This window comes from Peromyscus eremicus, chromosome 1, assembly GCF_949786415.1.
Source record: "Peromyscus eremicus chromosome 1, PerEre_H2_v1, whole genome shotgun sequence".
Classification (NCBI taxonomy): domain Eukaryota; kingdom Metazoa; phylum Chordata; class Mammalia; order Rodentia; family Cricetidae; genus Peromyscus; species Peromyscus eremicus.
In genome coordinates this window covers 128,418,072-128,562,250 of record NC_081416.1, presented here as the reverse complement: position 1 = coordinate 128,562,250, position 144,179 = coordinate 128,418,072, and the positions used below count along the sequence as shown (strand labels likewise).

The 144,179-nt window shown below is 38.1% G+C and overlaps 1 pseudogene; it reads right to left on the bottom strand.

Moving 5' to 3' along the window:
* Positions 1 to 48,235: 48,235 nt before the first annotated feature.
* On the bottom strand, positions 48,236 to 48,566 carry LOC131902303 (large ribosomal subunit protein P1-like; annotated as a pseudogene).
* Between the last annotated feature and the right edge of the window lie 95,613 nt (positions 48,567 to 144,179).

Below are 144,179 nucleotides of genomic sequence, written 5' to 3'. Positions count from 1 at the left end.
TGGAGTGTAACAGGAATGTACATAAGGATATGTACAAAAGATCATAGAGGTGTGAAGAACTATTAACTATTAAGATTTTAAACAAACTTCTCATGGTTCTATGTAAATTAATCCCCTAATGCAAGGTTATTACTACTATATTTTTTTAACAAAAAGAAATCACCCTGGTGTCAAAGTACAAACTTTACAATTTTCTTTTCACCCTTGCCAACTCCCAGCAACAGTGTCAAACTTAATTAACTTGTGGCTTAACCACATTTACAGTGTTCCTGGGCCAGTTTCTATTAAACAAGTGATTCAAAGCCGGGGTCAAAGCTACTTTTCTTCCCCTGAATGAGTCACAAAAAATACTTTTTCTGTGTAGGTGGACATAAAATCAGTGAAAATATGCAAAGTCACTGATTTTGTAATGACTCCTCTTTGAAAAGAAAGGCTTTGAAATGAGTTTGCTCCTTCTAATTTCCCAAGTGAATATGAGAGAAATGGTGATGGAGCCCTAGAAGACTCTATAGACTGGGAAGAAAACGTCCATCTCGGCAGCCCTCTCCCTCCCTCCGTGTTCGCAGCACAAGAGAGAGAATGCAGAACCGGAGCTCAAGATTCTAGTCTGCCTTGAAGTGCTTCCATGAGGGTGCACTCCAGCAAAAAATGTGATCATTTTTGCATTCAGTGTGGAATTTCATAAAAACAGTAAATGTTTAATTGTGTGGCCTTTGCTTGCGGTTAAAACATTGATATGATGACACTTCAGAAGAGATTTGAGGGCTATTGCAAAAGTGCAAACATACACATAAACTTGAACTCTGCGTCTCACAGCCAAGGCTACAATTTCCTCCCTATCCATGATCCCCTAGAAACTACACTGCTAGCAGCGGAACACTGGAGTCCCCTGGCTTATAACACACAGTGAAAACTTCCATCAGAGCCCAGAACAGTATTGATTTGTTTCGCTTCCTGTGATCTAACCATGGAAGTTGTATCTGACACAAACAGGGAAAACAGACTACTACCAGCAGCAATTCTGCAATAATGAACATGTTTATATCCTCAGTTGTTTTCATCACATGCAGGTGAAGGAAAAGCACAACTTGGAGAATTCAGTGGTTTGGGTATAGCTGCTTTTATCCAGGAGCCAGAATTATCTGTTTGACTACAAATATCAGATATGAAGCAGCTTGCTTGCAAAGGCTCCCAGGATATGGAAGCTGCATACTGAAGGGACTGTGCAGAGGAATGTGCCAAGGAAGTGCATACTGAGATGTGCTACGGTTTGTGCATGAACAATGGTTCATTTTGAGGGAATGTATGTAGACTCCTACATGCTTACTCTCAGAGTAAACACAGAGCTAAGAAGTGAAAAAAAAAAAACAAAAAAAACGCAATACCGTGTGCCTCCTTGTGAGGTCACCCACTGCTAATGAGCACTGTAATGAGCAGAGAGATTCTCACAGATTAGGCATCAGCCTGCTAATGCTTAGCCACCAGGGTCCCCTCCAGGGAAGCTACTTAGACCAGAGCCTAATAAAGACATCTGTGCATGTCTCCACTCACATGCAGCTCCTAGAGAAGCAGTCATTTCTAAGGATTCCTTTTTATATTCTGAAATGTTCTTGCACACTAAAAAAGAAGGTTCACATGTTTGTAAACAATAGCATTATCACAATGTTTTCTTGGGATATGCCATTATTTTCTGATTATTTAATTTTTTATTTAATTTTTCTGTGGACTTTCTTAAGCATAAAATGTGTGTTTCTCCCTCCCTCCAAGTGATATTTGAGCAATGATAGGGTCTCTGGCTATACTCATAAAAGATGAAGTAAGCAGATCTCCATGTTAAAATATTCAATTTTTAAAATACTGGCTGCAATGTAAAACTCACTCTTGGACACACTCAAAATTACCTTAATCATTACACAGAATCAAGACCCAAATTTTCCTCCACTGCTGTGCTGAAACAGGCAATGAACGTAATTTCAATTGTATTTAGCTGGGAGATTACGTAGGTATTTGCTTACAAAATATACACTGTAATAAATTAGAATGTATGCTATACAATGTTAAGTATAAGTATTTACAGAGTCTATCCCACTTGAATTACATGCACATTACACTGAGATTAGGGAGATTAAGGCATTCTTTAGGCTCTCTTCTTTCATCCATGACCATCACTGCACAAAATGGAGAGTAGGCACAGTTCAGTTAAACGTCAATGGTCAAACATCAGACTACACTTGAAATTATGCTTGATGTGTAGAGCCGGGAACAGTAATGATGTATCATACTGAAATTCAGGAGCTCTGATTCTAGCTCTCTGGTGGCAATCAGGTGTGTGAGTGAGTGAGTAGATGGATGGATGGATGAATGAATGAATGAATGAGAATCCTAAGGAAAATGGGAATTTTCATTTACTCGAGTCTCATTTTTGCAGACTGATAAAAGCAAAGTGAAATTTATGTCTGAATCTAAAATCCTTAAGAGGTAATATAGGGTTTTACTAAAAGTTACTTGAGGGCACCTAGGCAGTGCAGACTAGTTTGATTTCACCTGACAGCTTGTCCTCACACCTCTCTGTCACTATTTCTCTTCCTGGTGTCATCTTCCAAGTGACTCTTAACTATAATGCTGTCCTCCAACTATGTCTCATCTTTCCTCCTTCCTACCCCCCCCCTTTCTCTCTTCCCACTGTGCTCCCTGTGCGCAGAGGTGAGCCATTTTCCTTGTGTGGCTTCACAGTTGTACACCCCTGAAGATGATGGTGATGAATTCAAGGAAACCTGAGCAGTGAAGCCACAGGGAAGAGATTTCTAACCCTACCAAATCAGGTTTCCTGAGGTGTCACGAAGTCCATCCTTTGAGATCCAGGACTTGATGAGCTTTGCTAAAGACAGAGTGTCATGTAGCTACCACCATCATCAGTTAAGCAACCTTCATGGTACAGAAAAGTTGGCTCATGCTCCAGGACGAACTCGCTCACTCCCCATTCCCTCTGCAAACAACCCGGCTGATTGGGTTGTTTGCATCTGTCTGCCATAACACGTTGGAACCACCTGGTTGGCCTAAACAGTAGAAACGTATTTTGCTTCCACTTCTAAATCTGGAGGATCAAGTTCAAGGTGTTAATAGGATTGATTCTTTCTGAGAGCTGTTAGGAAAGGATCCATTCCAGGCTTCTCCTTTGGGCTTGATATGTTTTGATAAATAGGGATCTATAAGAATATCAGGGACATTGGGGGCAGGACTGACCTAATGACCTTATTATAACTTGATCATTTCTTTATAAAGTCCTTGCTTCTAAATAAGGTCATAATCTGGTGCATTGGGGGTCCAGACTTTAGCATATGACTTTGAGGTCATGATATCATAAAAATCAATTCAATCTGTAGCCATTTCTTTCTGACTTCTCTATCATTCTTTTGAGAACTACCAATTCTGACTTATACAACAGAAGTTTACTCCATTTTCTCACTAATGTTCTACAATGTAAATGTACTACAATTTTTATATTTATTTGGAAGTGAAATATGAGTTATTAGTCTTAATTTAATTTAAAAAACGTGTGTGTGTCTGCCTGTGCACATGTGCCCTCATGAGTTTGAAAGAACATGGACAGAAGAGGATAGCAGATTCTTTGGACCTGCAGTTACAGGTGTGTGAGCCTTCATACAGGTGCTGGAAACTGGACCTGAACCTTCTGCAAGAGAAGAGAACGTTCTTACATGCTGAGCTATCTCTGTAACACCTGCTAGCAACATTGTGCATATATGTATATATGTATATATATATACATGTGTATATGTATATATAATATATAACATATAATATATTATATATACATATATAATATATAATATATTATATGTATATCTCTATATATGCTTGTTTGTATATACGTCTATATCAGTTTATGTCTAAGAGTGGGACTTTGTGGATCATATAAGTAAGTGTTAGATGTTATAAGAGATATCTCAACTATTTTCTAAGGTGCTTTCCTTATTCCACATTCGACTTAACAACATGTTACATGGCATCACATCTTCACCGGAACTTTGTACTGTCCATTTTCGTTGATTTTTATCATTATAGCAGATGTGCCATGTTATTTCATTTTGCTATAAATTTTGTGGAAAACTTTTTATGTGTATATTCTTTTGTTGTTTTTTTTATTGGATTCTTAGCTCTTTTGTTGAGAAGCAAGGGCCCCTTCTAAGGTGTGGATACTGAGCCATTGCAGACACATACTTTGCTAATGCTTTCTTGCAGTCTCTATATTCGTTTTTCTTAATATCTCCTAAAGAGAAGAGCAAGCAGTTTTAATGTTTTATTCTTGTCACAGGAAGAACTAGAAAATAATATAAGGCTTTCTTTGTAAATGGGCACAATAAACTTTATTAATTTTTAATACTGTCTGAAATTTTAATATGACTTATAGTAGGAATTTTAGTTAAGTGATCTTTATTTGATGCCCTGGATTCCTAAGATTCCCAGAATGTCTGTGCCTAGTTTTTTGACTTCCACTGCTATTTCTCATGTTATATTAAACCTCACTGTGTGTTAATTATGACTTTCTATCCTCTATCTTCTTTTCCTTCCTTTTGTGATACAGCCCCACACTGAGCCTAGTCTGACCTGGATATCACTGTGTAGCTAACACTGTCTTCAGACTTTTAGCAACCCTCTTGCTTTAGTCTCCTCAATGTACAGCCTTTGGGATCATAGGCCTAAGCCTCTATGTTTGGTTCCTTACTTGGTCAGTGGTCTCTTGGTGTCTTCATTCATCATATCACCAGGGCTGGGAAGGTAGCTTGGTGTTTGAACACTTGTCTAATATACAAGAGGTCCTGAGTTCAGTCCTCAGCATTGAAGGGGAAATCTACTTTGTATAGTTCCAGCAACTCTTCTCTGTGGTCAAATTTCAAAATCTGTGCTACGTGCTCCATGGCCTCATCTGACTGACTCCCAAAGTGTAGGTACAAACTATAAAATGATTGAGGATATCAAGATGGCAGTTCAGAGTCTGAGATCCTCTAAGTATGTATTTTTTTTTTTAATCAAGCCACTCTGCTTGCCAGTATTGTCAATCCTCACCTTAAACATCATTGTCTTCTCTCCTTATTTTCTTTTGTAGATCCCAAATTCCATCATCGTCTTCAATGTGCAGCTCAAATGAGACCTGGGCTCATTCTCAGTCATACATACTAAGTTGTCTCTTTTCTCAACTTTCTGTTGATGGAGAAAACAATCACCCTCCTTGTCACAAATATTAACAAGGCTTTAAAAAAACCAAAAACGTAAATAGTATTTCTGTATATATAACATGAGAGAGAAAGAGCACTTTTTTGTTTGTTTGTTTTTGTTTTTGTTTTTCGAGACAGGGTTTCTCTGTGTAGCTTTGCGCCTTTCCTGGAACTCACTTGGTAGCCCAGGCTGGCCTCGAACTCACAGAGATCCACCTGGCTCTGCCTCCCGAGTGCTGGGATTAAAGGCGTGCGCCAGCACCGCCCGGCTGAGCACTTTTTTATGAATGCATCTGTTGACAGTCACTAGGTTGTTTCCTTATCTCACCCTTGTCATGAAAATTCCATCATGTTGTGAGCCCTTTAAGGCATTAATTCATTTACTAGTTCAGAACCCTAATGATCTCATTGTCTCTGTAAATGCCCTCATAGACATACTCACAGGTGTGCTTTACTAATATCCTAGACATTTCATTTCTATTAAGTTGACATCTAACCATCACACCAGAACAGTACTTTCCCTATGAAAGTACTTTAATGGATACCAGAAAAATATCTTCTTGGCTTGTTACACTCATTACGTTTGGGTATATAACTAGTAGTGAGATTGCTGGATCACACTTGGTGAATAATGTCACTTCCTGAGTGACAACAGCTGACACTAGGGAATTCTACAACACACATGAAGTTCTTTCACTCTCACATTTCTGGGACTTACCCTCTCCTTAGGCTTTGCACGCTGCTTGTGCCCCTCAGCCTCTTCTTATGAGACTCCATTCCATGCTCCGCTGCTCCCCTCCTTTGTGTACTGTAACCAAGCTTGGGTCTAGTACTTCCAGCACAGTCTTGTCTGTCAGCTCTTTCTCTGTTTGTACTCGCCCCGTACCTAACTACCATTGCAGGTTTAGCACAGCTGGCCCCTCCTTCTTTGTGTTGCTCTCTTTTGCTGTGGCAGTATAGTAATTCTCTGTTGCTTTCATACACTCAACCAAGAGGAACGTCAGCCATATCCCATTTGTTTGCCTCATCGACAACAGGTAGGAAGAATTTAGTAGCATTTACTAAGGACCTTTACCAGGGTATTGGAACTATATAACTAATAAATAGAACTGTATAGACCAAGAAATTGACAAAGATCTGCATTTTTGCAAAAGAAATCTAAAGTAACCCATCAAAAGAAAACTCTAAAATGCTGCAACATGAGGTCAAAACAAGTGACTAGAGTGGGCACCTGGAAGACTGGGACTAGACCCTTTTGTTAAAGTCAGTGAGTGACTTTGGACCTGGCACTTAAGCACTCTGGGATATATTCACCAACCTGGAAAACTCAGTCATAGCTACAGATATTTCAACCACCATCAGTTTATGACTCTGTCCGGATATTTTTATAATTGGGTATGTGGCTCTAATTTTGAAATTTTATTTTCATAAACGAACTTTGTATCAATATCCCCAGTTTGTGGATACTCTACCACTGCTCACCTCCTGGATTTTCACCTTTTCTCAGAGCAGAGCTGTGTTTTGGGAGCACTGGCTTCCATAGGAAGCAGAGTCCCACAGAGTTCAGAGAAATACCTCTTCCTGGTCCTGTTGTACACAGGACTCATGGGGAAACAAGGCTCTCTCTGTTGTTCATCAGATGAAGAAATGTTACAATAAATTTCTCTGTCACCTCTTTACAGAATTTGATTAGTTCCTGGAGAAGTAATTGTGTGTACAGGAATAACTGTACATAAGTGTCCTGGTTAGTTTTATGTCAGCTTGACACAAGCTGGAGTCATTTGGAAAGAGAGAACCTCAACTGAGAAACTGAGTCCATCCAGACTTCCTGCAGGCAAGTCTGTCAAGTATTTTCTTGATTAATGATTGACAGAAGTGGGTCCAGCCCACTGTGGATGGTGCCACCCCTGGACAGGTGGTACTGAATAACCTGAGAGTTGTAAGATGAAATAAAGCCCTATTGCTTTGTGGTTATGGTATTTTATCACAGCAGCAGAATGATAACTGTAGATTAACTATTCTTTATTTTTGTTGAAGTCAGTATTGAAAGTTAAGACATAAGAATTCTAATGTTTCTATAGTGTTTTAAAATTTTCTGTCTCCAGATCTCCTGCCTCTGTCTCTGTGTCTGTCTCTTACACACACATACACACACACACACACACACACACACACACACACACACACACACATTTAAACACTTGATTAATCTGTCTTCAGAAATGAATTCTTCCAAAGCAAAGGGAAGTGTACTGATTCCAGAAATGCCTCTGATCTATCTTTACTGAGATGTTTCTCTCCAGCCTACTTAGAAATACTAGAGAGTTTTATATTTAGTATTGCCTAGAAATATTTTGCTGTGAAGATTCCACGGTATGACACAGCTCTGGTCTCTCACAAGAGGAAAATAAGATAGTAAGAAATTAAAGCATTCCTCCCCATATGTAATAATTGATGAAACAAAATATAATACTTAAGACTGATCAACAGTTGAAAACGACCATGTTGATTGTCATTACCACTCTGCACAAGAACCATGACATCTGAGGGTTTCCCCAGTGGCAGAAGACACAGAGGAGAGGTGTGGGTCTTTTAAGGTTTTTTCTACTCAGTGCCATTGATGGAATTGACCATGAAGAAATAGATTACACAAGAGTATTGATTCTGGAAAACAATGCCCCCTTCATACCGAATGATGATGCCTACTCTCTACTTTCTCATGTCTAGACACATGCTCTTCTTTGATACCTATACAGGCTTGAGAAGGTCAAGATGTTGCCAAATCACTAGGCCAGGAGCAATTGGATGCAACTGGAGAATCTCTGAGAAGCAGAGAAATGGAGGGATTCCTGCCTGTGTTACTATGAACAAGTTCCTTGTACTCTATGAAACAGAATAATAAGAACACCTTGGAAGATAGTTTTATGAAATAGAAGCAAGGAGTGGAAGGTGGTTCCAATTGTGTGTCTGAGCAAATTAATACTCCATACCTGGCAATTCTGATATCAAGGGCGGCAGCAATTATCTCTCATCAAGAGTCAAGTGCTCCTTTCAAAGTATTGTGTGCAAATAGGAGGTGCCAGGGGAAGAGCATCTGCAACTTAAACTTCTTGAAGAAGTCTATTGGGATTTTTCTTTTGTTTTTATGATTTCTTTTCTGTAAAATATCTTTGCTTTTTAAAAAGTTTTTAAGACATTTTAAGTGTGTATTCATTGTACATAGTGCAGTATTTCATATAAATGGTTGTAAGTGTATCATGTACTTTCACCATATTCCCTTCTGCTGTATCTATTTAATCCCCCCACTTCCAGTTTCCTGTCCCCTCCTCTCCTTTCTGCTTTCATGCCCCCCATAATATTATATATATATATATATATATATATATATATATCATCTCATATATAATATTATAATGTAACATCTACACAGCAAACGATATCAGTCATTCTCCTTATGTCTAAATAAAACTCATCGTCTGTCTGTACCACATTCTCACTATATACTCATTAGTCAGTGGATTTATGAGTCTGTAACTTAGCTATTGTATATAGTACTACACTAAACACAGATGTGCAGGTATCTCTATGGCATATGTTGACTTATAATCATCCAGGTATATGCCCTGGAATGTTTACTGGGGTCATATTGTAGTTACCTTTTTAAGTTTCTTTATTCTTTTGAGGAAACATCATACTAATTTTTATTGTTACTGGATCATAAACATTCTTAATACACCAGAATTCTATATGTTTTACCATTTCCCCACATTCTCACTAGCATTCCATGTTGTTTGTTTGCTCAATGGTAGTTATTCTGACTGAGTTGAGATGAAACCTTAATGTAGTTTTAATTTACAACTATTTTTGTTGTTATGCTTTGGTTAGGGTTCCTATTGCTATGATAAAACAACGTGACCACAAGCAACTTGGGGAGGAAGAGGTTTACTTCAGCTTACAAGTTCTAGTGACAATCCATCATGAAGGGGAAGAACTTAAAGCAGAAACTGGGAAGCCGGAACTGAAGGAGAGGACATGGGAGATCACTGCTTACTCCCTGTTTCCTTTTACCATCCTGGACCACCAGTCCAGGGGTGACACTGCCTAAAATGGGCTAGATCCTCCCACATCAATCATTAATCAAGAAAATACCCCCCACATACTCGCCTACTGGCCAATCTTACAGAGGCATTTCTCAAATTAAGATTCCGTCTACACAGATGTGTTTAAGTTTGTGTCAAGTTGACAAAAACCAACCAGCACACTAAAGATGTTAAACGTTTTCCAAATGCTTATTGACAATCTCAACTTCATCTTTGAAGAACTCTCTGTGCATTTCCATAGTTCACTCATTGACTTCTCAAATAAATACATATGAACACATACAACACAGACAGACACAGATGCTCACGCACATGCACACATACACAGTCTAGATAATATGGTGACTAGTTTTCTAAGTCTCAGTATTCTTAAATGTCAAGTTTCTGGTTTAAATACTTCTTAGAACTAAATAGCAGTATCTAAATTTATCTCCAACTGTAAGAATTTGACAGTTTTGTTCAAGAATGATAAAAAAAAAAGGAGTCCATTTAAGTCCCATTCACTGAGAGATAAATGATAATACATGCACAATTATTATTTCAGCACTATTTATTGTAAAACAAAGGCTAAAATTTTCTTTTAAAGCATGGGTAAATTGTTAGTGATACATTTTGAGCACCTACCTCCCCAACTTCATTATCTGCCTTTCCTCACTCTCCACAAATCTCATTTATCTCTACTCATTTTGTTTTGTAACCCAAAAAGCTTTGCCAAGGTTATCTATATGACCATGGATTTGGAGCTATCCATTGAAGACTTAGGAGAAGGTATGTAGTTTACTAAAGATGGTACTTTTCCCTTTCCAGAATCAACGCATAGCCTGTTATTCAGAGGTAAACCGTGAGGCCTTAGAGCCCCTCCCCTTCACTTGACTGATTTTTTACAGACTGATTGTATGTGGACTCAGTGCAGACAGCTATAGTTGATGTGATTGAATGACTGCAATTGTTGTATGGAGTCCAGAAGATGGTGTTCTGTTCTGCATTCTACTTTTTCATTATGTAAGTTTGTATAATTTCTATTTTGTTACATCTAGTGTATTATATCTCATTTCAACTAATGGAATATGTTTTCTATTGATTTTATGTTTATAGTTATATTACTATCTAATTATACTTAATTATACTATAGATCTCCCATTTTTCATAGTTCAAAACCTTTATAATGGACCTACTCTTCCTACCTGCTCTTCTATTTCCACATGCCCCACAGGTGATTGTGCATGATGATAGTTATTACTTCTGCTGACATGAACACTGCTGTGTTTAGACATCACACTGAGAACTATCACACACTCACACATATAACTGTAAATATGTATTGGTCTATATTATACTTATTTAACATATATTGTATTAACAATGTTTCTGTCAGTGGTCTGCATTTCTTTACAAGTGATACAGATTATGTCATATAATAAAATAAGTCAAAATTTGGGGTTATGCCAGGAAGAGGCTCAGCAGGTACAAGCACTTGCCAGGGGCCCCAAAGCCCTGAGTTCAATCCCTGGAGCCCATATAAAGTTGGAAAGAGAGGACTGACTCTACAAAAATGTCCTCTGACTTCCATGGCTCAGGCATACCACTAACATATGTCATATACACATAATACCCCCCAAAAGTTGAAAAGCACCTTATAAGTTATAGAGTACATACTTAATATGTGTTTCAAGAAATACTAAATCCTTACTGTGATCCAGTCCCACACTATGAAACTTCAAAGAGCCTACAGAACAGAAAAGCACATTTGGGAGTTTCATTGGTTTAGTGGCACATGATTGTCAGTGCACATCTGTTTAGTGTGAGCATTCATGTTTGTCCTTGACAACATACACACTCTGGCAAAGTGCAAACTCTATTAGCATCAGTAATTCGGAGTCTGGTGTTGAACATAGCAAAGCATGCAAAAGTTATTTGTCTACACAGAAGAAAACAATGAAGAATATTTCAAATGGCAAATCATAATGTCTTTACAAACAACTGAAGAAAACACCATTTCAAATGTTTGCTAACAATGAGACACAATTGCAAAATGTAGTGAAAATTTCCCTATGATGCATTAACATGTATGATCCCGGGGTTCACTGTTATGAATATCTTCATTCAGGTACATATTAATTAGATTCCCTTATATTTCTTAGTTATAACATGCATTTGATCCATATGCTTTTGAGATGAAATTAGTAAAACATCTATTTTTATTATGAAAGGTCATGTTATGTATTTTAATTTTTAATCATTCTATAGTTCTTATGTTTCTCATCTGTAAATCTTATGATTGCTTTGTTTAATTTTGCCAAAGGTCAACTTGAAAGAGGCATAAAATTATTCATGCAGAATTTATGCACCATGGAGGATTTCCATAGAATTAGACTTAAGGTCTGAGGATAATGAATTGGATTTTATTCCTTACCATAAGTGTCAGTTTTAATATGGTGAAGGAAAGATTTTGGAAAAGTTTGCTCACATTAATAAAATTTGAATTTTCTTCTTCTGCACATTTGAGCAATATCAGGGTGGAGAAAGAGAAAGAACATAGTTCTTGAAACATGGCCTTCTTTCTCTTGATATTCAACTTTACCCAAACAAACAGCCACTGATATCCTTGCAAAACAAGGAAATTAAGCTTTTGAAGTCCCTGGAAAGCTCCCCAAGGACAGAGAACAAATGCAAAATATTTAACTGAGAAAGCCTAATAAACCTTGATAGTCAGAGTGTGTCAGCATTTGTGGAAATGTTGGCCCAGCTGTTTGCCTCCAATCCCAGCTCAGGAATGATGGTTCCAGTCCAGACGGGGATAGCCAAAGATTCAAGGCACCCTTCCATCTATTTCTCAGTTAAAGGTCTATGCTATCTTCATCAGTGAGGCAGTACACCAGAACCTCTGAGTGGAATCTGCCTACCTATGATAGAGAACAACTTCTGTGCAAGTGGATTTCATATTTCTTGTTTCTCTTCAATTAGTATTTTAATGTATATTCCATTTCTTTCTTCATTTCATTTCATTTTTGTGTGATCTATTACAAAAAGCCTTGGATTCACTTAATTACACACAAACAGCCAAGTCTTCCAACCTTCTTCCTTGTCTTTGAACTGATGTTGTGGGGCACTGTTCTATGGGCATGACATAGCCTTTGCCATCTTGAAATCAGAGAAGCCTAGAGTTGCTCACACAAGACTGTCTCACTAAAATTCTCTCATCCAGGCAGTGGGGCCTATGAAATAATGCACGAGAGGTGTATAAGGGCCCCATGAGTAGTGACGAGGTGCGTCATAAAGCAGACGTAGGCACATGTGGTGGCACGTTGGGAACTCATGAGTGGCTCCAAAGGTAGAGAATGAGATGTACCAATAAGGTGTGAGGGCTCTCTCCCCAAGGCTGTGTAACTAGTTCACAACCTCTGTGTGGGTTGCAGAGGCTCTCTACATGTTTTCCATTCTCCCATTAGGTACGCAATGGAATCTTTGTCAGACAGCAAGGTGCTTGTTGGGGCTGTCTTTTTTTCTGATACAGCTCCATGCTTAGCTCTACAGCTTTATGGATGGCTGTTTTTTTTTTTGTTTTTTTTTTTTTTTTTTTTTTTTTAACAGTGATCAGGTGCATAAATTAACGAAAACAGTGATCCAATTAATTTAGACTACTTTACAATGACAGTATATACTCTATGTGCTTGAGGTCATTTTGATCACAGAGGAAGGTTTTTTTTAGTTGTCTATCTCTTCAATCCTCTGCAGAAATAATCGATATGAGGGTTTATTGTTTAACTAAGATATCTACTATGTTCCTTATAATTGCTTTTCACCACATAGTACATTGATTTAAGTGCCCTTACAGGCTTAGCATCTCATCACTTCATTGTACTGAAGTCAGTTTTCAGGGGAAGAGATTTAAAGTTCTCTGTTTCATAGCCAGCTTCTACTGTGGTGCAAATCTCTCTCGGCTGACTTCTGGAGCTTGGAGCCTGTGAGAGAAAAAGTGCTTTAGTAAGGGGTTACTCCTCTCATGGAAGGATGCTCTGGTGCGTCTGTAGCTTCTGCTCTTCAAAGTAAGCTTGTTGAATAGAGGAACAAAGAGAGTGAAGGTCGTTTGTGTCTCAGGATTCCCTATGTACTACATCTAAGATACTATAAGAGAGGAATGGGCTAAAAGTGGGTCATTAGCTTTACATGGTTGGATACTCACTGGTAGATCTGAGTGGTTAGAACAGCAGGTAAATCAAATTGGTAAACGTTAAAAACTCCGTAGTGGTTACAACATGGGAAGAGCAGGTGTTGAGGCTTATCCTAGCCATCAGAAAACAAATATGCAAGAACTGTGTCAAGACAGAATTTCAAAAAACTTGGTGGGAAGGTACATCCTGTCTTTGTGAGTCTTTGGTAGGCCTTAGAGTCTAAATCAGTCATCAAAGTGGTGAAAAGAGTAAAAACAGGGGGGCCAGGTGAGCCCCCAAATCTTCTGATATAAAGAGTAAGTTCTCTGGGTTGGACAGTCAGAAGGCATGGTATTAACAGAGTATTAGTAGCTATAAATCAGAGAACTGACTTTATATATTAATCTTGCATCTGGTGACATTGCTGGTCTATTTTTTTATTATTATCAAAATACCAACTTCTCTAGTGTTCACCATTTCTCCTTTGTTTTCAGGTCATTGTCTGGGCTCATATTCTTTCACTTCATTTTATCTTATTTTTATGGTTTATTTTAATTTTGAGACAGGGTTACCTGTATCCCACATATACTAGGTATGTGAGGATAGTCTTTGAATTCCTGATAAAAATGTAAGAGTGGGCAAGAACTGAGGAAATACTGACATCTCTATACAATGCTGATATCAGTGCAAAATAGCCAGTCTGGAACACAGTTCTGTTGGAAAGAATTAAATTCAATACTGCCAGTTCTCATGACGACAGCCAAGAAGCCGAGAGATGCATATAGGAAGAAGCCATGACAAGATTTAGCCCCCAAACACATGCTCCAAGGGACCTCTTACCTTGTCATGAAAATTCCATCATGTTGTAAGCCCTTTAAGGCATTAATTCATTTACTAGTTCAGAACCCTAATGATCTCATTGTCTCTGTAAATGCCCTCATAGACATACTCACAGGTGTGCTTTACTAATATCCTAGACATTTCATTTCTATTAAGTTGACATCTAACCATCACACCAGAACAGATCAAATCAACCACAGTTCCTTAAGGTAAAGGCTAATCAAGAGAGAAAAACCCTGTCTTCAACACGAATGAGAAAAGTGAGGAATCTGGAGAAGTTTGAGGCTGGAAGAATTTGACTCACAGCTTTAAGGACAAAGGACATGGCCGGGTGACAGTGGCGCTCGCCTTTAATCCCAGATACAGAAGAAGCAACATGAGAATGTCAGACTGGCAAAAGGTACCAAGCCATGTGACTAAACATAGATAATAATTATGGGTTAATTTGAGTTGTAGTAGCTAGCTAGCAGTAAGCCTGAGCCATAGATCAAACAGTTTGTAATTAATGTTAAACCTCTGAGTGATTGTTTTATAAAAATGGCTGCTGCCTGGGTGGGACCTCAGGAGACTGAGAAACATTAGTCTACATTATACAAATACTCGCTTTGGTGAGCTTTCTGTTTAATGCTGTTGCGAGCATCAAAATCTTGCTGTTGTGTTTCCTAATGTTTAACTGAAAATACTCCTTGTATGTTTGAGACACCAGTCCAGTCAGGGGAACATGATGTCAAGTACGTTTCCTCTGCCTTGGGCTTCTCTCTCTTATCTCCTTGATTATCTCAACACTGGATTTTTTTTTTTTTGGCAGATGACTTTTTAAAGTTTTGATAAAGTACAATTTATCATTTTTTTTCTTGGTTGCAGATCCTACTGCAGGTATCACGTTTCAAAGTTCTTCCTAACCTTGGGTCATAAAGTTTTATTCTCATATGTATTCTTTAAAATATTTCAAATTTTGATCTACGATCTAAAACCATTTGTTGAAAGACTATCTTTTCTCCATTGAGTTCTTTTCGCACTTTTGTCAAAATCAAATAGTCATACATGTGTAGTCTATTTCTGGACGATCTATTGTGTTCCATTGATCTATTTGTCTATCTTCTCACCAATACCAGCCTGGCCTATTGTTATAGGTTTATAGTTATGAAATCAGGTAGCATATACCCTTCGACTTTTACCTCACTTTTAATAAAATCCCAAGGATTCAATTTATTTTGTCTTTCCATATGAATTTTAGAACTAAATTGTTACTACAAAAATTGTTTCACTGAAATTTTTTTATTAAAATTCTCCTATCTGTGGATTTAAATAAGCTTGATTTCCAGTTGTAAGTTGATGTCTATCAAAATGTCATTGATTTTTGTGTGTTTATCTCATATTCTAGATTTACATATTGGTGGGAGGATTTATGGTGAGTTAAATACACAGTGATATCTGAAAATAGTTTTAATTTTGTGTTTTCATTTGATAATTTTATTTCATTTTATGACTTTTCCCCCATAGCTAGAACTATTTGAACTCGGCTGAATTTAAATGATGAGAGTGTGCATCATTAAAGCATTCGGTCTTCCATTATGAATTATTTTTAGATATGAAGTTCTTGAATTTTTTTTCTTGAATTTGAAGGGTCCTTTATTTTATCATCTGAAAGTTTTCCATCTACCAAATCTTTCACAAATATTTTCCCCCTACCTGTTATATCTCTTCTCATTCTCTTGGTACTGTCTTTCATAGAGTAGGAGATTTTAATATAATGAAGTCTATCTAGCCTCTTCAGTTGTATGTGGAACATGTCTTTGATGTTGTGTCTCAAAGTCATTACTGTATCTAAGACTATTTTTTTAGTAAGTTCTTCTAGTTTAAAATTTTATATTTGGGCTAGTGAGATGGTTCAGAGGATAAAGGTGCTTGCTGCTAAACCTGAAGACTTGAGTTCAAACCCCAGAATACACATGATGGAATGAGAGACTCAACTACTCTAAGTTGTCCCCTGAGTTCCACACATGCATCATGGTACAACCTGCACACAAATGAATGAATAAAATAACTTTTACAGATACATAAAATTTTGTAGTTTAAGCAAGTGAATTTTCTTAAGGAAGCTCATTCCTCTGGAACTCATGGTGGTTCACCGATTATTTAATAGTTTATCTTTAAGATGTGGATGCAGGCCCCCGACCCCATCCCTGGGCACCAGCCACTCCGGGGAAGACCTGCCCAACTTGGGCCCAGGTTCTGGACCCCGGGCAGGTGCCCTTCTACCCCAACCGGGAAGGATCCCCTTCTCCAAGACCCCTGGCAGACCCTGCAGTCTCCACGCCCTGCCCCCACGCCCATCTGCCTGAGCCCCAAGCCTCTTCCTGAGACTTAGAGGCCGGCCCCCAGCTCCCATCTTGCCCAGGACTTCCCTTCTGAAGCACAGGTGAGTGCCCTAGCTTGCCCCCGACCCCATCCCTGGGCACCAGCCACTCCGGGGAAGACCTGCCCAACTTGGGCCCAGGTTCTGGACCCCGGGCAGGTGCCCTTCTACCCCAACCGGGAAGGATCCCCTTCTCCAAGACCCTTGGCAGACCCTGCAGTCTCCACGCCCTGCCCCCACGCCCATCTGCCTGAGCCCCAAGCCTCTTCCTGAGACTTAGAGGCCGGCCCCCAGCTCCCATCTTGCCCAGGACTTCCCTTCTGAAGCACAGGTGAGTGCCCTAGCTTGCCCCCGACCCCATCCCTGGGCACCAGCCACTCCGGGGAAGACCTGCCCAACTTGGGCCCAGGTTCTGGACCCCGGGCAGGTGCCCTTCTACCCCAACCAGGAAGGATCCCCTTCTCCAAGACCCCTGGCAGACCCTGCAGTCTCCACGCCCTGCCCCCACGCCCATCTGCCTGAGCCCCAAGCCTCTTCCTGAGACTTAGAGGCCGGCCCCCAGCTCCCATCTTGCCCAGGACTTCCCTTCTGAAGCACAGGTGAGTGCCCTAGCTTGCCCCCGACCCCATCCCTGGGCACCAGCCACTCCGGGGAAGACCTGCCCAACTTGGCCCCAGGTTCTGGACCCCGGGCAGGTGCCCTTCTACCCCAACCGGGAAGGATCCCCTTCTCCAAGACCCCTGGCAGACCCTGCAGTCTCCACGCCCTGCCCCCACGCCCATCTGCCTGAGCCACAAGCCTCTTCCTGAGACTTAGAGGCCAGCCCCCAGCTCCCATCTTCCCCCGGACTTCCCTTCTGAAGCACAGGTGAGTGCCCTAGCTTGCCCCCATCCCTGGGCACCAGCCACTCCGGGGAAGACCTGCCCAACTTGGGCCCAGGTTCTGCTCCCCGGGCAGGTGCCCTTCTAGCCCCACTGGGAAGGATCCCCCTCTCCAAGACCCCTGGCAGACCCTGCAGTCTCCACGCCCTGCCCCCACGCCCATCCGCCTGAGCCCCAAGCCTCTGCCTGAGACTTAGAGGCCAGGCCCCCCAGCTCCCATCTTGCCCAGGACTTCCCTTCTGAAGCACAGGTGAGTGCCCTAGCTTGCCCCCTACCCCATCCCTGGGCACCAGCCACTCCGGGGAAGACCTGCCCAACTTGGCCCCAGGTTCTGCTCCCCGGGCAGGTGCCCTTCTAGCCCCACCGGGAAGGATCTCCTTCTCCAAGACCCCTGGCAGACCCTGCAGTCTCCACGCCCTGCCCCCACGCCCATCCGCCTGAGCCACAAGCCTCTTCTTGAGACTTAGAGGCTGGCCCCCAGCTCCCATCTTGCCGTGGATTTCCCATCTGGAGGAGAGAGAGAGAGAGAGAGAGAGAGAGAGAGAGAGAGAGAGAGAGGAGAGCACCCATCCTCCCCCGGACTTCCCTTCTGAACAAGAGCTTCCATCCTGCCCCGGACTTCCAATTTGGACAAGAGAGCTCCCATCTGGACAAGAGAGAGAGACTTCCTGAATCTGTCAGCTCTGAACCAAGTGTGCGGATAAGGCCAGGAACGAACCACAAGGAGATGGGCAGACGTCAAGGCAGAAACACATACAACAAAATGAATAGTAATACACCATCACCAGGCCCTAGGCCTCCTCCAACACCTAGACCTGAACATCAGAAATTGGAAGAAGCAGAAGAAAATAGCCTTATGAATGTCATCATGAAGAAGCTAGAGGCTCGTGTAGAGGAAAAGACAAAAAAATGTGAAGAACGCTGTAAACAACTAGAGGAAAGGGCAAACAAATTAGAAGAAATCAATAAAGTCCTGGAAGAGAACAATAAAATACTGAAAGAAAATCAAGAAAAATCAATGAAACAAATGAAGGAAACAGTCCAAGACCTGAAAAAGGAAATAGAAAAAATGAAGAAGACACAAACAGAGGGAATGCTGGAAATAGAAAATCTGAGAAAACGATTGGGAACTTCAGATGCAAGTATAATCAACAGAATGCAAGAGATGGAAGAGAGGATCTCTAGCGTTGAAGATACAATAGAAGAAATAGATTCATCAGTCAAAGAAAACACTAAAGTCAACAAAGTCATGAACCAAAATGTCCAAGAAATTTGGGACACCATGAAAAGACCAAACCTACGAATAATAGGGGTAGAAGAAGGAGAAGAATACCAACTCAAGGGCACAGAAAATATATTCAACAAGATCATAGAAGAAAACTTTCCCAACTTAAAGAAGGAAATGCCTATGAAGATACAGGAAGCCTATAGAACACCAAACAGACTAGACCCCCAGAAAAAGTCCCCTCGCCACATAATAATTAAACAATTAAACGTACAGAATAAAGAAAGAATATTAAGAGCAGCAAAGGAAAAAGGCCAAGTGACATATAAAGGCAAACCTATCAGAATAACACCCGATTTCTCAATGGAGACTTTGAAAGCCAGAAGGTCCTGGACAGATGTAATGCAGACATTAAGAGACCATGGATGTCAGCCTAGACTAATATACCCAGCAAAACTTTCAATCGTCATAGATGGAGTGAACAAGACATTCCATGACAAAGCCAGATTTAAACAATATTTATCCACAAACCCAGCCCTACAGAAAGCACTAGAAGGAAAATTCCAACCTAAGGAAGTCAGATACAACCTCGAAAACACAGGCAATAGATAAAGCCACAGCAGTAGACCCCAACGAAGAAAAGTACACACACATCACCACCAAAAAATAACAGGAATGAACAATCACTGGACATTAATATCCCTCAATATCAATGGACTTAATTCACCTATAAAAAGACATAGGCTTACAGAATGGATACGAAAGCAGGACCCATCTTTCTGCTGCATACAAGAAACACATCTCAAATTCAAAGATAGACACTACCTAAAAATAAAAGGCTGGGAAAAGACTTTCCAATCAAACGGTCTTAAGAAACAAGCGGGTGTAGCCATCCTGATATCCAGCAAAATAGACTTCAAACTAAAATCAATCAAAAGAGATCAAGAAGGGCATTACATACTCATCACAGGAAAGATCCACCAAGATGAAGTCTCAATTCTGAACATTTATGCCCCAAACACAAGGGCACCCACATATGTAAAAGAAACATTATTAAAGCTTAAATCACATATAAAACCCCACACATTAATAGTGGGAGACCTCAACACCCCACTTTCACCACTGGACAGATCCCCCAAATCGAAACTTAACAGAGAAATAAAGGACTTAATTGATGTCATGACTCAAATGGACTTAATCGACATCTACAGAACATTCCATCCTAACAAAAAAGAATATACCTTCTTCTCAGCACCCCATGGAACCTTCTCTAAAATTGACCACATACTTGGTCACAAAGCAAATCTAAACAGATACAAAACAATTAGAATAACCTCCTGTGTTCTATCAGACCACCATGGTCTAAAGTTGGATTTCAACAACAACAAAAACTACAGAAAACCTACAATCTCATGGAAACTGAACAATACCCACCTGAATCACCAATGGGTTAAGGAAGAAATAAAGAAAGAAATTAAAGACTTCCTAGAGATCAACGAAAATGAAGACACCACATATCCAAACCTATGGGACACTATGAAAGCAGTACTAAGAGGGAAATTCATAGCACTAAACGCCCACATAAATAAGCTGGAGAAATCTCACACTAGTGACTTAACAGCACACCTGAAAGTTCTAGAACAGGAAGAAGCAAAGTCTCCCAGGAAAAATAGATGCCAGGAAATTATCAAAGTGAGAGCTGAAATCAATAAAATAGAAACAAAGAGAACAATACAAAAAATTAATGAAACAAAGAGTTGGTTCTTTGAGAAAATCAACAAGATAGACAAGCCCTTATCCAAACTAACCAAAAGACAGAGAGAGAGCATCCAAATCAACAAAATCAGAAATGAAAAGGGGGACATAACAACAGACATTGAGGAAATCCAGAGAATCATCAGGTCATACTTCAAAAACCTCTATTCCACAAAACTGGAAAACCTAAAAGAAATGGATAATTTTCTGGATAGGTACCACATACCTAAATTAAATCAAGACCAGATAAACTATTTAAATAGTCCAATAACCCCTAACGAAATAGAAACAGTCATTAAAAGTCTCCCAACCAAAAAAAGCCCAGGACCAGATGGTTTCAGTGCAGAATTCTACCAGATCTTCAAAGAAGAGTTAATACCAATACTCTCTAAATTGTTCCATACAATAGAAACAGAAGGAACATTACCAAACTCCTTCTATGAGGCTACAATTACCCTGATTCCCAAACCAAACAAGGATACAACAAAGAAAGAGAACTACAGACCGATCTCCCTCATGAACATTGATGCAAAAATACTCAATAAAATACTGGCAAACAGACTCCAAGACCACATCAAAACAATTATCCACCATGATCAAGTAGGATTCATTCCAGGGATGCAAGGATGGTTCAACATACGAAAGTCTGTCAATGTGATACACCATATAAACAAACTCAAAGAAAAAAACCACATGATCATCTCACTAGATGCTGAAAAGGCATTTGACAAAATCCAACACCCCTTCATGATAAAGGTCTTGGAGCGATCAGGAATACAGGGAACATACCTAAACATAATAAAGGCAATTTACAGCAAGCCAACAGCCAACATCAAATTAAATGGAGAGAAACTCAAAGCAATTCCACTAAAATCAGGAACGAGGCAAGGCTGTCCGCTCTCCCCATACTTATTCAATATAGTACTTGAAGTTCTAGCCAGAGCAATAAGACAACATAAGGAGATTAAGGGGATACAAATTGGAAAGGAAGAAGTCAAGCTTTCCCTATTTGCAGATGACATGATAGTATACTTGAGCAACCCCAAAGATTCCACCAAGGAACTGATACAGCTTATAAACACCTTCAGCAACATAGCAGGATACAAGATCAACTCCAAAAAATCAGTAGCCCTCCTATATACAATGGACAAAAAAGCGGAGAAGGAAATCAGAGATACATCACCCTTTACTATAGCCACAAATGACATAAAATACCTTGGGGTAATACTAACCAAGCAAGTGAAGGACCTATATGACAAGAACTTTAAGTCCCTGAAAAAAGAAATTGAAGAAGATGTCAGAAAATGGAAAGATCTCCCATGCTCATGGATAGGCAGAACTAACATAGTAAAAATGGCAATCTTACCAAAAGCAATCTACAGATTCAATGCAATCCCCATCAAAATACCAACACAATTCTTCACAGACCTGGAAAGAATAATACTCAACTTCATATGGAAAAACAAAAAACCCAGGATAGCCAAAAGAATCCTGTACAATAAAACAACCTCTGGAGGCATCACGATCCCTGACTTCAAGCTGTACTATAGAGCTACAGTAATAAAAACAGCTTGGTACTGGCATAAAAACCGACATGTGGACCAATGGAATCGAATTGAAGACCCTGATATTAATCCGCACACCTATGAACAAATAATTTTTGACAAAGAAGCCAAAAGTGCACAATGGAAAAAAGAAAGCATCTTCAACAAATGGTGCTGGCAAAACTGGATATCAACATGTAGAAGGCTGCAAATAGATCCATATCTATCACCGTGCACAAAACTTAAGTCCAAGTGGATCAAGGACCTCAACATAAATCCAGCTACTCTGAACCTGCTAGAAGAGAAAGTAGGAAGTAGTCTTGAACACATTGGCATAGGAGACCACTTTCTAAATAGAACACCAGTAGCACAGACACTGAGAGAAACAATCAATCAGTGGGACCTCTTGAAACTGAGAAGCTTTTGTAGGGCAAAGGAAACGGTCAACAAAGCAAAGCGACAGCCTACAGAATGGGAAAAGATCTTCACCAATCCCACATCTGACAGAGGACTGATATCCAGAATATATAAGGAACTCAAGAAATTAGACATCAAAATGCCCAACAGTCCAATTAAGAAATGGGCTATAGAACTAAACAGAGAATTCTCAACAGAGGAAACTCAAATGGCTGAAAGACATTTAAGGAATTGCTCAACATCCCTAATCATCAGGGAAATGCAAATCAAAACAACTCTGAGATACCACCTTACGCCTGTCAGAATGGCTAAGATCAAAAACACTGAAGACACCTTATGCTGGAGAGGATGTGGAGCTAGGGGAACTCTCCTCCACTGCTGGTGGGAATGCAAGCTTGTACAACCACTTTGGAAATCAATATGGCGATTTCTTAGAAAATTGGGAATCCATCTCCCCCAAGATCCAGCTATACCACTCTTGGGCATATACCCAAGGAATGCTCAACCACACCACAAGAGCACTTGTTCAGCTATGTTCATATCAGCGTTGTTTGTAATAGCCAGAACATGGAAACAACCTAGATGCCCTTCAACTGAAGAATGGATAAACAAAATGTGGTACATATACACAATGGAATACTACTCAGCAGAGAAAAACAATGACATCATGAGGTTTGCAGACAAATGGATGGATCTAGAAAAAATCATCCTGAGTGAGGTATCCCAGACTCAGAAAGACAAACATGGTATGTACTCACTCATAACAGGATACTAGATGTGGAACAAGGATGACTGGACTGCTACTCACATCACCAGGCAGGCTACCTGGAAAACAGGACCCCAAGAAAGACACAGGGATCGCCCAACGACAGAGAAATGGAATGAGATCTACATGAACAGCCTGGACAGGAGTGGGGGTAGTGAAGGGCGAGGGTCGAGGGAAAGAGAGCTTGGGTAAGTGGGAGATCCCAGCTGGATCAAAAACAGAGAGGGAGAACAAGGAATAGGAGACCATGGTAAATGAAGACCACATGAGAATAGGAAGAAACAAAGTGCTAGAGAGGCCCACAGAAATCCACAAAGATACCCCCACAACAGACTGCTGGCAATGGTCGAGCGACAATCCGAACTGACCTACTCTGGTGATGGGATGGCCAAACACCCTAATTGTCGTGCTAGAAACCTCATCCAACTACTGATGGACCTGGAGGCAGAGATCCATGACTAGGCCCCAGGTGGATCTCTGGGAGTCCAATTAGCGAGAATGAGGAGGGTTTATATGAGAGAGAATTGTTGAGACCAAGGTCGGATAAAGCACAGAGACAAATAGCCAAACAAACGGAAACACATGAAATATGAACCAATGGCTGAGGGGTCACCAACTGGATCAGGCCCTCTGAGTGGGTGAGACAGTTGATTGGCCTGATCTGTTTGGGAGGCATCCAGGCAGTGGGACCGGGTCCTGTGCTCATTGCATGAGTTGGCTGTTTGAAACCTGGGGCCTATGCAGGGTCCCTTGGCTCAGCATGGGAGGAGGGGACTGGACCTACCTGGACTGAGTCCACCAGGTTGATCTCAGTCTGTGGGGAAGGCTTTGCCCTGGAGGAGATTGGAATGGGGGGCGGGCTGGGGGGAAGGTGAGGGGGGCGGGAGGGGGGAGAACAAGGGAATCTGTGGCTGATATGTAGAACTGAATTGTATTGCAAAATAAAAATTAAAAAAAAAAAAAAAAAAAAAAGATGTGGATGCAGTTATTTATTATCTGATTAATAATTATCTCTAGCATTTTCCTGAGCAGTGAAGACATATTTCTCAACCCATTATTTGCAATGTTCCTTCTTCCTTTCATTTTTTGCACACTGTTGTTTTTTATTATATCTAGTTTCTCCCCATAAAAACCAGTGACAACCCAGCCTTTTATTTATGCTAACCACTTCTCTAACAGCCTTTTGTGTTCTATATTTGGATTGAAGATTAGAATGTACATTTTATAAATTCATTGTTTTAGGTTAATTTTTTAAGAAGAATCTTATGAAAATTAAAGTACAGGGATTTTAATTTTTAAGTAATATTTATTCTACTTGTTATCACTGGCAATTTTGTCTTCCCTTCCTAAAAATGTATAAGAATGGTTAAAATTATAAACTGCTTGCTGATGTGGATCTCAGCTGAAAACGAAAATAACCCAACCATGTTGTGAACTGCAATTGAATCATTATGTAACTCCCTTAAAAGGAAATGAATTTACTGAAAGGAACAAATCTCTTGATATTTACTTTGTAGTTTCTTATTTACTTGCACTTGATGTGTTTTCATTGATAGTTCAAATGATGTTTCTCGTATTGTCTTAAACTAGCCCCAATAACTGTGTTGGTAAGTTACTATATAATTCTCTAAGTACATCTGCCTAAACTGAGTTGATTTGAATATCTTATTATCTCAAGCTAACCTGTTGGTTCAAGTTTAGGTATCAGTGAGGACTATAAGATTTGTCGAAAGATATCTGCTATATGTAAGGAAGAGAGTAAGGAACGATCCAATCTTTATTCTATTTTTTTTTAAGTTTAAATAGGTCTTCTCCAACACTAGAGTGTTTGTTCTCTTTAGTTGGGGAGGTGACATCACTTTCTTTCTCTGCAACAGATCCTGTTGCCATATCTTTAGAAGGGTTATACATTGGTAAGTACACTTGAGTGTAGCTGAAGGGACTTGTGATTGATATACTTCCTGAAGAAAATAAAGGACTTAAAGGCAGGCGCCAGCACACTAGTATATCTGAAAATGGATGTAGAGAAGACTGCGTGACTCATGCAGTTTGGGAAACCTACGTTTGCAACCCTGCTACAGCTAGATAAGGTAATCACACCCTTGTCCCAATGTGTCATCATCTTAACAGGAATAAACCCTGTCCAGTTCAAATGGTGACAGTCCAGGGAAACTGATCAGATTATAAGCCATTGTTATTTCAAGAAAATTAGCAGGTTACAAGAGTCTTCACGTTTTATGACACATGAAGTGGGACACCCTGAACTTCAAGTGTGAAAATGCACGAAGTTGATTTTCAAATAGCCTTTCTACAAAGCCTCCTTCCATCTAAAAGATCTCTGCCTTGGTGCTCTAAAGCCAAGGGGAGCTTCCCAATTCAGCAATCTAACTTCACTTGGCCAAAACTTCCATAGTATTTGGGGCAGATGATGTCTGCCATAGGGCTTCTGAAGGTCACCCTAGTCTTTTAAACCCATCATAAGTGCAGGCACACACTGCAGCTTTCTCCCCAGGAAACAAAAATGCTATAATAAATTTGTCCTCTCAAAGGTGATGCATTACAAATTTGTAGTTATATTAAAAGCTGACCTCCTCCAGGGCAAAGCCTGGGGGGTGGGCTGGGGGGAAGGGGAGGGGGGCGGGAGGGGGGAGAACAAGGGAATCCATGGCTGATATGTAGAACTGAATTGTATTGTAAAATAAAAGAAAAGAAAAAAAAAGCTGAGCTTTCGGGGGAAATATGAAGACTTAAGTTCTAAGAAAATCATAAACTAGTATCCTTGTTCTAGCTCACCGTGTGATGCTCACTGAGATGTTAAGATATAATAAGACAACTAGACTCCTGTGTTGGCCTTCTCAGTCTTTAGAACCATAAGCTGAATAAATGTCTTTATAGGCTACCCAATCTCTGGTATTTTTTATGACAGCAGAAAGAAATTCCAACGTTTCCAATAACTATAGATATATTTAACAAGAAAAACATCTGAGTGACTAACTTAGCATCACTGGCCTAAAAAATGAATGCTCTCCCCAGGAAGACAAGGAAGGCAAGTCTTCCCAAGACAGAAACTTACTTCCAGTAGGTAGAGCACAGTTAACAAAGTTGAACGCTGTCCCGTCCTCCTCCTCATTTTTCTGTTGTGTCCTTGCTATGTATTTTTGAAATATTTGTTGTAAGCCTATGTGTGTGTTCGTAGGTCCATGAACCCGTGTGTGGAGGGAGTAATGGTAGAATGTTCTTTGTGCCTGCAAGTTGTAAATACCAGAAGTTTCCTGTCATTTCCATGCTATGACCCATCCCGTTGAAGTTAAGATTTCATGTCATTTAGCATGCCTATTGTGACCCTAGCCTGAACCTCCACAAATCTAGAGTAGTTGATTTTTCTCTCTCTCTTGTTATCTGGAAGTCCTATGAGAGCATTTCTTCCTCTAACACTTTCTCTCAAAATAACAGTATTTTTTTTCATCCTCAAATAAAAGTAATTTCTCCACTACATGGTCAAATCTTGAAGTACTTCAAACCTCTAATTATAAGAAAATAAAACAAAAAATATACGGAAGGTAAATTGATGCATAAAACATTATGTGTAACTTAGAGCTGGGGAAATGTTTAGAGAAATAAGTTGTTTAAACATTTTGGCATCAATGCAAGGGCTGGTACTATCTCTCTGCTTCCATTTCACATTTCCTCCTGCCGGATGTTTAAAAACAGGGTGACATGTATAAAGGATCCCGGGATTTGGGAGCTGTATTGTCAGGAACTTAGAAGGGTCTTTGCTGGCTTGACCTGTGTAACATTATGTTATCATTGTCTTAGGTGATCGCCACCTCTATTGATACCTGTCTAGATGAGGGTGTAACAGAAAGCAAGTGGTAAATGTAATTTAGGCACTAAGAAAACAATTCAATGAGAGGACTACATAAGAAGATTTTCATGATTGCTGTTTTATAATACTGTTTCATTAAATCTTAGTTTTAATTTTTTCAGTAATTAAGAAAATTAAAACTACTACATTATATTTGTCAGAACATTGTTGAAATAATTCTTTAGCCAAAGGAAGCTAATATATTCATATTAAAAATACTTTAAGGTCCAAGTCACCACTATGTGTACCTAACTGAGTTGAAAGTGATGTAAGAATGAATATTTGGGGAAAATGGAAAAACATGAGTCTGTCACACACATTTACCAGCTTGGTATGAAAATAATCAAAAATATTAACAAATTTTTAAAGAAATATGGACAACCATGCTGAGACATTTTCATAATACAGGTAACATTATATAGACAGTACATTGCATTTATATACTTGTATCAAAAATTTAAGAGAAAAGTTAAGAGGCCATGAATTTCAGAATAAGCAAAAGGGTACATGGAGGGTTTGGGGGATAGAAAAGGAAAGAATGCTATAATTGTAATTTAATTTCAAAAATAAAATTTTAAAATGGAAAGAATAAAAGATTACATCTATTTTGCTTGGGAAAATAAAGGAGACCCAGGAGAACACTCAGGGATAGAGAGGAGAGTGGACATGGTGAAAATATACTGTATATATGTATGGAATTAAAAATAATAAATAAAAACATCATTTAAAAAATTTATCAGAAAATTTTCAAACATTAAAGATAAGGAAAGAAAAAATAATGAAGAACCTTAATATATTTGAATAATTATGTGCCTTCTAATTGGTTTTATTATTCTTTTTGGTACATCTGATTTTATTTCCTTTAATATTTTCCTCATATTCCCGTAGAATCTTTCCCTCTCTCCCTACCCACTTTCCATTAGGTCAGTGCTGCATTATTTATTCTCATTTCTGATCACTGCTATGTTCGTTTCTTTTTTCTTATTTTGTCTTGAAACTGGAGGGTCAGTTCTAACTGATTCTTCAATCAACTGAATTCCTAGATTAAATCAGGCTGAGTTTATCAACAAACATGAGTGAATAAAAAAAAAAAAAAAGAAGTTAAAGCCGGGCGGTGGTGGTGCACGCCTTTAATCCCAGCAGAGGCAGAGCCAGGCGGATCTCTATGAGTTCAAGTCCAGCCTGGGCTACCAAGTGAGTTCCAGGAAAGGCGCAAAGCTACACAGAGAAACCCTGTCTCGAAAAACAAAACAAAACAAAACAAAACAAAAAGTTAAAATGAAAGGAAGAGATTGAAAAGTACAGGAGAGTTATATTCTAAGCTATATCAAGCTATGTCTAGGCACTCAGTAGTACTGGGCTCAATTTTTAGAATTTAAATTACTTTGCAGCTTAAAATAGTAAAGTGGAGGTTTTGTAGACTAACATATGCCTATGTTTTTCAGTGTTATTATTTACCAGCTCTGTTCTAATAGTTTCCAATAGTTTTGTTGCTTTTCGAACTTTATTAGGAAGTACAAATGATGTATGATTTTTACTCATGTGTTTTTCAAATTAAAAGCCATGCCTCCTCAACTTGATTAACTCTCACAAAAGCCATGATACTCCAGGAAGACATTCCTCACAGCACAAAGGCAGTGCCAATTTCATGTTCCTATCAGTTCACAATGTCTTTGAAGATTCTCCAGGGATCTGTGGACATGGTGTGGTAAACCAAAGCTGAGACACTCTGACCTCACAAAAACCCTGACATTATATGAGGGAAATGGTTGGATACCATCCTAAAATATTCTACCACCGAACATCCAATTCTTCCCTCTTGGAAGAGTGACTCCCCATGGTCCATGGCTATTCTTCACACAAAAGTCTTTATAAATATGGTTTAAAACAAGAAAATGTTCTTGACTATAACCGTGGATTATGAGAAAACTTGAGAGACACAATGGAAAGTTCTCTTCCAAGAGTAGTTTTGCTGCTATGGCTACCTGATTGCCACTATGTTGAAGATAATATGTTTCTCCTGGGCTTGCTCATCATCCCCCATCATGACATGAATGCAAGGAATAGCACTTAGAAAAGCTAGTACTCCTTTTTATACTCTTTATTGTTAGAAAAGCAAACACAAACAATGCAATAGAGCAAATGACAGCTTACTGCTCCAAAGAATTAATCAAAGCACTAGGAACTTTAAGTACTTAGTTTGAATTTCCCCATAAAAGCTTAAATCTATGCCTTTATCCACAGAATCCTTAAACATATTGATTTTACCTTGGCAGTAGGTAACATTCACAGGCTAGGAAGTGTGATGAATATCATCATTTCCTCCTGAGGATACCTTTGTAAATTGTCTTGCAGCTGAAAAGTGTAATGAATAGCATCATTAATGCAAAAGTGTGCACATACTGAAGCAAATGACAGGGTTCCTGAAATGACCCATATCTTTAGCTAAGACCAATGTTGGCTTTGGCTTGTTCTAGCCTCCACACCTATTCACTTGAACAAATATTCTCTGATGCACATTATTTACTTCATAACTCTGCATTTTCCATCTATTTCTTGACATCTAAAAGCCAAATTTAAAGTAATCATGGGACAAGATAACACTTGCTGTGCCTTTTCCTGCAACAATATTGGATTCTGCTTTGTTTCTGAAAGTTTCACACGAAAGAGTAAAGTTGAGCAGTTAATCATTTCCCACTGTTAACTCACTTGCCTAATTATTAGTTATTAATAGTCTTTTGGTTTTAATTTCTTTTTACTGCAATGAGAAGCTATTTCCTCTTTTTGTAGTATTTTATGCATTGAATTTTTGCTGATATATTCATAGTATCTTAATGGGTTGTTATTTCAAAATATCAATATTTTTCAAAATTTCCTTTTTGACTATTCTAATTCAGGATCATTAAAGTGACATTAAACTAAGATCTTATGAGCTACAGTTTTACTTACATATGTTATGCTAAAATCAGTGAAAGTCATGATTATGAGGGACATTCTTGACGATTTCAGCAGACTAGCAGATCTTCCAACTGCTTCATTTCATCACCAATCTGGTCAGAATACAGTTTTTTTTTTTAATTTTATTGATATGTTGTGCAACTAACAATAATATATTTCCCAATATCTACTATAAAGCATATAATTTTAAGAGTCATGATGAAACCTCATTAAAACTTTGCACCAGAGCCAAGCATGATCTAGCACATGTGTGTATGTAATCTCTAAGATAGGAAAATCATGAGTCAGCCTGGGCTTTATTGCAAGAGCCTGTTGAAGAAACCCGAAACAACAAAAACAACAAAGTAGACTTTTCACAAGAAAACATTGTCTCTAATTATATGGAGTGATTTAAACTGATGACTAGAGCCAAATAAATCCACAAAAAGAAAACAAATAAGATGGTATAATATGACAGAACTTAGTAGACAGAGTCAAGAAAAAAAAAATCAATGAATAGAAAATTTGAGAAAAATAAATAAATAATAGACTTAGATCCAAACTTGAAATTCTTTATGAGGAAAGAAAGACCTAGAATAAAACCATGCAGAAAGTAAAGTGCAGACCTCAAAAGCATGGAAGACATTTCCTCAGAAGAGCAACTGAAGGAGGCAAACAAGAGGATATTGACCAATCACTGCGAGCAGCATGCATGTGATCTCAATTTTCCTCAGGGGCTTCAGGATACCATGGAAGGCTGGTGTGGAGTAACTAACATTTGCCTGTCATTTCCCCTTCTGAGTCTCCTCTATATTGCCATTTGTTTTTATACATCAAAAGCTACAACTAAGCAGATCTCATAGAGTCTTCTAGAAGCTGAAGCGGCAATCACCACATGGGTATGCCCTAGGTCCTCTGCATATATGTTGTGGTTGTTTAGATTGGAGTTTTTGTGGGACTTCTAACAGTGAAAGAGAGAGGTGGGGTATCTCTGACTCTTTTGCCTGCTCTTGGGGCCCTTTTTCTCCTACTGGGTTGCCTTGCCCAGCCTTCATATGGGGGGTTGTGCCTAGCTTTATTGCATCTTGTTATGGCTATGTCCCATTGATATCTCTCGGAGTTTTGCTGTTTTCTGAGGGAAATGAAGAAGCAGAGGATCTGGGGGAGAGGGGTGGTAGTGGTGGGGGATTGGGAGGAGTGGAGAGGGAGGGGAGGTTTCAGTTGGGATGTATTCTATGAGAGAAGAATAAATGAAAAGAAAAAAAGAAGAGCTACCACGGAAAGGCTTAGAGTAGAATATAACTTCCCAGCCTAAACATGTAGTCTACAGTCAGGTAGGTCAGCCTTAATGGACTGGCACAAACTGGGGGTGAAACAACAGAGTTTTATTCTCTATGCATTCTGAGGCCTGAAAATCTGAGATCAAAGGGTTAGTAGAGGGAGAAGAAACCATAATTAGGATATAGTGTATGAGAAAAGAAAATAGTTTCAATAAAAGGGAAAGAAGTATATAAATAAAGTAAAATATTGAAAAAAAACAAAACAAAAACAAACAAATAAATAAACATGTTCTTGACTACTGCTAGCATTTTCTCTCTATGCCCCCACCCTGCCTTTTCAATGTGCATTTACCTTCCAGGAGTTCGTCTCTTGTTAGAAAGATTGTATTCACATTGAGTTAGGACACTATGCAATGGTATCTTGTTTAGATGGAATCACCACATTAAAAGTTCCGTCTCAAAATCCACCAGGAATCTGATTCCATGACTCACCGTCATTAAATTAGACAGTATTTGAAATTATGATAGATTACTTTCATTTATGCTGAACATCTACATTTTTAAAAAGTCTGCCATTATTTCTTGAGTGGTATAATAGACCAATGATTTTCACAGTCTTAATTTATTAGGAATCCTAAGTCATCTTAAGATGATATGCATAGGCTAGATGGAAATAACTCTGTTTTATCTGTAGAAGCTGGACATCCATTATGAATTATGGATATTGGTACCAGTCAGAAAGGGAATTAACAGGTAAACACTACTCACCTTAAACTATCCTTGCATAGTAACCTGACCTTCCTGGGAACTTAGTATTTGAACTGAGTACACATCTACATAGTTTGCAGTAAATGTCCAACATCCTCATTCCATTTCTCAACTGCTTTTCTGAGGCAATGTTTTCCTTGTTCCTCAGTGGGAGGCACCTCTTCTGTAACAGAATACGTTCTCAGCTCCAGGATGAATTTCATTAACTACTTGTAAAAGGTATTTGCCTACCCACTCTCTACATGGTGGCAATTCTCAGCAAAGTTGCAACCCTTCTAGAATCTAACAAAGGACTAACATGCATGACCTGAAGGAAAATTTGCAAACATTTCTTATTACTTTTCTACACATAGTTTTCAAATTTCTTCAGCACCTCTGAAGAAATACAGATACAACCATGCCCATGATCAGCTATAGATGTGTTGTTCTTCCTGGTTCAGAGAACATGTAGGGTCCTACAACCGCAATAATCATACTCTTTACTCCACAAAGGCAACCTTAGAGTCCTAATGCTCTGAGACTAGGAATATTGATTTCTTAAATGTATGTCTTATATTCTCAGAAAAAAAAGAATTAATTTCCTTGATCACTATACATATGTATTCTCAGATAATAAATTAACCTCTTACTAGAAGTAAGTAGGAGGCCTTCTTGGTAGCACAACTTGTTCCTCCTTTAGTTAAACATGAAGTAACCCAACAGAGCATAAGATAGGCTATAAGCTGGCTCACTTCTGTGAACTTGATTGCACTAATATGCCATAGTAATTATGAAAAATATATTTTTATGACATAACAAAATGGCCAGATGAAGAAATGTGTATTTCTAAAGGAAATTTTATGGGAGAAAAACTAGGAAAACACTAAACGTAGAAATGTCACTTAATGGGTATTCTTCAAATGTTATACTTCTTCATTCACTATTTCTGGCACAATAAGAAGGAAGGACAAAAAAATAATGCTTTTTGTCTTTCAGCTATTGAGGAAACAACACTCAAAGGTGGATGAATACGAGGTGAGAATGGATCTAAGAGGGGCCGGGGGTGAGTATGATCAAATACATTGTAGGCAGTACTTAAAAAATTAATACACATTTTAAAAATAGAAAGAAATAAAATTCAGCCTTAAGAGATGGGCAATCAACAACTCCCTCCCCTGACTATTTTAATGAATGCCAGGCAACAAATAGGCAGGTATGCCTATTGAAACCACTGACTGAGGAAGAAGATTCTAAAGGACCGAGGTGGACAGTGAGGGACAGCAGAGGTAAGACAGGCCTTCTATTGATATGCATATTCTCACTTCAGCTTTTTCTATAGTATAACCTTGACTAAGAGTCTATAAAAATTAAGCCAATGCTGCTGCCAATTCTTTCCTTGGCAACCAAGGGAAGAATTGGTAGCCAAAACATGGAAATATGGAAAAAGAGCTCCATTTGTGGAAAACTATATTACTTGCATGTGTGTGTGTGTGTGTGTGTGTGTGTGTGTGTGTGTGTGTGTGTATAATTGTCAGTGAATGCTTAGTCTGTTTATAATAAAACATAAAGAAACTAGGAAGATGTACTCCAGTATTGAAGGTAATAAGGAAAAAGACATCATTTATAAGTTTGTGTTTCTCCAAATGTTGTAAGATGAGTTCTGAAGCCCTAGTTGATGATGTTAGAGGTGTAGTTTGAGGGGGGTGATTACATAGTAATGGCTCTATTCATGAATGGGATCATCAAAGAAGCTTCAGAGAGCTGCCTGGCTCTTCTCCTTTGTTCTGTGAAGCCACAATGGTCGTTTTTTTCCTGCCTGTCTGCTTCTTTCATAGTGGTCCTTCTTTCCATTTGATGATGCCACACATACACACACACTAACACACACTTACACACACAGATACATGCATACACACATGCACAAGGACACACACACACACACACACACACACACACACACACACACACACATAGACACAGACACACAAATACAAAATGCCCTTTCTGACTCTGGTCCTCACTAGGCACAATGCTTACTGGTACTGTGATCTTGGACTTCTTAGCCTCCAGAAGAGTGAGAAATAACTTTCTATTGTTTATGAATTACTGATACTCTGGTATTTTTATTATGGTAGGACTAAGGCAACATCTAACCAGACAGAAAAGAGCTGATTCAAGAAAGATGTGTGAGACCAGAAAGACTACAGGAAACAGTGTGTACTACAGAATCATACAAGATCTGGTAGAAAATAGTAATGTGGTTAAAAATTCTGAAATCCCTAACAGATAAAGGATATAAATAAAAACAGGGTTGGAAAGAGAGCCCATTCAGAAAAATGCTACCCTTGCCAGAATGAGAGTTTGAATTCTATCTCCAGAATTCATCTAACATCAGCCAGGTGTGGTGGCATGCAGCTGCAATCTCATCTCTGGGGAGGCAGAGACAGGCAGAGCTCTGGGGCTCACTGGCCAGCAAGTCTAGCCTATGAAAATAACCTTGGACAAGTAAGGGATCTCCAAAAACTCAAAAGTGAAGGTGGACAGCTTATGAGGAAGAGTGCTTACAGTTGTCCTCTGGCACCAAGAGTCATTTTCAGAGATATGTATACCAACCTCATACACACACACACACACACACACACACACACCTGCACACACATGAACACACATGTACACAAGCACAAAAGGACACAGATAAGTTATCTATTAGTGTTGCTGGATCCTAATGGTTCCTTCAGGGGAGAGGGTGAGAAGGTGGGGCATGAAAGGCTCAGACAGGGAGTCAGTTGAAGGCAAACAGCAGACAACTTTATTTAATAAAGGGGAAGTCCTTATACACCCTTCTCCCAGCACCCAGTCTGTGTTGCAGTTGGGTGGAATTGTGTAGTCGTCCCTCATTGGCTGGGCATGATCAGGAACTCTGACAGTGCCTGTTGCTAGGCCCTCAGGCAGACTCCAGGTTGGCTCATAATGAAGTACATTATATGCATACCTTGGCAACTGGTTTGAGCTAATTTCCTTGACCCTATGGGCCTGTCGTACTACATACTAGGATTTTTTTCTCTGTAAATGAAAAGTAACTTAGGTAGACTGGAACAATAAGAAACATTCCGTATGTGTGGCCCTTAAATAAATTCAGTGAAGGCCCAGATTCTATCCATGCATCACTAGAGGGTAATCAGTAGATACTATAATAAAGTGTCGTTTGGCTGAAGTATTTATTTATTTTAATACAAAACTTGAATTTTAGGGTCAGTTAGAGAGAGAATGATTTTAGATAGTAACCATAGAATGCACATCAGGGATCTATCTCTGTTGGAAATTTTGGAAAAAACAAGCTCCTACTGAAAATGTGTTTACATAAGACTACTACCAAAGATATACTATTTAACACCAATATAATTGTGCAGTGTGTTGGCTAGTTTTATGTCAACTTGATACAAGCTATAGTTATTTGAGTGGAGAGAACAACAACTGAGAAAATATCTCTAGAAGGTTGGCTGAAGGTAAGCCTGTAGGACATTTTCTTAGCGATTGATGTGGGAGAGGCCAATCCATTCTGTGTGAGACCACCCCAGGGCTGGTGGTCCTGGGCTCTATAAGAAAGCAGGCTGCACAAGCCATGGGAAACAAGTCACTAAGCAGCACTCCTGCATGGCCTCTGCATCAGGTCCTCCTGCCTCCATGTTTGTGCCCTATTTGAGTTCCTGTCCCAACTTCCTTCAGTGCTTAATAGAGATGTGGAAGCATAAGCCTAATAAACCCTGTCCTCTCCAAGTTACTTTGGTAAGTGTGTTTCAACACAGTAATGACAATCCTAACTAAGACACTGGGAATTGCAACAGATACCTTTAATTCCAGCACTCAGGAGACAGAGGCAAGGTGGAGCTCTGTGAGTCTAAGGCCAGCCTTGTCTACATAGTGAATTCTTGGAGAGCCAGGGAGACATAGAGATGACATGCCCCATTAAAGAAAAGAAAACAAACAATATAACTAAGGAATTCTTTAAAAACTGATTAATTACCAAGTATAATTCGATGGGTTATTTTATGTTATATTAAGCAATAAGTGTATATGTATATGAATTTGTTTTTCTTTGAAAGGAATAATTTTATTTTTGCAAATAGTTTCCTCAGAATCCTTTAATGAATCTGTGTAATAAAATAAATTTGTGTGTGTGTCAATAAGAAAATATTGCAAAATCATTTAGTTTGAATTTATGTATGTATACTATATATAGACTATATATGTATGTGTATATATGTATATAAGCTATATACATACATATAGGTGCTATATGTATATATATGTATGCTGAAAATATAAAAAGTCTATTATTCCTATGGAGAGACTATATTCTACAAGGAATAAGTTCAAAAAGAAAAATATGGAAGTTCAAATGATTACCCTGAAAAGAATCTCAGCCTTTAGAAATCAAGATGAGAGAGGATTGGGAACACATAACAAAGAAGAAAGTGTGATGCTTTGGAAGCCAAGTTCACTTGACAGCTGTTTTAAGAAGATGAAATCTTTAGTTGTGTCAAATGATGCCTTTCAGTGAATTAGGATGAGGACTGAGAACTTCACTCTGCTTTTAACACTTAAGAGGTCACTAGTGACCTCACTAAAATCAATCTGGATGAGTTCAGGCTGAGTTTAGCAAAGAATGCGGTATAGCATTAGAAACGAGGCAGAAACTTCTGTCAAGGCATTCTGATGAAAGGAGATCAGAACAATGGGTTGTAATTGTAGGTCTCAATTTTAGACGTAGATTTTGATATTTTATTATCATAAAATTTATATTATTCTTTCGTTATTAAGCTTTTTGTCTTGTTTTTTAGACAAGATATCACATAGCCTGAACTGACTTGAACTTGCCCTTTAATTCTAACTAGGCTTGAACTTCTAATGCTCCTGTGTTCACCTCCCCAATGCAGGCATTGTAGGGCATGTGCTACCATGCCTGGTTTATAATAATCAATAGTATTACTTTAAAACTGCACAAATACAGTGTACTTGAATAGCCAGGGTCATGAAACAAAAGAGAAAAGTGAATGTAGGAGAAAATGAATTCTTGGACAACAGATTTCATTGACTATAAGGATGGACTTAGAGACATAGAACACACACTGTTTCAGTTAGAAACTTGGGTCCTCACTTGTAGAAAGGAAAGAATTAGAGTCTTGCTATAACGCATATAAATAGATTGGTATTGGAGTTTTTGTTGCTTCTAGTTTTTCAGAGAAAGAAGTAGCAAGCCATCAGTTCAATATTATTGGAGGATGCAGATGTCCCAAGAAAGGCATAGGAAACAGAGCCTAGCATCTCACTGTTATGTGTGGTATGTGAATCTGTAACAACAGTGTTGAGAATGACTCTAAAAATTCAGCTTCCTGTCATTAAAAGGTACCCAATGATTCTAAACATAACCGAGCATCTAAAGAGCATCTCCAGATGGCCCATGTATATAATGAAGCTTGTAAATCACAGGCTCAGAATGACAGAGTATACAGTAGCAAAACTTAGCAGAACAGAGAGCACAAAGTTACAGCTTTGTCAGAGAGCTTGGGTAAACATGTCATCATTTGGTAAAGATGTGCAAGTATGTTTGTGAGATTTAAAGAATGGTACAGTTAACTACGAGAGATTTCATCAGTTACAACTTTAATAAGCTGGAGTTAGAACAGTTGAATAATAAAATGATTGTAATGATGCTTCATAAAATTGAAATATAAGATCTGAAAAATGAAACTGTGGGGAGGTGAAAAAGGGAAAGAGATCCCTTTCTAGTGTGGTTGAAGGATAAGTACAGTGGGTGAGATGGGTGTAAACTGGAAAACAAAAAAGATGGTAGTCATAGAAATTACTGTTCAGAATTGAGGTGGGGTAACTAGTATTAACACAGAACAGTGTGAGTTGTGGGAAGAGTGAGAATATGAGTGTGGGTGGAGAATGAGATTTACAGCAGTAGCAGAAGTCAACAGAATGATTGGATTGAATCCGCACAGAGTAATCATCTACATGGGCAATAGAACTCTCAGGAACTGTGACACTGATGTCAGGGTAATGAACCATGAGCTATTGGCTGAGTCTCAAAAGTCTATTGGTAATGACAAAGAAGAAGGTCCTGGTTTGTACAGTCTGATGATGTCAGACTGGTGAGTGTGCTTGGAGGGGTGGGAGGATGCTGATGATGTCAGACTGGTGAGTGTGCTTGGAGGGGTGGGAGGATGCTGATGATGTCAGACTGGTGAGTGTGCTTGGAGGCGTGGGAGGATGCTGATGATGTCAGACTGGTGAGTGTGCTTGGCAAGGTGGGAGGATACTGATATACTAGTGAGTGTGCTTGGAGTGTTGGGAGGATGCTGATGATGTTAGACTGGGGAGTGTGCTTGGAGGGGTGGGAGGATGCTGATGATGTTAGGATGCTGCTGATGCTAGACTGGTGAGTGTGCTTGGAGGGGTGGGAGGATGCTGATGATACTAGGATGCTGATGATGTTAGACAGGTTGGTGAGTGTGCTTGGAGGGGTGGGAGGATGGAGAAAGTGAAACAAGAGAGACAGCTCACTGACTCCCAGAGTAGGACTTGTGAAGGAGAGAGCATGTTTCCTTAAGCCTCAGGAAAGGGTGCTTACTTAAACAGCTCTGAATGAGTCAAGAGCAATAATGTTGGGGTGCTAAAAGGGTGATTGTGAGGAGTTGCAAAAGATGGGGGAGCATCTTTTATAAGACCGTCCCACTCTTGCACTGCGAAGGCAAAGTAGGGAGAATTTAATCTATGAAATTCTAAGGCTAGGTCATAGTAAGCTAAGGCTGCTGTAACAACTTCCAGAGAGAAGGTAGCTAAAGCAATACAAGTTTATGCCTTGTCATTCTGGAGTCTGGATGCTGAGGATTATGGGAAAGGTAGATTTAGTTCTGGAAGTTCTCCATTTTCTAGTTTGTAGATAACTGACAACTTTCTTCTCTTTGCTTCCTTGTGTGAGAGAAAGCAGAGACAAAGCACAGCCTCCACCCTGCTTTTCCTCAGAAGAACACTAATCTGGTCAAATTACCTCCCCAAACCTTACCTCTAAGTAACGTGCTTTTAGGGTTTAGGATTTCAGCATATGAAGTTTTGGAGGAAAGAACAATTTATTGCATGATCTTTATTCTCTATTTTTATCTCTTGATTGATCAAACATAACTCACAAGACAAAAATTGCTCCGTTTCCACAAGCTGGAAACAAAACTTAACCAAGACTTTGATGAGAAACCTGCACATCTCTGTCTGTTTTGCATTCCCTTCCAGACATTGCTAAACATCCAACAAACTACTATGCTGTTCTCAATCCTTATATGGGGCTTCCGAGTTCCCTCCGGACACCTACTGATGGACACACAGGATTAGCCAAGAGTGACCTCACAGTGTGTAAGCAGTTCTCCCAGGATACCTTTTAAAACATTGATTGTGTTAGCACAGAAGTCATGAGGCGAATAAAGTTGAATTGCAATCCTGGATCCATGTTGAAAATTGATCACGACTCCTTTATATTTTTATTTTTTGCCCATTACAATAATAGCAGGGCTAGTATAACATTGTAATTATGTGTTGATCTAGCTCCTGACACCAAGTGCATGCACATGTGCACATACACACCTGACTTATTCTCGTCATTATTATTTATTTCCCATGGCTTGATTTCATGCCTCTTACATGTTATATACCTTAATTTATATTTATTAAGAATAAGCATTTATCAATGATTTTAATTCTAATACCAATGGGAGAATCAAGAAATTTTCTGCTAAAATTTTGTGTTTAACCTAACCCCATCCTCATGGCCTCATGTACACATACTTTACAAAGCTGTAGGTTCTAAATATTCCTCATCCAACTCAAAACCTGTAAACTGGTTTTGTAACACACATAATTAGAAGAATGGTGTTTTCCAATGAATTAGAGCTGTCTTTATCTGAGCTCTTGCTTAAGGTCCTTCCACAGGTGACAGAAATACACTAATTAACGCTCTGCCAAGGAGAGAGAGAGAGAGAGAGAGAGAGAGAGAGAGAGAGAGAGAGAGAGAGAGAGAGAGAGAGAGAGAGAGCGAGCTATTTTACAATGTTGGGATAAAATGAGAGTTAGATAGCATCATTTCTATTTGCAGTATTTTATTTTAGCTGAATTTCACTGAACAAGGTTAAAGAGAAACCAGTGACTAATAATTATAGGTGAAGGTAGTAAGACACAAACCCATTCAATGGGCTTTCACAACAGTTAGAATTATATCCAAAAGCCTTTGACTCGAGGGTATGCTTTCCACATGTTATGACATTCAGTATTTGATACTCACTGTCAGTGACCCTCCAGCGTGTTTCTAAACTCTGTGGAAATGAATCCATCTCACTATAAAGATTAGTAAATAGGCTCAATTAGTAGTTTGGATAAAGGAAGTGACATTATTGGGATTCATGTGCAACAACCATCAACTGAAGGCTCCAGGACACAGGGAGCAGAAGTATGGAGATTTGTTGTCTTAAATTTTAAAAATTAAGACTTTATGTGGACCTTCATTTAATTGTTTTCTTACATTATCAAGAAAGAACTATAATAGTAGAAAACAGTATATAGATTGATGACATTGTGATTTCTAATACTGTTTTATAGAAACAATGTTTTCCCAGTTTATTTACTTAATTCCTTCCACTGATCACTCACAGGGCTTACTCTGACCAAGGCACTATTTTATCTACTCTATTTTAAGCTATGAAGAAAGGCTTTAGAGTTTCCATTTTCATAGTGTTTACATTATCATAAAGAAAAGTCACCATGGTCTGAAAGATGTGTAATTTCACTATCATCCGTCAGTTATAAATATTTTCTCTTCTTGTAAGTGGTTTGCCCATGTTCTAGTTTGAGGGGTACTTTCTTGAGTTGATCTGATAGGTTTCTCAGATACTCAAGTCAGTCTGTGCTGACATATTCATAATATCTCTGCATGAGACTGAGAGTGTTTCCAGAAGAGAGTAGCCAAGGAGGCATGAGATGGAGTTAGAGAGACTCACTCTCACCAAGGTAGGCAGGCATCACCGAATATGCTAAAAGTCTGAACCCAAAAGCAGGAAGCAGAAGAGTGGAGTTTCTAGGTTGTTGGCTCTTGTCACTTATTTGCCTTAGATATCATACTGCTTTGCTGTGGACTTTGGGCTCTGAGAATTATCTCATTCCCAACTAGTACCTCACTACTTCTCGGGTAATATGGTGCTCTTATTGGTACTGGGTCTCTAAAGAGTCCAGACTAAAACATTTCCATATGGCTCCATCTGGGTGAAAGATGTTCACTATCTCTTTTCAGGTGATCACATGTCCAATGATAATGTCATCCTCCTTGATCTTCATGTTGGAGATAAGAATTACTTCTGATCACTCACCATACCCCAGCTCTCAAGGGTCAATTTTCTGCTGCAGGTGACTCTGCCACTGTGAAATGACCTCTTTTCTCCGTCTTCACTAGCCTCCTCCATCCCGTTTCACTAGCCATCAGAGTTCCCCCAACAGGCCTCTAACATAGGTGCCTTGAAGTTCACTCACTTTTCCCCATCAATCCATTGTGTCCATTACTCTCAGAAAGATCATTCAGAACCCAAAATCTCATATGTAATGGTTCTAAGTAAGAATTTTATAAAGCAATCTACAAATACTGTATGTGAAGATCATAAAGATAACTGAGTTCTAAAGAACATTCCATGTAACTCTTTGTATTTCCAAATAATCTTGTGAATCAGATACAAAGTTCCATCTATATGAAGAAGAGGATGGTGATTCTCAAAATAACTTCAGTGCGGATCAGAAATTTCTCCCTGTGAACTCCGTTTTACTACATTTGCCTTTTTGTTCTTAAAGTACTTAGGTAGTGAACAAAAAAACCTAGTGATTCTTAACACACCTGCCATTTTTTAGGTAGAACTAGTAGTGGATTTATTTGAGAATTCAATGAAACCTATAGACTCTATTCGTCTATATATTTGAATTACACATGTGAAAGTAGGTCTTTCACTGTCCCATGAAAGTAGGTCTTTCACAGTCCCATAGAAACCATGCTAAGATCCTCTGTAAAATGACCTAAAAAGATCCCATTGTTCAGGGAGAATTAATGTTCATTCCCTAAGTCAGTATTACCAGCAAAGTTGGAGCTTCTGGAAAAAATTTTAAATCAAAAAATGTCTTTAGAATCATTTTTTCTTCTCTATTTGTATTGATTGTCACATTTCATTGATAACTTTCTATTGTATTGCAAAAGAAATAAGAACTGTTACTCTATGAACTGCTGTTAGACACATTCTATTCCTGCTTGGGGAAAAAAGGTGCCCTGCTAAGAGGCCAAAGGCATCCCTTCCTTAAAAGAGTCCTGGACTAGACATGTATTCCAGGTTCTGGAGCATGTCTTATGGACAGAGAAGAATGGGTGTAGCTGCTCATTCATAGAAGCATGGAGTCTCACAATGGTTCTAAAGCATCTGCAGGGGGCTGTGATTTAAATATCATGATCTCCCACCTCCAGACTGACCCATTTTCTTCAGTGCTGTGTAACCACCCACAGCATCACAGCCTCTAAGGAAATAAAGTCTCCCAAAGCCTACACTTTCCAGAAGTGAGCTTGGCAACTGCAAATTTGTGCAAGTACTGATTTTCTATTCTAGTTCTAAAAGGTGCCATGGTGCATAGATTCATGTCCAGATATAATTGTACACATAGCTCAGAGTATTATGTATAAACTAATGAGGGCTAAACATTGTTTCTGCATTAGCCAAGAACAGTAGGAAATCTTTAGAAAGAAAGTTAAATTAATGATAATGAGCCAACCTCTGATATGCGCACTTGTCCCTCTTTCTAAATAACAGGGAAAAAAATCCCACTTCAAGTAAATTTTAAACTTATGTCTGTATTTTATTGATCAAGAGGAACATTCCTATTATACAGACATTCACTCAGTTTCCTAAATATTACTGGGTTTCTCCTACATGCCAAATAATTTAGCACATATGAGGGAATAGAACAGAGATGTTTGCCTTAATAGAATTAGCCATGCTTTCTTTACAATCCTGTTAATTAACAAGTCTCACAATTTAAAAAAAAATCTTGTTATCTTCAACTAACAAATATCAGTTAGTTATATCAGTTTTTTTTCACACTAGAGTTTTAATATCTATTCATCTTCATTGAGAGTCCAATCCTATATTAGTTACGGAATTGCGGGCAGATCACCACTTTACTAAAACAAAGGTAAATCTCTGCAGTTTGTGGCAGCAACCAGAGAAGGAATGTGTCTTCCATTCTTACCTAAATGATACATAAATATCAGTTAAATATCATTTTTCATTTTGTTATTGAAATAAAATATGTGATTTTAAAAGTCGTAAGAATGAAAGAAATGCTTGCCTTATTGAGCTAACATTCTAGATGTAAAGCTATGGGAAAAAGGAAGAATTAAGGTAGATATGCAAAACAGAGTCTTAACAGTACATGGACAACTTTTATAAACACCTGAAGAAGTCTTTCTGGATGCCCTATCATTTGCCTGCCCATACTTTTATCCTTGTTAAGAGATAAGACATAGTCTGTAAAATTTTACTGCAGTAGAATAGGGCTATGTTACCTTAGTGACCAGGACCCGAGACAGTCCACATTGTCTCTGGAGATGCCTTGCCTTCACTCTCCTCAATGGATCATTTCCTAGGCATTGGTACTAGCATCCTTATGTTTTTCATGACCTGAATACTGTTCTGGCTGAGGAAGAAGTTATATTTTAATTAATGTGTTCTTTGTGTGCTTAAGAGCTATATGGCTAATGAGTCAGTTACCAACTAAGATAAGCATCATTGAGGTGCCAAGGCATAAAAGATGATGAGTTCTGAGTATTAATAGTCAATTAATGAGGAATGGATGGAACTTGGGGTGTCAGTAGCTAGTGACAAATTTTATATTGAGCACAGGTCTCCCATCATTCTGCTGCCTGCATCAATGCGTGTGTTGGCTTCAGGGAGCCCATAATTCCAAATTGCACCACTTTTAGGATATGTTACATCTCTGAAGCCACGTGGTCTGATTTGGGAAAAGTTGACATCGCAGTGTGTATTCTGTTTCTTTTCCACCAAGGAGTGTGTTCCATATAGTGTGTTTCAAGGTACAAATCAAAATAGTGTTTTATTTATCAGTTAGGTAAAAAAGGAAGACAAAAACTCTTTCTCTGGACAGCTGCTGTCACAAACTGCAGAGATTTACCGTTGTTTTAGTAAAGTGTTGAACTGCCTGTAATTCCATAACTAATATAGGGTTGGACCATCAATGGAACTGAATACTAAATAGATACTAAAACTCTAGTGTGAAAGGTGGTTAATGAAGAATATATTTACATGATTTCAAAGTGTTTCCATGAAGACTTCTTATTAATTGTGATGGGAAAACAGACACCTCCACATTGGAAAAAATAGAACTCTAATGACCGAAATCAAAGCACCTTATGCCCCCTGTTCCAGTTCCCTGAGAAAGACACAGAAAAGAATACATGGAATTCTACCCATGGAATTTGAATCAAATCCACAAGGAATACTTAGACAACTCCAAGGAGAGGGAATTTTTATTATGTGTTAAGACTATTACCAAATGTCAATACAATTAGAAGTAGAAAAAACTAAAATAATAAAATAAATAATAGGTTCTGCCTAAAAAAATAATTAAATGAAATATTTGCTTCCAAATCAAAGTTAAGTTGAAAGGAAAAAAAAGTAAATTTGAACTTCCTAAAAAATAAAAACATGGAACTGGACACTGTGTTAGATATCCCTATCATACTGTGTTCTAGAACATTTTGTAACTCTTTTGTAAATGTTGAATTCTACTCTCAGAAATTTTGATGTTGGAGGTGATTCTGGGGCTAAAGATCAAACTTAGGGCCTTGTGCATGCAGTCCCACTAGGCTACAATCTTTCCCCTACTCTTTATGTTTTAAGATATTTAATATATATAAAAAATCACGAGTCCTCATCTATAGTATAGTGACAGGTTCTATATAGCAAGAAATTTTCTGGATTCTGCTCCTTGTTCCTGGAAGGCAAATTCTAAACCCATGACATTTCCTAGGTGATTAGATAATAATAATAATTGTAGTTAGTCATATTTGACTCCTTGGACCACATTTAATAACTTATGCTGGTGAAATCATTTAAGATGGCAGATAGTTTTACAAAAAAAAAAAGCTAGCTATATTATTCAACAATTGAGTTTTAAACCACTTGGTATCATTCCAAATTTATGGCAGAAATGGCATCATGTAGCAAAGACTTCAATCAGTCATAGTTTAATCAAGTCTCAGTGAAAAACTGTGGATCTCAAAGCACAGGTGAGTCTCCTTGTCTGACAATACTCAGTATGTCACATATGGATGTGAGAGTCTTTGCATGCCTGTAAACCATGACACTTCTGCATTTTGCTGCATGTGCCTTACTGGAAGTGTTTCCAATGTGTGTCTTTTTCTTAAAATAAGCCTGTAATTGTAAGCAAAGCACACTCCTAAGTCTGAGAGTCAGTCCAACATATCAAGCCCCAGCAGCTAGTGGTAAGGTAGCTGATCAGTAGGAAAAACAGCCCAATAACTCCTCTGAGTGTCACAGTTGCTGGCTGTCAGGGCAGCCCAGCAATGGATTCTGTCTTTAAGCTCTGAATTTGGCTCAATTTCAGTTAATTGGTCTCAGAAGTCACTGCAGATTCATTGTACTAATTTTATAAAATTAAGTTTAATGTTTAATTTTTTTTAAATTTTAAGAATCTCATAAACTTCAAGAAGCAAGAAATATAACCCAAATACAATGTTTAGTAGGCTACCCATGTGTCTCTTTGATCATATCCTCTCAAAAACTGTAACTTCTCTCATTAGGTAAATGAGTCAATTATTAGATTCAGAATTCTTTGGAAGTTACTGAAGATTGGAAAAAAAGGATTCATTTTAAACTCAATTCAGTTTATGGATTTAAATGCTAAAACTGAGCAACAAGAGCTAAATATACGTCATTACCAGTGTGAATGTAGATTTCACCTCGAACAACTGGGGGAAAATTAAAATTAAACATTTTAAAATGACCTGAAAATACTATTATTGAGAATAATAAATTGCAATCAATCAATCAATCAATTATATAGATATCCACCCAAAGATATTTTAAAAACCTATGCCTGCCACATAGAAGATGATCAATAAATAGTAATTAGGATTCTATTTAGATTTTTTTCATACATGTATTTATTTTAAGAGAATGACAAAATCCCAACTAGACATCTCTCGTTGTTAAATGAAACCTCCACTGCCCTGAATGAGTTACATGGAATTGAGTTTTTGGGCAAAAGGACCACATGTAAACTCCCAAACAGCCCAGGATTTTAATAAGGCTACTGGTTGCTCCCCACACACTGATGGTAAGGCCCTGTTGCTGAAGACAATGCCTACATAACTCACTGAACATAGAGTAGTCAAGCTGGTGCCGACCTAGAGCCTTCAGCCCTACTGACGACTGTTCATGGTACTTGAAGGTACTCTGCACAATACCAGAGGAGAAAGGTCAATACAAATCCAGCTACAAACCATTCAGTCTACAATGGTGGTGTGACTGCATGATATGCGGGTGTAACAGTGGTACAAAAGATGTTGGAGTAACCAACCACTATTTGATTGGATTTAAGGCTCAGTCCATGAGAAGGAACCCATACCTGACAATGCTCCAGGGGCAAAAAAATCAGTCTAAGTAGGCCAGGGATCTAAGGGAAAACCAAACACTACTGTTTTACCAAAGGAATGTAGCAATAAAATGACTGCTAAGAACACTCTGCTACATTCAGAGATCAGTGTTTTTCTTCACTGTCATCAGAGAAGCTTCCTCCTACAGAGGATGGCAATAAATACAGAGACTCACAACTGAACAATGTGCAGAGAATGAGAGACCTTGGAACACTCAGTCCTAAATGAGATATATCCATCAAATCCCTTCCCGCAGAGCTCAGGGAACTTTGCCGAAGAGGAGGCAGAAAGATTATAAGAGCCAATAGGAGTAAAAAAGCCAAGGAAACAAGCCTTCTAGCTATAAACAGGACAGATACACAGATGCATGTACGAACTTACAGAAACTGTGGCCGCATGCACAGGGCCTGCACAGTTCAAAGCCAGATGGGGTAACAAAACTGAGAAGGGAAGTAGACACAAGCCTCTATCCCTAACCCAGAAGCTATCTCCAATTGATAACCATTTACAAAAGAAAAATTAGTTTTCTCCAAGGGAGTCTCACTGGATATACCAACCACACTTAAGGGCAGGCCCGCTGGCCCAGCAGTAGAGTGCCAACACAAACAAGCTCCGTAGTGTTTTGGGAACTTTTCTGTCTTTTTTTTTTTTTTTTTTTGAGACAGGGTTTTTCTGTGTAGCTTTGCACCTTTCCTGGAACTCACTTGGTAGCCCAGGCCGGCCTCGAACTCACAGAGATCCACCTGGCTCTGCCTCCCGGGTGCTGGGATTAAAGGCGTGCGCCACCACTGCCCGGCCTTTTCTGTCTTATAATGACTTGTTTAGGCATTTTTCCAATTTTATGTTTTATGGGATTTCTCTCTCTCTGTGTGTGTGTGTGTGTGTGTGTGTGTGTGTGTGTGTGTGTGTGTGAGAGAGAGAGAGAGAGAGAGAGAGAGAGAGAGAGAGGGAGGGAGGGAGGGAGAGACTGCATCTGTATGTGTTTCTTGTGCTTTTTCTTTCACTCTTCGTTTTTCTCTGCTTAACTGTTTTGTCCTATTATGTTTTTATTTGTTTGTTTATTTTTAGTTGTCTGCTTTCTAAGAGAGGAAAGAAGGTGTAGATCTGAGTGAGTTGGAAGGAGGGGAGGTTGGAAGGATGTGGGGGTAGTTAAGGGAAGGGAAACAGTGATTAGAATATAATGTATGGAATATAGTGTGTATTTTCATAATAATTAAAACTGTCCAATTAAAAAAATATTTATTGTAACAAATACTTTAAATAAAAACGTAAGAAACTTGATGAAATGTTGATGTTCATAACTTCTTTTTTTTTTTTTTTTTTTACAGGTTCATGTTTTTATTGGACATGTTAACAAAAGAGGTTTAGTCAAAAAGACCAAAGCCCATGTCGTCATCGACTCCTCAGATTCTTCCTTCTTTGCTTCCACTTTCTTTTCCTCAGCTGGGGCAGCAGCAGTAGAGGGGGCAGGACCACCTGCTGGCGCGGCTCCAGCCCACCAGCCCCTACGTTGCAGATGAGGCTCCCAATGTTGACATTGGCCAGGGCCTTTGCAAACAAGCCAGGCCAGAAAGGTTCAACATTGACACCAGCTGCTTTAATGAGGGCATTGATCTTGTCCTCCGTGACCGTCACCTCATCGTCGTGCAGGATGAGGGCGGAGTAGATGCAGGCGAGCTCGGAGACGGAGGCCATGTTGCCGGCACGGTGCTAGTTGCCGGATGAAGTGAGGGCCTCACCCCAACGCGGCCTTAGCTTCCTCGGAAGAACCGAGCACCTTGGCGGCAGCTGAGGAAAGGCTGTTCATAACTTCTTTCTGTAGTATACCACTCTTTGTTCTTAAATCTGAAATACATTTCAGCAGCATTTTGTAGATTTGGGCTAAAATAAATGAAACCCCAAGGACACAAGTTGTAAAACACTAACAAGTTCACCCCACCTCATGTTACTTCTAAACTTTAAGAGAAGAAAAGGGAAAGGAAAAAAAATTATGACAAGATGAAGGAGAGAAGGAACAAATGAAGGAAGGGAGTAAGAAAGGAAGACGATTTCATTTCTTCAAAGTAAAAGTACAGTTGTACAGGAACAACAACTAAATCAGAGTTTGGTTCTTATTTCTTTTAACCTTCTGCAATGCCACGAACCCACTGCCATGAGCATTCCTTCTTCTACTACATAGTGGGTTTATCCTCTCTTGTGTCTTCATTATCTATATCCACATTATCCACAAATGGACCCTAAGTAAATTTTATGAAATCTTGTCTGTGTTGCCTTTGACTTCTAGGGTAGTGTTATACTGTGTTTCCAAATACACACTAATTTAATTGTGTCCACTTTTACAAGCACAGATCATCTTCTCCCACTTCTCTATACACTACCCCACTCCACATTTTATTCCATCCACATTATGGCATTATTAGGTGGCTGCCTTTTGAGGCACTTCAGCAAGCAAAACCAACTCTTTCATCTGTTCCCAGTGACAACCGTGTTTCTGACAAGCTGATTCTACCCCCAGCTATAAGAAGGTAACTATATGCAGTAGCTTAATACATCTGAATACTTCAGCTACACCTTTTAATTATATTATATATCTCAGCAGGCTAACATATTCTGAGGTTGTACTTAAGTATTCACCCTGAAATAGAATAGACTGTGTATTAAATTAAACTACCAGATAAGACAACTTTGGCTGATGCATCTGCCAAGGAAGTGACAATTCACATAATTAGTTAGCAATACTGAAGGTATTCTGAATTATTTCCTGCTTATTTTTTAATAATCTGGTGCATACAGTCCACAGATATAAGCAGTTTCTATTAAACAATACACTATCAAGCAATACCTGAGCAAGTGTTGCATCTGTGGCTAGTAATATTCATGGTATATTAGATCAATTCTACAGATGAACAAACCAACCAAAAATGATCTGTTTTGGAACACCATGACAGAAAATGTAGCAGTTCTATGAAGTGAGCTTCAAGGAAGATGATATCAAGTCATACACCCTCCCACACCCACTTTCCTCTATCACTATTAAAAAACACATTGGTGTAGCAGTGATAGCCTAAAATTCCTAAAGCTAGCCTGGAGTCTTCCACACTTATTTTAGAATCTCAGCACACTAGCCAATTTTGAAATGTAGCTTCTTGGAACAGCAGAACACCCTATCAACAGAGTACTCCAACTGTGACCCATCACACTGGACCAGACCCCAAGGGTTTCCAAGTGGACTGAGATTAGCTCCAATCTTAAAAGGTAGGAAAAAGTTAGAGGAACAAATAGAGGTGAAGTTTTGTGTCTAAAAGAAGTATTAGAGAAGGCTCAGAACAGAGAGCTTGGTGGACTACAGAACCCAGTGCAGGCTCTAAGGAAAAATCCTAGGACATGAGACCACCAAGATACATTCAAAGGACACTGAGTGCATACTAAAGTGTTAATATGATTTACTTATTATTTTATTCCTATAGAGTCTCCCTGTGTGACCCAGGCTATCTTCAAGACCCCTGGCCTCAGACTACCAGAACTAGGACTGCAAACTTGTACCTTCATGCCCAGGCTTGGCTTGCATTTAGAGAGCCACATTCTGAGTTTTAACTCAGGCTTTACATTTGTTACGAAGGTTTTAATATTACCACGTAATATGTTCCGTCGGTCTTCTATATGGTGATTACTATGTGTGTAGAATCAATATTTGAGAAAGAAACTTGTCTGTACTAAATGAGTATAGCCTTTCCCCTTGTCTTTAGTCCCTAAACAACCCAGTATGCCAACTACTTATGCAGTATCTACATTGTATTAGACACTACAACTAATGTACGGGTGTTTGGCACATTACAAAAGAGGCTATGAATAAGTTCTATGCAAAGATTATACTTCTGTATAATAGATTTGAGCATCTTTCCATTTTGGCATTGGGGGTGGGTGGTCCTAAAAGCAACCCCTATGAATGCCCACAGACAACTTAATTTTAAAATACATCTCAATTGTAGCGGTAGATATGAAGTGTATTTGGAAGAAAAGAAGAGAAATGCACATAGTAAAAATTTAAAACACGTTGATAATGTGGCTTGGCAGGCAACTACATCAAAGAAAATAAAAATTGGAAAAATGGGATATTCTGAACCTTGTGGTATTTACTACTTAATGGAATGTTGGCCGAAAACAGTCAAATAAATATTTCATTTTATCCAGTACCACTTAAAAAGTAGGTAAGACACAATCCCTTCTGAGACAATTGCTGTGGCAGTATGGGGTAAGCATAATGGGCTTCAAGCTGCATAAAGTTTAAGCTAATATTCCTGGGCTGAGATGGTTACCTCGTCTTCTTCCCTGAAATAGTGCCTTATATGATTCCCATAGGCAAAATAATCTCAGTGGGTTTTGAAAACCCGTGTAAATAAGTGCAAGTTCACTTTAAAGCTCCAGCTACATATTAAAGCCAAATCAACACCCTTTACTAATGGAGATGTTCAGAAAAGATAAAACAGCTCAAAGCCGAGCACTGCGTTTGTGCTGTTATTTCATGTCAAGGCAATTACAGTGATAGTATTAGGAAGATCAGGGTGGGAGCGGTGTTGTCATACGGGGAAGGGAAAGCAAGCCTTTAAGCAATCATGTAGAGCATGCAGAACATCTTAAAGCTGGGGAAGGAACAAAGCTCCGCGCTGTCGGAATATTGATCTGCTCCAGAAGGTGCGGGGAGCTGCACTGTGGTGATTGCCTTCCCCGCTGGGTTTAGAGAGGCCTGAAAGAATACAGTATTGATCTGGCCTCACTCCTGAGACGCAACTTACAGATAAGCCCTGACTGGAGGCCACCAACCTTGAGAGCAAACTGTTGCAAAGAAGCCTCGTTTGCCACAAGTCCAACATCAGAGCTAATGCCGTGGGGAATGATGAGAACAGACTTCCATCTCTGTTCAGAGGGGCTAGCCCTGTCCTTCCTCTCCCATGTAAATTACAGGTGTTTCTGAACCCTCGGGAGGCTGTGTTTTGTCAAAGAAGGAAGATGTGCGCTAGTGTGATTTTACTTGTTTACTTGACACCATTCACAGCCTCATTCGCTTCATGTATCATCCCCTCAATAATATTATCTATTTGTGAATAAGAACGTTGTTAGAGTATGCAAATGTCACAGGAAACCCTAAGCACATTCAAAGACAGCAGGGTAAGGGGAAGCTTGAGAGTGTGTGGAGGTTTGTAGTATAGGTTTTTGTGTGGTGTATACACACATGTATGTACCGGCACACATACATAAGGACAGATATACAGAGGCTAGAGCATGATGTTGGGTGTCTTTTCCTACTGCTTTCCAACTTTTTTTTCCAAGACAGAGTTTCTCTGTGTAACAGATCTGGCTATCCTGGAACTCACTCTGTAGGCCAGGCTGGCCTCGAACTCACAGAGATCTACCTGTCTCTGCCTCCTGAGTACTGACTGGATTTACAGGTGTGCACCACCACACCCAGTCCCAACTTATTTTTTGAAACAGGATTTCTCACTGAAACTGAAACACCATTTCCTCTAGGCTAGCTGGTCAGTGAGCTCCAGGGATCCAGCTATCTTAGCCTCCAAATCTGGGGTCACAGGGTCTCTTGTTTGTGTAGTAGGTGCTGTTCCCTACCCACTGATCCATTTCCTCAACCTCAGAGTGAAGTCCTCAAAGACAAACACAAGGAGTGTCACATCAGAAATTTAGGACAATCATCTTTGACCAGGGCAATTAAAAACGAGAGTTGTGTATAACACATCTTAGTGGAACTAATAATGTCTGGTTCACAAAGTGGGCTCTGGATTCAACGTACGAGTAGGAAAGCCACGCAGGAAATTGTAGGTTTTCACAGCTAGAGGGATGCCAGCAGGAAGTGAGGAATCTTTACCATCTACTATCCAGCTAGTAGAAGTCTGTGACTCAGGGCTGGAGGGATGGTTCGGTGATTAGGAGCAGGTACCATGCCTCCTGAGAAACAGAGTCCCTAGCACACACACACCACCTGTGCCTCATGACTACCTGTAACTCCAGCTCCAGGGGAATCTGATGCCACTAGCCTCCAAGGGCACCTGCACACAGGAGCACATACCCACATAGATTCACACACATACACACATAATGAATCTACATCTTTAAAATGAAATATAAAGTTTTTATAATTAAAAATAGATTTTTTTCTTTCCTTCAGAAAAAAAGGGACGCCATTGATATTTTTCCTCCCAGAGCTCTGGGTACAAGTCATGTACCCAGTCTTCCACACATATGATCCAATTTCCTTTCAAACATGGAAATAAAAACATCCTCCCCCAAAGTCCCCCCTTCCCATGCCACTCTGCCTATTGCTCCTGGTTTCCTGGTGGAAATGACTGTAACCACGGAGTTTTGCATGGTTTCAACATCTGGCCACAAGTTAAAATGGGCCAGATGCAACAAAGAAGCAGGGAAACTGGGCTCGGGTATTGCGAAGTTTAAACTCCAAAAGAAAAAAAAAAAAAAATGGAGTGGGATTTTAGAACATGGTGAGCTTTTTGGCGCAGTGATAAGGATATCTCATTTACCAAGGAAGAGGGTTTCAAGTTTACTTATCACTCCTCTGAGAGCCCAATAATTTTGCCATTGTTCTGAAATTCCTCGGGATAGGACCTGGGTCATTTAATTTTTGTATGAAATGCAGTGGTGGGCTGGGGGAGCTGTCTTGGCAGTAAAGGTGTTTGCTGGCAAAATTGATGAAGAGTTTGATCCGTGGGACCCACGTGGTGAAAGGAAAGAGCAGAACTGATACCTACAAGTTGTCTTCTCACCTCTACACATGTGCTGTGGCATGTGCACACACACACACACACACACACACACACACACACAGAGAGAGAGAGAGAGAGAGAGAGAGAGAGAGAGAGAGAGAGAGAGAGAGTCAGATCCAGACCCAGAGAAAAGGGTGAGAAACACACACTTACACACTAATCAAGCAATGTAATAATATTTAATAAATGCAGTGAATTCTTAAGTCCCACCTAGCAAAAATTTGTGAGCATGTACAAAAGAAACAATATTCCAGTTGTGCTGTGATTTGGTTCATCTCCAAATCATTCCAGTTTAGTTCATTGTAGCTGTGATACCATAGTTTCATCCATTTCTAATTCTCATTGTGTAAACAGAAACTTCCATCAGACTTAGGAACCAAAACCAGACTCCATAGTTCCTGTATGCATGAGTTCAAAATCGTCTGTGTAGACGGGTAACCAGCCCCAGGTTCCAGGTAATTTTCTCTGAGCTAGGCAGAGAACTAGAGCACGGTTGCCAGGCCACATGCAAGCCTCAAGGACTGTGGGTTACTCTAACAATAGCATCTCACTGTTGTCAAAGTGCTTCCCTCTCTTGCATTCTCTGTGCATTACCCATTTTTGCTGTGGTCCAGGTCCCTGGAGGTGAGTGTGCATATGCATCTCTGCTACACTTGATCTACCTCTGTTTGACCACTGACCGACTTTTCCCAAGCAAATGGAGAATCCCCAGGAGGACTGACAAACTGGACAAAGGGCTGCAGAGGCAGTTTGATTTCACCACAGTCATTTCATCTTTCTTAGCAGAAATCCCTTGGGCTGGCCCTGGAGTATAGAAACTTGCCTTTGCTCACAAAGCTCAAATAGAAGGCTTCTCTTTCAAAATTTAACTCATCTCTCGGAAACACGCCAAGGAAATGTGGCCTGCAATTATCCAACCTGAAACGCAAGATATTAGATCCTTTGTCCAAGGTTAATTGTTAACCTTTTAAAACTTCAGGGAGGTGTATTTGGAGCTGTGACATAATTGTGAGATCAAATAAAAATAATACTATGTGTATATTTTCCAGGAGAAAAAGTTCACTTAATATGTTGTTCATTTCTATTGCAAACACACCTTTAGCCAGCCTTGTACATTTTGTACAACATTAGGCAGAAGTCATTAAGATCATTGATTCTCCAAGGTTTATCCATAATTGCGAAGCTGTAGTAGTGACCTTCCTTTCAGAAGGACAGGATTTTCAAAATCAACATTTTGTGACAGAGATTTCTGACCTCAAATGCTAGAAATGTACACCAACTTAAAAAAAGTCTTATATGTAAAACAGGGAGTAAAATATTATGAATAGAAATCTTGTGCAGCAAGCACACAGCCTACCCACACCCTGTGTTTGTGGGAACAATAATTACCCGTGTGGTAAGAGCAACTGTGTCCTTTGTTACATTTCTGCAGCCTGCCTTTCTTTCTGCCTTCCCTGGTTTTCCTTTCTAAGAGAAGTCAAGGTAAGGGCTTAATGCCTCTGAAGCTGGGGCAAGAAAACACTCACCTTTTCCAGTGGCCAGCGAAGAATACAGGGGCATAGTTAAAACACAGCCACTGAAGTGAACAACCAGGATGCTACCAACAGGAGAAACCCCACCTCCAGGTACTCCCCACAGGGCTCCCTTTTGGTTGCAAGGCCAGGAAGGTCAGCCCATCTCTATGGCATTCCCTTTCAAGTGCATGAGCTGAACGCCAGCAAACAGGTTCCGCATGACTGCAGGTGCACAGGGAAACTCCTCCGAGAGAGACCCCTGACCCATCAGAGGGGCAAAACCAAAGCAGGGATCAGTCACTTTATTTCAAGGGTGTGTGTGTGTGTGTGTGTGTGTGTGTGTGTGTGTGTGTGTGTGTGTGTGTATGCGTGCAAGCACGCATGCGTTACAAAGAGGAAGGCTTACAAATCTGGAAACACCACACACATGCACAGATAAGGCAGAAGCAAAGTAGGAAATAAAACGAGAGAAAGCCTCCTTTCAGTAATCCACCATGATAAAGATACAGAGAATACTTGTGACTCCGGACAGTTAAAATGTTCTATTTTAATTGGACCCCATTGTTCTGAATAATGGCCTGTATACTGTTCCATATAATGGGCAATTCTCCAGGTAAGACCTTCTCTCAGGCACATGCTTCTTCTCCATCAGTATTTGATACATGAAAAGCTACACATAAACATTGCTAGCAAATGCTGCTCTGTTATCAGGGGTAGAAGATTCTCTGTGATATGGGTGACAGGGCTGGGTGGGATCTTTAGTTCCGCTGTTCATCCAGGGCTACTCATTGTTTACTTGATGTGCAGAGCTAGTGACATTATCATACCACATGGGTGCCACTAGCAACTTCTTGAAGATACCACAGTCTGTCAGAACTGAATGCTTTTTTTTTTTTTTAATTTGTCTATTTGCAAAGTGGCTGCAATAGTGCATCCTCACAAGCAGGGTTGCTGTGGAAGAAGCCCCTTTCTACTCTCTAATAGGTCGCAGAATGTCATGGAAGATATCCTTGATGCTAAGGATGGCACTAAAGCACTTTGCTTCCATTCCAATTCTAAAGAAATGTCTCTGAGTTAGAGTAAATTAGAATTTTGCTGTGGACCAATAGTCCTGGGTGAGATCTGGAGTCTCAGTGGCTCACTGTGTAACAGGGTTTCAGTCCAGAAAGCTGTCACAGTGGGAACACTGTAAAGCAGGTTCAAGCTTCATGCTTACATTTGGCACATGTTTCTTGAACTCCTACTTTATTTCAGGCCCCAGAGATACTCTATTCTGATGGACTCAGCCCAGCTCTCATGGAGCTCATTTGCCAGGAAGGATGGTAGTAGTGGACAGGTCATTCTACTTGTGTTGAGACACATGAAAGAAAAGTGGTGTATACTGATGGAGCATCTTAAAGAAGAAATGTAGGAGGAAGACCAGGGAACGCAACCAGGAGACTGAAAAAAATTAGTGTAGAGTCAACTTACAGGCCTGCTTTTGCTGGTTCTTTATTAGGACTATCACATGTATAAAAAGTTTCAGACCCAGACCCTCAATTTTGACCCTACACTGATTCATCTTGATTTATCTTTCATAACACACCAGTTGGATTTGACATTTTTCTTTTGATTAAATTTGGAAATCCCAGCAGGGAAACAGTCTTGGTAGCCTGTCTGATTAAGAACAGAATAAGAATTATATTTTTACATCTATAATCAAACCTCATAAAAGGGCCCCAATTGATGGGAAAACTCATACTTTAATCCTAGGTCAAATTTATTTTTGACAGTACTAATTCTAACTCCACATCTTTCTAACATATTGTCCTTATAGAATGTTGTTAGTCTTAAAATTTTTTGAGGGGTAAGTTCTAAGTATAAATTAGGTTCCTCTTCCAACAAAATTGGGGATATTAACTTTTCATTTTATTGAGCTAACAGAAAACATCCAGTTTTTTTGTTGATATGGTTTAAGGTAGTTGCAGGTATCCAGTGTGCTTCTGAAAGAGGAAAATAAGACTTAAAATGTGGAATTTGAAGATAAAGTATAAAACGTTGAGTTGCCAACTTACGGCATATCAAAATGTCAGCTCAGCACCTTAAAGAGACTAAAGGGATTATTCAGCCCAATTTTCTCTGTGCTTAATGCCATATACTGGCTTAGAGTCAGGCTCCTCTGGAAGAAAGCTTAACTCTTTCTGTACAAAATGGCCTCATTTCAAGCAATGAAGTTGCCATTTCCCAAAATGAAGTTCCCTTAGCTGAAATATTTCCCTCAGCTTTGAAAGGACCCTTGCTTGAGAATATAGCTTGCACTGTGATGATTTTTTTCCTTCTAGGGCAAGAGCATGACCAAATCACATTCACTGTCTGACAGGTAGAACCTCATGCAAATAGAATATTCCCAGCATTGTCTCCAAGGCAGACACTGACTTGAATCTTACTGCAGTTTCTGTATACCTGATCCCAGTACTTTAAGGAATCATTTTAAATCTCAGTTTTAGAAGGAATGGGTATATTATGGGGTATTTGGAATGGTCTTAGCACCATCAGCATGATACACGACTCCTCTCTACTATTCTACTGATAAGTAGACTCAAGGACTCTGGATCTGATTATTAGAAAATTCTCCATGTCATGAACTGCCCCACAGTCTTGTTTGATGAATCAGAAATGAACTTAACCTTCTTGAGCCAACTTCATATTAAGAGCTACAGAGAGTAACTTCACTTATTTATCCTCAGAGTTTCCATAGCAACATCATAATGAAATCACTCATTTATTCAACCATTTGAGTATTCATTATGACTTACAGATGCATCAAGTTGATGGGGGATACAGCAATCAACAAACAAAAATCACTTCTTTCATCATGAGTGTACCACCATGTCCACTCTGAAAGTCATCTCTTTTGTGGACCTCATCTTCTATGGAAGAATAAAATCAGTAAAACAATGACAAAAAAAATGAAGCATAAAAAGTAGAGAAAGGATATTATGATACACAGGATGGAGTTGGAAGTTATGAGCTATTCTCAAATGGTAAGAGAAGGTCTCACCTATTAAAGGTAAGTGAGCAAATGGCTGAGAGAAGTGGGTCAGCTGAAGACACAGGTCTGAGGGAAAGGATCCTAGTCTTTGACACTTGGGACTGATATATAGATTTCACCTCTACCATCAGTCTGGTGAGATGTTCTGTCCAGATCTTTATGCTGAAAGGCAGCGCAGCAGTCATGTCCCAGCTAATGCAAAGGGGACTGATGAATACTATCTACTATGTTTGTCATACAGGGGCGAGGAAGAGATAACTACTATGTGCAGACTACAGATCTCCAATATATTTGCTCCATCTCAATCAGGGCCTTTGAGCTATCTTGCTACCCTCACTTGATTAAGTGAATCCCTCCTCCCCTGTGGGCTTTGATTTTTTTTTTAATCTGCACCATGGTTTTACTTTCTTGGAGGAAAGATAAGGTAGCAAACCCTTCTCTAGTAAAGGGTAAAAACTTAGTGTTGTAATAATAATTTAGGAGTTGTCTCATAAGCACAAAGAAGGTCTAGTGTGCCAATGCCCTAGTTCTAAGCCCCACAATGAGATGTCTTCTATCTAGAATCATATTATTTGATTTGGGAAGGACTCCTCATCTTGCCCAAGTGTTTAATGCTGAGTAGCTGCCAAGATGTCAAACATTTCCTTATTTCCTTCCATTGCTAAAGATTTTGTGCAGAAGTCAAAGGCAGCTGTCTGCATAGAAAGAGCACCATGTGTTAAGGCAGACTCCATTCACTTCCATCCATACATTCTAGCATATAGCATAAAGCCACAATTTGACACTGCCCATGCCTAACAAAAGGTTAATGGTTTAGCTTTTAAAAAATTTGGATCTGTTGGTTGGTAATTGGAATAAACATTCAAATTTGACCATCAAATTTCTCATTAGTTTCTCATCAATACCTGTGTTGCAACTATGGATCAGGGAACTGGGCTCCTTGCTGCCCAAGTGAGTCCATTAATCATTCTCCCCTAAGATGGCTGTGTAAGTAGACAGCTGTTGGAAGCAGCTGTCTTCAGGTCCAACTCTTCACATACAGACTCTGGGAAACTTTGTGCATGAGTTGGCTTACCTCGACACCTGACTTATATTGACAGTTCCAGAAGCAACTGGATCTCAAGCCAGTGACACATTTTACTGTGTAAATGGTCACTCTATGGTCACAGAAAGAAAGGCTTAAAGGCATTAAGAATCCATTTCCATCCCTTATCTGAGATACTACCAGGAAAGGAAAATACAAAGCAATGCTTTCAGGTCCACACTACCTTAGGTGAAAAGTCACAATTCTTACTCTGAAGCCTCATGACTCTTTCTTCTTGTCCAAATGTTATGATCTGGTTCCTGTGCTTTCCCAATATTATTGGATAAAGATAGTTAACTTTATTTTTCATACTTTTGGATACACTTGGCTGCTTAGAGATCAGAATCCACATGCAGCTCTGATTCTCCATTATATGAAGTAAGTACTTATGTAATTGGAGCTTATCCTGTCTTAATATATGCAATCAGGAAATTTGAAACAGCCTTGATGGCCCCTATAATATTTCCCTTAGATGCTCCCTGATATGTCAATGGCTATAAGTTCATCCACACAGCAATGACCTCAGATGTCAACCTTTTCCCATGCACTAGAACACTTAGTAGTAACATGAGAACCAGATTATCTTCCCTTGGGGGGAAAATGGGGTGGGGGAGGACAAAGAAAGACAACACACATAAGCATGAACTCAAGGGCTGTCATTCTCTTGGAAGCAGACCATCCAAGCAGTTCACTGGAGAAAATAAAGTCAGAATTCCAACAATGTTTTTGTAGGAATGAGGTGTTGGAAGACTTTGGGGAAACAAAGGATTGCCAGGCATATCTATTTCCTGGACATGGGTTTCAGCCTTTTCATATCACGGAAAACTTTCATCTCTCTCATTAATTGTTGTCAGGAAGTCAACACAGGAAAGGGAAGAGAATGAATATGCTTTCTAGAGACTTTGTGAGTCAATCATTTAAAGTGAGCATTTCTCTTCCATACCAGGGAACATTCTGAGATAGACAGTGCATTCCAAGCGAGGAATGAGGCGATTCCAAGTCATCCACTCACTCACTCAGAATCCTGTAACAGGTAAGTACTGAAAAATTACCTGGGCCAGTACTGTCTTGGGCATTGGAATACATACTAACAAGGCAGAAAGAAGTATGCCTCACACAATTTATATTTAGTGTGCAAAATGGAAAATGTAAGTTTTATCAAATTTTTAAAAATTAAAATGCCAGTTACTAAAATCTCTCACAAGCAAAAATAAAATAGAATGGTATCAGAGACAGAAAGTTATTTAAGGCTGTGTGCCATTGGAGGTATCATTGAGTGCAGAGGACATCCCAGCTTAGGAATACAAAACAAGAACCAGGGTAGGATGAGTTGGCAGAAGCAACTCCACTTGTTCATAATTCTAGCATTTGGGGAGCAGGGGAGAGAGGATTGTTGAAAGGATGAGGCTACACTAGCCCACACAGTGAGCTCTTAACTATCCTGGACTGCACAGCCCCTTGTCTCTAAATATATAATTCCAACACAAAAAGATGGGGACACAAGGAAGGTTGCTTGTGTCAATACATGTAGGACTGAAAACCTCCAAACCTTCCACTTATCTCCTTTACAGGGTCATGGACAGTTTTGTCAACCCTAAAATCAAGAAGATAGCAGGCAATATAAATAAAATAGGGAGTGTGGAGGAAGAATGTCCAGCATTTATATGTGTGCGTGAGTGTGTGTGTGTGTGTGTGTGTGTGTGTGTGTGTGTGTGTGTGTGTATCATATCATTATAGTTGGATTTTTTAATCTTATGTCTTTGGGGGGGCTGCCACACAGCTCCCAAATAAACACATGGAGATATATTACTTGTAAATGCCTAGCCTTAGCTTGCCCGATTTCTAGCCAGATTTTCTTACTTAAATTATCCCATCTAGCTTTTTTTTCCTCTGGGCTTTTACCTTTCTCTATTTCTGTATATCTTTTCTTTCCTTCTTATTCTTCTTATTTCATATCTGGCTGTGCGGCTGTGTGGCTGGGTGGCCGGGTGGCTGAGTGGCTGGGTGGCTAGGTGGCTGGGTGGCTGGCTTTCAGCATCCTCCTCTCCTCCTTTTCTCACTCCTCCCTCTTCTCCTTTTATCCTATTTATTCTCTCTGCCTGGCAGCCCTGCCTACCCTTCTCTTGCCAAGCTATTGGACGTTTGGCTCTTTATTAGACCAATCAGGTGTTTTAGACAGGCAAAGTAACACAGCTTCAGAGTTAAACAAATGCAACGTAAAAGAATGCAACACGTCATTGCATCATTAAACAAATATTCCACAGCATAAACAAATGTAACACATCTTCAACTAATGTTCCACAACATATCATATATGTCTGTATCATATCATATCATGTATCATATCATATCATGTAATATCATATAGATAATCTGCTGGTGCCGATCCAAACTAGTTATTTAAGAAGCCAATTTTTCTGAATAATTGCTCAGAAAAAAAGGGGTAAACTTCAGTTATTTATAACTCTATCAGCCAGTTTATAGATGTTCTCTAATTTTTAAAATTTGCTTATTTTTCCCATTACAGAAGTGCTATACTTTGTATTCTTTGATCACAATTCTTATAAGTTAAAATGGCCTAAGCATTGATTAATATCATACAGGCTTTAGTATGGAGACTTTTGGAACTATATCTTTACTTGTGTTCAATCTAAGAGTGGGGTGTTATGAAAACACAGATTAAAAGACATTCATTGATCATGTACAAAGAGATAGCCAGCAAGTTTTGTAGAGTTGGGCCCTCACTATCCAGTGAGTATATTAATGGTAATTGCTAATAAGTATCTTTTAAACTAACAGTCCATTAAAGCATTAAAACTTTCAAATGGAAAATTCTACCTCTAAGAATCTTCTAATGTTTTCTAGATATTGACTTCTGTGATGATTTCACCCACTGCTGTGCTGCAACCTCTTCTTGTTGGTTGCTTCAACCTTTTTCATGAACTCACCAGAGACTTATATGACTATAAATATAAATGACTGAAGAATAATTCAAGAACCAACCCAAAAGTTGATAACCTCTAACTTTTAAGAGTCTTCAAGACCCACTGAAGTGAAATATGATACATACATTTTTCACTTTTTTCTTTTTATGCCTTTATCTACTTGTTTATATAATTGGTGGTTGGAACCCATCAGACAAATATGTTATTGTTTTATGGCATAGATGAAGGAAACTGCCAGGCAATAAATATTAATATAAGGAATACTAATAATACTCAGATTTTGAAATATGATTTTTAATATTACATCCATAAAAATGAGTTACATTGTATTTCTGGAATGTTCCTCCTTCCTCCAGCCTTTGCTGAAATTCCAAATATGGATCCCATTTCTCCTTTGAATTTGAGTTATATTTCATTCCACTGGCTTCCAACTTCAAAACTCCAACTTACATGAATTCTTGTTGAGTATAACAATAATATAGAATGATTTGTATAAATGAATCTGGTGAGAAAATAAGTACACATCCATAAATCATCCATGCATACAATTTTAACTCTGAATTTTGTAAAAATATAGTCTTTATCACATTATAATTTCTGGCAGCTGTATCATAAGTGTGAGAATATTAAGCTATAAGAAATAGTCACTTCATGAAATTGGGAGTTAAAAGAAATTCAAAACACATCTAGTCTAGTTCTCTTCTTTAAAGATGTGAAGAAATCCAGATACTGAAAAGAAATATTACAGTCCTTGCTTTCAGTCACAGCTGGTTAAGGGTGGAGACAAGATCTTCTGACTGCCTTAGAAAGGCAGTGGGGAGAACATCCATCAGGCTATCAGTGTGCGATTACTTTGGACTAATCATACAGTCTTATTTGGGAGTCAGTAAAATGTCACAGTATTTAGAGTCCTATCTTAACAAAACCACCACTGATAGAAAAGATCTTTTGTTATAGACTGGGTGTCTGTGTTTCCCTAGACTTCATATGTTGAAATTCTTGTACTCAGTGTGACTGCATTTGGAGATTAGGTCTCTAAGGAGAAACAATGATTAATGTTAAATTAGGTCACAAGGATAAGACCTTGGTCCAACATAATCATCGTCCCTATGAGAAGAGATCTCAGAAAACTACAGCGTACCCCTTCCCTGTTTCCCCTTCTCCATCTCTTCTGCACATACAAAGCACATTGTTAGATAACACCATCTACAAATCACAAACAGGGGTCTCACAATGAAATATCCCTTTTTGGATTCTTGGTCTTGGATTCCCCATCTTCTGGTCTGTGAGAAATACTTTCTGTTATTAAGCTACCCCTGTGTAATATTTAGCTATGGCAACCTAGGTAGGTTTATACCCTCAACAATTCAAGTGATATTCACCTAAATTTCCCATGTTTGTATGAAGCATTGGCTTACTAGTTTACTTTCTTAAATAAAAGAAAAGAGAAACTGTATAACATGCCCACTCTCTGACAGGGGATGGGGCATATGATTAGCTAAGATATTATATAGTATATATTATATATAATATGTAGTCTAACATTATTATTGTCATAATAAATATGGTGAAGTTTTGCATATACATTGGATTGTTGTTGCTTTTCTTGGAGCTGTTTTCGAAATGTGACTTGCTGGGTGAAAGCATGCATTTTGAAATATTTGATGAGGGACGTTTTCACAGAAAAGTTAAATGAATATATACTGGCCCTCAATAACTAACTATACTAATCGGCTGTCATGTTGATGGTTAAAAGGTCTGTTCAATGTATATGTGCTCCACAGAGAACATCTTCTTGCACTTAAGGAATTCATCTAAGATTGTAATTCTCAAAGAAGTGTATTATATGCAGGTTCACAATCTCAACGAATTAGATCTTCCAAGGCCACAGAATAAATCCATGGCCAGCCTGGGGTTCTGCACAATCCACGGCTTCAAAATGAAACTTCAAAATGGTCTTCAATTTTAGCCCAGTGGTTGAGCTCCTACCCAGCACACTGTAGGTTCCAGGATTGGGTACCTGGTATCTTGGGAAAAGTAGCTGCCGAGAAGTTAGCCGGAGCTTTTAAAGCCCATATTATAGGATGTCCGGCTAGCTGAGAATATTATCTCCTTAAGATGTGTACTAACTGATTCAAAGGAAGTCCTTTGAAGAATGAAGAAAAGCAGAACTGACATGTGAAATGATCAGAACAAGGGATTCTAGACTGGCCTTCAGATCAAGATCTAGCCTTATACTTTTTTCTTTCTCATTTCTTTATATATATATATATATATATATATATATATATATATATATATATATATTATAAAAACCACCAATTTCCTACAAGATACAATTGTTATTCCCTTCAGTCACCCTCCCATATGACACTTATAACAAAACCTCCAATCTTAGCCAGTACCCCCTGACAAGATAAGAATTGGCTATTTTACATCACTTCATATCAGGAAATTCTTCAAAATGACTGACACAGTTAAGCCTCCCAGGAAATGAACACTTTGGAAGATTTGGCTAAGAAACCTAGTCACTCTCAAAAGTCTCTCTGGCTTGTAGCTGCTGGGGGAATTTGTGAACTGAAAAGATGAGCTTTGCATGCCTTCACCTTGACCTGAATCCAGCTGAGGCTTGGGAGTTGAAAGGCACGTGGTTTGATTCCAGGTATCTACCTCCTATAGAGCATTGGAAACAGGAGCCTTGGAGGATGCGCTATGATCTAGATGTATAAAAAGTGGTGATTATTTCAGAAGGAAATCCTACTGCAATGAGGTTTAAAGCCAGGGTGTGAAATAGTGCTTCTGCCCTAGGAATACCCTCCCAGCCTCTCCCTACTGCTGATCCCTTAACATACTATGAAAAGTTAAATTTAAAAAGGAGGGAAAGTATATCATAGAGATAGACTAATCCCCTAATTCCTTAGAGGACCGAATAACCTTTCCTCTTGATATAGGAACCAAGCATTGATCTGTCACACTGTTTGTTCTAGTAGAGTTCCCAGAGGCACATTCAGTTTGAAACGTTAAGGCTAGTTCATTAGGCGTCCCTGGCTCGTTTCACCGACAGAATCAAGATAACACTGTGGTTAGTTAATGGCTTTCTCTTGTTTCCCCCAGAGCCTGCCTGTCTGAAGCCTGCAGGCCCAGAAGCTTCTTCCTCCCTTCTCTTTGCTATTAGTCACAGCTGGTAAGGCTCACAGGAGCCCAGCCTGTTTGAAAACAGTCAGATCATGAAAATATTTGAGTCTTTCTGCTGCAAGCAACAAACTTGGCCTGGGCTGCCACTAGGAGATGGAGAGAGGGTGGGGGCAGGGAAAGGATGCTTCAAGAAGGGGAGGTGAGGAGGGAGGTAAGGAAGAAGAAGGAAGGCACGAAAAGAGGGAGGGAAACAGAATATCATTTCTCGTGAAAAAAAAAAATCCTGGGGAAGCCTGGGTAGGCACCCTTGATGGGAAAGTAGGCAGATTTTAAGTGTTAAGACAAGCCATGACCTTGAGACCCAGTGTGCATAGTGTCTTCCTTGATTCTAGTCCTAAGTGTATACAGGGAAGAGGCAAATGATGAGATGCTGTGTCTAGCAGTCAATCTTTGTCTATTGAACTTCTTCAACACTATCTGGCTCCTCTTTATACTACGACATTTTATAGAACCTGTCAAGAGTGGGGGGAAGAGAGAAAATACAAATTTAGGAATTACAGATGATGTCTAATTTGAAAGCCAATGTCATAGTCCTGCCTACCATTTTAGAGCCGTGGTACTGAAGAGAGGAGAATTTTCCTCTCAGGAGTGGCTCCTGTCCTAATAGATCAGTGCCTAGTTGTTTAATGCATCCCTTCTCCCCAAAGCACCTCTAGGAACACAGACTGATAGTGTCTTCTGAACTGCTAACAGAGGCTGGGTGTCTGGCTAATGGGCTGCCAGACAAAAGGGATGCTTACACAATAGATGATAATGATGACATTTCCAGGGACAAGTCACTTTGTGGTGTCTCTTTTCCTCACTAGTGAATGCTATGGTGGCATTGGGTTTATTTGTCCAATAAGCATGTGTACTTTGGAGTCAAGTTTAAACACAAGATGGAAAGGTCTCATTTCACTCTCTGGATGTTGCCAGGATTAATATTATACTGAGAAATCACAGAGGAAGGCTTTACCAGGGATCAGGTTAAGCCCATAAAACTGATGAGGTTCTTCACATTACTTCTTTCTGGGCTCTCTGGAAGTGGCTCCATGTCTGGCTTGGTTTTTTTAGATGATATCCCTGCCCTTTAAATGGTTTGAGGTAGTTTAGGTTCTTCTGAATGTGGGACACTCTGAAGACTCATTGGAGACGACAAAGAATGGGCTGTTTACAGAATTCTAGATTCAAGCTTCACTGAAACACAGGAAATAAGGCTAAGGTACACTTTTCCTTTACTTTCCTCAGAGAAGTGTGTGTGTGTGTGTGTGTGTGTGTGTGTGTGTGTGTGTGTGTGTGTGTGATGGCTCTAATTGCTAAAACCTACAGCAATTGTGTTTCAGGCCTGTATTCCCAGTTTAAGGTCATAAATAGAAGATACTGAAGATCAAATACCAAGATAAGATTTGAGATCCATTGTAACATAACCATTTTAACACAGATCACACAACAGACAAGTTATCCTTAACAGACGACTGTTTTGTTTCATGTTTACAATTGAAGAAACGTGGTACTGTTTAAAAAATTGCTAGTATTTTCTATATCAAACTTCATATTGAAGTTACTAAATCAGTGATGTAGAAAGAATTATATCATTACATAAAGTCAAGTCATACTCATGAGAAGATTTTACTTAGGCTGATAATTTACAGACCTTCGTCTAATATCCGATGTTGTGTATGAGGTTATCGCGTGGTATTAGCCACTCATTCTGAGAGTAAATGTTGCTCTGAGTGTGTATGAAGTTGCATTAAAATTGTTCATTTATTCATCAGGCACCACCATTGGTTGCATTATTTAAAACAATTCAGTTTCAGCACTTTTATTCTAGGCGACTTCATGGTTCTGATTCTCTTGTTTCTGCTTGGCCTTCCTCTGTGGTGTCTTGTTTTCCACATGCCCTACATGAAGAGTGTCCATGGTCTTGACCACAGGTCTCCTATCCGTATTTTGCTTCTCGAGAAAGGAAGGCCATGTTTATTCACAAAAGTACATCAGATTCTACTTCAGCTTGCCTTCAATGGTCATGTATTATGTACCTGACTATTTGTTTTCTGGTTACTATAGGAAATACAAAGATAGGATAGTCCCAATACCCACTCTTTGGGCAGATGGCAACAATAGTTTGTCACAATAACTAAAAACACTTCGCTAGCTCTATTTACAGTGCTGTACACAGATGAACTTATCCAGTCTTCAAAGGAGCCCTAGGAGTCAGGGTGGAAGGGGTGTCATTATGAGCATTGTAAAGAATACAGAATGGAAAGATAGAGTGCTTGGGAAATTGCCAAGTGTCTTACATATAACCACCAGGAAAAGAGAAATAAATAAAGCACTGTGTGAGTCACAAGCAGATCAACACGGAATATCAACTTAGGGTAAGCATTTATGCAACTCATGTGCCTGTGTCTCTGAATAGACAGTGAAAGGTAAGTTAGCCTTGGGTTTAGGAGAACAAGAGATAAATGTGAGGAAAGAAGCAAAATATGAATGATTTAGGAGCCTTCCCAGAATCAGAGAAAGGCTTAATACATTCCTTCTGCAACAGGAATGAATGCTCCATATATAACACCTTTCAGGCTCTGGAGAGGTAGGACAGGACACAACAATAACAAGAGTGAAGCTCAAATACTCTGGGATAGATAATGGGGAAAGAGATGTCAGGAAAGAGTGCAGACAGTTTGTTACAAATGAACCTACTTACAACTCCAGAAGTTTTATCTGATTACTTTATGCTGTAAATGGCTACTGCATAAAGTAGTATGCAGTACTTAAAAGAAAACATGATAGGATTGCATTTTAGTAACAACAATAATTAGACCCTGAGATATCTTTGAGGGAGTAACAGAGGGCATTTGTGGGTTAAAAATAATTCAGTCTCTCTCTCTCTCTCTCTCTCTCTCTCTCTCTCTCTCTCTCTCTCTCTCTCTCTCTCTCTCTCTCTGTATCTAAGTGCCTGTATATATTGACTCTCCAAAGAGATTACTCTAAAGTCATTGTACAAAGAAAACACGTATGTTAGAATTGAAGTTAGAAAGTTAGAAATCAGGAGTGAATGATGAGTGTTGAGTTTGTAGACCGGCTGACTGTTGGGTAGGTATTTCCTCTAAACTGAAACATCCCTTCCTGGAGGAGGAAGAAGGGAAGCTCCTGAGAATAGAGAATAATAAATCCCACAAGGCTCAGTGAGTTCCTGAGACTCAGAAGATTCATGAAATCCCTGCCCAATGTTATAGATGTGACTGATTGCTAAAGAGATTCTCAGCAGTAGGCCTGCAAACTTTGTAGGAAACACCAGGGATGCGGTTTTCAGGAGCTGCCATCCATGTTTGGTAATGCAGCTTCCTGAATCAGCCCCTCTGTATGTAATCTCTCCCCCAGACTCCTGTAAAGAATTCCTGTAAAAAATGTACACTCATTGACTCACTATGCTAGACCTGGGAAGAATTGTTTTTCTCCTCCATTTTTGGTGGCCTGTCCAGGGCTAATAGACACTTATTCATGTTTCCCTAGGGAGACTGACATATAGAACAATGGTATGAAAATTATGACACTGATTTTAATATCATACTACCCAGTTAATGTTCTGCTTGGAAAGATATGTTTGGATTCAAACTTGACTTCCGGGACTGCAAAGTATTTGATTGTTACATTCCAGCAGATACCAGAAATGTGAATTTTTGTTCAAGAGAAAACTGAGATTAATAATTCTATTATTTTTAATTAGTTTTAAGATTGTTTTAGATATATATAAAGAAAACTCTATAATAATAAGGAAGCTTCTATACTCCTTTCACTCTGATATCATTTACATCTCACACAACTATTGTGAAAATTAAGGAACAAATATTGACTTTTAATTAATAACATTTTCTATTTTCTGTTTCAAGATCTTGTCCTGCAAATTGGATTACATCTAGTAAATGTGAGTCCTTGGGCTTCTCTTGGCTGTTGTAGTGTCTCAGACTTCCCTTAGTGTTAAGAGTTTGGGAGGAACTCCAACTCCTCCCCCAGCATCCCCCCACAACCCACCCTCCATCCCCTCCTCCAAAAGGGTAATGGCTCCCAAGGGGAGACAGCAAAGCCTGGTACATTCATTTGAGGTAGGACCAAGTCCCAAGACTGAGCAAGATGTCCCACCATAGATAATGGGCTTCAGAAGGCCAGCTCATGCACCAGAGATAGATCTTTCTTATCAAGAAACATGGAAGTGTTAACTGGAAAGGAATGTTTGCCAGATATCTCCTGATCATCCCCCAAGAATGTTACTCCCTCATACTCATTTGCCAGGCTCTTCAAGGAGAAACATTGTGTAGTCTCTTCCTCGGGAGTCAATAGTTGTGCTTCCTGTCCTTGAGAGAGTTGTATCCATATCAAAGATCTAGAGTTCTACTGTGTATAATGTTTATTTATTACCCCCAGTTACTAATTTATATACTCACTCAGCTATTTGTATCTGTTATCAGCATTGAGACAGTCTATAATTTAAATTATAATCCAACACTTTAAATTATAATTTAAATTTGGGATAGTCTATATTTTAAATGATAACCCATCTTTTAGCTAATTGTTTTGGTTTAGGCCATTAGGAAATCCACCCATGGGCTTTCTTTAGCATGCCCCATCTTGGTGGAGGAGTGTTTGTTAGGCTGGTTGGTTGAGTTGTGTTGGGTTAGCTTCTCAGCATCCTTACTTTCCGAAACTAAAAGGTGTTTAACATTCATTTCAATATTTCTTATACTTAGCATATAACCATCCATTTCTTTAAAAGTCCCTGGGTCTTGTCATTAGATAATGGTATCAGAAGCTAATATCCGAACACTTAATGTGATAGCTAATTTTGATTGTCAGCTTGAATGGATTAAGAAATACTTATGAACTCAATAAAGGACATCTGTCATATGTATGCCAAGGTATTTTGAGACATAATTAGATCAAGAAGGCTCTGACCTAATGAGTGTTTTTTCCACTGAAGGAGTCAAGTTAAATAGACTTATAACAGGGGAAGTAGGTCACTAAGAGTGTACCTTTGAAGAGTGTGTCTCACCCTAGCATCTCCCTCCTTCTCCCCTTTGCTCCCTGGCTGCTACTAGGTGAACAGCTTTCTTCCAGTTTGCCCTTATTCTATGGCATTTGCAATGAGGCCCGTCAAACTTGGAAATAAACCCCTTCAACATTAATCAAAATAATCTTCCCACTTTTAAATTGTTTTTCAGATAATTACCACATGCCAAAAACGTAGGTAGCATGCAAGATGCGACTAATGCTCCTTACATGCTATTGCATTTATACTCTCTTAGATACTAAGAAATTATATATATGTATAAGTGTACATATATCTGTGATATACAAACATATTTATATGTGCATATTTAGAATGTTTTATATGTAGTCATTTGCATCTGCGTTAAGTAAATGTGAGCTCATGTGATATCTCAAAGTGCTAATCCATTGGGAATTGAATTATCATAGTCTTTTCCCCTTGCTCCTCTTTAAATTCCCATTACAGTAAGAGATATGGCTCCCATCCATTGCTGTTCATTTACACCCTTGTTCATTCCCAGTGGTCATGCCCAACAGTATCAGAATGCTTAGCCTGGGCACATAGCCTTCTCAACTAGAATATAATGTTTATATGTAGTTTGCTTTCACTTTAGTTTTATAGACTTATGTCTAGGTCAATTAGGTCAACATCTCCCCATCACCCACTGGTCATCTCAGCTTGATACTCACGTGTTATATTCATTGTCTTCTTTGAGACCTATTTATTTCACTTTCCCTTCTCCTCTTCATCAACCAAACTTACTATATTCAAATTCCAAGGGCTTTTCCCTTCCAATTGGTAAAATATTCAATAATACATCATTGAGTTACTTATTTTGACTTGCCATCTCTTAACTTTGTCATGAGTCCTTATTTATGACATAGGAGAAGAAGTCTATATTAATGTTAGGAACCACTTAATGAGTACCAGCATATGCATAGAAGGAGGTAAAGTGGCTTTTAAATTCTTGAACAGCTATGCAGCATAAACATGGAGTGATGGAAGAACCCTTGCAAAATTCTGTAGAAGAAAGCATATAACTGAGAAAAAACTGACTTAATAATTATAGAAGACAAATAATGCCCAGCCTTGAGTAGATACTGCCAATGGGAGATGTGATGAACTTGGTGGATCACAGGAACTTTTGGTAGTGGGGCAAACACAGAACATTCATTGTCTTTCTTGTCTCTTTTATAGATTCCATTCAGAGGCAGCAAAGAAAAGATGGTATCAGAGGTTCTGGCTAGAAATTGAACCTTGGGTTCACCATCAGTGAGCTGTATAATCCCCACACAACTTCACTGAGCATCAGTTACTGTGCCATAAGATGTTCTTGAAATGCCAGCCTCTTTCTCAGTGAGATATAGAAAGAACACATTCTCATGAAGAGGTAAGTAAAGAATAGAAAAGATGGGTTTCAAATGTGTAGTCCTGAACCAATATACAACTGATAGTGCTGACAGGAAAATGAGAAACAGGGGTGGGAAGAAGATAGGAGACAAGAGAAATCTGGGGGAGACTGTGAGTCACCAAAATCACTTTCAAGGCCTTGATCTTGGTACGTGTTACATAACGGTGTAGCCACACACCAATCCATTCCCTGCTTCGTGAACGATTAAGCTAAATAGGAGGCTTAATTACTTTATGTCTTGTCTTATTTGAGTTTAATCTTAGTATGTGTCTATTTTTAATCTGTATTAAATTTCTGTTTGCTGTTTATATACCCCAACCCCAGATTACAAAATGTTAAGAAAATACTTCCAATTGCTTCCTTTTAAGCCTCTAATGCCCAGCACAGTGGTTTCAATTTTATTGACAGTGATGAATGAGTAGAGAGAGAAATAAATGAATGAATGTGTCTAAATGAAGGCAGGAATTAAACTTTTGGCTCTGGGAGTTTGTTTCAAATCAGAGGTAAAAATCAGGATTCACTTCCCTTCTTCATTCACACAAGATTTAAAGCTTTAGAAATGTGGATATTTAAGAACCAAGAAAGAGATGAGGAGGCTATGGCTAGGAAATATAAAGAGACTTGCCCAGCACCATGAAACATCTGGAGAAGAGTCACGTATGAGCTTGGTTGCACATTTCAGAAGTTCATTCCTGTTCTGCCTCTCTCCAAGGGAAAGTGGTCCTTACCCTGCTTCCTGATCCCATCTTCCAGCCTCTGCTGTGAAATAATCCTCTAGTACACTGTAAAGATTTGTCACTCAAATTGGTTTAATAAAATGCTAATTGGCCAGTAGCCAGGCAGGAAGTACAGGTGGGGTGACCAAACTAAGGATGATGGGAAGGAAAAAGGCAGAGTCAGGAGTCACCAGCCAGTCACAGAGGGGCAGGAGATGAACATGCCATGCTAATAAAAGTATCACCATGTGACAAAGGATAAATAGAAATATGGGTTAATTTAAATGTAAGACTTAACTAATAACAAGCCTGAGCTATTGGCTGAGCATTTATAACTTATATTAAGCCTCTGAGTGATTATTTGGGACCAGGTGGTTGGGACAGGAAATGTCTGTTTACAAGCCTCCAATAAAGTTTCCATCACCTGTGCACTCTACCATCCCTTGAACAAAATCTGAGACATCTTGATGTTGATAGATCAGTGACTGAGAGCTGCTGTTGGAATTTAAAGTATAGATGTCCATATTTGCGTTTGGGAACATGTATTCATCAAAATAATGTATTCAGTCTCAGATTTTTTTTTCTTTTTCAGTCACTGAGAAAACGCCATTAGCTGCTTGTCTAGTGTCAGTGGGTAGCTGCCTGTCTACACTTGAATGTAAAATGTCTGTTTCCAGAAGACTGAAGACCAAGGGAATCTTTGATTCCATTTAAGTAAAAACTTATCTGCACTGTTTCAACGTAAAAACCTGGTTAAGATCTCAAAGCATACTCATAAGATTAAGATGGATATAGACTGATGGATCCTCGGCAGTCTGCAGGGAATCAGATCCCTACCTTAGAATACTTCCAAACAATGCTCCCTCCCAATCACACACAGCTGTCAAGAAACCATGGCTATAAACCTCTTCTATTGCTTCAGGGGACAAGTCACTAAATGTACCATTTTGTCCACAGAGTCTGTGATCAGGAGTGTTGGGTGATTAGAAGTCATGACAAAAATAAGAAAGCAAAAAGCTATGGACATTCCATCAGCTTAGAGATCCACTCTCTGGTGTTCTTTATGGTTTAATCCATGTTGAGACTTGACCAGGAATAGGAGGAAAGGCAAATCGTATCCTTATTCTAGTAACTAGTCTTTCTTAGGCTCTATGTATGTATAAATAGCTCCTATTTTTCTGAGCCAGAGATTTTATGATTTAAATTACCATCCAGGAGAAATGTTATTTTCTCAAGTCCTTTAATTAAACAGTATGACCAAAAGGAACAGCTTTGAGTACAAGAACCTATGAAGTTTCCTACCTTTTAGAAAAGCTTTGTTTTCTTTTAGTTTTACTGTTCAAGTATAAATTGTTTTCATATATGTATCAAGAACTATAACTGGATCATATCATGGTATGCCCTAATTTGGAGAATAAGGAAATGCAGAGTAAAGAATTTTGTAAGAAGAAGTGTGATTAAATATATAGCTAAGGCCGAATGAGTCACACAGAATAATTTTAACAGAATGGTGTAACTGAGCTGAAGGGGATTAAGCTTGACAAATCCTTTTATCTGAACCCTTTATATACACTTCTTAGACACAAGCAAAGCAAGGTGGTAACAGCCAATTTGAAACAACAATGAACAATTGTCACCTTAGGTACCTGTGAAAACTTAATTTTGCCCTAATGATCTCACAAAAGCATGAAAACTCTTCTTCACTTCTCTCACTTAATACACTCTTCTGCTAAACATACGGCGTAGCACCAAGGTTACTCCAAGATGCCATAAAGTCAGCCTTGAATAATGTATTTATTTTTGCTTTTGGGGATAGGGATGGCGGTGAGTTGTATGCAAACTTCTGAAATAAAACTTAAGAGTGTCTGAAAGAACTTCATTTCACATATGACCTTTTACAGTAATTGGATCTGAATTATAATCAGTCACCTGAATCCTGAAATAGATAAAATAGTTTTTTAATGTTAAAAAGTTTTAGCCCTTCGTTGATTATCTATCAGTGCTTACAGTCCTGTGAAAATAAGATAAATGAGAAATTTGGTCTCTAATTAGACTTCACTAGATTTACAGCTTTTAATTTATACGCCAATGCAGCACAGGCCGGCACTAACGCAGATAGAGATGGAGCCACAGTTTTCAATTGATTTAACAATTTAATTGCAGCATTAACATCCATTAACATTTAACTAACCTTTTAAACTAACCTCAGGCACAACCTTAAAGACTAAATGAAGTAAAATTGCATATAAAAAGGTACTAACATACAGCTGTAAGAAGCCAAAGTGAATCTTGAGGGAGATTTAGCTAGGCTTCCTCACATCAGCAGGAGGGAATCTGTTTGCCTTCTTGCAAAATTCAGTAGGGAAGCAAGCTCTAATTTATGGGAAAGGGAAATAGGCACACTTGATAGTTATTAACTCTCGTTTATGTCTTCTTGTCTATTGAAGGACCCCTTCAATGGAAAAATAGAATAGCCTGGAGGAAGACCAGGCATTTAGAAAATAGGTACAAAGGAGGAGTCACTGTAAACCAGTCTTTTTTGATATTAAACTAAAATGCAGTATATTCCATCCTATGGTACATTCAAGGAATATATTAGAATGTGCAAACTATAGCTGGGAGAAATATCCTTTCCTGTTTACTTAGGTGTTTAGGTTTGGGTCTTGGGAACCCAGTTAATGTTTGTTTCCTTTAAAAATTTTTCAGCATTTTAATTCCTATTTTTTTCCACTAAGTGAGATGAACATTGGTGGACAATTGATTAAATTTTAATTTTCCTGAAAACGAAGACCTCAGGGTTGTAATTGTGAGATTGATTTTAAAATAGACGCCATTGTTTAGCTTTTGGCTTCAAGTAGAAACACTGATGGCCAATGTTCAGCTTCACACAGGAAGGTGACCTTCCAACTGTGAACAGCCTCATGACGTATTTCTCCCATTAAGTTAGATTTAGAAAGTTCTATAGCACAGTACTTGGAGTGACTCAACAGGAACTGCATAAATATTGTCTCTAGGTCATTTTCAAGTGTCAATATCATGCGGGCCAATGAAATGAAATTGGTCTCCAAAGGACTCTCATGATGGGGATGCTTTGGAAGCAGTAAGCCTTCCAGCCAGCAGAGCCACACTGCTTTCTAGCCTGATAGGTTATCCATGTAGCAGCTCAATGATCCAGATATTAAAGGCCCATAATTGTAAGCATCAGCATATCATATTGTCACTCTATGTTAGTTTCATGCTCCTTGGCACTTCAGTTCCAATTTATGGTGTAAGGTTTCTGAGGATCCAGTGTGTTAATACTGTGCTTATCCGAAAAAGATGAGTATTACAGACAGGTTTGCCTTACACATTCTCTAGTAGCACTCCTCAAGAAAGGGCTATTATTATTATTATTATTATTATTATTAGCTCTGTAAAAGGAGAGAAAAGGTGATCTTGAAAACCACCAGGGTCAGAATATGCTATCGTCATATTTAGTTTACTATCTCTTTGATATGTGTAATTTATCATCTTGTAGACAGGCCTGCATGCAAATCTAGTGCAGAACAGGGGATTCTGAAGTTCAGTAACATGTATGCACTGACTACCTTCACCATATGCTAGCTTCACGTCCAAAGCAAGTCTTGTAATTGAAATACATTGTATGTGTGTTTGAAATTTTCAAAGAATAAGCAAAAATACACATTATACATACAAGTAGCATTATATGAACAAATTGTATTTATATATTTACAAATAAACATAATTTATATGTATATATTTATATATGTATTACACATACATGAATTAAAGTCAGAGGACATGATTTTGAGAGAGAGAAAAGTGAGATTTCATGGGAAAAATGGGAGGGAGAAAAGGGGTATTAATGTAATTACATATTAATATTTAAATTATTTAATATTTCTCCTTTTTCTAATTTTTTGAGATAATATTACAGTTACATTATTTTCCTCTTCTCTTCACTCTCACCAAACCCTCCCATGTACCCTACCTTACTTTCTTGTTCTTTTTCAAATTCATGACATCATTTTTTAAATTTTTGTTACATATATGTGTCTATATACACATGTTTTTGAATACATAAATACAAACTGCTCTGTCTGTAGATGATGATGATGATGGTGGTGGTGGTAGTGGTGTGTGTATGTGTGTGTGTGTGTGTGTGTGTGTGTGTTTATGGAACTGACCAACCAGTTAGAGTGCTCTTCCCTGGGGAAGATTATTTCTCCTGCTCTCAATGTTTTATAGTTGCCTGTAGATATTTGTCTAGAGTTGAGGCCTCATGACCCTGCATTAACCCCAATGCCATCCACACTAGCCTATCTATTGGTGTTATCTTTGTTTAGGTAGCCATGATGGTGAGACTTCACAGGTGTACCTTCTACCATTTCTAGGTGACACAATCTCACAGCAAACTCCCTGATCCTCCAACTCTTACAATCTGTACCCCTGAGCCTTGGTTACAGGAGTGTTTTGTAGATGCATCTAATGGATCTGGCTTCACAACTCTATTTTGATTGGTTGTGGTTTTCTGTAATAGTCTCCTTTTGTTGCAAAGAGACTGTTCCTTGATGGAGGACTAAACTTGTAGGTGGGTATAAGGACAGAATTTAGATTGTTGTTGGGGATGAAGATGCTTTAGTAAAGTCTCAGTTGTAGGTTCTGTTCCACACTAGCTTTGAATAGTTGGCTAGATATCCAGTACCATGTATAACCTTCTTTTGTGGGTCTTCAGCCCAATTATAGAGCTGTTGGCTCCTGTCAAGGTATGCATGCCAGTACTGCACTCTTAAGGTTAGCATGTCAGGCCAGTATTTGTTGTGGTTCATAGGTATCACAGTGGGGAAGGACTGTTAACCCGCTTCCATCCTTTGGAAGCTTGCATGGCACCTTCTGGTACTAGGAAAGCTAGTCCTCAAGAAAGGGGCAGTCAGGTCAGTGTGGTCCCTGTGTCTGAAGGGCGTGATATCCTCAGCACTGAAGATTTTACTTCCACCTCTGGGGATCAACCAAGGGCAGTAGCAATAACCTATAATATTTTGAAAGACTCTTGGACAACTTTGACCAACAACTCAATAGAAGACTCCTCATGCCTGCTATTTGGAATTTTCATTAAATGGTCTCTGGCTCTTGGAGGAAGCATTGTCAGCCCAGATGGGAAAATTTCCTTTAAAGTACATATGGATGTTTATATACAGACTTACATATGTTATAGGTATTTTGGTAGATAGTTAATAGTATGATTGCTTATGAATTTTTCTGTCATCTTTTATGTTATTCTGCCCTGCTCAATCCTTATTCTGTATTTGTCTTCCTCCCTCTTCCATAATTAGAGCAGGTACAACTGTATCCTGCTCTTCTCCTCTCTAATTTACTCCCTGCTGTACACCCACGTCTGAGGATTTGGAGCTAGGAACCTAAGATGAAAGTACTGTTTATCTTTCTGGATTTGGGTTACCTTACACTGTATGGTATTTTCTTGTTCTAGTTATTTACTTGCACATGTCATGATTTTATATTTCTTTACAGCTGAATAGTATCTCATAGTATATTTGTACCACATTGTCAGTATCCATTCATTAACGAAGAAAATTTAGGGTTATTACATTTCCTAGCTCTTGTGGATAGAGCGGCAATGAATATGGCCGAGTAAGTATCTGTGGAGTAGAATATCCAGTCCTTTGGCTTTCAGTGGTATAACTGGGTCATATGGCGGAGTTATTCTTAGCTCTTTGAGGATTCTCCCCACTGATTTCTAGAGTAGTTAGACCAGTTGTAATACCACCAAGAGTAAAGGAGGGTGTTTTCCCCTATGTTCCCTTCAGTATTTGTTGTGTCGTTCTTCTTTGCCATTTTGTCTGAGGTAAGATTAAATCTCCAAGTTTTTTTTTTAATTTATATTTGCTTAATTGCTAGTGATGAACAGAATTTTGTGAGATATCCCTTAACCATTTTTTTTTGAGAACTCTTTGTTCAGGTCCCAAATCCCTTTTCTTTTTTCTTGAATGGGTCATTTTTTTTACCTTTGACTTTGTTTTTTGAGTTCTTTATATACTCTGAATATTTACGCTCTCAGATGAATTGTTGGCAAAGATTCTCTCCCATTTGTTTCTTTAGTTGTACAATAACTATTTAGTTTTAAGAATTCCCACACATCAGTTCATAGCCTTAATTCTTAGGTAAATGAGTTCATATTCCGAAAATACTTTCCTACACCTACATCCTGTAAAGTACTTTTCATGTTTTCTTCCAGCATTTTCAATGTTTCAGGTTTCACTTTTACGTCCTTGATTCATTTGGAGTTAGTTTTTGCTCAGGGTGATAGATACAGATCTAATTTCATTCTTCAGCATATGGGCAGCTTTCCCACCACCATTTGTTGAAGATTTTTTTTCACAAGCATATGTTTTTGGCATCTTTGCCAAATACTAAATGGCTGAAGTTATGTGTACTTCATTTCTGGGTCTTAGTTTTGTTCCATTGGTTTACATGCTTGCTTTTTGTTTTTGTTATTGATTGCTTTTTGCCAAGAACATATTGTTTTTGTTGCTACAGCTCTGTTTTATATCCTGAGCTCTATTAATCCCCACATCATTTTTGCCTTTTGCTCATAGTTGTTTTCACTCTCCAGGATATTTTATGCTTCCATATGAATTTTAGGACAGATTTTTCTTCTGTGAAGTATGAGGTGGGGATTTTTTTTATTGGGATTGTATTGAATCTGTACATGGCTATAGGCAGATTAGTCATTTCTCACAATATTATTTATATCAATCCATGAGTATGATATATCTTTCTTTTTTCTTTTCATATTCTTTCTTTTTTTCTGGTGCCTTTATCTCTTTCTTCAGAAGTTTAAAGTTTTCCTTCTAGGGATCTTTCACTTCTTTGGATAACTTTATTCTGTGATATTTTGTTTTCATTGATGTTACTGTGAATGGGAGTATGTTTACTATATCATTCCCTGTATGTTTGTTGTGGGTTCATAGAAATGCCATTGGTTTGTTCAAGTTGATTCTGGATCCTGCCACATTGCTAAATTTGTTGATCGTTTCTAGAAGTTTTCTGATAGAAATTTTGGGATCTCTAATATATATATCATGTCATCTGTGAGTAGGGATGGTTTGACTTCTTCTTTGTGTCCTCTCAACTTCTTTCTCTTGCCTAATTGCTCCAGTTAGTGCTCTGAGTACAACACTGGAAGGAATGGAGACAGTGAATAACCCTGTCTCATTCCATATTTTGATGAGATTACTTCAAATTTTCTTCCATTTAGAATGATGGCTGTGGACTTCTCATATGTATCTTTTATTATGCTGAAGTATGTTTTCTATGTTCCTACTTTCTCTATGATTTTTATTATAAAAGCCTGTTGAATGTTTTTTCAAAGAGTTTTTCTGCTGCTATGTGTGAATCATGTGAATTTTGTCATTAAATCCATTTATATGTTTTCTTACATGTATTGACATGTATATGTTGAACCATCTCTATATTTCAGGAATAAAGATAACTTGTTCACCAATTTGAAAAAGGGCAAGTGTTATATGGGAAGGGTTGAAGGAAGGAAAGATAATTAGGAGATGATTTACTATATTTTGATTGCAAGACATATTTAAGATAAAAATAAAAATCAAGAGTAATTTTTAAAATGAAAAATTCTCCTATTTTCTATAAGATGATTGTGAGCATTAAATGACTGCTTCTCAGCATGGCATGGATTCAGTATAATGGGCTGTTTTAGTTCCACATTGTTGGGAAAAAAGAAGGAGGGATAAAAGAATGAAGAGAGAGAGAGAATAGAAGTGAGCTTCAAGTGACTCTAAAAACTAAGAATTTTGTCAAAGCACCATTGATAGAAGAATGAATAAGAATATGATGCTTCATTGAAACAAATTTTGATTACGATAGATGCTAAAGTTTTTAATAAGTTATAGTAATAAAAACTCAACAATCACTAACTCAGATTAAAGAGATTAGTGTATATATATATATATATATATATATATATATATATATATATGTGTGTGTGTGTGTGTGTGTGTGTGTATACACATATATATGATAACATAATTATGAAAAAGCATAAGAAAAAATTTCAGGTCTATTTTTTATATTTGAAACCCAAGCCATAGACTGTAATTTATCAATAATAACTGATAAATCAGTATGATATTTTGAATGTAATTGGCCCCCATAATATCATAGGGAGTGGCACTATTAAGAGGTATAGCCTTGTTGGAGTGGGCAAGCTTTTTTGGAGGAAGTGTGTCATTGTAGGATCAGGCTTTGAGGTTTCCTATGCTCAGGATACCACCCAGTGTCTCAGTTGACTTCCTGTTTCCTGCAACATGAAGGACTCTTAGTTACTATTCCAGTACCACATCTGCCTGCATGTCGCCATGCTTCCAGTCATAATGATAATGGACTGAACCTCTGAAACTGTAAGGAAGCCAACCTAATTAAATGTTTTCTTTATAAAACTTGCCATGGTCATGGTGTCTCTTCACAGCAATAGAAATCCTAAGACAATCAGACTCCATCAAAACATACTTTCCATTGTATGAGGAAAAATAGAGAATAAGTTCCAACCTGGAATAAAATATGTTCAAGACTAATATTCATTAAAAGTCAATCATTTAAAATATATAAAGAAATATTAAAGAGAACAAGCTAGAAAATGAGCAGGAGACAAACAATTTGATAAAGTGTATACAAAGATGGCAAAGAACTGTACAATATACTTAATAAGTTAATTTCCTATCAAGGAAATGGAAATTAAAACCATAATGAGATATAACTACACGTTTATACTGAACACCTGGCTAAAGCTGAAAATTGCAAAAGACCAAATGCTGATGCAGACGCAGAGAAACTGGGACAGTCGTACACTGTTGATGGGTTGCAGCATATAGTCTGATAGTTTATTATAAAATTATCTATTAATTAATACATGACCCAGGAACAAACTCTTGAGCTAGAGAAATTAACACATGTTTATTCAAAAAACACTATGTTTATATATATATATATATATATATATATATATATATATATATATATATAGAGAGAGAGAGAGAGAGAGAGAGAGAGAGAGAGAGAGAAAGAGAGAGAGAGAGAGCTCTACCTGGAGCCAATTCAGATATTATTAAATAAATAAAGAGTAGAATAAAGTGAAATCAAAACCTATATCACATCCATATTGTAGAATACCACTTTGCAGGGACAAAAGAACACAAACAGTTATGGATGCATGTAACAATTTGGATAATCCTTAGGGAATTACAGTAAGTAAAAGAGTCATTCACAAAAGGACATGCTGTATAATTTGTTTTACATAACATGTTCAACATGACGAAATTACCGAAATAGAACTGAGATTAGTGGTTCTCAGAAGTTGGATGCTGAGGGAGTAGATATGAAAAGACAAAGAGTCTTGAAAATGATGGGATTCATTCTACCCTCGACTATAATAGTGACATACGATAATAATCACATGAAAAAAATCACATGGAATATGGCACACATGCACACATACACTCTCACACACATATACCTGTACATGTTTTACAAAACTGATGGACTTTGAATATTTGTGGATTCTCTGAGTGTCAACAGCCAGGCTAATGGATTATGTTTTATTATAGTTACAATACTTCACTGTAAAGAGAGATTGAGGTGAAGAACACATGACCTGTCTTTGTTTTCCATACAACTATAAGGGAGTCTAAAACTGTTTCAAAATGAAGCATCAAATTAAACAAAAGGGATTATTTTAAGCACAAAAGGAGCTTTGACATCAAGTATTCATGAGTTAGAAGTGAGCCAAGAAGGTTGGTGAGACTCCAAGAAGGCCATGTACCTCAACATCCTCTTCAAAGAGAATAAAAATAAAAGAAACTTGGGTGTGGAATTATAGTGCACAGACTACCATGAAAAAGGAAAACTGGTTTGGGAAAGTACTATACCCAATATGCCACTGAAAGATGGTCTTCACTTTTAAAAGTTTCTGTTAAAATCATTAATTCCACTGCTATCTACCCATTCAGCAAACCATGCCTTACACCTTGGAAACAAAACCAGGGCCTCTCCACCGTCCTTGATGGAATCTGCTGGCTTGATCTTGTTCAGGCAATCACAGCCCACTGTGAATTCATACATGTATCAGTACTATCATGTCCAGAAGACATTGTTTTGGCTCAGTCCTCCCTAACCTCTGGCTCTTACAATTTTTTCTGCTCATCTTCTGTGATGGTCTCTGAGCCTTTTGGAAGGAAAGGGGGTGATACAGATACTCTATTTATGACTGAGCACTCCACTGACATTTATTTTCTACATATGACCACTTATGGATTTCTTAATCAACCACCATCCACTGTACATAAAAACTTTTCTGATGAGGTCCAATAGTTGCACAAATCTATGGGTACAGAGTTAATTTAGAGGACAATTGATGTTATGTCCAATTAGTAGGATGATGATAGTAAGTTTTCCCCTGGGCATTGGGAACTTCCAGACATGTTCTTTACCAGCTTTGTAGTCATTCTGGTATCCATTCCTTTCTGCAGAGGAGTGTTTAGGTCTAATCAGAAAGTAGATGTTTACCCTCATAACATTCATGCCACTATTGCACCTTGTCAGAAGAATTGTTTTTGTAGCTCCATGGTTCACAGTTTGGTATGTAAGACTGTTGATGAACTGCACCCCCAACAACCTTCACATACTTTCTCCTTGCCATGGAATAACCCGGGTCTTCAAACAGAAGTTTGTTAGGAGTACAAGTTTGTTAGCTAGAAATCCAGAGAGGCCTTAATCCCATGTGAAGCAGAGGGCAGCCACTGCTTGTACTTCAAAAAATAAAAATACATAAATAAATAACTTATTGAATGAGAATTTTCATTAAATTAAATGCACACACACACACACACACACACACACACACACGCATGCATCTTGATTAATCATCAGTGCAATCCCAACAGTGTTGTATTTTGGGGAAAAAAGAAGGGTTTGGTGGGAAGAGCTTACTGAGGATGACAAAATGAGTCCCCAGAAGGCATGAAAAAATAGCTACCATGTCCCCAAAGCTCTGGCTTGTATTCACCAAGCTAAGCCATGATGACATAGACAAATTCATAAATGTGTGATACAATCAGTATTTCTCTAAGCCCAGAATGCAAATATACAATGCTCAAGGTCTATTTTTTCTATGATTAATCTGGAAGCCCCAGATGGACGTTGGTGAAATAAGATCCTTATTACTTCTCTAGGTTCAAATGGTTTAGAGACTTTTTTTTCTTTACTTCACTTCTGTATATTTATGGTGATAGCTCATGTAAGAATGCTTGTTTTTGTTTCCATTTTTACTACCTAAAGTTTAGGTGTAGTTTCACAGAAATGAAGTGAAAACTAGTTAATCCTGACCCAGAATGAAACTTTGGGGAGAATGCTCCTTTGAATGCTAGGAATTGTTCCTACTACAGCTGATTTCCCAGGTGAGATAAATGTGCTGGAAGCTGAATGGCTGTGGTATGGAAAGGTACCCCCACTTATTACGGTTCACCACCTGCTAGCCTTTCCTCGTCAACTGAGCTCATGATGAGATGGATCATGACAAGCTCAGGTAGAGGGAAGAAGTGCACTCAGGAGGCAGAAAGGTGCATCTTCAACCTCTGGGGACTCCCTTACTCTCCCCTTCCTCTGACTCTTAGTCAGTGCCACATGGGCAAAACACAACTTTTGTTTTTGTTCTCAACACAGAAACCAAGGCTAATCCTATAACTATACCACAGTGCAGAAACTTCAGCCTGTTTTTGGTTCTCAACAAATACATAAGCAGCCACCTGCTACCCAACCCAATATTACATAATCACAAGGCTATGATTTGTGTTTGAAGGGCTTCTTTTGTTGGATTTTACTGTTTAATATGAACAGACAGGTCATTTCTTCTCTGTCATTACCGTTTGTTCGTTATTTTTTTGGCCTTCCCTTTGTTAAAGACAAGGATTCTTCTGGTGCCATTTAAAAACACGACTAACATTTTTCTTTCAGCCCAATAGATACAAACAAGACCTTGAATAGCAAAAACTTATGAGTATAAAGAACCAGAAAAAAAGGTATTTTAATATAATGTAACAATGTCTCAAATATATGTTTTATATTTAAGAAGAACTGCTAAATGTCTCTAGAACCTAAGAGGCTGTTTGATAAGTCAGTAATGAAATAAGGTTTAAACATCAAATACAATAAATAAAGGGGTTGAGGAAATGGCTTAACTGGTAAAGCATTTGCCTGAGATCAGATCCCCAGCATTTGTGTAAAAGTCCTGAAAGCCAAACTGTGTTTGGCCACATGGATCAGTAGTACCCGTGCTGGGGGTAAGGGAAGACAGCAGATGGGGGAGGGGGGGTGGGGGGCTGTAGCTCTCTGACAAGCCTAGCTCAGTGAGCTCCAGGTTCAATATTGACCTTTTCTCAAAAAGTAAGGTAGAAAGAAATAGAGGAAGACACTCAATGTCAAGCTCTCGTCTACACACACATGTGCAGACATTGATACCACACATACATGTTCATATACACATATGCACCCCCACACAAATAATAAATAGCAACGTATTTTAAAATCTGAAAATTGTCAATGCTAAGTGAAGTTAAGTGATAAGAATATCAATTGACACAGTACTTTTGAAAAAAACATTTATCAAGCTGATCAAAATGTCCTTAAAAATGTTGACTGTGGAAATGATACTGGCTGCAGGAAAGTGTACTCTATATGAGATTGTTATATCTGCATTTACAAAGTTATGAATATGGAAAGAAGATGCAATCTTAAGTTAAAGGTTAAGTGTGTGTGTTTGGCCATAGAATGCAGATCTGTGTAGAAATGATAAAAGCTTCTGGTGTGTTTTGGGTTGGAGAAGCTCTAACCTTCACTACACCTCATTTGGGACATCCATGGTGATTCACCATAGAGACATCACCGGACATATATCACAGGAGATGGCCAAATTATGTACTCACTTCTGAAAAATAAAAAAGCAGAAAGAAATGATGGAGGAATGAAAATAATGGAAGAAAATGAAAGAAAAATGAAGATGAGGAAATAAAGGAATTCTCACAGCTTATCAGGCGGTATGAATTTATGACTACATGAGTTTTACTCATCTGCATAAAGCTGAGTTACATATCTACAAGTTTTATGGTGATCAAAATATTCAACATAAAATCAGGCAACTTTGAATTCTTCTAAAATACCTATCTAAAAATACCCTTTCATATTCAGTTATTTAATTTATTTTAATTGGAAGATGTATGCTTAGCACAAGAGTACCATAGAATTGACTAGTAAATTACTTACCACTGCCAGGGTCCTACACTTCCCTACTAGTGTTATTTTAAGCCACTTGACAGTAATTAAATAATAATTGCATCACAGTAACAATTGAAAATTCCCAACTGAGTGAATTACTTATGTACTATATTAAAATTCTATTCTTATAATTTTACATTGATTGAAGGGTAGGTAAAAAGCAAGATAGTTGTCTATTTAAAGAAAGACTGTAGATTAAGATGTCCTTGGCATTGTTAAAATATTTGCACACAATCGTTTTTCTATAAATAGAAAATCTGTTGTCAAGATGATTCCTTTAAAGCCAATAGCAACTATTACTCCCAACCCAAAACAGTGTTCATTTGAAAAAATTGGCACTAAAATATAATTTTAAGGGAATATAAGCAAAAAAATGGGAAGACTCATCAGTATGAAGACTTGTTTTCACATTCTAGTACATACTATGGTCTTACATTTTGGGGGAGTTTATGTTTATTTCCTAGTCATATGTAAAATAACTGTACATCTGATAATATATGGCTTCTCTGTTCTATTAAAAGGATAGACCTGACATTATTTCAAATTCTAAATCTTAGTTTGAGATGTTTGTCTTAGACTAGCTGCTGTCACATTTAGATAAATTGTAGCAACTTGAAATGCTGTTTGTGAGAATGAAAATAAATGTCATTCTTTAGCATGTTTTTCAACTTCCAAATTGTAATGTACAGAGAGTTTTGAGACCTGGTGAATCCAAGGAAAGATTTCTTAGTTAAGCGAAGGAATCATGTTACAGTGAAATATTTGGTTGATTATGTAATAAGTGAGCACATTTCTTTGGGAATGGCTAAAGAGGGAATTCCATCTATTCATGTACTATCTCTAAGTAATATTTTGTACATCAGAAACTCTAGTGAGACATACATAACCATATCTCTATATGGGTACATGTATTATTTATTTTAAACTATGTATGATATCTAACGCTTGTGTGGTTATTTATAATTTGGAGTCATATTTGCATACACATCCATCTATGAGTTTCAGTTCATATGCTATGACCAAGAGAGGTTTATGAAGTAAACCTAACAGTTTCTTTCTGTTGGGAAATTTCATTTATTCATAAACTGTGGGCTTATTTTAATTTTATAGAAATGTACCTGGCTTAAAGCTCATCCATTTTAAGTACAAAATTAATTAATTTTACTACATTTATATTATAGACTAATTTAGACTTTTTCATCAGTTCTGAAAGCTCCTTGAGTATTGTTTGTACTCAAATCCTGCTCCACCTTCAGTCTCAAGTCAACATTGATCTGCTGTCTGTCTTTATTGATTTGCATTTTCTGGAAATGTATTTTGTGGTTTCTTGCATTCACTATGTTTCTGGAATTTGTAGGGTTGTAGAAACTGAGAATATTCCATTCCAGTTCATTATCGTTCCACGCACTCCATCTTACTATCTCAGTCAAAAATTGAAAAACACATGGACTATTCCCAGTTGTAAGCTATTTTAAGTAAAGTTGCTATGGAGATTTGTGTCTAAATCTCTGGGTAAACATAGATGTGATGGCTGATCTTGGTTGTCAACTTGACTGCATCTGGAATTAGCTAAATCCTAGGTATCTGGGTATATCAATGAGAGATTTTTCTTGATTGTATCATTTGAGATAAGAAGGTCCACCCTACATCTGGGCCACACCTTCTGGTGGCAGCAAACATATAAGGATGTGGAAACCAAAAGTTTCTGTTTTTGCTGCTTGCCCCCAGTCTCTCTGATAAGTTCGTCTCTCCTGCTGCTTTGCCATTACTTCACTGGTATTTGAACTTTAAGGATTTCAATATAGACTAGAGAGCAGCTGAGACATCTAGCCTACGGACTGAACAACTACTATATTATTGACTTTCTCATCAGGAGACACCCGTTGTTAGACTAGCCAGACCACAGTCAGGAAGCCTCAAATAAATCTCCTTTCAATACATAAAGATTCAATCTATCAGTTCTGTTCCTCTGGAGAGAGCTGACTAGTACAATAGTCTTTTGACTTTCTTTGAGAAGAAATCTATGAGAGAACAGTGATTTTACTGTCAATGTTTATAGTGTTAGAAACATTTCAACCTTTCTCATTGAATCAGTGCCAGCATCAGCATGTGAGAATTTCAGCCTCTCCTTTTCCTCACCGACATTTAGTATTGTCCATCTATTTATTACCGCCATCTTTGCAAGAGTTGAGGAGTGGAATCTTGTAAATTTCATTTCTCTATTGATTTTTGGCATTGAGACTATTTTCACACATTGATTATATTTTTTTTTGTTTTCTTTGATAATGGGAAGTCAGCTCATCTCTTTCAGATTTTAATCTTCTTACTGTTAACTAATGAGATAACTTTATATATTGTGTATAAAATCCAACTTCAGATATATGATTTGATAATTCTCCCTTGAGGCTTGTTTATCACTGTAGTTATTAGATTTTCTTATAGGTGTTTATGAGAGGGAAGAGCTTTTTAAAAATGGCATTCAGTTGGTCATTTTTTAAATTTTAGAAATAATGCTTTTTCCTGTCAGGTCAACTTTATTGGCTAATTTAAGGTTAAAGTACTTTATTCTAAAAGTATAACTTCAACTTTCATATTGGAGCCTATAATTCATTTTGAGGTAAATTTTACATATTATATGAAATACCATATGAAGTGTTGCTTTTGTATTGGCAGAAGTATAATTGTTCCAGAGTTGTTAGGTACAAAGATTATCATTTTCCCCAAGGGATTCATGATCTCAAAACTACCGAAAACAGCCAGGGTTTATGCCTACCATCTGGGTTCTGTTCCATTGATCCATAGGCCCACTTTTTACCCATACTATTGTGGTTTACATTTGAAATAAATTTATGTGAGACCTTCAACTTTATTCTCCTTTTGCAAATTTTTTGCTTTCTGCTTGTCAGTTTTTCCAACAAAACTTATAGGGCTTTGCTTGGGATTGTACTGTGTCTGTAAAATATTTGAGGGAGAATCACCATATTAAAATAATTTGCAAGATTTATTGCAATACAGTTCTCACGCAATGCAGCCTATCAATTTTAGATAAATATTATTTAGTACAATCACAGAGATATGTTAACTGTTGCCACAATCTATTGTCAGAACCACTTCATCACCACAAAAGGAAGCTTTTAACAGCAGCCATTCATCAATTTCCTTACTTCCCCAACCATAACCCTAGGAAACTTCTAAATACATCGTCTACATTTGTAGATTTACCTGTTCAGACTGTTTCTGTAACAAATATCTATAAAATGTAGAATGACCCTTTAGAATTAATATTAAGAAGATGGGAGGTTTTTTGTCTTACTAGTTCTATAAGAAGTTTATACAACTTGTTTTTATCATATTCTTTTGTCTTCCAAAAACTCTTCCCAGATCTGTTCATTTCCCCCTTCAACATCCACCCCCCATCAAGACTAATTTGTGTTGCCCAAATATTCTTACATGTGTGGCCTTCCCCTGGAACATGGTTGATTTACAAGGAACTACCCTCTTAAAGAAGACTGACTCTTTCTCTGCCAACAACTCACAATTACCAATACTTCCTCAGTGAGGCATAGAACTATGTGCCCAACTCCCCTCTCCATGGTGAAATTTTCTCTGGCTTGGGCTTGCCCAGGTGGACATCTCAGCCTCTTCTGGGCTGCTGAAGGGAAGAAAGGAAAATCAAGGAGCAACTGAACATATTGATGAGGTACAAAATAAAATAGATAGAATAACTGAACAAGCCAGTGAGGAAATTTTGAAACTTGAACAGAAATATAACATCTCTTCTGATAATTTCAGTACCAAAAGAGATCAGACTAGATCTCCAACATCCCAAATTTCAGGGTAACATTTTTCAACCATCCACAAGTGTCTGCATTGCTTAGGGAGGAATGTGGACTATTTGTCCTCATGTGAAGTGACGAAATTTGAACACACAGGTTTTTGAAGTTTTACTACTAATGTTTATGAATAATTCTAATTAACACTATCAAAATGTGGCATGGAAGTGGCTTCTGTATGCACCTTTCTCTTCTTCATATCTGGTAAATCTAAGACTTTCATCACTAAGTAGAACCTTAGATAAGGGATTCTCAATGATACCTTCATCAGATCCATTCTTAATTGTTTTCATCATGAAATACCTACAACCAGTTCCCCCAGGGTTAAGGTGTCAGCACAAAAGAGGGGATGGGAAGAATTTAAAAGCAAGGGGTGATGGATGGCTACAATGAAACAATGTTTTCGATACAAAAGAGTGGGCAGTTTCACATATGACCTCACAGTGTTTGTGATAATAGTCACAAGACTGTGAGCACAAGATTATGCCAGCCAAAAGCCCAGTATGGAGATTAGAGGTGGCCACAAAGTCCCACACCTAGGTGAGGAAATACTAGCAGTTGTTTGCTGCTGGGCGAATTTCCTTCAAGGATGAGATTTGCGAGAGGAGAGTCATGCTCCAGTAGCTGTCCACATCCATACACATATTAAGTAGATTCAGAGGGTTAAACACACACACACACACACACACACACACACACACACACACACACACACACGAAGGAATAGTAGTGAGAGCAATGGAAGGATACTTGGGGTGGGTGAATTTAATCAAAACACATGACATGTATATATGAAATTCTAAAAATTGAGGAGGAGGAAAGCGGGAGAAGGAGGAAAGAAATAGTGGTAGTTTTCCAAAAATGTTTTAGTGTACTTATTTAAATAACATTTATTTTTTTGTCCTTGGTTAATATATTATGCTATATTGATGAATTTGTAAGGGATTAAACCAACCTTATATTATTGAATCAAATCGGCTATTAATTTAAGCATTTTAAAGAAGTTAATCTATTTCAGTCATTATTATTTGTTATTTTTGTATCTGTATCAGTGAGAAATATTGGCCTGTAATTTTATACCTTGATTTAAATGTCTTTATCTGTCCATGCATAGCACCAGAGTAACACTGTCTTTGTAGAATGACTTGGGAAATAACTCATCTCCTAATATTCTAGGAGATCTCCTAATTTTCTAATTTCTATTAATTCTTAAATGTTTATTAGAATTTTATCAGTGAATCGATAAAAGTGGGGGATTTATGGAACATTTCAATTGAAATCACACATTTCTTTTATTGTTAGTAATATATTTGTGCTACATATTTCTATTTGAGAAATTTAAGTTCTTATATGTTTTTGCTTATTTGATCTGATACCTAATTTTGATAATTTCCATTATTTTACACGATACATTTTTTATTTCTATAAAGTTGGATGGCTGTCACTTCTTTCCTTACTGAAGTTGGTATTTTGAATCTTATCTGCTCATTTTCTTAAGTACTCTGTCTAAATGTTAGTCAATTTTGTTAATCTCTTCAAAGAAGCACCTTTTGATCTTATTGAATTTTCTCTATTGTTTTTCTGTTCTCTACTATTTGATTTGCCTCCAACCTATCAGTTCCTTCTTGCTGCTTGCCTTGTTTATAGCTTTCTAGTTTTAAAATACAAGGTTCCTGATATGTACGTCAGCTTCTTACCCAGGGCTGTAACAAATCAACACACATGTAATAGCCATCATTTAATTAATTAATTATTGTATCTGTTTCCCTGCAGTATTCAGGGATGGAACCCAGAGCATTTCGGCTTATCTGTTAGACAAATATTCACAAATGAGGGAAACTTTCAGCCAAACGTGATGGCTTTAAGCAAGTTTATTTTCTTCCAGATCTGTAATTTTTAGCCTAACATGTCTTAATCTCCATTCAAGATTGCAACAGGGCTGGGTTTCTTTCTAGAATCTTGCAGGGAAGGTAAGTTCCCTTAGCTTTTCGAGTTTCTAGAGATTCCCTGAGTTCCTTGGCTCATGATTGCTGTTACCTTCTACAAAACTTAGCCACTACTACATTCCCAAGTTCTTCTGGTATTCAAAGTTTTTCTTTCTCTTCCACCTTGACACTCTGTAATTACATTTCAGTTGCACAGATAACTTTAAAAAAATACAGTTATTTCAAGGGCAGTGAATGAGTTTACCTGATACTACTTGAGTGTCTATTTCCTATAGTCTTTTGGAGGGAACATTTAGGGTAGGTCCTATCTATCTACCAATCTCTAACATATTTCCTATTACATTGTATTAATTTTCCTTCATTTTCAAATAGTTTTTAATTTCTTGTCTTTAAGTCACTGCTGTTGTAATGCTGAAATTTTGACATATTTGCAAGCTTTTCAAACTACATGTGCTATTAATTTATATTATTTCATTGTGGTTGAAGAGCACTATTTGTATTGCATTTTTGAAGCTGATTTTCTGGCCTCAGTATCATGTCTCCTAAAGGATATTCCATGTGCCCTCAGTGTGAACAGACTGCAGGGTTTCAGAGAAACCTGGGCCATTTATAGCATTCAGGCCCTCTATATCAATCTGAATCTCTCTAACATTTATATACAACCTTAAGATTTTCAGCTGTTATAGTAGTTGAATTTCCTATTTTCTCTAAAACTTTGCAATGTTGGAAGTATGTCTTTTGGAGCTTTGTCTATATATTTCTATGACATTTAAGAAAAAGTTTGATATTTTTATGATCCTAAATTTTACCTTCAGTGGTGTCCTAAGATTTCTATTGCTGTGATGAAGACTATGACCAAGGAGGAAAGGTTTGCCTTTGTTTATATTTCCAGTTACTAGTCCATCATTGAGGGTTGTCAGAGCAGGGATCTGGAGGGGAACTAAAGCAGGAACAATGGAGGAGTATAATTTTTTGACTTGCTCCTCCTGGCTTGCTCAATTTGCTTTTTTTTTTATACATCCCAAGACCATGTGGCCTGGGAAGTCACTGCCCACTGTAGTCAATTAAGAAAATATTCCATGGTTTTGCCTACAGCCCAATCTTATAGGGGCATTTCCTCAACTGAGACAATAGACTCATTGCCAACTTGACATGCAAACTTGTCACTATTAAATTATAACTTTTCCTTTACTGTTTGTGCACCAACTCTCACAATAATAGTAATATCACAATGATGGGTGATGTCGCTCTGTATGCTGTGAATGTGTTCCTCTGTTTGGTTAATAAATAAAATGCTGGTTTGCCAGTGGCCAAGCAGGAAGTGTAGGTGGGATAAGCAGACAAAGAGAATTCTGGGAAGAGGAAGACAAAGTCAGGAGTCACCAGCCAGACACAGAGACAAGCAAGATGACAAGGCAGAACTGAGAAAAGGTACCAAGCCACGTGGCTAAATACAGATAAGAATTATGGGTTAATTTATGTGCAAGAGCTAGTCAGTAATAAGCCTGAGCTAACGGCCAAGCAGTTATAATTAATATAAGCCTCTGTGTACTTGGTGAACACGAGTGGGAGAGATTTGTACCAACCGCTGGCTGGGTAGGACACAGGAAAACTTCCAGCTACATCACACTATAAAACAAGTGAAATATTACTTTTTATTCTTCATCTTAAGATGAAGAATAGCCAGTTCTATCTTATGAATGATTACTGTTTGTAAGTTATCTCCCTATATTCTTAACCTCCAACCAATATGGGTTGTCATTGTTTTTTAGACAGGATGTAACCACATATCCTTGGCTGGCCTGGAGCTCACTGTCAGGCTGGCCGTCAACATAGAGATTGTCTCCCTCTGTCCTATCAGTGCTGGATAAAAGGTGCATACCACTATAGACTGACTTACAACTTATTTATATTTTGAATTTAATATATCTTTTCTGAACAGTATACAGTTGGGTACTTTTCTTTTCTCCAACAAGTTTTAACATGTGTCCCTTTTGAGTTTATTGTTTAAATCATTTAATATAATGTTATTATTTTTTATGCTTTGAGAATTTCATACATGAGTACTATATTTACATCTTTTAAAGCCTGTTCTTTCCTCTCCAACTTTTCCTGCATTACTCTTTACTTCCTCTCAAATTTATGATTACTTTAATCACTATTGTTACACAGAGAAAAAGAGTATAGTTAGTTTGACTCCTAGAGATGCATGTTTAGGCCTGACCACTTGGGACAGGGTAACCATCCCAGGAGGCTTGACCCTGGAGGACACTCATTCTCCCTCTCTCTGCCACCACTGAATGGCTGTAGTTCTTTATCTGTGGGATGAACCTTGTGAAATTTTTTTCAACCAAGATGGCATTTCAAATTCTGTTGTCATTATGCAGGTTTTGTTTAGGGAAACAGCAATGTAATTTCATGTTAGCATCTATAGTATATCTAGAAAACACTATCTGGCAGCAGTTATTGTCTTCTTCTGGGTATTACAATCTTTCTGCCCTCACTTTATGATGTTCCCTGAGTCTTGGGTGTACAAGCTGTGTTAGAATGTATCAGTTGGGGATAGATACCCTACAGTTGCTTATTTCCTATATTTTGACCTGTCATGGATCTCTGTAAGAGTTTATATCTTTTGATGAAATAAGATTCTTGGAAGAAGGGGGAGTGCTATGCTTATCTGAGGGCATAAGGATAAGTATTTAGAATGTATTTAGAAATTATTTTGGTTTAGGAAAATGGCAATAGTAGGTTCTCCTCTGCCTCTACGACTCTCCATACACAGGTAGTTGGCGAGCTTTGCAGTATCAGGTATGAATGCCCTCTTATTTGTCTGTATTTAAATCTAATTAGACAGCAGTTGGTTATCCCCAAGAAAAATTGTCACTGTTGTACCATTGTGGATATCTTACCAGACCAGTCAGTTTTATGGTTCATAGTCTTTATAGCTTGTTAAGACCAAACTAGTCTGAGATTTCATATTACCCTAAGCAAATGGTGATAATCAAGAAAACTCCTGACAGCAAATGCTAGTTAAGATGAGGTGATGGGGAATGCTCATTCACTATTTTTGTGTTGCAAATTATTGCAACCACTCTGGATATCAGCATGGAGAAACTGCAGAAAGTTAAAAGTAGGTCTAACATATGACTTTCGCAAATATGCTAACAATTTTAACAATTTTATCTTACTACAGAGATACTTGCACATACATGTTCATTTCTGCTGTTTGCAACAACTAAGACCTTGAAATAACATAAATTTTCTTCAATTAATGAATGGATAAAAAAATATGTTACTGTTTTGGTGATATATATATAAAATGTTGTTTCCTGAAAGGACACAGAGTATGATTTTTAGTGTAGGAATGAATGTATTACTCCACCAGAGCAAATATAAATTATGTATTCAGAGCTTTTCATATAGTGGGGGAGTTAGTTGCTACCCCTGCGTGTGTGAGGGGCAAAGACTCAATGGCCAGCAGAGGAAAAGGAAGGCTTCAGAGGAAAGCAATGGGAGACTTCAAATTTGCCATCATGGAAGTTTCTGGAATGTGAATAGTGGAGAACCAAGATGATCTGACATGTTTAATTGAAGCACATATGCGGTTTTCTCTCAGAGGTCCCGAAGTGACATGAACTAAGCAATACAAAATGAAAATTTTAGCAGTCATTGAATCCTTCCCAAATATCCTGGACTAACTGGCACAGAGGCAGTTAACTGAACCTTATTCTTATATATGATATGTTCATTTTTCATTGTTTTATTCAGTCTTCCCATACATTATTCTTCTTTCTTACCATTGTGTTAAACTCATTTACTAGCTCTTGGAGTAGTTTTGTCGGTTCTTAGGACATACAACACACAGAACTGTACCATCCATCATCTATAAATGAGGGCTGTTTTATCCATTCACTTTGAACTGAATATTTCAAAATTCATTTTTTCTTTCTGCCATTTTTGCTATACTGATTAGCCAGTATAGTTTTCTCAATCAACATGGGACAAAGTCAAAGAAATACCTGAAAGATCCAAAAACGGTAAAGGAAACTAACAAGTGATTTTAGCTGAGTACAGATAAGTCAGTCAGAATAAATGGTAACACGTCTATTTTGAATTGGACGATGCTCTGTCGCTAAGGTTTTACTTGCTACTACATTTGTCTAGAGTCATAGTACTTCAGCAGAGGTATAACCACATTATACTTTGCTAAAATACAGTAAATGATACAGTGCTACACATTGGAGTGCAAAAAACAATAGCATAATTGAACAGATTTAGAAAGAGGTTTTCTCATTTGAAAATTTACTGTGTGTTATCAGCATTGATGACAGTACAGCACTGGTATGAAGATATGCGGACACCAAGATTTATCAGGAAACTCTCATGTTCAGCAAAGATGCAGTGGTATGTAACAAACCTATCCCTTTATCTGAAATCAATAAATAAATACCTAACCTTTCAGAATTTGACATTTCTGAAAGATAACGGTGCATATGTGGCATTTAAAAATACCCTTCTATTTCTAAGTGTTCATTAAATAGAAATATAAGAATATTCTCATAAGACATTTGCCTATAAATACTCATAGTAATTTAACTAAAATCAAAACCCCCAAAAACAACTCACATTACATGTTCTTGAAGATCTGATTTAGTAAACAAGCTGTAGCATATTTAACCATGTACAAAAATAAATGACTAAGTTATTGATACGTGATATTCCTGGATGAATCTCATGTCATACACATTAAACAAGTCTCCAAATATAAAGCAGTACACACTGTGTCATTTCATTTAGATAGAGGCCAATTATCTAGACAAGTCATATTCATAACATGCACAGAGTTCTACATCTCAATAATTAAAATATAGCTAACCTAAAATATACATTTTTGAAATTTGAATAGACAATATATGGAGGAAGTAATGACCATAAAGCAATGGAATCATCAGGTTGTATTAATATATTAATTATTTTTTATATGTAACAATATTATATACATGTACCATATATGTACATGTAACAACTATGTTTAAAGAAAAGGAGGCCATAAATTTGGGAGCAAGTGTGAAGGGCACAGGTAGGATAGAGGAAGTGAGGGAAAGATATATTATACTTCAATAAATGAATAAATATAAAAGAAGACTGTCAAGATGGCTCCACTGGTAAAAGCATTTGTCTCTCAGCTTGACTTGATCTTAGGACCCTTACAGGACCTCCATATGCAGTCATGTCATGGGCACATAACCCACACAATACATTCAATACATAAATAAATTTAATTAATGCAATTAATTTGTTTTTGTTTTGTTTTTTCAAGACAGGGTTTCATTGTGTGACAGCCTTGGCTGTCCTGGAACGAGCTCTGTAGATCAGGCTGACCTAGAACTCACAGAGATCTGCTGCCTACCTCTGCCTCCTGAGTGCTGGGATTAAAGTTGTTTGCCACCATAGTCTGGCTTAAAATAATTTTAAATAGATAACAGATAATGATTCCTTTGAGGCTGGAGACATGAGAACTCATGCTAAGGTGGAGTTCAGAGTGTAAGAGGGTTGTGAGTTGTGTGGAAGTATGTGTTCATTAAAAACAGATCCAAGTGTACACAGACCAGCTCTTCATACCTCTTGTTGTGACTATTACTTAGCTTTAAAAAACACATTCCAATATTATTATTATTTCCTGCTCAATTTCCTAGAATAAAATGAAGCCAGAGGTGAGACTTAGACAAGTCAAGATACTTCTATATTGTTGGTTTTGAATACTCATGCAATTCACATAAAGCACTTCATGATGATGAACTCATTCTGATACACCACTGATGCTGCTCAAACTTGCTTTGTAAAGCCCAAAGTATCGCTCAGTGGCTATATATAATATAAATATATATTTAATCCTGAGAATGTATATTTTCTCAGAATTAAATATATATTTATATTGTATATAATATATATAATATAGAATTAGGATACACTATTCTGTAAGTTCAAAATCATTTTAACATCTTCCATCTCCATTAATGTTGTGATGCTGGAATTCCTCAGGAAACATATACCATGAGTGTACAAACACTGCAGAGTTAATGATGATTGATTTCATTAACGTCTGTGTCTAATACCTGTGGCGTTACAGCAGGCTGAAAATACTGAGTCAGGAGTAAGTGCCATACGTAGTGGTTACCTGAATGCACTCGTCCTTCCTCCTTGCATTGTTCTTCCTTCAAGTAAAAAAAAAAAAAAAAAAAAAAGATTTCAATGACACGTACATTTAATTAATCCTTTCATTTTCAGAAAACTATAGTTGTAAAAATTCCCTAAATTAAAAAAAAATGTAGAGAGAGCATATTTGCTTATCTTTTAACCATATTCCCCCAATTCCAACAGCTGACCAAACTACAACACCACAATCAGAAAATGATCATCCATAGAGTGAAGATACATCATGTGGACATTTACTTCCTAGAGTACCATAAAAATTGATCCTGCAATGTAGCTGGAGTTTTCCTGCCTGGCCCACAGTCAGGACAAGTCTCTCTCACCTGCCAGTCCCACAGCCTCTCAGACCCGACCAAGTAAACACAGAGACTTATATTGGTTACAAACTGTATGGCCGTGGCAGGCTTCTTGCTAACTGTTCTTACATCTTAAATTAATCCGTTTCTATAAATCTATACCTTGCCACATGGCTCGTGGCTTACCGGCATCTTCACATGCTGTTTCTCATCGTGGAGGCTGACAGTGTCTCTCTGACTCAGCCTTCCACTTCCCAGCTTTATTCTCCTCCTTGTCCCGCCTATACTTCCTGCCTAGCCAATGGCCAATCAGTGTTTTATTTATTGACCAATCAGCAACACATTTGCCATACAGAACATCCCACAGCACTGCAATACATGATCTTTTTGTCTTTCACTCCGTGTAAGTCTCTAGATATTCATGCTGATTACTGGAATTTTCAATATTTCATACCTCTCTAATTTTAAGTTTCATATACTGACACAAATGGTCTTACACTGTTTAAAAAAAACCCTCACTTATTAAACAAATCTAGACTTTTTTTCTATTTGGGGGACTTTGTATGGTAAGGCGGAAGCATGTACATGTACAGAAATGAGTGGAATGAATATGGCTTCATTGATCTAGCATTATTAGGTTAATAACACATGGCCAAGCAATTTTTCAGATTAGTTCTACAACTGGCTTTTCCAGCAGTGGGCATGGTCCAGTTGTGCTGCCTAACTGCAAGCATTTGATGTTGCTGCTCATCTTTGCCTTTCAGATAAGTTTATTTAACAAATGCAATGGTAATTCCAACCTTAACATTCCTATTGTTTAGCGATCTTTTTAAAAGTTCTTTACAATCCCAAACATGTATATATTGAGTTTTGGTAGATTTCCATCCATCATGACTCTGTCTTTTCTTCCCTCTTGGCAAAATATTTTTCCTCCAAGTTGATGGTTTTTTGTTGTTGTTTTTCCCCCACTGACTAATTTTCAATTAATTTGGTAGCATGAGCATGAGTGGGGAGTGACGTACAGAAACAAGGGCAATTTATAATCGGAAAAAAAAATCACTAAAGCAAATCATACCTCCTTCACCAGCAGCCATCTTAACCTCATTGAGGGTTAGAGACTCATGGGTGCCTGACCCATGGGTGATGGAGTAGTGATGGCTCTAATTTTGCGCAGGCCTTGAGCTGGTTACAAGAGCTGTGATAAGTTCACAAGGGTGAGGATGAAGTCATATGAGGAGACACTTTTTTCCAGCACCTTCAACCTCTGTCTCTTACATTCCTTCTGTCTCCTCTTCTGAATAGTTCCTGGTGTCCCTTGGGTCTTGCAGGAGGTGATACAGATGTCCCACTTAGAGCTGATCACCACAGTCACTAATTCTCCTCACATCCACCAGTTGTGTGTCTTTCAACATTAACTGCTGCTAAGTAGAAGAAGCAGCTTCTCAGGTGGCCATGCTGTCATGCTTCCATCTAAGTATCCTTCTGTGTTCCCTTTACAATCTGTGTCTATTCTTTAGTGCAATATCTCCATTACTGATTGAATTATTTTCTTTGGTTGTCTTTTTAAATTAATATTCTAATTAATTTATCAATTAATATATACTTTACTGTTTATCTTTGACAGTTCCTAATAAATTTTAAAAAGTAGTTCTCAATCCATTGGTTGAGAAGACTTCAAATACTTTTCCATTCTTTGATACAAAATATGCTTTCAACAGAAAAAAATATTTTTTTAATTTTGATGGTGTTCAATTTGTTAATCATTCCTTTTATAGATTACATTTTTGGTATAATATATAAGACTTCTTAACCTAGCTTGGGAACCCAGTGTCTGCTGCTATTTTTTCCCCATTTTTCTATAATTTTGCATCTTACCTGTATGTCTGCAATTTATTTGGGGGTATTTTGGTGTAAAATGTCAGTCTTGGCTTAAGGTCATTTTATTGATATATAATTACTCTATCACTGTTTTTATTTATTTTTTTAATTAAGAAAGTTTTTATCCATTTTACATACCAGTCACAGACCCCCTTCTCTTCCCTCTTCCTATGCCCCACCCCCAACCTTCCCTCCCAACCCACTCTTCATTCCCTCCTTAGGACAGGTAAGGCCTCCCATGGGGAGTCAGCAGAGCCTAGTACACTCAGTTGAGGCAGGACCAAGCCCCTCCCCCTGCATGAAGGATATTTATCTTTCCTCTGTTAAATTTCACTGAAACTTTGTTCAGAACTTGCTGTGCTCATTTTTCTGGGTATGTGTCTGAGTCATCTGATGTAATCTATTTTCCCACCAACATCCTTCCATCACAGTTTTGACTACTGTGTTTTTTTAATGGGAATTTGGTAAGAATTTCATAAGGCCTACATATCAACTAAGGGGGGCTGTGGTCTAGGTCTGACAGAAAATTATCATGAACAAGCATGGCATAGATCTCCATTTTGATCATTTTTAAAAGTGTTATACAGCTTTTATCAATAAGAACTACCTGGGCGGTCGTGGCACATGCCTTTAATCCCACCACTCAGGAGGCAGAGGCAGGTGGGTTTCTCTGAGTTCAAGGCCAGCCTGGGCTACAGAGAGAGTTCCAAGAAGGGCGCAAAGCTACACAGAGAAACACTGTCTCAAAAAAACCAAAAAAAAAAAAAAAAAAAAAAAGAACTATATAGCTCTTCAATTTATGGCAGTGAACTAATATTTTACAGTTATTAAGTTTGTAACTAAATCTCCTATATATACTAACATTATTGAACTTCCATACTACTACTAAAATGATTTATACATACTTCTTGGAATTTTTTGCATAGGCTATTGTATGCACAGGCAGTTTATGTCTTTACCTTCTCAAACTATGTACAATTTACTGATTTTCTTTGTTTTATTGTTCTGATTACACACTCCAGCAATACACTGAATACAGTGGTGAGTGAAGACATTTTTCATTATTTCTGATATTGGAAGAAAATACTTTATTATTACCTATATATTTTTGTAGACATCATTTCTCAACTTGAGCAAATTCTCATATATAATTTAGGGAGAATTTTATCATAAATGAGTGTTGAATATCTTCAACTACATTCTGCATTAATTAAGGGGGTCACATAATTTTTCTTTAATGTTTTAAAGTAATGGATAATATAATAGGAGTTAATTATCAAGTATTAAATCAGCTTCAACTTTAAGAATAAACTCCACTTGATTATGACGTAAAATTTTTTTATACATTACTAAGTTCTAGTTGCCATAATATCTTATGGGTTTTTATACCTACATTTATGATATTTGTGTATTTTTATTATCCTATTGTTTTGTCTCACTTTGATATTAGTTCAATGCTTACTTTATAAAATGAATTTGAAAATGAATCCACCTCTCCTTTTCCTAGACAAGATTGTATATGTTAAGTATTAATTTTTTTTCAATTTTTAATTTTCTCTGGGGAAACAAAAGGAAGAAGAAATTTTACTTGGGAAATTTTTAATGTGTGAATTTAATTCTCTTAATACTTGTAAGATTATTTAAATTGCATCTTTAGCACTAGATATTGTGGTGGCTCTAGTTCCTTGAGTAATTGGTTCATTTTACATAAATTGCCATATTATATATAAAATTGCCTATAGTTCCCCCTTATTGACCTTTGACAGCTATGGCATCTGATCTAATAGTTCCCGGTCCATTCATGATATTGATAATGTGTGTCCTTTCCCTTGTGATTTGTTTTGCTCTTGATCAACCCGGCTGAGTTTTATTACTATGAAAGTATTAACCTATGGCTTCGCTATACTGTATTGCTTTTAGATTTTACTTATCTCCTCTCATTTCCTTTCTTTCTTCTCTGAATATCTTGGGCTAGTTTTCCAATGTTATTAACTTTTAAAATAGATGTTATGGTTAGTGTTTTTAGACTTTTTTCTCTTCAAAGCTATTGCAATTAGAACTACAATATTTCTTCTTGTAACTCTTTTAGTTATACCTTCCAAATTTGAATATGTTTTCATGAAATAGAATTTAACATATAGTTTTATCTACTTGAAATACCTTTGTTTCCTGGATTATCTAATATTATGTTGCTTAGTTTAAATGCTATTTTGAAATTTCCTATTTGTTTTCTTAATTTCTAGTTTTAGTATATGGGACTAAAGACTATTCTCTGTGTGACAGCAATTCTTGAGATTATTTTTTCTAAAACATATCTACCTTGATATGCACCTTTAAGTAAAGGGATTATAATTCTTGGCAACTGAAACCTTATCTAATTTGAAATGTTAAGTCTGATAATTTTCTAGGAAAAAAAATTCCACCTGAATACATACACTTCAACTCTGGTTTAAGGATCTCCAGCCTTTCCTTCCTGATAGTCATCCTTCCTGATATTTTTTTAATTGAGAATCTCATTCATGAGTACAGCATATAAATTCTTTCTATCCTTCCCTCTACCCACTCCATCTCTGCCTGTGTATTCCCTACCCCCCAACTAAATCTATTTTGATTAGTTCCCCTGTTCCAAGATGCAGAATCATGGCAGACACACTATACAACTAGCAGAATCCTTGTAGTTTGTACTAGCTCACTGATATGTGAAGTCAGGGATCTTATGATCCAAGAAGACTAATCAGATGAAAATAATTGGGCCAACCTAGAAAAATCTTAAACTAACGCTGATGTCTTACTATGGAGATATTCTAGCGGTGCATAGAGAAGTCAGAGATGTAATGACTACAGGATGGACATGCTAACCTGTCTGATTTGTGCAAGATGTGGATGGGTTTGCGAGAATGGCAGTGGGTGACTGGCAATTGACCAGGTGTTTCCAATTATACTTGCTAGTCCAAATGAGAACTTGTTGCTTGGAACAGGTTGATATATTTCCTTCTTATCAAAATTCTGATATTAATCTAGCAAACTCTTTCTTGACATTATGTTTTACAATACACCATCAGAAAAATTTGTTTAGGCTGATAAAGATGGCAATGCAATTTATTTTTATTCTTCAGGGAGTTACCAATTTTCTAGGGTAATTTAGTTTGCAGGAATCTTGATCACTTTGCCCTTCTACTGATCCCATTTATTGAAGTTATTATGCAGACTGGATGATTTCAAAGACATAACAGCTCATATTGTAATACATATGTATGTTAAAGGGTGAGTAATACACCTGTCAAAAATTCAGAAGCCTTTTACCAATTGAGATCTGTAGAAGCCCACTGGTCTAGATCATGTCAAAGTATCTTTCTAGCTTCTTGGTATGTCCTCAAAAACATTTCCATAGTGCGTGATCAGGGATGAGCAGAAAGAGAAAGGAGAAAGGAAGGACGGGAAAGATGAGGAAGGTAGAGAAAGAGAAGATGAGGAGAGAGAGAAGGAGAAAGAAATAATCTCACTTCTTGCTCTTATAAAGCCATTAATCCTACCAAATTAGGACCCCACCTTTAAAGGGCCTTCAACGTGTGAATAGAGAGGTCATGATTTAATTCATAGTACTCTTCTTTATAAATTTCATTTATTTATTTATTTGTATGTATGATACAACATGTCAGTGGCGGTCAGAGGACTACTTGCTGGAGATGCTGCTCCTCTTCCACTGTGTGAGTCTCAGGCTTTAGACTCAGGTAGTCAAGCTTGACAGCAGAAGTAGGCAACTTTACCCTATGAGCCATTCGGTGGATCCCGTAACATTCTTCTGGATGTTTGTTTGTTTCTAGTATCAAGAGGGCCCTGACAAATTACATTTGCAATCAAATGTGCTTGTTTTATGAGTGCATGAATATGTGGATGGATACAAGGAGGAATGCAATATAAATTATAAATGCATCAGTGACCTCTTCAAGATCACATAGCTATCAAGCACAGACTAACATGATTAAATATCAGTTTAGCTGAATGAAAACCCACATATCTATGTGTTGTCTTCTGTTAAATCTAGTGAAAATTAAAGCTATATATCTTAGTAATACATAAACTAAACATAGAATAAAGGCAACACAGAGCTGCAACATTAAGTAGACTCTAAAGATGACTCCTTCATCGACAGCTGTAGAATACTTAGTTATTTCAAACAAACATTTGTTTAGTACCAAAAATTCAATACTGAGTTCAGGCAAGGCAATATTTAAGCTCCAGTGCATGAAGATTTGGTTTTTGGAGACAGTTCTATGAAATCCCAGAAGCATGAAGGAAAGAGGAAGAAATTTAGTCTGGGGATAGAGATGGTAGGGTAAAGGCCTTAGGAAATGGGGCAGGATACTTACTGCTTCTACTCAGACTATTCCAAAAGCATTCAGGGGTAGATGCAGGGGAATGAGCTTGTCCTTGATGCACTGTTCTCTGGCCTCGAGAAAATAGTATTCCCAGCTCATCAACCTTATGCAATTTAAGGGTATTAGAGACAACACATTATAAACAAGTGATGATCTAGAGTTTAACCAAATTGTAGGCTATCAGTCATGATTTCTAGTGGCTATCATAGGATGCTTAAAGTGCAATATACTTAATTGTTGTACTAAGATCAACTTTTCTATAAATTTCACCATGTAAGAATGTTTTCCTAAGAGTCAGATGAAATGTCAATCAAATGTTAGTGGGGGAAATAACAAAGGTTCAGTTGTGTCAAACAAGTGTGAGAGTCCACACCAGAGAAAACATGATATCAATAACACAGCTGCTATAGGGATCCTTTCTTCACAGGTTGCAGCTTCCCAGCAGTGCTTTATAGAAGAATACATCCAATAGTAAGGAATGGTTTCCCTTGACATTTGATGGTCCATAACAGGTAGGTTTTATCAGAGAAAGGAGGACATCTTTTATTGGAGAAAACATTCAGAGAAGGATAATGTAGAAATCCCAGTGTGAGGGATGACTTCTTTTTCATGAAATCACTAAAAACTAACCACCCTTAATCACTTTTAAATTTTAACTATTATTTGATTGTTTAATTGACATGTGCAAATTATACTTATGAAATGCCATGTGATCTTGAGATATCCCTCTTCCATTTATTTATCTCTTCTTAAAATAAAGACTTTAGAAACCCACCAATTTACACGAGTATAAATCAAATTGTAACAGTTGTTTTTTAATGTTTTTGTTTGTATGTTTTTATAATAGTAAAAGTCTCTATGAACTACAGAGCAACACCTTCTGCGTAGATAATGGCAATCTTTTCTGTTATATATAGGGGTGAGTTAGTCTTCTTTTGAGGGAGGTGACTGATTCACACTCAGGGATGTGGAACTTTACATTGTTTATAGCTTGTTTTCTTTTTTCTGCATCCCATTACTGTACCACCATGCAAGATGTCAGGTTATGCTTTCTTCCTTCCATAGAAGTGAGATGGAAGTCTCATCTATGCAGGACATGACCTGCTGATATAGGAGGTACTTCTGTTCACATCTTCTTTGATGTGAACTCAGCTGAAGAGAAAGTCAATAGAGAAATAACACTGTCCCTTGTTATTTGTTGACAATTTTTTTCCTGAAACCACCTTTTCTAAACCTTAGCCTCAACAGTTACTCTCAATCTTTGCCTTTGTCTTGTTTATCTAAAACCAATACTGAGCCCAGCTCACATCAATCAATGCTGTTTCTCAGAGTGATGACAAAAGGCTCCCAATTCTCTTGTTTAACAGCTTATTCAACACCCACTGCCTTCAGAGACCTTTTAAGATCTACACTTCCTGACTTCATGGCTTCCAATATTCTAAGGTGAAAAAGAGAGTGAGTGAGAAAGACAGAGAGAGAGAGTGAGAGAAGTTAGCTGAAAAGTGGAATGAGATTCCCCCATGTCCATAAGTGCAGAAGTAACATTTATGAAAAGAAAGACCTTATAATCAGACAGATTTGGAGACTTTCAAAGAGAAATACAAAGTATGAAGCCTTTTGTTGTTGAATTAGAGAGGAGTCCAACAAGGGCTACAAAGTTAGCACCTTGCTAGTCTGAAATGTATAATAAATAAAGCTGAGGGCTAGACTGAAACAAATTTATGCAAAATAATCCATGCAAATTTGCCAAGCAAATTATCAAGGTACACAAAATGGTAGCCAAGAATATTTGTTTAAGACAAAAAAGTTCAAACACTAGAGAGATGCATGTATTTGCATATAATAATAAAATTATTTGCATATGCTAACTGAAAATTATCAATGCTGCCTCTCTTTCTTGGAACTTCTTTATTCTAAGTCATCATATGTGTGGAAAAAATTAAAAGATATTGCCTAACTATTAAAAGAACTTTTTAAAATAATTCTGCCAATTATTAAAGCATATGAGTTGCTTCCAAAATTCATTTAAATAATTAATGCCATTTTATAATACTTTACCTTACATAATATTTCAAAGCAAAGTAATCCAATAAGTCTACACATTGGGAGAAAAAAATCACACTATTGATTCAGGATCAAATGGTTCTACTACTATAACATTTTTTGTTAATGCTATCAATGAAAGCATCCTTTATGACACTGTACCTCATGATGATAAAGAATCATGTGATTCAAGGGAGTAGAGGCAATACCAACAGAAATTCATTCCAAATCAACATATTCATGTAGATATTTTTATAGCATACATAACTGAGGTGTTGTACTTATGTTATACAAATAGAATGAACAGTTAAATAGTAAAAAGTAACAAAACATATTACATGATTTATTTTCTTTACTGATAGTATCTACAGCATTTTGCATACACTGATATCATCATCCTGACTGTGGTTTTATTTTTCTATACCTGAAACACACTTTCCTTTTCAAAGCCCACAGAAATTTAGAATCTATTACCTCTTTTCACAAGTATTAGCTTTTAACATTTGTCAAGGTTAAGAAAGTTCTCAAGGATACCTTACTCAAGTCTTGAGATCTTTCTTAACCTTGACAATTGTTCAGAGCTAATATTTGTAGAAAGAGGCACTAGCATTGAGGAAGAGCTTGATCCTGCCCCAACGTGCCATGTCAGCCTGTGTTGTTTCCCCATGGGGGCCTTAGTCTCTATGAGGAGTGGAAGGGGTTGGGGGGAAGTTTGAGGGTGGAACGGGAAAGGGGAGGGAGGGGGAACTGTGATTGGTATCTAAAAAAAGAAAAAAAAAACCTCAAAAATTGACAATATTCTGTCAGATTATTATTGAAATTCAACATTCTTATCCTATTTTTGCTCAGTTCATCATGCAAACAATTAAAAACTATTACTTACATTGTTATTTACTCAATGAGTAATTTGAAACCTAGTGAAAGCCCTCCTCCTAGCCCACTTCCATTCTCTTGGGATTTATATTTTCTGTGCCTGTGACCTGGGTTTCTTCTTCTACCTCTGTAGTTATTATTTATAGATTTAATTTTTTTCATAGTGTTCCAGATTTCCTGGATTTTTGTTTTGTTTTGTTTTTATGTGTTTGTTTGTTTTCCAGACAGGGTTTCTCTGTGTACTCCTGGCTTTCCTGGAACTCATTCTGTATACAAAGTTGGCCTCCAACTCAGAGATCTGAGGGCCTCTACTTCCCGAGTGCTGGGATTAAAGGCATGTGCCATCACCATTGACTGAAATTCCTGAATATTTTGCTCCTGATTTTTTTTTTTTTTGGTTTGTTTGTTTGTTTGGACTTAACATTTTCTTTGAGTGAACTATCTATTTATAGTGCAAACCCAGGGTACCTCTAGTTCTTCCACACTACCCCCCTTCAATTATTCCTCTCCATTTCTTTTTGACTCCCCACCAACCCACAGAAACACTATTTACCAGGAGTCAGACAGCTGACATCCTGGGTGAAGCCCAGATGGTCTAGCCACACCCTTGGCCCTCCTTCACTTTAGCATCTCCAGTATACTCTTAGACCTCAGCTCTCTGCCAGCCTCATTCCCTCCTCATAGCCCACATCCATCTCATTCAGACTTACTGCAATTCATGATCAATTCCAGTTCCACCCTAGCTCTACCTCTGCCACCATTCATGTGAGCTAGAGCTCACATTCTGCTTAAAAGAATTCCAGAGTGTGTCGCCTTCCCCTTTTTTCTATCCTTTCAACCACCACAGCTACTGCACCCATCTGGGACTGTTTGGAGTTGAAACCAGAGCTCCAACAGGAACTTCAGATCTTGAACTAGTCAAAGTATGAATCCTAAAACCCAGAGTGATCCCAAGACTGAAAGCCAAGCATATTTCTTCTGTTCCAGAAAATGTCAGATTGGAGCATCAGCAACCAAAGAACCAAATACATACTCAACAAAGACAAGAGCAGATATCTTTACCAAGAAACACCACAAACTTCACAAACCCAGAGGGTAGATCCTGGTACAAAAACACAAGCATGAACAAAAAAGACAACAGGCCTTCTCCAGAAACAAGAAACCTGAAATTGATCACGAGTAAAGCAAATTAGCTGAAGCAAACACGAAGCAAAATAGCAATCATGAAAATGTTCAAAAACCTTTAAGAGGATATGGGTAAAAGCCTTAATGAAGAGAGGAAACATACAAGCAAACAGTTGAATGAAATAATGAAAACAATTCAAGACATGAACGCAGATAGAATTAACAAAGAAACAGAATAACAACAACAACAAAAAAACCCACCAAACTGAAGTAACATTGGAAATGAAACACATGATGTTGAATAAAAACCTCAGAGGTAAGCCTCATCAACAGATTGAAAGATATGGAATGGAGAATGTACAAGTCTCTGAGATAATGCAGAAGAAATAGATAGTCCAGTCAAAGAAAATGCTGAATCTAAAACAAACAAACAAACAAACAAACAAACAAACAAACAAATCTAGGCACTAAACACCCAGGAAATCTGGAACACATGAAAGATCAAATCTACAAATAATAAGTATAGAAGAAAAAGAAGCCCAGGTTATAAGAACAGAAAATATTTTTAATAAAATCATAGAAGAAAATCTCCCCAATCTAAAAAAAAGCAATGGCTATAAATGCCTAAGATATGCATACAAAAGTATAAGAGCTCACAGAGGTTTTCTAGTGAGATCTGAGCTTGCTTCACCCAGCAGAGCTGCATAAAGGGATGGACTGACCATGTGTGTGATGACCAGGTGTTTGGAAGGGTCTACACTTAGCTGTGCTAGGGGGAGGTCTTATGCTCCACCCCTTGGCATTCATTTAAAAAGCCCTTTAGAAGAGACAGAAGAAGCCAGTGGATTAGGATCCAGGCACTCTGGAGGCTATCCTGTATTTCTAACTGTCTCTCTCTCTCCCCTCTGTATTTTCATCTAAATCATTTATTTCCTCACTCCTCAAGAGTACCCTAGGGGAAAAAGTAGGGGTAGGTCCCTCACATAAAGGTATATCAAACACTGAATAGGCAGGACCATAAAAAACAAACAAAAAACACCTCTTCACAACACTTAAGAATCAAGCCTGAAGTATACGAAACAAAGAAAGGATTTTAAAAGTTACAAAGGAAAAGCAGCAAGTTATATACAAAGACAGTCTCATTATATTAATATCTGACTTTCAAAGGAGACTCTGAAAGGTAGTATGTCCTGGATGATTGTTCTATAAGCTGTGAAATCCCATATATGCCAAGCCAAACTACTATACCCAGCAAAACTATCAATCATAATTGACAGAGAAAGAAAAACTTTTCATGAGAAAATGAACCTAAACAGTTTCTGTTCACCAATCTAGGTCTCTATAAGACACTAGGAAAAAAAAAAAACTTCAGTATGAAGAGAAGGTTAACTATGCCCAAAAGACACAAAAAAATAAACATCTCAGAAGGAATTAAAAAATTTAGCAAAGTAATAGGAATTAACAAACACTACTCATAGACAAGTCTCAATATTAATGGTCTCCATACTCCAATAAAAAGACATAGGCTAACAAATTGACATAGAAAACAGGATCTACCTTTTTGCTACATCCAAGAAACAAGCCTCAACATAAAGAATAGGTATCATTTTAGGATAAAAGGATGGAAAAAGGTACTCCAAGCAAATGGAATCAGGAACAATCAGGCATGACTTTTTAGTATGTGACAAAATAGACCTCAAATCCAAATTAATCAGAGGAGATCAGCAAAAAAATATGCAATCAATAAAGGAAAAAATCCACTGCGAAGATACTACAATTCTAAGTTTATGCACCAAACTCAAGGGCACCAAATTATATAAGATTTCATAAAAGAAACACTAATACATCTAAAAGTCACACATTGATCCAAATACAATAATAATGGGGGAATTCAATGCCCTCATGTTTACCAATATACAAGTCATTCAGACAAAAACTAAACAGAAAAACACTGCAGTAAAATGACATCATAAAACAAGTGGACCTACTAGATATATAAAGAACATTCCCCATGAACACTAAGGAATATATTATCTTTTAATAAATCCATGAATCTTTACCCAAAATTTACCATACACCAGAATACAAGGCAAGTCTTAACAGACATATGAAAATTGAACTACCACCTTGCATCCTATCTGAACACCGTGGATTAAAGCTGGATATCTGCAACAACAGAACTGGCAGAAAGTTTGGAAGGTAATGACTCCCAATGAAAGTTAGGTCAAGACAGAAGGAAATTTAAAAAATTTAAAGTATTGAATAAAAACATAACCTTTGGGACATAATAAACGAAATTCTAGCAGGCAACCTCAACAGCATCAGATGCCTACATTGAAAACCTGAAGTGATCGCATACTAAACTCATATTGCACTTGAAAATTCAAGAAAATAAAATACCCCAGTACCATGGGGGCTCCTTAGCTATGTAGGCCCTCTAGATAAGTGAGATAGTTGTTTAGCTTGAACTGTTTAGGGGGCCACCAGGCAGTGTCTAGGCCTGTCTCTAGTGCATGAGCTAGGCCTGTCTCTAGTGCATGAACTGGCCTTTTGGAGCCTAGTGCCTATGGTGAGACACTTTGTGTAGCCTTGATGCAGGGAAGAGGAGCTTCGATGTGCCTCAACTGAGTGTACCAGGCTCTGCTGACTCCCCATGGGAAACCTTGCCTTGGAGAAGGTGGGAATGGGGGGTGCATTGGGGGGGAAGGCAGGGGTATGGGAGGAGAGAGGACAGAGGAATCTGGATGATATGTAAAATGCATAGAAAATCTCTTAATAAAAAGAAAAGAAAATACTCAAAAAGAACAGGTTAGAAGAAATAATCACATCCCAGAAAGAAGTCAATCCAATAGAAACAAAAGAAAAGAACACAAAGAATCAGTGAAATGAAGAGTTCTGTTTTGTTTTGTTTTTGAGAAAATCAAAATATATTGACAAACCTTTAGCCAAAATAACAAGGAAGAAAGAGAGACAGAGACAGACAGGCAAAGAGAGAGAGAAAGGAAGGAAGGAAGGAAAGAAGGGAGGGAGGGAGGGAGGGAAGGAGAGAAAGATAGAGGGATGGATGGAAGAAAGAAGGAAGGGAGGAGGAATGAAGGATCCTAATTAGTAAAGTTGGAGATGAAAAGAAAAATATTACAACAGATACTAAGGAAATTTAAAGAATCATAAGGACATACCTTAAAAAAAATCTAAACTGGAAAATTGAATCAAAATAGATCAATTTCTTCATCTATATGACCTAACAAATTTAAATTAATATGAATTAAACAACTTAAACAGACATAAACCCCCAATGAAATAAAAGCAGTAATTTAAAAACTCATAACCAAAATAAATCCAGGGCCAGATGGATTCTGTGCACAATTCTACCAGCCTTCATTGAAGAAATGACAATATTCCTCAATTGTTTCTGAAAAATTAAAAAACTGAAATTAAAACTGAAAGAACACTTCCAAATTCCTTTTATTAAGCTATTATTACCCTGATTGAAAACCATGTAAAGATTCAACAAAATGTCTGAAAATTATAAGCCAATATCTCATGAATATAGACACAAAAATTCTCCCAGGCATGCCTTTAATCCCAGCACTTGGGAGGCATAGGCAGGCTCTTCTCTAGTTCAAGACTTGCTTGGTCTACAGAATGAGTTCCAGGATAACCAGAACTACACAGACAAACCCTGTCTCAAAACACGCCCCCGCACAAAAAAATTCTCAATAAAATACTGATAAACAGAATTCAAGAAAACATAGAAAAGATCACATACCATGATCAACTTGGTTTTATCCCAGAGATGTAGAGAAGTTTCAACATATATAAATCAACACATATAAAGTATCACACAAGCAGACTACAAACCCCACACATATGTGTGTCATTAGATGCAGAGAAGGCTTTTGACAAAAATACAGCATCTATTCATGATGAAATTCTGGGAGACACTAGGGATGCAAGGGGCATATCTCAACATAATAAAGGCAATTTACACAACCCCACAGGAGCCATCATCTAAAATAGAACTCAAAGCATTTCTACTAAAATCAAGACCAAGACAAGGATGTCCACACTCCCATACCTGTTCCATATAATACTTGAAGAGATAGAGTAATAAGACAACTGAAGATCAAGGAGATACAAATACTAAAGACTGAAGTTAAAGCATTCTCAGTCACAGAGGATATGACGTTATGCATAACACACACTAAAGATTCCATCAGAGACTTCTAGAGAGCCAAATCTTTCAGCAAAAGCAATACAGATTAGCACACAAAACCAGTAGCCTTCCTACACACAAATGACAAACACACTGAAAGAAAAATCAGGGAAACAGTGCCTTTCCCAATAGCCACAAAAGACTCTTGGAGTAACTCCAACAAAGCAAGTGAAAAGATATATACAAATAACTAGATGACACTGAATAAAGAAATTGAAGACTATATCAGAAGATAGAAAGATTTACCATGTTCATGGATCAATAAGATTTATGTTATGAAAATGTCCACCCTACTGAAAGCAATAAGCAGATTCAATGCAGTGTCCAACAAAATTTCAACACAATTCTTCACAGACCTTGAAAAGACATATCTCAGCTTCATATGGAAAAAAATTAAAACAATTCTGAATAATAAAATAATTGCTGATGGTATCACCATCTGAGATTTCAAATTTTATTACAGAGCTATAGCAGTGAAGATGGCATGATATTGGAATAAAAATGGATAGGTTGATCAATGGAATAGAACTGGAGACCCAGACAGGACTGTACACATTTATTGAAAACTGATTTTTTTTTTTTTTTGGTCTTTCGAGACAGGGTTTCTCTGTGTAGCTTTGCGCCTCTCCTGGAACTCACTTGGTAGCCCAGGCTGGCCTCGAACTCACAGAGATCCGCCTGGCTCTGCCTCCCGAGTGCTGGGATTAAAGGCGTGCGCCACGCTCGCCTTATATTTAAGGCAACTTTTATAGCGCGGCTCGCCCATCGGTTTGCGTCGAAAACTGATTTTTGACAAAAGCCCAAACTACATATTGTACAAAAGAGAGTATCTTCAATGAATGGTTCTGATCAAACTGAGTAAGTTCACACTGAAGAGTGAAATAGATCCGTATCTATCACCCTTCAGAAAAATCAGCTGCAAAGGGATCAAGGACCAGATATTCTGAATGTGATAGTAGATAAAGTATAGAATTCATCTGAATTCATTGACACAGGTAGGACTTTTGAACAGGTACCCAATATCTCAGGCATTAATACCAACAATTAGTAAGTGGCATCTCATGAAGCTAAAAGTAAAGAATACCACCATTTAAGCAAAACATCAGCCTAAATTATGTGGAAAAATCTTTAGAAATTGTAGATCTGAAAAAGGGTTGATGCTTAGGTTATAAAAAGAATTAAAAGAAAAAGAAATATTGATCAAGAAAATGCATAACTCAATTAAAAAATGGAGTATAGACTTAAACATAGAGTTTTCAAAAAATAAAACTCAAAATACCAAGAGATACTTTAAAAATGTTCAACATCTTTAGCCGTCAGAGAAATTCAAACTAAAACTACATTGAGGTTACATTTTACCCTAGTCAGATGACCAAGATAAATAAAACAAGTAATGGCATATACTGACATTGCTGGTTGAAGTGAAAACTGGTACCATCACCATGGAAATCAGTGTAGTGGTTCCTCAGAAAGCTGGGAAGAGATCCACTTCAAAACCCAGCTATGCCTCTCTTGGGCATATACCCAAAAGATTCTACATTCTACTATAAAGATACTTGCATGTCCATATGCATTGCTGCTCTACTCATAATATCCAGAAATTGGAAACAAATTAGATGTTCATGAATTGGTGAATGATAGTGAAAATGTGGTACATTTACACAATGGGATATTATCCACCTATTAAGAAAAAAAAATGAAATTATAAAATATAAAGGCAAATCCATGATAGCCAGAAAATGGAAACAGACTAGATGCCCATAAACTGAATGGATAATGAAAACATGTTACATTTACACAATAGAATATTATTTAACTGTTAAGAAAGTGAAATTATAAATTTGAAGGTAGATAGTGCTAGAAAAAAATCGTCTTAAGTGAGTTAATCCATATCCAGAAAGACAAACATTACAAGTTTTCTCGCACACAGACGTTAACTTTAAAGCTTTACATACGTGTGCTACAATTAGAATAGCCACAGGAGTTAGTTAGCTATTTATGGACCAGGCAAGAGGAAGGAATCTCCAAAGAAATGTAAATAGAACATAGTGTTATACTGAGATGAAGCAGAAACTAGAACAGGAAGATTAAATGAGGATGAAGATTGAAGACAGAGTAGGAAGGGTAATTATGGGAAAGGACAACTAACACCAAAGGCCTTTGAAAAAGCCATTTGGCAACTTATTACTATAGAAGCTTCCTAAATCATATACATATATTAAAGTAATTTAAATGGAGTCACCATAAAAAGGGAGAGACAATGCTCCAACTAGATATTTCATTCCACAAAGTACAGTCTCAGTTTCAGGAATGACTGGGCTACATCTTGTTCAGTGGTTGGCAAAAGGGGTCTCATTGAATAACCCCCAAGCATCATACAATATTGCCAATGCTATCAGTTGACTTCCACAGCCTGATGATAAGATCATATTCCTGAAGACATCATAGAAACCATGACAGCATGCACAAATATCCACAAGTTCAAGTCACACAAAATCCCAGCGATAGAGAAGAGAAAGTAGACACAAACGTCCACCTTAAACAAGAAGTTATTTTCAATTGATACCAGCTGTGAGAAGAACAATCCATTTTCTCCGATGGAGTGATAATGGATATATCAACCATGTGCCACAAGAAACTGCACACTCAGGAGTAAATGTCAACACGAAACAGACTCCATTTTCTTTGTCTGTGCTTTTGTTTTTGTTTTGGTATTTATGTGTGTGTGTGGGGGGGTATGTGTGGATGTAGGTGTGTGCGCATGCGCGTGCATCTGCATATGTGTGTGTTTTGCTGGTCTTTTTTTTGAGAAAAAGAAAGAACATGAAATTGAGTGCATAGGAGGTGGGGAAGATGTAGGAGGAGGGGAGAAGGGAAAATAATCAAAATATATTGTATGAAAAAACTGAAATACAATAAATACAAAACATGTAGTGAAATTATAATTGGGGTGATATTTTTAAAGATGCCAGGAAAGTGATATTTCCAAAGTAAAGAAAGTGGGACTGTGTATATGTAAACTCATGCTGAAATAAGAGATTTATCTTCAGATGTATGATTTGATAAATATCTCATGTCATGGGTATTCCATGTGTTCTTTCTTCTCACCAAAATGTCTAGCTTTTCCCTGGGGTAGTTCTGACCTTTCCTTCTGTCCACATATAAAAACCATTGAGAGCATTGTTTTATAAAAATAATCATTACATTTCCAGAAGTTGTATTTTTTCTCTTCCAGTAGAGTGTCTCCCCAAGTAGCAAAAGCAAGAAGCTGTAACTTCATTATAAATGTGTCACTTGCTTCAAAATTATCATAATAATTAAATTTAGGAGCTCATTATTAACCAAAATTTTGTCTATAAGTCAAAACATGGGCATTGAGAAAACTCTTCCTGTGATAACACTTTGAGGCAGTTCAATTCTGCCTCTACCAGAGCTCCTGGCATGTGTAATGCATGTGAAGCAGAACAAGTCTGTTCTACATCAACATAAGGTTAATATATTTTTCTAATTGGTAGGGAAAAAATTGTCTTTGATTGTTCTACATTCCTTTTCCAATTACAACATAACCCTACTGTACCACCACTCTTGGGAAGGTTTGTAGGCATGAAATATATGATATTTCTTTTCAAAATCATGTTTCCCTTTTTTCTCTACAGCTATGTTTTCTTAAATTAACATGAATAATTCATATACATTGGAAGAAATAATATTACAGGTTTGCCATCATTCATAAAGAGACTAATTCAAAATCACTTCTGGAATTCAGTTCTGTATCCTAACATATTTGATGTACATGTTTATGTAAGTCTCCAGGGCAGCAGAGGAAAATCTATTTAATACAGGTTATATTTAAGGTGTAAGTCTTTGAAGTATGTATCATATGTGTTTACATTTTGAATGATTGGTGAGAAAATTCTTATTAAGGACCATGTGTATAATAGTCTGACTTTATAGTAAATGTGTGCTACTTAGAGTCAATTACCTAAGCTTAATTTCACATTATATATGTGTACAGTAAGTATCTAAAGGCACATAATAAATACCTTCTCTGCATGGTCTTGTACTGGCTTCCCATGGGCAAGACTGTATTTCACTCATTCATGTAATGAAATTGTCATAAGCATCTCTGCTATTTAGACAGATCTGTGTCTGTCTAAGTCCTTATGTTAAAGTTCAACTCCCTGTGATATCCAATGCTAGGTTGCGGGAGCTTTGGGCTTAATTAGACTGTGAAGGTAGATTCATCAAAAATAAAACGAATTCTTTCTCACACAAGACCTCAAAACTGTGTCTCTCATCCTTTTGACCATGTGAATACAACGGGTCCTATTTACAAATCCAAAAGCCCTCACCAGATACCAAGTCTGACAGGGCCTTGAACTTGGATGACTCAGCAAAAATTATTTCTGTCATTTGTAAGCCCTCTAGTTTATAGTATTTCGTTCTATCATTCCACACAAACTAAGGAACTCCCATGCCTGCATCTTCTAATGGATACGAGAGCCCAGATGGAAATGTGAAACAGCCTCTGCCATTAGCGAGCTAGCCACCTATTTTATCCCTGGTTGTTGAGTAGCCAAGACAGAAGTCATAGCACAAAATAATAGATGCTACTTATTGGCTTTGGCTAAGACATTGCAGGGACCATTTATTGGCATATCAATATTTGTTCCTCTCAGATCAGAAGAAGAAAAACAGTCTTGACACCCGTTTTCAGCAGCGTGGACCTCCAGGAGGGATCGGGAATGAGAAAGAGGCCCAGCAAGCACTAACCTGTGTAGGAGCTCTCTCGTGCAGTCTGGGGTAGCAGCTTTGACAGTCAGATCTTCGAGGCCGAGGAGAGGACTCTTAGAGACACAGCTGCAAAGATGACCTGCACTTTCTGACATTCAGAAAAGGGAAGAGGGACATAGCGTTCATAGAAATCAAGCCACCCCCAAACACACAGTGAAGAAGATTGACATGGCCGTGGCTGCATAGAGTAAGAGCAGTGCCTGTTAAAGTGTAAGATGCAGAGAAAACCCCTGATCTCTTGGCCAAAATCCAGTCTTTGATTCAGCTGGTTGGAAATGGGGAAGCAGGATTTTATATTTTTAACAGACTCTCAGCTGCTGCTGCTGTTGCTGGTCCCACAACGGCACTGAAAAGCAAGGAGTTAAAATACAGAAAGGGGTTTATTTCCTTATAACCATGGAAGCAGTAATCTTAACTGGAAAGACAGACAGTATGTCTGCTGTATCACACTGTAGTCACTCTCATGCAGGGAGGCTCAGGCACTGTACAAAAAAACACCAATAACTGAACATGCCATGGTCAAAGATATTGCTATTTTTACCCCTTAAAGAAAATACTAAAATAGAAAGCAGAGGTTCCTTCCATCAATTGTCTCAAAGGACTGACAATCACTTTTACATCAAACTTGATTAGAAAACAAAAAGTACAATACTGTAGTCCAAGGGTAGAGATGGGAAGGAAAATGCATGACCGCTCTCAGACAGAGCCTGAAAATGATATAAAAGTCTCCTACTTTGTGTCTTTTCTCTGCTGACCATTGACATTGATTTCTGCTGTAGGCAGATTCCACTAACAACTTTTAAAGCAAGAACGATGGCTATGACTCCTTAGTCTTATTAACAGAAGGAGAACTTGAATTCCCCAGCCTCTTTTACACACACTAACCTATTTTGAGAAATCACTAGGGTCGATGCTATGAAAACTGGATAGCACAATGGAAGGGAGGATTGTAACTGGGAGCTGTGTCTCCCATTGAGAACATGTGAAGACAAGGTTATTTAATAGTCTACTGGGAGAGGACAGCAATGGCAAGTTGGTACTGAATATCTCTTCTATGGCACACCTCTCCATCTTTTCTCTATAAATAAGGGACAGGTCTACATCTCTATGTCACATAAAATATGTGCAGAATCTCCATAATTTCTTTCTAAGAGAATGTATGTGACATGCTCAAACATCAGACTAGTTAATTTCCACCCATCCCTTGTTTTGACCACAGAATAACAATTAGTCACCATAGCAGCTTGTCAGCTCATGACAGTCTTACAAGTGGGAGACTAAAACAATGCCCATTTGTTACATCACAGTTCTGTTGGTCAGATCAGAAATCAGTTCCCTCTAAGGGGTCTAGAAAGAACCTGATTCAGAGTTCTCCCTCGCCTTCTGGTGCTTTGCCATAAATCTTCGGTGTTCCTTTAATCTCTACTTTTATCTTAGCATAGTATAAAATACTGACATGTGAGTGTATGAGTGTGTGTGGGGAGGGGCACATGTGTGTGTGGATAGATGTATACGTGGCTAGATTATCTCTTAAAAAGAATCAGTGATATTGGATTAGAAGTCCACCCTACTATAGCATTACTTCTTAACTAATTATCTTTGTGATAACTCTTTTTCCAAAGAGGGTCATAGTCAAAAGCCCCAGGGACTGAGAATTTAACATGAACATTTTGGTGGGGGTGGTGGTACAAATAAACTCATTACAGCTGGCATCATGCCCCATATCATCTATCCACCTGTCCTTTATAATTGTTAGCTGCTTCTAGCACTGAAATAGCATGGACTCTGGACCCTTCCAACACCATCCCCCAAAAATTCAAAACTGGATCCAGATCCATATGTAAAAGATGCCTGTTGATCTGACCTGAGTTAAATTGGGTAAGCTACACTTCCTAATTCAAGGAAATGATTAGACTTACTCACTGAAAATTAAAGAAAGTAATGTCAAAATAGCTGCCATTCTTAAGATTTAGATTGTGAGTTCTACTTAAGGTACTTTTAAATTAAAAGACAAGACACCCAAGATTGAGACTGTGTTAGTAACATGAAAACTGTACTTGAAGATATTTAAAGTTAATGAGTTTTGTTCCCTGTTTCACCTTAAATGAGAAATGCCAGAATTATCCATTTATAAACGTAGTAAAGAACCTTGATGACTCATTATACCCAAAATGACTCACTGGTCATCTGAGAGTAAGCAACGGACACTCACTGCTTTTCATGGACTTCCTCCTACCTATGACCCAAAGCAGCAAATCTTATAATCCAATGCATTTAAAATGTTATATAAAAATTTGAGGTATGATATACATTGATCATATTCTTTCCCCTCACCCAACTTTTCCCAGATCCTCCCCACTTCCCTGACTACCCAACTCATGTTCTCTCTCTCTGTCTCTCTGTCTCTATCTCTATCTCTCTCTTTATCTCTCTCTCTCTCTCTCAACAAAAACATACCTAAAAACAAATTTAAAACAAACTGGCAAAAATATAACAAAGCAAAGAAACAAAACACACACACACACACACACACACACACACACACACACACACACACACAAAGCACAGATTTCATTTCATGTTGGCTGACTACCTGGACATAGGACCTGCCCTGGAATATGGTTGATATACTCAATGTCACTGCATTGGAGAAAACTAATTTTCCTTTTTCCAGCAGGTATCAATTGCAAGTTGCTTTCTTATTAAGAGTGGAATTTTGTGTCTGCTTCTCCTCCTCCATGCTGGCATTTTGTCTGTCTGCCTAAACATTTCGCAGGTTTGTTGAGTGTCACAATCTCCGTGAAAGCATGTGTCAGTCTCATTGTGTCTGAAAAGCGCTGCTTCTTTGCAGTCACTGAGCACCTCTGGCTCTTACAGATTTTCTGCTTCCTGTTCAACAAAGATGTCTGAGACTTTTGGGGAGGAGTTTAATAAAGACATACCATTTGGAACTAACTATTCTAAAGTCTGCACATTGTCCAGTTGTGAGTCTCTTTGTTAATTCCCATCTACTAAAAAAAGAAACTTCTCTGATGAGGCTTAAGCAGTTCACTGGTCTATGGGCATATCAGCATGTTGTTAGTTGTCATTTTAATTAGCAGAATGATAACAGTCCGTTTTCCCTAGGCCCTTGATCTACCTAGTCTCAGGTTCCTGATCACTTTACCAGTATCAGATATGGGTTCTGTCTAATGAAGTATACCTTAATCTAATTTTAAAAAAGGAGGGGTTGGTTACTCCCATAACATTTGTGCTACTTTGATATATCCTGCACAAATGTTACAATGGTACGCCTAAGAGTTAGTAGCTGGGAAATATTGACAATTACATTTTTCACCTTGTAGAATGCAAAGCACCTTCCAGCACCATGAATGATACTCAGTAGATGTGAAGCTTCTATTTGGGCACAAGCTCTACTTTTCCATATTCAATGATAGAAGTAGTGTCTTCACTCAATAGGGCCTTATCATTAGGTTGTGGAAGCTGATCAATAGCCTTAGATGTTCGGTTGGGGAGAGGGTCTGTGAGACCTTTTTGATCAAAGACTCCATAAGAAAGCTATAGACAAATCAGCTTAGTGACTTTAAAGAAAAATAAAAGGGAGTTCATGTGTGCCTTTGGCCAATGAGAGATACAACAAATACACAATTGTCTACAAAATGAGATGTGAGCCTTTACCAGACACCAAATCTGTTTGATCTGGATTTTACAACTCTTCCAACTCAAAGAATAAACTTCTGTTTTTTTTTTTTTTTTGTTTTTCGAGACAGGGTTTCTCTGTGTAGCTTTGCGCCTTTCCTGGGACTCACTTGGTAGCCCAGGCTGGCCTCGAACTCACAGAGATCTGCCTGGCTCTGCCTCCCGAGTGCTGGGATTAAAGGTGTGCGCCACCACCGCCCGGCAGAATAAATTTCTGTTATCTATGAACTACCCAGTCTTCTGTGTTTTATGCTGGTAGCCACAACAGATATAAGAAGTAATTCTTGAAAGAATAGCTTTCATAGAATTTAGATTGAAGGAAGTCAAAATAAAATAAATATTTTAATTTGTGAATTTTAGCATATATTCTGCATCCACTGAAAAGATATGATGGTACAGATTTTGATAATGTATGTAACCTTCCTTCTCTATTCCTAATTACTTGTGTAATTTGAAGAAAAAATTAAATTATATTGTTAGGAATGTGTTGGAATCTATAACTTTGACAAATATAATGAATTTACCTCTGCTAATTCAACAAAAATTTAAGTATTGTGCTCCTAAACATAATGCTACTTATAGGGACAGAAACAAGGAAAAAAAATCCTGAGTTTTCTGCTGTGTGAAACTTATAGAAAATTGATGGTAAATAAAAACAATTAAACAAGCAGCAGCAAAAAAACCAATGATAGTAGTACAAAAATTCTTAACAAACACTATAGTAAATGCTTTTGAACATCTAACTTTCTTTTCCACATCTCTGGCCCACTTGCCGGAGAAAGAAAGTGCTCCCTTTCTTGATATAATATCTCTGTTTCTACTACTTAAAAAATGTGACATGAGAACATTTAAAAACTTGACAAAAAGTTAGCAAAAAAAATTTTTAGAAACAGCCTAAGCTAAAGACATATGAATAATATGTTAGGTGACAATCAGTATTCAGTAGTATAGCTAAATGATGGCTAAATGAGCTAAAAAGACAGCAGACTATCCCCCAACCTCAACACATTTCCTGTATGATTTCAGTGCTGCCTCTTCAGAGAGAGAGATGTGATAGTTAAAAAGAAATGAAATTTACTTCTAGTGCATACATGCAGTTGTCTCCTCCCTTAAGAGTTAGTCCAGTTGGTTTGGCCCATGACCTGGTCAAAGTGGTTACCCAGGGAGGTATAGATACCTAGAAAAGTGGGCTTACCTGGAATTATGCTAAAGGAAGAGGCAGAATAACTATTCCTTTAATGAGATACTGTTCCTTTCCATCACAGAAAACCCAACCAGTAGCACAGTCCCTGACAGCATCCCTGCCCCTTTCTGAACCTTCCCAGTTTTCTGAATCACTCCTGAGAGCTAACTTTTCCATTTTCTCTTTTTACTTCTGTTTTAAACATGCTCTCCCCAGGACCATGGCTTCCTTGTTCTTTCTCTAAAGCCCCTGTTGACCATATGCTTGCTCTCAGCCATCATGTGGCTCCCATACAGACTTACTCAAAGGACATTTTTCCCTTTCTCTTCTCTATTCTCCTCCAGGCAGATGCTGAGATTTAAGGCTTGCCTCCCCTAGGGTTTTTCTTCTAAATGCTAATAAAAAGAAATGGGCTTAAAGAAAAGAAGTATGCTGAATTTATGAAAACAAAACATTGTCAGTTGAATAATCAAACAAAGTTAGAGGAGTTCAATACCTGGGGCAATAGTAATAGTGAATATTTATGGAATATGGTATCTCCATGTACCATATATCAGTATTCGAATATTTCTACCTAAAACATCCCAGTGGGAAGAATATGGTTTTGTCTTTCTGTCAGCCATTGAGAAACTCAGGCTACGTTAACAGTCGATGCAGACAGAAAAGCCAGGATTAGAACCCAGGTGTGCTGTACTGAGTGTTCTATGTATGAAACACTGCAGTATAGTAATACTTATTTTTTAAACATTATATAAAATGTGACTGGGCTGTTATATTCCTACTGTGCTTAATATTACCCTAAAATTTTATAGAGTATTGGAATCAATGTCATTCACTCATTTAAAATATATTATCTCTTTCAAAAAATTTGGAAGCTTTTCTAAAATACAAAACTCAAGAGAAAAAAAGAATGATTAAATTTAGATATAGTAGATTGTTCACGGAAATGAAATACTGAGAGCTTGGATTATTCCACCCCCTGTGAATACTTGAAAGCAAAGAGGATATTAGGTATGGAGGAAAGGTTTCAGTGGTATTTACTTTAGAATCATGAAGCTCCTGGGATGCTAAGTTAGAGATTCCTATATAATCTAGCAGTTAAAGGATCACAGTCTCCTTAGCTTTTAACAAAACACAGAAAACAGAAGCAGGGTATTGTTTGCAGAAAAGGGAACCAGAGAGGAAAGAGAAGCTGGTCCAAACATTCTCTGGGCAGGTGGACTCCCAGACAAAACAGATGGAACTAGAGTGAGGAACCCATGCTCTGGATGGAGGATGAACTCATCCTTGGTCTTCCCTTAGTAGACACCTGAGTCCTAATCTTCATAAACATTTCACTCCTGGCTCCAGGGGAACCACAATCCCTCACACCGGATGGCTCCTCTCACTTTAATTCAAAAACACTGAAAGGCAAAGCTGTCCTCTCTCCAATGCCCAGACAGTTTCTCTCAACTATATCACCTACACCACTCTAGAAAAGACAACTTGGTCATTGACTACTGGCTTCTTCCCAATGCCACAGGAAAAGCAGGGGAAGAGGCAGGCATGCTGGACTCAATAGTCGAACTATTCAAGGCAAAATGAAAGTCTGACGCCCTTGAACAGTTCAACAAATGATTGAAGAGTTCAACATGGCAACTCCTGACAACTAAGCCTCCAACAGTGCCTTTCCATGCCTCTGCTCAGACCTGTGAAATCTCCTGGAGAGCAATAGAGTACACTATGAATATTTTGCTCACCTTCCAAGTCTTGCATACATGGTTTGCCGATGGTGGCTTAGAACGATTTCACGTATGAGCTCAAGCCCCTTGAAGCCTTGAGACTCTAACTCCTGCACTGGTGCATCCTGTCTTTCTATTTTACATCATCTGGCAAGTCCCTCGTCATCTAAGGAGCATGAGTCTGCACGTCCCTGTTCATCGCTAAATTAATGTGACTTCCTGCTGGAGTTATTTTTCCTGCAAAGTAGGAATTATCTATCCCATTTCCACCCTCTTTACCATGGTCAGCTACTGGGTATAATTAACAGAAACAAGCAAACACAAAACAGAAATCTGTTTTATTGTTAATAAGACATATGGACATATAGACAAATGAGCTTATTCTGCTTTAAATATCTGAGCTAAAGAAGGCCACATCACAACGGCCTCTTATTCCACAAATCAAGTTAGGCTACAAATGGTAATCAAATCTTCCTTTTTCTCACTAATTCATTTTACCTATCAGCAGTAAGTAGGGAGAGATGATATGCAAGGATCTATGGGAAAAAAAAGAATAATGACATCTGAATTAGATGAAAGATATTCGCAAGAGTGGCCTACTTTGCTTTTTTTTTTTTTTTTCTAACCCAAATGCAGAGCTATTCCCCTACTCAGGGGTGGTTCTTGCTGTAAGACACAGCTGGCTGGCATTTTAAGACATTTATTGTATAAAGTGGTCAATAACAGAGTAGTAGAGTGGAGCAAGGTGAGCATACTTGGCAAGAACTGAATGATTAATCATATTCTAATATCTGTAATTAACAAAACAAACAAAGAAGCTGCCATTATCTATCTAGAACTATTTAAGACTATGCTTGGGTTCTGACCGAGAAACCAGGGAGAAAGTCATTTTTTTTTAACCAGCAAGCAACAGGAAACACAGATGCAAATAGAGGGTTAAGGTAGTTAAATAGAAAGATATATGTTTGAGCAGAGTGTGCTTTAAAATTACTTCTAATTTATCCACTTACCAGACATGTATTGAGGTAAAATGATCACAGTAATGTGCACTGGAAAGATATATACTTTTTTAATTGTAGCCAAGAGGGAAAAAGCAGCATGGAATAACTTAATCATTGCTAATTATAATATCACTGAGGTAATTACAATAGATTTTGATTGTCTCATTTTCACACCAGAGGAGGGCACAATGCTGGCATTTCTCTTAATACATATTTGTTTTTAAAGAAGTGCCGACAATTACACTAATTGTAGTCACAGCATGAAACTTTGTTTTTAAGGAAAAATTTGCCTACATGTCACATGGAATAAATGCACCCTTCCTGCTTGGTGAGGTGCAAATTAAAGACACATTAATTGCTTTGTTTATTGTGGTAAGAGATCTCTGCATTCTTGCAAGCATTACCAATTTCCCAGGAGCAAAATCCATTTCAAAGTTCTTAACACCCAAAAAAGTGTCCTGCTGTTTAAATGGGTCACCTGCATGAAAGAGCATTGTCAGACATACTGTTCCTACCATTTGAACAACCACCATGATTCCCAAATTTGCAAGTTCCACTTGGGAAGTCAAGAGCAAAACCTGCAAAAGTGCCAGTGGAAGTTGAACTGACATGTGTCTTCCACTCTGCCTGAGAAACCCATCTGGGTGCCAATCATCCCTGTGCACAGGAAACCAGCCTGTGAGGAGCTGGCTGGAAAAGGCTCAGATCCTCGGGCAGCTGAAAGCTTAACCCTTGGCACAGCTGAGGAGAGGAAGTCGGAAACTGTACAGTTGCAAATCCAATCAGAGTGGCCATCGGGTCAATTGGTTATTCTTCTCGTCCACCTGCAGGCTGCCATCAGCAGAGAACACAGACTCAGTCTTCAATAGTAAGTCAGAACTGTGCTCCTCCTGTGCTGTCTGAAGTGCCTGAGCCTGCCTTCCTAGGCTGACCTCTCCCATAATGCATAGCTGGACCACTGGTCCTGTCTGTCAGTCCTACCTCTTTTACAATTGTCTTGATGGAACTATGGGAAGAAGAAAACCTGCTAGGCAGCTGGACCACAAACAGAAAACAGGGAGAAACTGCAACCATGACTGAGTGGGTTCTTAGGGTTCAATGGAGGTTCTGAACTTTATGGCACTTTATTATGGCAAGAGATCATTATGAAAACCCAAACCAGATTTGTTTTGTGGCCTCCACAGAGGGGTAAATGACGTTCTCGTGATCAAATTGTGTTCTGCTGCACTGTTCCAAGTAGATGAAAAGTACCAGTGACTAAGAGATGTACAGTTGTGTCACCTTGACAGATATCCAGACTAAACAATGTCATTCTTGGTAAAGTGGTAAAGATTTGAAGCATTATGAGAGCATGTTTATTATTGAGTGTGTATATAGAAACAGATATACTCAGAAGGGTGCATATATATATAATTTTGTCTAGAGTGAAGTGGGAAGTTTGAACATATGTATTTCATATGCATATATACCTTGATGTAACTAAGTCAACATACAAATTTCAGAAAAGAGATAAACATGGGAATTTGACAGAATGACCTCATAAGATATTCACTACAATCATATCTATAACAAAAGGACACTTTACCATAAAGTTTAGTCAAATTGGGGAAGACACACAGTACAATACTGACAATCAATTATACTTAATTGCATATAAAGCAGTTTATTAAACATTGTGGTCGAAGGCACATTTGAGAATAATAACATGCATAGTTAATTCCACTGTACAAAGAGCATGCCCACCTATGTAAACTTGCATCTTTTAGAACTGTATGTGGCATACATACTTAGAGGAATATTTACAATTTAGAAGAAAAACCAATGATAATATTAGATTAAAGAAGAGGCAGGTTTTGTGCAGGAGCTGAGACGCAATTCCTGGCAAGCTGTAAAGGCTCTGTCTCCTCGTTTTTGTGGGTGGAAACACATGCCTAAAGAGGTTTGAAACCACAAAATGGCATCCCATTGCCAGCATTACCACATCATGACTGGGCTTCCAAAACAGATGCTGACTTGAAAACAACTGGAAATGTAGAAGTAAGAAATTTTTTCTCATTCAGAGAAAGTGGGAGGGCGAGAGAGAGAGAGAGAGAGAGAGAGAGAGAGAGAGAGAGAGAGAGAGAGAGAGATCAAAAGGAGCCAGTGTGCACTATGGGATTTCACGCTGGACATACCAGTGAGAGGATCTGGGCATGTTCCTGAGACAAATGCCCCTGTTCTGAGCTCAATAAAAAGAAGTGGGCTCTAGGATGTGGCACCTTCAAGTCAAAGGGGACAACACGAGACAGGACAGCTTGAACTAAACTGTGTTTGCCTCCAGAATTTCTGTGTATTTGTGCGTGTGTGTGTGTGTGTGTGTGTGTGTGTGTGTGTGTGTGTGTGTGTTCTGATAAACATATTAAACTTCTAAGGGTGTTAGAGTTAGCAGCTCCTCCAGGGGCTAACCGGGGACTTGAAACAATAGGGACACCTACTCAGACTTGACACTAAGAACCTTTCTAAACCTCAGCCACCTAACCTGATTTCTTTAGAGATGAAGGAACCATAACATCAAAAACAGTGATTTCTTTAGAGATGAATGACCTGTGATACCAATATAGAACAAACTTTATGTACCTAGGAGGTCCAGTATTCAGAAACATTATCACATTTTCTTTAATAACATGTAAAACTAGATATTTTGTGTTTCAAACATTATTCAGAAGAAAAGTATGTTTCCTCATCTATAAACACACAATTAACTAAATACTCTAATGTTTTGTCCACTTCCTGGGAAACTTAATTGATCATCTTGGAGTTGAGGCTCCCCTGTCACCCCAAGGTTTCAGGATTTATGTATTTGATTCTGACATTCAGGTGAGAGTACTTACTGTGTTATTTTCCATATCTCTGAATCAGGTTATTAAATGGTTACAAAAGATGTGCATTGTGTAAAAATTTGGCCAGTTGTGTAGTTAGTGTATAAGCCATTTTCTACATCTACATTTAATTTTTATTTCAAAAGGCAATTGGAGCTATTTAAGAATTAAAATAAATTCTATATTAAAATAATTCATTTGATTTTCTTAAATAGTAGACATAATCCTCAAATGTCACCCAGTCCCCAAACAGTATAAACTTTCTCATATTTTCAAAATCATAAAATGCTCAAAATATGAAGTGAGTAGACCCTCAGAAAAGACTTAAGGACCAGGGAGTGGGTAGCATACTGCCATGCAAGTGTGAAGAACTGGGTTCAAACCCACAGACCCAAAGGAAGCCTGGCAAGTCATACACAGCTGTGATCCCAGTACTCCTAGAGGAAGTGTGAGGCAGGGACAGGAGAAGCAGCAGAAGCTGTCAGGCTAGCTGGCCTCTAACAGCCACAGCAAACAGCCGAAAAAGAGACACAGTCTAAAGCAAGATAAGGACAGACACTGGAGGTGTTCCTAGGACCTCCACATGCACACTATGGCACAAGTATACCCCAAAGTACGTATTGCACACTATAACTGGCACAAATGTACCCTTACATACACACATTCGTACACACTGTGGCACAAGTTTGCCATCTCACAGGCATATACTTACACATGTCCACACTGTCGCACAAATGTACTCTCACACACACACACATACACACACACACACACACACACACACACGCACACACACGCGTGCACACACGCACACTGTGGCCTGAGTGTACTCAAATATACACACTATGGAACAAGTAGACCCTCACATACACACACATGCACACACACACACACACACACACACACACACACAAACACACAAACAGATTCAGTAGCACTTCTATAATTACTAATAATTAAAAAGCTCCTTCATATGCGTTTGTGATTCAAGGTCAAGGTGATAAGGCAGAACAAGAGGATTGAGTAGAGAAATATATTTCCACCTGATGTTCATATTTCAGAAAAAAGTTAATTGCTATTATTGGCTATTTCTAACAAAAGAAAAAGTTGTTTTATTTACCCAAGTGTATTTATCTTCTATCTTAAAATAATTGAGTTAAATCAGACATGAAAATATTGTAAAGTTTTCCAATACTGCATTACCCCCAAATACCTTATTAATTATAATTCTTCATAAAGTTATTGGTTCACTAATATGAAGGACAGAAGAAAATCAAACATTCTCAAACCCTTCAGGCATTGCAGTAGAGAATTCGGTGTACATTTCTGTTTAGTACTTATCCCCTGAGCTGAGTTAGTTTCTCAAATTTGTTACTTTTTCATTTTCCAATCTATCATATTGATTTTTTCCTCCAGGTTTGTGCAGTTTGGAAATTACACCTCCTTATAAAGATCCATGGAATCTTTTATGGCAAAAATAATCGAGCTCTGTCAACCAAAGCTCTGGCTCTCACTGAAAGACACACAGGGTAAATTACAGCTGGCCAATGTGACCTTTTCAAAATCACCGTGGCTCTTCAGGCCTAAGCTTTATGTCCACGTCCTTCCAGGAGGAATGATTATAGGAGGAAAGCGGGGCCCTATTGTAAATGCTGTATGTAATATTTATGTGGGATAATCTCTGTGGCAGGTAAATAATTCAGGATTTAAAAGTATTAAGTGTACAAATACTAAGAATTCAACAAGTTGCCACACTTTCTAAGCAGTGAATTCTCCATACTTGGTACAATTCCATGGCTGGGGGAAGGCAAATCAAGCCCAAACAGCAATCTATTTCTAGAAATATCCATTCTAAGCACTCATTGTGTAAGAAAAAAACAAAACAAAACAAAACAAAAACACCACCACCAACAACAAAACCATTTTATTTGACAGGTTCAATGTGTTAGTAAACGTGTTTCAGAAGGATTGTGTTGAACCCACTTCATGCATGTGGAACTTGACTAGGGTCTTTAAAGGCCTTCAGAGGATCCATCTGGATTGCGCTTTGGTACACTTTCTGATCTTTCTGGGAGCACCACATTTTTTTCCCTTATCAAATCTAACTTAACCATGAGGAATTAATTCAGATGAGTTTCATTTTGTGTTGTTTCATTGTGTTTTTGGATAAAGCTGGTTCTAACCACTCACAGTTTCTTTTCTTTTTTTCTTTTTTTCTTTTTTGGTTTTTCGAGACAGGGTTTCTCTGTGTAGCTTTGCACCTTTCCTGGAACTCACTTGGTAGCCCAGGCTGGCCTCAAACTCACAGAGATCCGCCTGGCTCTGCCTCCCGAGTGCTGGGATTAAAGGCGTGCGCCACCATCGCCCGGCTCACTCACAGTTTCTTAAACCATCTTCTGCCACAACCTTTAGAATGCCGCTGGAATGGGCCATGTTCCTTGTGGCCATTGTACCTGGAATTGAACCTGAGGTACAAATACCTAGTGATAGAGTTCGTTAAAAAATCACTGTGTGGGCAAGTGAGTTTAATTAATCCTTGTTTGACATAGAAGAAACTGAGATTTTGTTAGCGATTGCATACAGTTTCTGAGTTCTTGACTCTTTCAGGTGGTTTGTGTGAAGTGTGTGTGTGTGTGTGTGTGTGTGTGTGTGTGTGTGTGTGTGTGTGGTGTGTGTGTGTGTGTGTGTGTGTGTGTGTGTGTGTGTGTGTGTGTGTGCCTGGGGTCCAGGGGTCAATGCTGAGCATCTTTCTTAACCACTCACCACCTTACTCTGTGAGAAAGCATCTCTCACTAAACCTGAAGCTCACCAATTAGTTTAGGCTGACTGAGAAGCAAGGCCCAGGGATACTCCTGTCTCCACTTTCCTAGGGAGAGGGCTACAAGGTTCCACCACTGTGCCTGGCACTTTCCCTGTGTGCAGGACGTCTGAAACCTATGTTGTCACGCTTGTGTGGCAAACTTTCACTGCCTGAGCCATCTCTCCAACACTGTACCTACTAACTGGCTAAGTAGGACCTGCTAAAACAAAACATAACAAATTAAGACAAATTTCAATGTGCAACGGTGTTGTCTTTTAGGTAAGATTACTTAATTGCACTGAGATATACAGAGCAGAATAACACACACACACACACACACACACACACACACACACACACACACGAACATATATGTGAGCACTTTAAAATATTAGTAAAGGAGCTAGCATAAGCGGGTTTATTTGCTGTGGGTTATTATCAAGTGCAAATTGGGATGATAAAAGTAGAGGCTTTCCTTACTTCCAACTCCCTCTTAAACCCCTTCCCCCCTTTCCTCTCTCTCTTTCAACCTCTGTTCCCTCTTTTTCATCCCTCCTCTCCCTCCCTCTCTACTTCTCACTCTGAAGCCCAGGATGGTTTCCACTCTTGATCTTGCTGCCTCAGCCTAAGTTCTGGGATCCCAAGCATGGTGAACCACTACACATTAGCTCTCTCTCTTAAACTTTCTTGCTGAGCATCTCAAATCTTCTGCAAGCTGAGAACCACAATAGTTTTGTTAGGGAAATAGGCAAGTTCTTAATTCATTGAGAGATTAATTTAGAAAATCGTTTGTGTACAGTAAATCAACCAGGTGCGTCACACAGACAAACTGCTAGTGGTTCCTTTCTTCTCATAACAAAAATCAGCCAGGATCAGCTTTTTCTAACCTGCCTTATTAAGGACCTTGGCAACCTGCCTGAATTTCCTTTCAGAACTCACCAAGATGATCCTTCCCTGTGCACGGACTGACTATATTCTCTCTGCTGTTTACATCCCATTACTCACCAAGTTCCCTGAGGTCTCTCTAAACACCATGCATTTCCATGGCCTCTCAAAGCAGAAGCCTGTAAAGCCTCCAAACACACAGCAGGCAAAAAGTGGCTTCCTTGTTCTCTGACACCATCGGAGGTGTTCATTACAAACAAGCCATTCAGGCTCTGTTTTATGTTTCACACTAGTGCCTCATGCAGTTATTTCAGTTGCTTCAGAATTCAAACTCAGCACTCTTGGGCCAGTTGTCTATGTCCTGGGAGCAAGGACTTCAGTGTGACCATGTAATCACTATATGATCCTTGAAGGAGAGATCTTATACAGAAATGCAAAAGATAACTAAAATTCTGCATATTTAACAAATATGTAGACTTGTATAGATTGTTCTACCATTATGATGGATTTACACAATAATTCTTTTCAAATATATTCGGTAGACTGTAGAAATAACATTTATTGTACATGCTCTAAAAGGCTTACTTTATCGATTAACTGAACACTTAAATGTAGTAAACAGAGTAGACTTAGTATATATTCAAATATTTTATGTTTTTAGCTATCCCTAATACCAATGGCATTGTCTGCTTGTAATATCATCTTATTTTTAATATTTTTGTACAGTTGCTTACAATGTCAGAAAGTTGAACTTTCTTTTGATAATTTTCATTGATGACGCATCCCATTTTGCCAATACAAACAACATGCCATTTAAAATTTTAAACTGTGTAGTTATAGATGCAAATATATAAAGAATAAATTTGATTAATACAGAAAATAATACATTTTACTTAGTTTTGTATGAAAATATGTAAATGCTGGACTAAAGTAAGTTTCCAGATTATTCTTTTGGTGTGTATGGGTGTTCTTTTTCCTGGTTGTATTTATTATTTTAGTACAACTGTTCTCTTGAAACAAAATTTATCAAAATGGATTTCTCCATTGATGATTCTGGAATGTTTCCTCCAATTTATTTACTGAGAAATCAGGTTTTTCTTCTTTCCTCTCATTCTGGCAGGGAATAGACATGCATCCAGCTGTGTGCACTCATGAAATTAGTCCTTCAAATCAAGAATTCCATACCAAAACTATGGATTTTTTTTAATTGATTTTTCAAGACAGGATTTCTTTGTGTAACCCTGGCTATCCTCTAACTCACTCCTTAGAGCAGGCTGGCCTGGAACTCAGAGATCTGCCTAAATCTGCCTCCCAGAGTGCTGGGATTAAAGATGTGCACCCCTACCACCTGGCTATGATAGAATTTTTAGATTAAACTTTGTACACAATTTCAGGCACATACACACACACACACACACACACACACACACACACACACACAAATCAAAGATGTCATTACATGCCTATCAAATGTCTGAAAGGGAGAACATGGATTGCACCAGCGGCTCTTGGGGAGATGCAGGAACACAAAGCGCCCCTTACCTAAAACAGTGCAGCTACTTTGGAAGGCAGTTTGTCCATTTCTTATAAAACTATAAGTATTCTTATATATGATCTTAATCTGTAATATTTACCACAGGAGTTGAAAATATAAATCCACATGAAAGCCTGTACAATTTTTTTTGAATTTCCTTCTTTTCTTTTGTTTCTTTTTTATTTTCAGACATGGTTGCACAGTGCAATTCAGCTTGGCCTGCAACTTAGAGTTGGAGCAATCCCTCTGTCTCAGCTTCCCAGGTGATGAGATTAAAGGCATAAGCTACCACAAACTGGTGCCTGACTACACAGGGGTATATAATGAGTCAAGAAAATAAGTTTCTCTGCTTGTGGTGGCGCACACCTTTAATCCCAACAGTGGGGAGGCAGAGGCAGGCAAATCTCTGTGAGTTCCAGGCCAGTTAGATCTACATAGCAATTTCCCGGACAGCCAGGGATACATAGAGAGATCCTGTCTCAAAAACAATGCATATTTAAGGCATATAGCACACAGATAGCAAAACTGGCTATTGTTATGAATCAAATTAATATACTTATCTCATATATTTACATGTGTCCCTCTACATTTATGTATGAGACAAGAAAAGCTAACATACTTGCTTAGAAATAGGGTACCTGAATACTAAATAAAATGTTCAGAGATAAGAATAAACCAGATAAATGCATCTCTCCACCCTCATCTGAGGAGGTCCTATTTACAGTAGATGGTGATTAACACAGAGACCAATGACTGGCCAAAGTGCAGAGAATAAGAGACTGCAGAATACTCAGCCCTAACAGAACACCTATGCTACACTGCCCTTCCTAGGCTCGGGGATCATTTGGGAAGATGAGGGTGAGGGGGCAAGAGTGTAAGAGCCAGAGGCATAAAACAACCATAAGGAAACATGTGAATAGCTGTGTTGGTGACAGTGTGAACAAAACCGTGTAAACCCAAGCCAGGCCAAAGCAAGCATAGACAGGGGAACTGGGCGTGAAATTCCACACCTAGCCATAGAGCTTTGGGCAATTGATAGCTGCTGGCAGAGGGAGAGTCAGTTTTCTGTAAATGAGTATCCCCTGGTAAGTCAGTCACATTCCAGTAGAAGACCATACATCCAAGAATGTTTTGGCAACACAAATTGGTTTTGAAGGTTTTTTTTTCTTTCCTTCTTCTTTTGAACACAAAGAGAAGGAAGAGCTGGGGTGAATATGATCAAAATACTTTGAAGAAAACTCAAAGCTCTCAAACAACTAACAAAAGGGAAGAAGAAAGAATAAAACAGTAGTTTCAGCAGCACGAGGGAGGCAAGAAATGAAGAAATGTAGGCTCCAGCATGTGTACTGAGCTCCCCATGCAAGTCACTGGATGTGAGGGTTGTGAGAAACCAGCAGGGAAAGGTTGTTGAGTATGGGACACAATCAACAGAAAATAATTCACAATCAGGCACAAACTGGATCCTCGCTATTTTTGACAGCCCTTTCCCATGTTGCATTGGGTGACTTCACTACAGCCTCAGTTCTGAACCCAGGACACTCAAATTTTGCACTCTGCGTGGTCTCATGCCTCAAGGTTCAGATGACTTCTGATTGAAACACTTTGGCTCAGCTCTGGGACACGTTTTGACTGTCCACACAGACTCTCTGCTCTTCCTAAAACTGTGGGTCACTGAGGAAACATGAAGACTTGATATTTTCCCACCACCTCACTCAAGTTGTAAAACATTTGATTTTTTTTGTTTGTTTGTTTGCTTGTTTTTTGTTTTGTTTTTTGTTATTGTTGCTGTTGCTATTTGTTTATTTATTTGTTTGTTTGTTGTTTGTTTTTTTGAGACAAGGTCTCACTATGTAGCTCTAGCTGTTCTGGAGCTCACTATGTAGACCAGGGTGGCCTCAAACTCACAGTGTTCCACTTGCCTATGCTGAAATCAAATGCATACATCCAGTCACCACACCTGGCTGCAGCATTTGACTATTAAAAATTACTATTTAAATTGTTGACTTAAGTTTTTTTTTTTTCTTTTTAGTTTTTCGAGACAGGGTTTCTCTGTGTAGTTTTGTGCCTTTCCTGGAACTCACTTTGTAGACCAGACTGTCCTCAAACTCACAGAGATCTGCCTGCCTCTGCCTCCCAAGTGCTGGGATTAAAGGCGTATGCCACCACCACCCAGCAGTTTTGTTTTTAAAAATTCTTTAAATGAATTTTGTATTGGGATTAAGATAAAATTTCCGAATGTTTTTAAAATGGCCCTAAATATGCTTCTGCATTTTGCACTATATATTTGTGTGAAGCAGTATGTTTAGCATTGGTATTATAAAATCAAAATGGCAATCAATTTTGAAAAGTGTTGAAGATGCTCAGTGTTTTGCAGTAGCAAATAATCAGCCACCATTGGGTTCTTTGTGTAAACATAAACAAGTACTTCAATCTAGTACTATGAAAACTTTATTTTTTCTTTAATGAGTAATTCTACATATACAAAAGAATTCTTCTAAAACAAATTTCTTTATGACTTATAATTAGTGATTTTTGATATATCTATTTTTATCTATCTATGTCCCCAAGGTCACATAAAATTTTCTCAGGCAAAAACAGGTTCACAAAGGAAGTCAGTGTAAGATGACCTAGGCTAGAAAGGACAGAGTGGCAGGCATCCAGGGTCAACAATTTCAAAGGTTCACTGTACCCTGGGATTGTAGTTAATATTTAGATAGCAGCTTTATTGATAGTGACTCCCAAACTTTAAGGAAGCCAATATGTATGAGGGTAAATGGTAGGTGGGTGAATAGCAGTAAGTCGCTCAATAAACTATAAGAGACTATATTTCAAGCAATAAGATATTAGGCCATGAAACATGAAGAAGTCTTAAATACATATTACTGATTGAAAGAAATCATATGGAGAGATTAGCTGTGTGAATCTGGGTATGTGCAATGAGAGAAAAGGCAACACTATGGAGACAGTGAAGGAGTCGGGAGTGCCAGGGATTGGAGCTTGGGTTAGGGTTGGGGGAGCAAGGAGACACAGAAGATTTGTTTTGAGGAACACAAACTCTTTAAGATATCAGAATAGTAGACACATGCTACAATAGTTTCCTAGATCTGATTTTTAGAACAGCAAGAGTGAACCTTGACTTAAATTTTACTTTGGGGACTGTGATGTGTCCATGAAGTGTCACCATGTCTAATAGTTGTCCCTTCTTGTGGGCTGTGTTGATGAAGGAAAGCTGTGAAGCTGTGGAGCAGATGTCATGTGAGAAATGTCTGGGCCTTCTTAATAGTTTCACTATGAACCTAAAGTGGCTCAAAAAATACTTTCAAGGGAGGCTTCAGGTAATCTGCTTACTGCCCTTCTAGAGGCCGAGTTCCATGCTTCATGTTAGGTGACTTTATAACTGCCTGTGACTGCAGTTACAGGGTATTTAACACCTTCTTCTGGCTTTCAGGACACCCACACACATGTACATATACACACACGGATACATGTATACAGAGGCAAAAAAAATTAAATTAATTTTAATGAAAAGTCAATAATTAGGACAAAATTGATCAGATTCTGTGCCAGCTAAACTTGGTGTCCCCAAACATCCGAGATAGCGTGTCATCATCCCATGTGCTTCCCAGACTTGGTTCTCTCCAGATGATCAGAAGTCATTGTTGCTCTTGATTAGACATTGAGATTGCTCTGTCCTTTTTACCAGGTGCTGCTCTCTCTGTTACACTGTCACAGGATTTGTCATCTTCGCAGTCCCTCCATGTCACTGCCCTATGCTTTAAACACACACCAGAACCCTTTTTTTGCCACATCACAGTCCTATTTTTAAACACATATCAATAGAGCCCTTCTTGGCCCCATGCTTTTAAACGCATGTCAGCACAACCCTTTCTTCCATGTCGCAGCCTCATGTTTTTAAACACGTATCAGTAGAACCTTTTGTTCCTCAAGAACAAACAGAAGTTTTCCATGGGGCAGAGCCAGAATGTGGAGGAACATCTGGCCTCTGCCTTTTCCTATGATGTAATTGTCTTTAGTTTCTATGTGTTCAAAAGCATTGATAAATTAAGAGAATGACATACCACATATGCCCTTACATATAGCTTTTGCAAGAAGACAAAATGACTAAACTACTTTTTTCTAGATTTTAAAACATGCAATGTCTTTGAAATTATTTTATTTCATTTATTTATTATTTATTTATGTATGTACTTAGTTAGTTAGTTAGTTAGTTAGTATTGTGTGCAGGTGCCCTAGCACATGTTTGTGTGAGTGGAGGCCAGAGATCAATATCAGATGTCTTTCTAAATCACTCTTCTCTTCACTTTTTAACTCAGTCATTCGTTCACTGAACCTGGAGACCACTGATTCACCCAGGATGCTCAGCAGGCCTCTGAGATCTACCTGTGTCTGCACCCCAGTGTTGGAATTACAGATCTGAACTGATGTGCTCACCTTTTAAGAGAGTGTAGGTGATCCAACACATGTCTTCATGTTGATACTCCACACACTTTGCCCACTCAGCTTTCCCCCTATCCCCACCCCAAACAATAACAACAAAATAGAACAAGAAATATATTTCTATCTCTACCATTTTAGTCAATGACTGTGATCTTGGCTCTGTGATCTGATTAGTAAACTCCATCACACATAAAATATTCACTGCCCTAGTAGCTGGCTATGGTGTGAGTTTTGTGAGAGAGAGTATGAGAGACTGAGCCGGGTTGCAGTGTCCACATTTATCCATCTGCATGCAGACAAGCAGAAAGTGGAGAAAAGTACACATCAGCTTCACACCTAAACAGTTTTTATTTTAAAATATGTCTGGACAATTGGAGCTGCCTTCTCTGAAGGGGAGACTCAACTCCATTTCTGCCGGTTGGTTGTTTTTGTCTTTTATTAAAGACTGGGATGGCAACTGGAAAACAAAGAGGAGATTTCCCCATTCTAGAATCAGGCAGCCCCAGCCTGAATTGATTGGAGTCCTCGGGAATGTTAGCCCCCTCTCTATGTTCAAGGTGAAGATCTGTCTTGTTTACAGAGCCCAAAGCAGGAACAAACAGCTACACAGCTAAATGTTATGACAGCTACAAGTTGTTCATCATTATATGTCATCCACTTTACTTGTTTGTTCATTTCATTCTTAAACTCACATTAGTGTGTTCGTGATCTAGTCTGAACGGGGAGTCTCAGACAAACGGCATAACTCTATGTACTAAACAGAGTCAGTGTCCAAGTTGTTCCCCTAATACAAGAGAAAATGACATGGACAGAGGTGGGTTATATTCCTGTAGTAAAAGATGAAAGCCAAAAGGCCAGCTCAGGAAGTGGGGGGCATGGGGTATTTCTTCCATATTGCTATTTGTACCCATTATTCATTCACTAATACTAATGAAGATATTCTTTTTCACTAAGCCACAATTTATCTATTTTCCTATTGATGAGTATTTGGGTTATTTATATCTATTGCTAATTTAAACAGGGTTTTTATGAAAATTTACATCATGTATTATGAGGCAAATAAGCTTGGAATTGGTGCAAATTTAATTTCCTGTGATAATTTTACATTGTTTTACAATAATCAGTTGTATTAATGGGCACTATTACCAGCAAAGTGTTTTATTTATACTCTGATTTTTTGCCATGGAACTGGTACAATGTGATTACCTCTTGGTAGTCTTCATTTATATTTATGTGATTACTAATACAGCTTCAGATGAATGAATGTTTCATACATTGTGTAGTAATATCCACTTTTCACTTAATCTTCCTATTTATATAGTTCTTCCTAATTAGCTATATTTATAGTGTCTTTTTGTTTGTAACAATATCATTTTTACTAAATACATTTTGTGCTATTATATACTTTTCAGATATCTTCTATAGTCTGGCTTATGTCTTCCATTTTTTTATGTTTTTAGTTTTTCGTTTTTTAAAGGTGTTAAATGGAAAAATCTTAGTAATTTAAGATCAAATGTCTGGGAACTCATAGATGATACCTCATATGAAAGAGCTCTTAATCTATCAACATGTCACTTCATGCAGCTATTTCTTCTAAATTGAAACCTTCCCACCTGGAAGGGGAAGGGACACGCACAAGACTCAAGAAGCTACTGAAACTTGTGTTTTTGCAGAAGCTTATGAAACATGAGATTCAGGAAGCTCATAATTTACAAGGTTCACAAAGCCTCTTCCCGAGGTTAGATAGTAAACTTCTGGGGAGGAGAGAGTTTTTTTGGTGGAGCCTCTTGCAAGTAGAGCTCCATGGCTAAGGTTTTATTTTGCTGGTGGTTGGTTGGTTGGTTGGTTTGTAAATGCAGTTGCTTTTGAGTAAATCATAATTCTGGAAGTAATTCCTCATCCATGCTTCTGCAAATAACCCCCATAAATCCGTTGGTTCCCAAAGCTAGACTTGGGCAGAATCATTTCCTTGGCCCATCATCAGTGCCCTGTGTGGGGTGAATCAATATTTACGTGTTTCGAGGAAATGTTACACAACTGTACTTTCAACCTGAACTGGTTACCACTTGAGTCCCTGCTCAAGTTCCTACAGGACTTCCATAAAGCTAGTTTAATTAAAAGTTTCCTCAATATGACTGTAACATTTTTGATGATGGAAACTGTGTTATTACTTATCCCTAATACTAGAATAAGAATTATTCCCTTCTCTTATTTTTACATTCATGATGCAATGAGTAATTTTCTATAAACAGATACTCCTAGTTTGTTTTATTAAGGTGTATTAATTTGTTCATAGTGTAATATCCTAGTGACAATTCCAGATTGGTCTAATCATGGTATAGGTGTATAGAGATTGTGGATCCAATATTTAGCTAGTACATTATGATTCAAGGCACCTAAGATTAATTTTGTTCAGTCTTGAAGTGTAGCCTATGTTAAGTTTCTGCCTAAATAACCCAAGATTGGAGTACTAGTATGTTATGCATTTTTTTAAATCCATGATGAGGAAAAGAAAACTGCCCTGGGATGTTGAATAAAGCTGTGCATTTTTCTGTAAACACACATTAGTGTGCTCACTCTGTCTAGTATCAGCAAACACTTTACCCGGAGTATCCACCACACTCATCCTTCTTGTGATCTGAGGCCAGTCAGCAACAATGTCATGCTCACAAGATTGGCACTTTCTTCTGAACCTGGTCCTTGAGTATAGTTTCTCAGATGGGAACCCAGGGGTCTGTGAACTTGGAACAAAACTACTCACTGGCATCTGCCGTAATTGAATTGTAACCTCCACATTATTGTACCAAGAGAGGAAAATTATTGCTACTGATGCATGGAACAGCGATGTCAAGGAACAGGTTGGCCCAAGTACAAGGGTGATCTCTAGGACAGGGTTAGCTAATTCAGGTGCCTTCACATAAGTGCATACAATGGCATGAGACTAACCGATGAAAACACACATTCAGTGATACAGATTTTGAAATCTTTGTTTCCTTTACTTTGTCACTGATTCCTTTATTTCCTTTAGGTTTGATTAAATACCCTGCTCTCTTCCCAGAACAAAATTAATGATTCAAGTGTACAAGGAACCAAATTAATCTCTCTTGACCTTTCTAATATGAAGTGTAGTCTTTTGTGGCTATTCAAAAACAGAGAACTTTGTACAAACTGAGGTTAAGCTTGATTAAAGAATTCCTGTGCAACATGGAAATATCCCACACATTATTTTCCCGGCAAGAGGGTTTTCAAAATATTGCTACATGTTTTGTAAGTCTCTTAAAGTTGATATCAGTACTGTTGAGATCTAGAAAGGGGGGTTTAAAGCTCTAACTTTGTGTCTAAAATTGAAGCTGCTGGCTTCCTTTGAATTTTTTGCCAGGTATAAATCTTCACCATAGGATTAATCTGTGAGCTGTGGCAGCTGCAGGTTTTACATACTTAGTTAATTAGCAATTCTTACCAAACCGAGTGTATCATTTCTCTTTAGAATCCTACATGGCCTCGATTAGACATATTTACGGGAAAAGTCAATGGATAAGACATTAGAGGCCAACCTCAAAGTCAGGAGAGAGCAACCGTAGACCTCAGAGAAGTGCTGCATTTGCCAAGAACTGGTTGCTTATTGATCCTGGTCTGTGTCTCTGGTCACAGTAGCACTTACCCTAATTTTTCTAGTGTAAATATAAGTAAATTTGAATGGGTGTTGCTGAAAACAATCTGTAAATCTACATCTTGTGGTTTTGATTGTAATTGTAGTTACTGGAAGGTTCAATATCTGGGGCATGTCGAGGAGACAAGGCTGTGGCCTGGCACCCTGCTCCCTGCAAATACCTCCTGAAGCACTTTCTCCAGGGCTATTAAGGCGACTCTGGCTCTCTCTGCTCAGAAGCACAGAAACCACACGGGTACTCAGCAGAGAGGAAACTGGAAGCAAGGGACGAGCACTGTCAGAAGATATGCTGTGCATTTAACTTGGACTTCGTTTCCCCCCTGAGGTCAACCAAGCAATTAAGGCAGAAAGACGTGAACCAATTCCCTGCTTTCTGGGAGGTAAACAAGGCATTCACGTGGCAACATTAGTGTTCTCCCTGCCTTTTATCCTTCCTCTCTCTTCCTTTGACAGTCCCTCCCCCATCTAAGGTTTGATTTTAGAGACATTCTAACAAACACTATGTTCTCAGCACAACTCAAGTCTTCCTCGTACTGGGAAACACCTCCCCTCAACAGAAGATGCTTCAGGGTTAATGAGGGTTAATGGGTATTGTATTTCACCTGGATACTGCCAAGAAATTTTGAGCTGAGACAGAGTGGGGGTAGGGGGTGGGAAATGGCTTCACTGGTAGTACAGCAAGAAGAAATGAAGTACTGAAGAAATCTCACCACTGGAGCCCCACCCTGGAACTGTGACTCTCCCAAGTTCAGACATTTAGGATGCCTAATACAGAGGCCTCATCACTTTCATTCTTTCCAAAGGACAAGGTATGCCTAAGGACATTGCACGTTCATAGGAAGTTGTTTCTACCAAAGCGAAGAATAAATGCAAAAAGCCTGGAGTGAATTAATGTGCATGGCCAACACCTGCATGCACACAGAAAATCACAATGGGAGTTTTCAGAAGAGGCAAAGGGTGGCGGAGTTCACAGGCACCCAGATATCTGCTTTCTGGTTGGAGAAAAGCTCCACTGTTACTGGTCTCTGCTACTGTGATTTACTTAATGCCAACCATTTTCCTATACAATGAGCAATTCTGTTGTTATAGCTGTGTCCAGAACTTCACCACTCCCTCCCTTCCCGCAGCCCCCAGGCCTGTAGATTAATTACGAGCTTCAAACCTTGTGTTTTCAGTTTGCCACAATGCCTTCTTGCATAATATCCCCCCCCGCCCCCACTGTTCATGCCTCCTCTACCTGACAATTCTTTGTACTTAGGACTCTGAGAAAGTGTGGCCTCCTCTGGGAAGTATGACCACCCCCAATAGCCATTCACTATTCATGTAGAAACACATGCTAAATTCAAAGAGTATATCATCTCTCTTGGTTATTCTAATCTGTGAGCACTCAAGAAACAGTATGTGTCAGCTTCTGTGTCCACTGAGAACCAATACCATAATAGCAAGCAGATGGGACTGATAGATGAGCAAACAGGTGAATGAAAGAATGAATGAATGAATGAATGAATGAATGAATGAATGAACGAACATACTAAAGTACTTTGCTATAGCTACACAAGTCTACCTGAGAAAAGTAAAATAGATAACTTAATTATGCATACAAATCCTAGGTAAGAACTAACCTTAATGTGTCTGAGTGGCATACACGTGGCTTAGGAGAATGGGCATATACATCCAGTGATTCTATGTCCTCTCCTTCCCAGAAGTTTGGGGTTTTATTTGAAACTAACCAGTCTTTTTAATGTCAGAAATTTACCATTTCCTTTTGTGGCCTAGACTGTGTCAAATACAAATCTTGACCAGAAAAATCCACAATACGAACCATGCCCAGCAATTTTCTTTTATCTATGAAAGTAAGAATTCAAAGCCGCCCATGGCAATAATGGGCAGACTAGAAAAATTTCAATAAAGACCTGAGAATAAAATGAACCTATGAATGTACAGGGTTGGTTGTATTGGGTGTGCTACTTCAACTTTTTAAGAAAACTTGTAGAGAGAATTAAACTATACTGTCCAATGTTCAGAGCAGCAGCCAATGGGAGTTAAAATTCAAGAATATGTTATCAGTAAAATCATTATGGAAAAGAGAGAGAGCTAAAAAGTCATGGAGCCCAGAACCACACTTCATCTAGACCTCCAGGGTACAGCTAGGGCTCTTTACTATTTCTCCAGCCCCCACATTCCACTTCCTGTGTATTGTGCTTGTACTTCAGATAGAGATGTAAGACATCTGCAGCTCATTGTAAAAACGAGATTTTGAAAATGTAAGTGGATGAATTCACAAATGTATGCATGTGAAATGGGTTAACATATGAATCAGAATAACAAAAGCTCCTAAACCAACATCAGAGTCTGTGATTGAATCAAGGATGCTATATTCACCCACTGGTGTACCATCCATATTGATACAGCATAGACAGTGTTTAATTAGTTTCAATTTCAAATTCTATGCTTAAAAGAACAGTCTTATTCCTTATTACAGCTACTATGTGCACATACCTGTGTGATCTCTTTATTTTATTTTTAATTTTTTCATACTGTGTACTTTGATATTGATATATCTCACTGATGGGACTACAAATAAATTTTATTTCATCATTTTCCACTTAAACAGGTTCTTATGTAGCCAAGGATGGACTTGAATTCACTATATAGCTGAGAGCGACTTTGAACTTCTGATTTTACTTTTTCTACCCCTCACATGCTGGTATTACAGCCATGTAACATACCACATCCAGTTTATATGGTGCAGTGCTAGGGGCTGAACCCTGGGCTTCACTCATGCTAAGCAAGTATTCTACCAGTTATGTCTTTGTTTGGTTTTATAT